Raw genomic sequence first — 121896 nt, forward strand, 5'->3', positions numbered from 1 at the left:
CCTGGGGGCTGGCTCTACATGGGAGGGGGAATTTCTTGTGTGGAAGTGGCTTCTTCAGAGGAACGGAGTGGGGGGGCTGGACTCAAAGGAGAGGATGGGAGCAAGGCCACAGTATCCCCTCTCTCCACGCCATCATCCACAAGCGCACCCCTCCTCCAGGAAGTCCTCCTAAACTGCTCACTCTATTCCCCTCTGTTTCTTCCTGCTCCTGTGGTCAATTCGGAGATTGGGGAGTGAGGCTGGGGGAACAAAGGGCAAGATCCAGGACTGCACTAAACTTTTTTCTAATTGCAAAATATTTCACATATACAAAAAGATATGGAAAAAAATATATAAAGTTCATATCCCACCACCCAGCTTAAGAAACAAAAGTCACCAATTCACTCAAAGAGCTCTCTCTGTATACCTCTGTTATCTTATCCTTTTCTCCCCACCTGCCGTGGGAGGTAACCCTCCTCAGTCCAGTGTGAACTACATTCTCTTGTAGACTACACCATCTATTTTCTCTCTTCCCTCTGGAGCAATAGAACTCTGTGCAATGTGCCAACCAACAGAACTCTGTGCAATGATGGAAATGGTCTGTACCTGCACCGTCCAATATGCTAGACACGAGTGGCTCCTGAGCACTTGAAACATGGCTGCTGCGAGTGAGGAACTAAATCTTTACCTATTTCTAATTGTAATTAATTTAAATGTAAATAGCCAAATGTGGCTGGTGGCTACTGTACTGGACACTGAAGCTCCAGGACATACGTGCCTGTCCCACGAGGGTGGGGACTTTGTTGTACTCACTGCTGTGAGTTTAGAATGGTGTCTGGCAAAGAGCAGGTACTCAATAAATATCTAAGTCAATGACTGAATCTTTACAGCAAGCCAGTTATTAAGTATTATTCCCATTTCCCAGTTGGGATCACCGAGGCCCAGAGAAGTGATGTGACTTGAGAAGGTCACCAAGGTAGTAAGTGACAAGTCCAGGATTTGGGCCCAGTTCTTCCTGACCTCAAGCCTTATACCCTTATCCACTCCCAGGGGCTTCGCTAAGCCTCTCCCCTTGCAGTCACTTGAGGAACAAGAGGCAGCCCCTCTGGGCCCTTCTTTGGGCGCCTCCCTCACCTGAAGCTGCACCATCAGCTCCACTGTCCTCCAGGAGTCCTGGTTTGACCCCGCCCTTCTTTTACCCAGGCATCCCTGTGTGAACACCTGGTCTTCCCAGCACCTACTGACGGAGCTCCCGAAGCCACAGACGAGCGGAGCGGAGCTGAAGTCACAGAAAGAAGAAACCAGTGGTGTGGAGAGAGGATGAAGGGGCCTGTGCTGCTGTGTGTAGGCCTGGGGGGGCAGCTGAGACAAGCACTCAGTTCAGCCCAGGAAGAGGCAAGGACCTTTTCTAGGCTTTTATTTATGAAACGCTTATTGAACTGATACAGAGTTAGTGCCTGTCATCAGCTGGTGGGGGGGGTTAGTGTACATCCCCCCACCCCCCAGTCCCCTCCCCACCATGGGCACTGAAGCCGGAGCGGCTGCATCCTTCCCTCCACCTTGGCAGTAATGAACCGGGAAAGGCCCTGGGGCAGGGAGGGCGTTCAAGGGCAGGAAGACGAAGGGAGAGATGGGAAGGCCTAGGGCAGAATCTGGTCCTCCTGGAGTAGGAGGCTGGCCCCAGGCATCCTGGCAGGTGTTTTGCTTCTCCCTTGTAGCAGTGGTTTGAACTGGGCAGCGAGGAGGATGAACTTCTCTGGACCCTCTCCTGCCTCCCCAGCCCGGGCTTGAGAGTGTCCCCTTTGGCTACTTCTCAAGAAAGGGTCCTCTGTGACTTCTCTAGTTCCCTCCGGGGATGCCTGCCTCCCCCAGGTCTCAAAGGCACTGCCCTCGGTGCTCAGGGTGAGGGGGCAGGGAGCCAGATGAGGTAGAGCCCAGCGGCTGGTGACCTCTCCCGGGCTGGAGCCACAGCTATGTCCACACTTCTAAGGGTATCACACCCTCCTTGCTCCCCAGGGGGGGCAGCAAAGACTCATCCTCCAGGAACTTGAGGGGGAAGTGGACCAGGTGGCCCTGGACCTGGGTGAGTTCAGACCGGGCCAAGGGAGGGCTGACCGTGGCCAGCGGCTCCACGGCCACATACTCCCGGAGTGCCCGCAGGGAGCGAATGGCGTTGGACGGCAGGCAGCGGAAGATCTGTGGGCGAGAGGCATGGAAGCCAATAAGGCTTGGGGAGACTGCCCAAGAGTCCAAGCCCAACTAGGCTAGACGCCCTCATGCCCACCATATCCCTCTACACTGACCCTGAGCCACTGAATCCCATGATGTCCCCAGACCCTCATCCTCTTATGAGGATGGCTGTGCGGGGGCTCCTCTCTATCCCACCCTAGACAGGATAATCCATGAACTTCCCCCTGCCAGCACCCCTGCCCACCCCCCTTGCCCACCTGCTCATAGATATTGGCATTGCTCTCAGCTGTATCTTGCCACGACTGGAAGAAGTCATCACAGACAGGGTCTCGGAGATCCAGGTCCGGCCGGGCATCTGCCCCGAGAATCACGCTGCGGGAGAAAGGGGTCCCAGCAGGGCCAGATTAAGATCCTTTGAAAGCCTGAATACCAGAAAATTATAATGTGCCTACCCAGGTATTTCAAAATAGAAGCAATGTTAAACAGTACAATAAGCGTAAACGAGTCCAACAGAGCTTTAATTTGTCTCTACTTTGGCGACTACTTTAATGCTTTAAAAGATACACCAAATTACTTTTGAAATATTTGGTTCTCATTTTTTCGGTATCCCTGCTTTGCCGGTACCTTAAACTGGATGAGTCTGCCTCTTGGGAAATCCAGTACTACCTCTAAGCAATCCTCACACTTGCTCAAAAGGCAGACCCTCCCCCTTTCCACCTCTCCCACTACGCTGTAGCACCCCACCTCGGCTCTACCTGAAGCAGTGTTTCCGCAAACTCAAGGCAAACCTGCCCGCCTCATATTCCACACCATTCATGAGGGATGCCTCCATCTCCGTGTCCTCGATCAGCACAGCCAGCTCACTGTCCCGCTTCCCCAGTAAACTCCGGTCATTGATGTTTGCGGAGCCTGGTGGGTGGTGCGGGACACACTGCGTCCTCCTGAGCCCAGGAGACCCCCATCACCTCTACCCAAGAACCAGCCTGGGGGCAACACGCCTTCTTTGGCCTCCATCCCCAGTTGGGCCTCAGCTGCAATCTCCACCACCCACCTCCATCCCGTTGCCCCTGGCTGGGCCCTGCTCCACTTCTCCCCACCCTCCTCCCGTTGCCGGGGGCCGAGATCCAGCACTGACCAATGATGACCGTCCGGTCATCTGCAATGAGCATCTTGCTGTGGATGTAGATGAGTTCTGAGACCGGGTGCCTACCCAGCTCTCCGTGTGTGCGAAGCCCACAGATGGAAATATAGTCCCGCCACGCGGTCCCCACTGTGAGTAAGAGATGGGGGGAAGGGGAGTGAGGAGAGGTACTCTCCATGTGCAGACAGAGCCCTGTCCCATCTACCTCCTCACTTCAGAAGCCCTGGTCTATATACTTCTCTCTGCAGTGTAAGGCCACCTGCGGGCTCAGGCAGTAGCCCCAGAAGCATGCAGGAGTGATAGCCTCCTTCCCTCCATCCCTGGGGCTCCAGTCCCTCAGTTGTCCCCTCCCCGGGGGTCCAGGGCTTGAACCCCCAGCTCCCAGCACTCACTGGCTGCTTTGAGGCGATGTAGAATTGAATATTCCCCACGACACAGCGTCCTGAGGGAAGAGAATGGGTGAGGGAAGTGGAGACTGGGGAGGAGATGGGGGATGTCAGGAGAGAGGTGGACCTCAAAAGTCTAGCAAGAAGGGATCAGGACGGAGTCAGGATGGAGGCATAGGTAGGATGGGGCCATGGAGAGGTAGAGTCTGGCTGAGGGGGGCGGGGGTCACCTGTAAGTGAAGTGCAGAATGGCCTGGATGGAGTTACCACCACCTGTGGAGATGTCGCCCTCGAACCCCGGGAGCAGGGGCAAAAGCATGTAGACTCGGAAGCACTGCCCCTGTCTGGGGAGGGGTGGAGTCAGAGGTGTGACCTCTCCCCCAAGCCCCACCCATCCAGTTGGGCTTAAACCACGCCCACAATCTTCACACTCTGGCTGGTCTATCTTACTTGTGGGCCTTCAGGATTCTGTCCACAATCTCATCGCCCACCTTGTTCAGCACCGTCCGCCCATCTGAGCAGCTAATGAAGAATTGATTCTGGGGCAGGGACCAATGAGAGACATCAGCAGTCTGGCCCCAGCCCCTGCCCTCAGCTCCCCGCTGCTGTCCCCAGCCCCAGGCTCCAGGCCCTGGCCCCAGGCTTCTGCATTTCTCCAGGCCCAGTTATGCCAGCCCTCAACGATTGATGCCACTGACATCCTAAGTCTCTCCCCTGGGATGTCCCCTCTGTTCTCTGCCCCACCCTCATCCCGGTCAGACCTCAATGTAGAGGAAGTGCTGGCTCTCCCTGATGGTGTGCAGGTAGGCATTGAGGATGGAGTTCTCCAAGGTCCCCGCTGACCAGCGGTCCACTGACCGTAAGACCTGGGGGGAACGGCGAATATGATGTGGCTCCTGAGCCCGGGAGAGGAGGGGTCTGGCGGGGGCTCTCAGGTCAGGGAGAGTGGGCCGGGGCATTGGGCTGAAGGGAGGGAGGCGAGGGCAGGCTGAAGTCGGAGCCTCACCTGCACGGTGGCACACTGCACTCCCGGGAGCATGAAAGGGAGCTGGTTTGCGGTGCTGGTGGACTTGGGCAGCAGGTAGGGGTACCTGGGTATCTTGTACTTGGCCTTGGTGGTCTGAGGAAGAGGGATGGCAGAGTCAGAGGGAGGTGACGAGCTGCCCCAGGCTCCCTCCCGCCCTCCAGCCTCCCGGGAGGGATCGAGCACCTTGGTGAAATTCCAGCGCTGGATGAAATGCCGGGCAAGGTCCCTGGCGGGTGAGCCATGGACCACCACCCCGACGTCCCGCCATGGCATCCGGGGTGTGGTCTCCCTGTCAATGAAATCTGGGGGTCCCAGGAGAGTCAGGGGAGAGGTCAGAGATGGTCTCTTGGGGACACTTGGGGCAGAGAGGAGGAGGGTGCATTACCCTTGACCCAGTTCATCCCATCCGCATTCCCAGCCCTGCCTTCTACCCCTGCTCCCCGCTCTCACCGCCTTTGGAGGAAGGGGACCCCTACCCTCAAAAGGCCGATCCAGCTGGACCCAGTCCTTAGTGATAAGATTGCTGTAGTCCTTGCCCAGCCAGAAGAGTTGGTTGTGAGAGAGGTCTGGTGTAGCTGGAGGGTCTGAGCATGAGGTGGGAGGCTGTAGGGGGAACACACCCAAGCCAGGGGCAAGGAGAGGTCATGGGGCTGTACAGAGCCAGGCCAAAGAGAAGAAAGGAGCACTGGGAGACTGGGAGACAGAGAGACACACAGAGTAAGAATGAAGCAGAGAGAGTTTGATTCCCTGGTCCTTCCCTTCAGATGCATTTGAAATCCCTAGAGGAATGGGGGGAGGGGTGGGTAACGGACATGGGGAGGGGACTGGGTCATAGTATATTCAAAGCAGGTTCTTGGGGTCCCAGAAAGGCCAAGGAACCCTGAGTGCGGGCTTGGAATGACTGGAGGGGAAGGCTGGAGCCGGGAAGGGGTGTGGATTTAGGTTAGCTGAGTTTGGGGGAGCTCAGGAAGGCCTTGGGGGGTTACCTGGGGGGCAGCTGACTCAGAGGAGTCCCGAAGGTCAGTCAGTCTGTAGTGCAGGTCATCCCAGCGGCCATAGGCGAGGTCCAGCCCCCCCAAGAAGGCCACTGCTTGGTCCACCACCAGGAGCTTCTCGTGATGGGCCCACAGAGTCACCTGGTCTGGGTGGCGCATCACCTGGAGCAGGTATGGGGGAGTTCAGGAGAGTGAGCTTAGGTGGGAGAAGAAAGAGGAGGCATTGGGGGAGAGTATGGAAAGACAGAAGGATGAGATGTTCAAGAAAAGGGAGGGTTGAGGGGATGGGAAAGTGTGGTGAGGAGGGCTGCAGGGAAGGGGTCTCTGAGGCCTGAGAGTCACCTTTATGTTGGGATGCAGTAGCATTAGAACCTTCTTGCTATAGCCACTGTTGATGGCCAAGGCCAGCTCCACTTCCTTAAACAGCAGTACGGACACCCGGACACCCTCCTCCTGGTGGTCAGTGAGGGAATCAGATCCTAATGCCTCTCTTGGAAGGACCCCGTCCCACCCTCCCAAACCCTTCCCCATGCTCAGGGTTCCTGTATATTCCTCCTCCCTGCGTGGAGATCCTCAAAGCTCTGCCACTTACACCCTGCTTTGATGCTTACAGCAAACCCAGATTGAATATCATCTATCTGCTCACCCATCCACACATCTACCCACCTAGCCAGCATTATCTATCCACCCATTTTCCCCAAAATTTACTCATCCCCTTATCTACCATCTATCATTCATCCATCTACCTACCCACTCTCCTACTGATCCACCTTCTCAACCTCACATCCTTCTATCTATCTCCCTTTCCATCATCTACCCATCCATTCGCCCACCCACTCTCCATCACCCACATATCTTTCCTCCCACCCATCAACATCTATGGAGGCTCCCAACATAGCAGACACTATGCCTTGTATTGGAACTAGTGATATTAATCAGCCCAGGGAGAGAGACCGACGTGTCCACCCTGCAGTAACACAACAGAGTGTAATGGATACTGGGAGGAAAGTCTATACCAGGTAGAGGAAGGGCAAGCACAGGGAGGTGTCAGTTCTCCTTAGGGAAGGGGAGGCAACGATGTTTGCCAGACACTGAGCCAGGATGGGCATATTTCCTCCTCCTCAAGTTTCAGATTCCCTGCCTTCCCCCATGCTACAGTCCCTTCCAACCAATCTCCACCCACAGGCCACCCCGCCACCATGCTTCCCCTCCGGCCCAACCACTCTCCTCACCGCCTTCTTCTTGAGCATAATGTCCAGTCTCCAGTCATCTGAATGGGCCGGACGCTTCAGGTAAATCTCAGGACTCAACCTGGGATTCAGGGCAGCAGGTAAGGGCAAGCTAAGCTCCCGACAACAGTCACTCCTCCCCTTCCACTCCTTTTCTGACCCATAAGCTGATGTGTTGCAGGCCCTATCCTACCGCTTCCTGCTCAGGCTTTTTCCCCACTTACCACCAGTCTGTGATGAAAATCTCCTCTTGAGCTCGCAGGATGGCATCAGCTGCAGCAGCAAAGTAACCTGCCCCATTCACAAACCTGGGGGGAGGCCAAGCCAAGGAGGTCAGGGGAGTCAGAAGCCAGAAAGCTCTGGAGAGTGAAGACCGGAGGATAGTCATGGGTCAGAGGTGACAGCAGGGTCAAAGACCAAGAGAGATCAGAGAGGTCAGACAGTAGCAGATATATCAAAGTGGGATAAATTTGCCAGTACGAGCTAAGTAAAATTACAAACTACAAAAGACACAACAAACCAAAGAAAATGACTAAAGATTGGGAAGATTAATACATCACATATAAAGAGTTCCAACATATCAATAACAAAAAGACATACAGGGGGCTTCCCTGGTGGCACAGTGGTTGAGGGTCGGCCTGCCGATGCAGGGGACACGGGTTTGTGCCCTGGTCTGGGAGGAGCCCACATGCCGCGGAGTGGCTGGGCCCGTGGGCCATGGCCACTGAGCCTGTGCGTCCGGAGCCTGTGCTCCACAGCAGGAGAGGCCACAACAGTGAGAGGCCCGCGTACCACAAAAAAAAAAAAAAAAGACACATAGGCCAACTGAACAAAGAAAAGTGCTTTCACTGCGGAGGGCACGGGTTTGGCCCCTGGTTGGGGAACAGGGTCCCACAAGCCGCACGGCACGGCCAAAAAAAAAAAGAAAAAAGAGAACTGATAGTTCACAGGGGGAAAATGGCCAATCATAGATGAAAAGATGTTCAATTCATCACTAAACAAGGAAATTGATATTAAAATGAATAACACTTTTTAAATTCACTAGATTGGCAAAAAATAAAATTGCAGGTTACATTCAATATTAGCATATGGGGAAGTGAGTATTCTCATAGTTTGTGAGAATATACATTGGTTTTATAGCTTTTTTAGAGGACAGTTTGGTATTACCTATCAGAATATTAAATCCACATACCCCTGATACCATTAAATGCACTTCGTAATTCTATATCTAGGAAGACATCCTATTAAGTGCTTAACCAAAGATTATGTTCATTGTAGTATCGTTTATAAGACTGAAAGTGGGAAATAATGTAAATGCCTAATCTCTGATACGTGTTAAGTGAAAAAAATAAAACAGAGAGTGCATGATCTCATTTACATTAAAACAAAAAGTAACATATATGCTAAGCACATGAAAATATGCAGGAAAAGATCTGGGAGGATAAATATCAAACCATCACCAGGATTACTTCTGGGGAGAAAAATGGGATTTGGGGGAGGGGGTGTAGAGAAGAACTAAGGGCCAGGGGGTAAAGGCTTGTGCAGTGAACTTTAATTTTTTTACTTAATGTGTTTCTGTATTGTTAGACTTTTAATAACTAACAGTCCTGTTTGATGGTGAAGAGCAGGGTCTTGACCCAGACTAGCTGGATTTGAATCCTGGTTCCACTGTTTACAAGGTGTGTGACATTGACAAGTTACTTAACTTCTCCTTGCCTCAGTTTTCTCACCTGTAAAGTGGATATAACAACTGTACCTGCTTCACGGGGCTGTTGTAAGTTCATAAACATAAAACACTCAGAATGGTTTCTGGCACACACTAAGTGCTACATAAGCATTAGCTATGATCAGTTCTTATGTTAAAAAATAAATCTCAGGCTTCCCTGGTGGCGCAGTGGCTGGGAATCCTCCTGCCTATTCAGGGCACACGGGTTCGAGCCCTGGTCCGGGAAGATCCCACATGCCGCAGAGCAACTCAGCCCGTGTGCCACAACTACGGAGCCTGTGCTCTAGAGCCCGCGAGCCACAACTACTGAGCCTGTGTGCCACAACTACTGAAGCCTGTGCGCCTAGAGTCCGTGCTCCGCAACAACAGAAGCCACCGCAATGAGAAGCCTGCGCACCGCAACGAAGAGTAGCCCCTGCTTGCTGCGACTAGAGAAAGTGCTAGCCAGCAACGAAGACCCAACACAGCCAAAAATAAATAAAATAAATAAATTTTTAAAATTAATTAATTAATTAATAAATCTCTATCCCACCCCTCTAGGTCGTCACAAAGCATTGAGCTGATCTCCCTGTAGGGAGGGTGGGAGGGAGGCTCAACAGGGAGGGGATATGGGGTTATACGTATACATATAGCTGATTCACTTTGTTGTACAGCAGAAACTAACACAACATTGTAAAGCAATTATACTCCAATTAAAAAAATCTCAACACCACCTCCAAGAAAAATTCTTTCCATGACTCCTCTCTGCCTATGATAAAGGTTAACCCCCTCAGCTTAGTGGGAGAGGCACTGATCAGACCCTGCGACCCCCAGACTCTTTACTGACCACTGCTCCTCACGCTGCTACAATGGTCCGTCTTTGTGGTTCCCAAACACGCTGGGCTATTTCTAGCTTCTCTGCACGGACTGCCCTTCTCCATTTTCTTTATCTTGCTAAGGTTAACCTCAGGGTTACCGCCTTCTAGAAGCGAGTCCTGACATCCTATGCTGGGGCAGATGCCCCTCCTCTGTGCTTGGTACCCTATACCTACCACCAGCGTGGCAAACTCCCATTGTTTCGGGACTGAATCACCTACTGAGTCTTATCCCTGCCACTGGACCTGGCACATAGTGGGTGCTCAGAAAATGTTTATTAAGTGGACGAATAAATCAGAGACATTTTAGATCACTGAGAACAGAGAGGGTCAGTGTGGTGAAAGGAGGTTAAAAAGGTCACAGGAGGTCGGAGAGGTCGGGGTCAGAGATTACCCAGTTTGGGGTTCAGAAAGATCAGAGGGGAATCAGAGGGATCAGCATGATTAAACAGGTCAGGGGGTCAGGGAAATATGAGAAGTCAAAGGGGGAGGTTATTGAGGTCAGAAGGGGTCAGAGGAGATAAAGAGGATCAAGGACTCAGAGAAACCAAGGAGGTCGGAAAGGCCACTGACGATTTCAGAAAGGATGTCAGTGTCTCACCACCGGGCCAGGGTCCCAGGCCGAGGTGGAGCGTAGCTTTCGTGCCGGTGCAGCTGTACAAAGTCTCTGCCCGGGCCATGGGCCAGCTCAGTGATCTCCTGGGCCCACCACCGTGCCTGCCGGTAGCTGCTGCACTTGAGAATCAAGGACCTGGACGGGAACAATGGGTGGACCACAATCCTCACCCTCCACACCTCTGGCCTGGCCCAGAAACCTCCCCTTTAGCTATCACCTCTTTCCTACCTCTTCCCTTAGTCCCTACTTGACTTCACAGGGACAGGGAGTGTATCTGCCTTATTCACAGTTGGGTCCTTGGCGCTTGGTATCGTGTCAGCCACTTAAGTTTTTTTTTTGGGGGGTTTTTTTGGCCATGCTGCACTGCATGTGGGATCTTAGTTCCATGACCAGGGATCAAACCTGCTCCCCTTGCAGTGGAAGCATGGCATCTTAACCACTGGACCACCAGGGAAGTCCCTTAAGTTTGTTGAATGAATAAATGGATGAATGCAGTGCCCTAACTTTTGCACCAAAAGTCCTTCCCCCAGGCTTATACTCAACTCTCTTTCTCTGTGCCCAGCCTCTAAGAGCAGCCCCAAGCATCTGACTAGAACAGTTCTCTGGTTCCAAATCATGGCTGGCTCCAGGGAGGTGGGAACGCCTTCCTTTCTTCCATGGTCTCTTCCACTTAACTCCCCTTAGGGCCCCAGGCTGGCTCTTCACTCACCAGGTGTCTGTCCACACCAGGGAGGCCTTACCTGTGGGAGGTGTCGATCCGGACGCCGTACCGTGCCTCTGTGCTCCTTTTCCCCACCTGTACCTCGAAGCCAGGGTCGAAGAGCTGAACAAATGTGATGGTGCCGGTCTCGAGGCACATGTACAGCAAGAAGGAGTCCTTCACCACCAGCCACCTGGAGTGGAAGGGCTCTGACCATTCCTCCATGCCCCTGGCATCTCCTTCCTCACCCCCACCCACTGCCCAGCGGCTCTGCTCAGGCCTCACCGCTTGGACCAGCGATAACAAACTTGGTCTCGGCCACAGCAGGTGAGGCCAGGAACACGGTGGCCACCTGAGCGTTTCCGGATGACCCCCTCCCTGTGGGGAAAACCAGGAAGAGATGTTGGATGAGGCTGGATGAGGGATCCAGACCTCCAGCCCGCTGTGCACTGCTCTTTCCCTATTCTCAGCCAGGGAGAGATCCAGATGTTGGCAGATGGCGGGTGAGGGGTGTCAGACACTCACAGTCCTTTGGATCCAAGGTCTGGGATAAAGGACAGCTGACTGACTTCCAGAAACTCTGTCTGCAGAGGAAGAAAAAGGCCCAGAGGAGAGACTCTTATTTTCAGCCCCTCAGACTCTACCGACCCTGGTCCTCTGCCCCCTGCTCCATCTCAAGAGACCTGGCACCAGCCTCTTGACCTTACCATGGCATGGTAGTTGCGGTAGAAAGACATGGTCAGGAGGCGGTTGAGGTAATCCTCCAGGTATTTCTGAAGTAGGGATGGGAAAAAGGGAGAGACAGATGGGACCAGAACCATTTGCACCCAAACACCTTACCAGAGGACCTGGTGTCCGGTCCCACCTGTTTGCTGGATGCATGTCTGGCGGAGCCCTCAGGACCTGCCCGGGGTAGAGAGGGCATCTGTCTGTTGTTTGCCTCTTGGGCTGGAGAAGAAGCAACGGCAAAGCTGTGGAAGTGATGGGGGAGGGTCAATAGGAGGATGGGAGGATGGGTGCCTAGGTTCCTGAAGCACTGGAGGTGGGGTCTTGGAGGAAGCGAGGGGCTGGCAGAAGGAATGCCCCTTACCCTGAGGATGGAGACAGAAAAAGGTGGGAGGCTGCCAAGGGTACTTTGGGCATCCAGCCCTGCTGAGATACTGGCCCAGAACCATGGACAGGGAGAGCTGAGCAGGGAAGGTTTCCCGGTAACCGGGGTCAGAGGAGCAGGCCCAGTGGCCAGAGTTGGGGGAGGAAAGCAGCTGGGGGAGGAAAGGCTGTGGTCTGGGGATGAGACAGACGGAAAGCAGCAATGGGGGCTGGGGCAGTGACATCCCATGCTGCCCCGCGGTGAGGGGGCACCTGCCCTTCACAGGAGGCAGTCTTGTCCCCCTCACCGAGCCAGAGGGAGCAGACTCATCAAGACTTTGTGTCTCAGGAGGTCCCGATGCAATTCCTGGAAATGACGGAACTTCTTCTTGGTTGTCCAAGTAAAGTCACCGTGAGTCAAGCGGACAGAATACAGAGTGCAGGTGCCCACCTGGGGGAGTGAGGAACTGACTGAATGGATGTTCCCTGGTTGGGTGGCAGCCCCCACTCTGGCCAGCCCTCCCCTTAGCCCCCTCCCTAGTGCCAGCCCAGCCACCTTGGATCCACTGGTGTATCTTTCAGTGCCCACCACCTGGGCTATGACGGGAACCCCAGGGGCAAACACCAAGGGGTGAATTTTCAGAGGCTGGAGGTCGTAGATGGCCAGAAAGGGGTGCATCCGGTCAGCTGACAGGAGAGAAAGTGGAAGAATGTGGACTCCAGGAGGTCTCAGCCCCTTCCTCCTCCTCTCCCTGAGGGCGTCCTCCCTGTGTACCTGAGTCCTCTCCCTCCTTCAGAGTGTCCACCTCATCGGGCTCCATCTGTAACTGTCTGGAGTCCAGGTCACCCCCAGAGGGGAAGAGGCTCTCGGAGGTCGCCGCCATCCTAGGAATATGGGGAGGCCTCAGGAAGGTGACCTGCTTTGCAGAACCCTGCCCGCCATCGCACCCCACGGTCTTCCATCTCCCACAGGTCCCCCGCTACCCCCCACCTGGCTCCCGCTGACTCCCCGTCTCTCTGATTATGGCTCATCGGTCTGCAACGTCCTGCCAACCCGCCTCTAATCTCCATCCCCTATCTCGATCCTTCCTGCATCCAGAATGCCTGAGTCCCGCCTCCCGTCCCGTAACCAGGGTGCCGAGGAACACCCGGCCAGGCCCGGATGGCCCCGAAGTGGGGCAGAGCAGAAGCCAGGGGAGGGGCCCCGGGGGTTGCCAGGGGTCCCGAGCCACCGGGGCCCCAGCCAGGCCAAGCCAGCTGGAAGAAGGGGTCCAGGCGGGAATGAGGAAGTTATGCGTTCCCCGCCCGGGAGGGAAACCCCGAAATCTGAGCATGAGGCTGAGTCAGGAGGACCCGCAGCCCAAGCTCATTCCCGTCCCCGCCCGATTTCCTGGGCCCGGCACCTCCGCGGCGTCCCCTCCCCGGCCCCCTCACCCGGGCAGCCGAGCCGGAGGCAGCGCAGCAGAGTCAGAGCCGGAGCCCACAACCCAGAGGGCCAGGGCGGGGCGGGCGCTCAGGGCCTGCCCTTGGGGGCGGGACGGCCCCCGGCCTCACCTCCTCCGGATTCTCGTCGGTCCTGTCCCGCCCCCGCCGCCCTCGGCCTGTCCTTGCAGTCCTGCGTGCGGCCTGGGCGCTGGGGCCGCCCTCGGCTCTGCGGGACGGCGCTACCCTCCCCGTGCATCGGTGCGGCGCCGTCTGCCGGGCTGTCAGTCTGTCCCGCGCCGTCGGTCCGTGCAGGCCCGCTCCTCCCTGTGGGCCCTCGGCCCTGCGCACCCTCCTCCGCTCGGGCGCCGGCCCCCCCGGGGCCTCTCCGGCCACCGATCCCGCCAGGGCCCCTGGCGGGACGCGCCTCCGCGGCAGGGACCTGGCTGTGTCCCCTTCCCGGGCCGGCTGAGAACCGCATTGGCATTTGTAGATGGAAGGAATGACGGAAGGCCCGAGGGCTGGTGGCCACAAATTCATTAACGTACGCAAGCTTGCATTCTTTCATTCATTCACTACTTTCTGCGTACTTGCTCCGCGCCAGACTCTGAGCATACAGTAGTGAACAAAACTATCACGGGACTTGCTCTTCTGAAACTAACAGTCTAAGGGGAAACAGGAAAAATTTCAGGTTCTAATAGACAAAATATTTCATTTTTTTTTAAAGTAGATTTCTTTATCTCTTCTAGATGGAAGAGTGGGCTGATGGATATTTCTTCACGGACATTTGGGTTGTTTCTAGTTTTTGCCTGCTGCGAATAAAGCTCCTATAAACATTCCTGGGTAAGTCTTTGTGTAGCAATATGTTTTCGTTTCTCTTGGGTAAATAGCTAGGAGTGGAGTTGCTCCATCGTTTTAACTTTTTAAGAAACTAGCCAAACTTGTTTGATCTCTAATTGCACACATTTATATAGAGGCAGGGTGAAGAAAGTGACAAATAAAGGCTATTTTAAAATGGTCATTAAAAAGCACTTTTTAAACAATAGATCTTCATTGGAGTATAATTGCTTCACAATACTGTTAGTTTCTGTTGCACAACAAAGTGAATCAGCCACATGCATACACATGTCCCCATATCCCCTCCCTCTGGAGCCTCCCTCCCATTTTCCCTATCCCACCCCTCTAGGTCATGGCAAAGCACTGAGCCGATCTCCCTGTGCTCTGCTGCTTCCCACCAGCCAACTATTTTACATTCGGTAGTGTATATATGTCGATTCTACTCTCATTTCGCCCCAGCTTCACCCTCCCACCCCAAGTCCTCAAGTCCGTTCTCTATGTCTACCTCTTTATTCCTGCCCTGCAACTAGGTTCATCAGTGCCATTTTTTTTTTTTTAAGATTCCATATATATGCATTAGCATATGGTATTTGTTTTTCTCTTTCTGACTTACTTCACTCTGTATGACAGACACTAGGTCCATCCACCTCACTACAAATAACTCAATTTCTTTCCTTTTTTGGCTGAGTAATATTCCATTGTATATATGTGCCACATCTTCTTTATCCATTCATCTGTCAGTGGACATTTAGGTTGGTTCCATGCCCTGGCTATTGTAAATAGTGCTGCAATGAACATTGTGGTACATGTCTCTTCTTGAATTACGTTTTTCTCAGGGTATATGCCCAGTAGTGGGATTGCTGGGTCATATAGTAGTTCTAGTTTTAGTTTTTTAAGGAACCTCCATACTGTTTTCCATAGTGGTTGTATCAATTTACATTCCCACCAACAGTGCAGGAAGGTTTCCTTTTCACCACACCCTTTGCAGCATTTATTGTTTCTAGATTTTTTGATAATGACCGTTCTGACCGGTGTGAGGTGATACCTCATTGTAGTTTTGATTTACATTTCTCTAATAATTAGTGATGTTGAGCATCTTTTCATGTGCCTCTTGGCCACCTGTATGTCTTCTTTGGTGAAATGTCTATTTAGGTCTTCCGCCCATTTTTTAACTGGATTATTTGTTTTTTTGATATTGAGTCACATGAGCTGTTTGTATATTTTGGAGTTTAATCCTTTGTCTGTTGTTTCATTTGCAAATATTTTCTCCCATTCTGAGGGTCGTCTTTTTGTCTTGTTTATGGTTTCCTTTGCCGTCCAAAAGCTTTGAAGTTGAATTAAGTCCCATTTGTTTATTTTTGTTTTTATTTCCCTTACTCTAGGAGGTGGGTCAAAAAAGATCTTGCTGTGGTTTATGTCAAAGAGGGTTTTTCCTATGTTTTCCTCTAAGAGTTTTATAGTGTCTGGTCTTACATTTAAGTCTTTAATCCATTTGCAGTTTATTTTTGTGTATGGTGTTAGGTAGTGTTCTAATTTCATTCTTTTACATGTAGCTGTCCAGTTTTCCCAGAACCACTTATTGAAGAGGCTGTCTTTTGTCCATTGTATGTTCTTGCCTCCTTTGTCATAAATTAGGTGCCCACATGTGTGTAGGTTTATCTCTGGGTACTCTATCCTGTATCATTGGTCTATATTTCTGTTTTTGTGCCAGTACCATACTGTCTTGATTACTGTAGCTTTGTGGTATAGTTTGAAGTCAGGGAGCCTGATTCCTCCAACTCTGAAAAAGCACTTTTTAAATAAGTGAAATATTTTAAGATAGGGGGTAAAAGGAACTGCCAAACTGTTTTCCAAAATGGTTGTTGTGTTTTATATTTCCAAAATCTATGTATGATAATTCCATTTGTTCTGCAGCATGGCCAACGTTTGATATTGTCTATCTTTTTAGTGTTAGCCATGCTAATAAGTGTAAAATAGTACATCATCATAGTTTTATTTGCATTTCTCTGATGACTAATGATGTTGACCATGTTTCATGTGCTTATTGACCATTTTTATATCTCTTTTTAAGTGTTCAATTCTTTCACTAATTTTTTAAAAAACCATGTTATTTGTCTTATTATTGATTTGTAAGAGTTCTTTATATATTTTGGATACAAATCCTTCATCAGATATATGTATTGCAAAGATTTTCACCCAGAACGTGCCTTGTTTTTTTAAAATAATGGTGCCTTTTGGGAATTCCCTGTTGGTCCAGTAGGACTTGGCTCTTTCACTGCTGGGGCCCAGCCACTCAGCGTGGCCAAAATAAATAAATAAATAAAATGACGGTCCCTTTTGAAAAGCAGAGGTTTTTTATTTTGATTAATTTGTGGCCTGTAGACTATTACTCAGCAATAAAAATGAATAAAGTGTAAAATGGTACAGCCACCTCGGAAACAGTTTCAAAATGTTAAGTGTAGAGTTACCATGTGGCCCAGCAATTCCACTCCTAAGTATATGCCAAAAAGAACTGAAAATGTATGCCCTCACAAAAACTTGTACACGAATGTCCACAGTAGTATTATTCAAATAGTGAAAAAGTAGACACAAACCAAAATGTCCATCAAGTAATGAATAGATAAACAAAATGTGGTGTATCCCTACCATGGAATATTATTCAGCCATAAAAAGGAATGATGTACTGATACATGCTACAACAGGGATGGACCTTGAAACATTATGCTAAGCGAAAGAAGCCAGACACAAAGGATCACATATTATATGATTCCATTGCTATGAAATGTCCAGAATAAGTAAATCCAAAGAGACCATAGCTGGGACCAGTAGCTGGACCAGTAGCTGGGGAGAAGGACAGGGGAGTGACTGCTAATGGGTACAGGGTTTCTCTTGAGGGTGATGAGAAGGTTATAACATTAGCTGTGATCGTTGCACACCTCTGTGAATATAGTAAAAAACCACTGAATTGTAGACTTTAAAGGGTGAATTTTATGGTGCATGAATTATTTCTCAATAAAGTTGTTATTACAAAAAATACAAACTGTTAATACATACAACACGGGTGAATTTCAAAACCATTATGCTGAAAGAAGCGTACACAAAAGAGTAGTACTATATGATTCCATTAATGTAAAGTTCTGGAACAGAAAAACCAATCTATAGTGATGGAAATCAGATCAGTAGTTGCCTGTGGCAGGGAGTGGGGAAAAAGAGGGAGAGTAAAGGCCACACAGGGAACTTGGTGATGGAGATGTCCTATATCTTGATTCGGGTGGTGATTACATGGGTGTATGCACTTGTCAAAACTCATAGAACTGTACACTAAGATGTGTGCATTAAATTGTATGTAAATTTTTACTTCCATAAAGTTAATTTAAAAAACAGATTTTCCAATATAAAATAAAAATTAAATTTAAAAAGAAATAAAATAAAATAACAGATTTCAGTCAGGCAGCATAGTCAGCAGTGCTTTCCAACCTTTCCCACATCATGATACCCTTAGGGAATGATAATATAGCTCTTGGAGGGCATTTAGAGTCCTTGGTTAGCATACTGTGGACTTGAGGCTTCCAGCCCGGGCTCTGGCTGCCTTAAACCTGGCTGAGGGCAATACCTGTCAGGAACATGCTTGGGAAGCTCAGTGTGGCAGTTAACAGAGTGGACTCTGGGGTCAGACTGAAGAGGGTGAGGGAAAGTACTGCTCTTCTGATAACTGCTTGTGTGACCTTGGGCAAGCTACCTAATCTCCCAGTGCCTCTGATTCCTCATCTCTGAGATCAGCATAATAATAACACTTACTTTAAAAGATCATTGACGTTAAAAAGAAAAAGGGACTTCCCTGGTGGTCCAGTGGTTCAGACTCCCAATGCAGGGGGCATGGATTCAGTCCCTGGTCCGGGAACTAATACCCCACATGCTGCACGGCGTAGCCACACACACACACACACACACACAAATCATTGACACGATCAAGTGAGATAACGTAAAATTCCCTAGAATCTACCTGGCACAGCATAATTAATCAATTACAACTATTTTCATAAAAGGGGTCGAGAGCTACTGGACTATTTGAGAACATAACATTTCCCTAACTAGTAAAGTTTCTTGTTCTAAAAAAATAAACTATTCTTTAAATTTTTTACATCTTGGGCATTCTAAATACAAATGAATCTCATTCTAAAATATAAATGAGGGACTTCCCTGGTGGTCCAGTGGCTAAGACTCTGCGCTCCCAATGCAGAGGGCCCGGGTTCAATCCCTGGTCAGAGAACTAGATCCCACAGGTCGCAACTAAAAGATCCCGCACGCGGAAACGAAGATCCCACATGGCGCAACTAAGACCCAGCACAGCCAAATAAATAAATATTAACAAAAAATACAATAAAATACAAATGAATCCCCAGCAGGGTCCAGCCTGGCACCCTTGTCGTCTGGCATTGCTACGATGAATTTTCACTGCGTCTGTCTGTGCCGGCACTTGTGTGTCTGTCTCTACCATGCCTCCCCTCCTAGTCTCCTCCTGCTTCTCCATGGGGATCAGAGACGACCCCAAAATTAAGGGGGTACAAAAGGATAGGCGTTTGAGTGGGGGATCCCCCACCCCTTCCCTCCTCCCTCTTCTCCCCCTTCCATCTCCTGGCGCCTGTAATCACCAGGCGGTCTGAGGCTAAGTGGTAGTTTTGCCCACAGTGGAGGGGCTTGGAAACCACACCCCTCCTAGGGCGCTCCTGGCCATTGTCTGCATCCCAGTCTCGTCCATTATTGAGATGGATCTGAAGGGGGCATGGTGTTTCCCATGGTGTGGGTGCCGGAGACAGCGGGGGACTGAAAGAGGAGCAGGTACGGGGGAGACAGAGGAAAAGGTGGGCTGCCAGGCAGACAGACAAACTGCACTGGGGAGAAAGGTAAATGCTCAAATCAGGGAAGGGAAAAGAATAATCTGCCCCCTGGGCGGGAGGTGGATTTATCACTTCGCCAAAGGATTGGCTAAACACTTTGCAGGGCCCAGTGCGAAATGAAGTGGGACCCCCTTATTTAAAAAGTTATTAAGAATTTCAAGACAGTGACAGCAGAGCATTACACCAAGCATGGGGGCCCTTCTGAGTGTGGCCCCGTGTCCAGTGCATAGGTCACGGGCCAGGGAAGCCAGCCCTGCTGCCAACGTCCCCTCTCCTCTCCCTGCTGATGCTAGCGACACTCACCCCCTAGGTTCCCTGGCCTCTTTCCTCCTCCTGACACACAACTCCTTTCTTCCCCCTCCAATCTCCCTTTTAGGCCTGGATCCAGCTGCCCCCCCAGATCCAGATCCCAGCCCAGCTGTAGCCTCCATCGTGGCTGAGGGAGGGTCCCTTGGGTCTGGCGCCTACTTCAGCAGGAAAGCCCGTCTCTCCTTCCGCCACCAGCTGCATGACATAGCATCGGCCAACGACTCCACCATTTGAAGGGGACAACCAAGGGCTGAACTTCCAGGAGGCCTTGGCAACCTTCCTTCCCCCGCCTTCTCAGTCATCCCAGTGTCCAGCTCCCTCAGATCCCTCATGACCTTCTTATTAAATACACTGAGAATTGCCAAGTGCTGTGTGTATGTGCATGTTTTGGAGAGGAGATGGGGACCACGACACCAGGGCTGTTATGGGGCTGAGGTGGGAAGTGCAGCGTGAGGTGGGAGTGAGGACGCAGGATTGGGGAACAGGAGGCAGCTGATCTCATGCGGCGCCCAGGTGTGCCTAGCAGGAAGTAGGTTTGCTGAAATCAAGCTTCAGAGTTGAGTGTGGTGAGAGCAGTTTGGAGCGGGTGCGGGGTAGGCAGGACAGCAGATGGGGCTAGGGAGCGTATTCGTTCAATGACTATCAAATGTCCACTCCCTGCCAGGCATTGAAAATATATCAGTGAATCAAGCACAAGGAATTCTCTCTTCTCACTGAATCTGCTTTCTGGTAGGGGAGGCAGACAATAAATAAATAAGCATGGTAATAGGAGACAGCGGTAAGTACTGCTACGAAGAAAATTAAACAGGTAATGTGAGAGCAGGGTGGAGGAGGGTGGTGTTTCTTAAAATTCAAGTGGCCAGGAAAGGCCTTTCTGTTGAGGGATGGAGCGTTCTCAGGATTTTGGAGTACAAGGGAAAGAGGAATCAAAGATGCCTTGAGACAGGGAGGACCGGGAGAACAGGTTTTGCAGAAAATCAAAAGTTCCGCATTGGTTCTTTTGAGATACACATTTGGGGTGAGAGATCCTTCTTCACTTAATTCAGGACCTCACCAACTCCTTAGGAAGCCTCCTCTGTACCCCCCGAAATCCTCCAGGGTAGGATTATATTCTAGAACCAGGTTTTCAAATGTGGCTTCCACAGTTCCCTTATCCATAGACTGGAGAAATGTAGATTAGGGCAAGACTGTCGGTCACTGTCAATGAGCACTTAGCTGGAGTGGGGACCGTCTTGCAGGGCCAGAGCCAGCTCTGTTTCTCATCCGTGGGGCTGAAAGGTAACTTCCCATCACCTCCCCATGGGAATGGTGGCTTCTGGAGCCAACCCACAGCACTCCCAGTGGCCGCCCTCTCCCACTCAAGGTCAAACTTAAACTCCATGTGCACCAAGGTCCAACTTCCTCCCGAAAGCCAAAGAAGTCACACTGCTGCTTCTGACAAGATGAGGTGACAGAGGTGACTGTGAAGAGAGGGGACTGTGAACCTGGGTCGGACATGTGGAGTCCTTCTGACTTTAGGGCCAGTAGCCTCCCAGGAGGCAGGAGGCAGGCTGAGGGGAGGTGACTCCAGTCTCTCTCAGAATTCTGAGTTCCCCCTTAGGCTTAAACAGGGAGGGGGGTGGGTCATTTGTTGGGAGCCCCTACACCAACCACACTAGTGTCACAGAGACCTGGATATGGTAACGAAAGTGTGGGGCATGATGGCCTGGAGAAGGGTCCTCTCCAGCTCCCTCAGGGCAGTGGTTTATACAAACAGAAATGGGCCAGAGAAGTTCAGGCTTGAGGTTAAGAAAAGAACCCCAAAGCACACAGGTTCTCACTGACAAACTATTTATTGAATTTTGTCATCAGTATGGGATGTCTCTTGTTGTATCTTAGAATCCTAGGATTCAGGGATGTGGTAAAGTGGCAATGGTGAATTTGGGAATCTGGTCTCCCAAAAGTACCTGCCGCTCTACCCCTGATTCCGCAATGGCTGCCAGGCGGATCACTCCTCCGCTGGAGCCATCCCGCTCCATGGCCAAAGCGAGAGCTGTGGAGAAAAGAGGAAAGTTGGGATTGGAGTCAGATGCTGGGATCGTGGCAAGGAAAGAGGAATGCTGACCTGGCTCGAGTATGGGGGTTTATGCTCACAGACCCAGAAGCCGCAGTTCTCACCATTGGCAGTGAATTGCAGACATTCTTCCTTGGTCATGCCCTCCCGGTAGGTAGCATCGACATAGCCATAGATATAGGAACTCCCGGAGCCCCCGATGGCAAAGGACTGTCTTACCATCATACCCCCCATGGGTACCGAATACACCTGCCAGACGGAGGGAGGAGAAGAGTGTCACCATTTGTACCCTCCCCACAACACACATATGTTCGCCTGTCCACTGCGGAACTGGTATGTGAAAAGTTAATAGTAAGTGATGTAGAGACTGGAAAGAGAACTAGAAAATGCCTGCGGTGGGGAGAGAATGAAAGGCATGGTTCCAATGTTCTCGGGGTGGTGGTATCTGACCTGCCCCCCTTCTTGGGGGTCCCAGCCCGCAATGATGATTCCTGCCATCAGGTCTTCTCGGTATCGGTAACACATCTCCTTAAAGAGGCTGGCTGCCGTGTGTACCAGCGGAGGCTCATTCAGCTCGATGCTAGAGGGTGAAGGGAGTCATAGGGAAGGCAGTGTCAGGACCTGGAAGTCAGACTATTCCGCTCCTCAGGTCCCAACTCCTTTCAGATACTTACTCCCCCAATGCCCACAAGTACCTGTGGAAACCAAGCTGATAAGTGACTGCGTCAGCTACTGCCTGGGTATCAGCTGCTGAGCCTGAGCGGCAGCAAAAAATACGGTCGTGAATAGGGGTCAGCTTGTCAGTCACTCGATTGGCGATGTACGACCTGCAGGATAGCAGAATAGTGAGGGAAGGACCCCACCTGTCTCCCACTTGCATCTTTTACCATCCACTCCCTCAACAGGAATTCCAGTATTTCCTGTTAGTTCTCATCTAAACTGAAGCAGGCTGGAGAACAAACTTTTGCAAGAAGTTCACCAAAAGGTGAAGAGAACTACGAAGCAGTAGAAGCTGGAACAAATCCTTATCTCCCGGGAAGGACGAAACCTCACTTCCCACAGTAGTCTATGGAGGGTAAGGATGGGCTGGCAGGCAAGGAAGGAAGGAAGGGAAAGACGGGAAGAAGACCTTTCACGTATCTGTCCTGAGCTCACCCAGTGGTTGTTCTGGAGTCGGCTCCTAGAACCACGCCCCCTTCAAATTGCACGGCCATGATAGTGGTCTGGAGAAAGAGGAGAAAGGGGTGAGTCTGGGCCTCTCCATATTCTCCAGCATACACAAACCTTAATGATCCGTCTATCCAGTCCCTACAGTACAAGAAAAGTCGTGCGCCACCAACACATCGTCAAATCTCATGGGGTTCTCAATAACCCGCAGAATACCAGAAATTCAATCTTCAAGTTCCCAAAGGCCCACCCTGACCTTAAGCTTTCGTCCTACAAGATTCCAGAATTCCACGCTTCAGCCTACCTTCCACCTCCTCCCACACCACTCCTGCGTCCTTAGGATACCCCTCCCCTGCCTGACAGCATCACACAGACCACCTCTCTTCCCCGCCCCTCCAGTTCTCCCAACCCACTCCAGCCTTATCTTTCCATCGCTTCAATCCTTGTGCATATCTCGTGAACCCCGAGTCCTTCCTTACCCCTGTTGAGACTTCTCGGTTTTCCCAGTCGGGGGTAATGGCCTCAGGCCCCCAGGCTGGTGCTGGCCGCGCTCCCCGAGCAGCTACTAAGGTGGCCGCCATCTTCCTCCTCCGGTACGGCCACAAAGCAACTGTCGTAAAGCGCTCCGTCACCCTCTTTAGTCGTGCTCTGAGGCCTTCTGGGGGCGAAGCTGCGCCACGGTTGACGGCAGAAAGGAAAAGAAATGTGTAGTGAACCTTCTTTGCGACCGTGAGAGCTTGATGGCAGCGTGGGTGGCAAACAAAGAAACAAGAAACAAACAAAAAAACCCAAACAACAAACAGATCCAAACCGTCTGGAAAAACTACGTTCCTATCGGTGTACGCGGGACTGATCGGAGTTGCGATTCAAAGAGGCTTCAGGATAGACTTGAGCGTCTCCGATTTAGAATGACCGCACTATGTTTTCATTTCTCTTAGGTATATACTTAGGCGTATATACTAGGAGTGAAATTGTTAGGTCATTTAGTAAATTTTTGTTTAACATTTTAAGGAACTGACAGCTTTTCCACAGCAGCTGCCTCGTTTTACATCCTCACCAGCCATGAATGAGGATTCCGATTTCTCCACTTCCTAATTCTTGTGGTGCATTTTTAATTTTACCCATCCTAGTGGGTGTGAAGTGGTATCTTGTGGGGTTGTTGTTGTTGTTGTTTTTGCTTTTCCCTGTGATGAGTGACATTGAACATATTTTCATGCGCTGATTGACCATTTGTATATCTTCTTTTGAAAAATACCTATTTAAGTCCTTTGCCTGTTTTAAAATTGGGTTATCTTTTTATTGTTGAGTTATGCGGGTTTTTTTTTTCCCTTCACGAGCAAAGCATCAAACTTTTTCTTTTCTTTTTTTTTCTTTTGCCGCATCGCGCGGCTTGTGGGATCCTAGTTCCCCCACCAGGGACTAAACCCCGGGCCCCTGCAGTGAAAGCCCAGAATCCTAACCACTCGGTCACTAGGGAACTCCCAACATCAAACTTTTTAAAAAATTGAAGTATAGTTGATTTACAATATTGTGTTAGTTTCAGGTGTATAGCAAAGTGATTAAGATATATATATATATTTCCATTATAGGCTATTATAAGATATATGAGTATAGCTCCCTGTGCTATACAGTAAATCATTGTTGTTTATCTATTTTATGTATAGTAGTTTGCATCTGTTAATCCCATAATCCTAATTGTTCTTTTTATATTCTACATACTACACCTTTATCAGACATACAATTTGCAAATATTTTCTCCCATTCCATGGACTGTCTTCTCACTTTCTTTTCTTTTTTTTTAAAGTTAATTAATTTATTTATTTTCGGCTGCATTGGGTTTTCATTGCTGCGTATGGGCTTTTTCTTAGTTGCAGCTTAGTTGCTCCGCGACATGTGGGATCTTCCATGTGGGATCTTCCCAGACCAGGGCTCAAACCTGTGTCCCCTGCATTGGCAGGCAGATTCTTAATCACTGCGCCACCAGGGAAGTCCCAGATTTTGTATTTATTCTTGAGTCAGGTTTGGTAGTGTGTGTCTTTTTAGGAATTTGTCCATTTCATTTAGGTTATCTACTTTATTGGCCTACAGTTGTTTACAGTATTTCCTTATAATACTTTATATTTCTGTAAGATCGTTAGTTATGTTTCCTCTTTTTTTTTTTTTTGCAGGATCTCAGTTCCTGACCAGGGATTGAACCCGGGCCACAGAAGTGAAAGCCTGGAATCCTAACCACTAGGCCATCAGGGAACACCCGCTCTTTCTTTCTTCTTTTTTTTTTTTTTAATTAATTAATTTATTGGCTGTGTTGGGTCTTTGTTGCTGTGCGTGGGCTTTCTCTAGTTGTGGCGAGCGGGGGCTACTCTTCGTTGTGGTGTGCAGGCTTCTCATTGCAGCAGCTTTTGTTTGTTGCGGAGCACAGGCTCTAGACACTCAGGCTGCAGTAGTCGTGGCATGCAGGCTCAGTAGTTGTGGCTTGCAGGCTCTACAGCGCAGGCTCAGTAGTTGTGGCACTCAGGCCTAGTTGATCTGCGGCATGTGGGATCTTCCTGGACCAGGGCTCGAACCTGTGTCCCCTGCATTGGCTGGCGGATTCTTAACCACTGCGCTACCAGAGAAGTCCCTCATTTTTTTTTTTTAATACTCTTTTGTATTTTCTTCTATAAACTCTTTTTTTTTTTTTGGCTGCATTGGGTCTTCATTGCTGCGTGCGTGCTTTCTCTAGTTGTGGCGAGCAGGGGCTACTCTTCGTTGTGGTGTGCGGGCTTCTCATTGCGATGGCTTCTCTTGTTGTGGAGCACAGGCTCTAGGCACACAGACTTCAGTAGTGATAGCACACAGGCTCAGTAGTTGTGGCTCACAGGCTCTAGAGTGCAGGCTCAGTAGTTGTGGTGCATGGGCTTAGTTGCTCCACAGCAGCCCCTCTTTCATTTTTGATTTTAGTAATTTGAGTCTTCTCTCTCTTTTTCTTGGTCAGTCTAGCTAAATGTTCGTCAATCTTAGTGGTCTTTTCAAAGAGCCAACTTTTGTTTTAGTTGATTCTATTGTTTTTCTGTTTTCTATTTCATTTATTTACACCCTAATCTTTATTATTTCCTTCCTTCTGCTTTCTTTAGATTTAGTTTGCTCTCCTTTTTCTTTTCTTTTCTTTTTTCTTTTCAGCTGTGACACGTGGCTTGCAGGATCTTAGTTCCTCAAGCAAGGACTGAACCCAGGCCCCATGCAGTGGGAGTGGGGAGTCCTAACCACTGGACTGCCAGGGAATTCCCTGCTTTTCTTTTTCTAGTTTATTAAGGTAGAAGGTTAAGCTGTTGATTTGAGATCTTTCTTCATTTTTAATATAGGCATTCATAGCTACACATTTCCTTCTGAGCACTGCTTATGCTGTATCCCAAGTTTTGGTATGTTTTGTTTTCATTTTCACTAACCTCAAAATATTTTCCCTGTGATTTCTTCTTTGACCCAGTGGTTGGTTAGGAAAATTCACATACTTGTGAATTTTCTAAATTCCCTTTTGCTATTGATTTCTAATTTCACTCCAGTTTAGTTGGAGAATATTTTGTGACTTCAACCTTTTTAAATTAATTGAGACTTTTTTGTGGCCTACCCTATGGTCCATCCTGGAGAATGTTGCATGTGCGCTTGAGAAGAATGTGTATTTTGCTGTTACTGTGTGGAGTAGTCCTCCTATGAACCTGCCATACTATTTCTACATACTGCAGCTGGAGCTGGTGTTTTTTTTTTTTTTTTTAAGTATTTATTTATTTGCCACGTAGGGTCTTAGTTGTGTCACGCAGGATCTTTCGTTGTGGTGCGTGGTCTTCTCTCTAATTGTGGTGTGCAGGCTCCAGAATGCACGGATTCCAGAGCACAGGGGCTCATTAGTTGTGGCGGGTAGGCTCTGTAGTTGCAGCACGTGGGTTTAGTTGCCCCGCGGCATGTGGGATCTTAGTTCGCTGACCAGGGATTGAACCAGAGTCCCCTGCATTGCAAGATGGATTCTTAACCACTGGACCACCAGAGAATCCCTGGAGCTGGTGTTTTGAATTGAAAATATGATCCAGACAATCCCCCACTTAAAATTAACTCTCAAGATAAAGTCCTGTCTCTGTAACATAGTTTATAAGGCCCTTCATGTACTCACTCCTGCCCACCTGTCTGGAATCACATCTCTTATTTACTTCTAAATTTTTTATTGTAATAAAATATAAATAACATAAAATTTAGCATTTTAACCATTTTTGGTGTACAATTCAGTAGCATGAAGTACATTTACTTTGTTGTGCAATCCCCTCTTTTCTTTTTGACACTCTTGTCTCCAGCCATCTGAACTATTTTTAGTGCTCATACATTCATTCAACAAAAGCTGTTGAATGTCTACTGGGTGCCAGGCACAGTTTGAGGCACTGGAAGTACATCAGGGAACAAAGTAGACAGAAATTCCTAGCCCCATGGAACTTACATGTATTAAGGGAGACAAAAAAGTAAGTGCAATATACAGCATGTTAAATAGTGAATCATATTAAGAAGAAAAAGCAAAGAAGGGAGATAGGAAGATGTGTGTGTGTGTGTGTGTGTGTGTGTGTGTTGAAATTTTAGAAAGAATAAGCAGGGAAGGTCTCACTGGAGAGACATTTAAATAAAGACCAGAAGGAAGGAGGGAAGTCATTTGTATATTTTGGGGAAAAGCATTCTGGACAGAGGGAAGATCAAGTGCAAAGTCATGAGGCAGGATCATGCCTGACATATTCAATGAATATTGACGAGGTCAGTTTGGCTAGTGCAATCAGATCACATAGGGCCTTTGAGAAGCTTTTCATCATTCTCAACTGAAAATATGATCCAGAAAATTTCCTGCAATAGGAAGCCATTGGAAAGTTTTGAGCAGGGAAGTGACATGATATGCTTTATATTTTAAAGATCACTTTGGCTGCTCTATTGAAAATACACTGTAGGGACGCAAAGTATGGAAGAGAGAAACAATTAGGAGGCTATTGCAATAATCCAGGTGATAGATGAAGTTGACTTGACAAGGTTGGTAGCAGTGGAGATAGTGAGAAATAGATTCTGACTGCTTGGAGGTGGGTACGATGAAAGAGAAACCAAAGAGTCAGGATGACTGCAAGGATTTTGGCTTAAGGACTTGGAAGAATGGAATTGTCGTTTGCTGAGCTAGCGAGGACTGTGGAGTATTTTGGGAGGAGAGAATATTGGAAGCTCAGTTTTGGACTTGTTAAGTTTGCTATCTCTAGTTGAAATCCAAGTGGAGATGTGGAATAAGGAAGTGATATATAGTATTCTGGAGTCCAGGGGAAAGTGGGTTGGAGTTATAATTTGGGAATTATCAGTGTGTAACTTTACTATTGTGGGAGTGGAGTCATTTAATAAACATACATTACTGAGCTGAGCACCTGCTTGGTGTGAGGCAAGACGCACAGGTTTTAGCCTTGGGTAGTTGACAGGAAAGGGTGTCATTTATTGAGATAGGAAACACAAGAAGAGGTGCAGTTCTGGGAGGAGGTGACTGGATTCGTGTTGGATGTGTTGCATTTGTGGTGTCTGTGGAGGTGTCCGGGAAAGAGTTTGCTTTATGGGGGCTGCAGCTCAGGGGACAGGTCTGGTCTGGAGACTTGGCACGTAGTTGGCAACTGAAGCTGTAGGAGTGGTTGACATAGGCCAGGGGTAGCATGAGTCTCTCGGCGGCCGGAAACAGGGATGACACATCTTCCCACATCTATTTTTTCCTGTTTCCCTTAAGCGCCTGCTGTCATCACACAAAACGCCCTAAATCGACGGCTACCAAAGAATACTTTTTTTTAAATAAATTTATTTATTTATTTATTTATTTATTTTAGGCTGCGTTGGGTCTTCGTTGCTGTGCACGGGCTTTTCTCTACTTGCGGCGAGCAGGGGCTACTCTTCCTTGCCGTGCAGGCTTCTCACTGCGGTGGCTTCTCTTGTTGCCGAGCAAGGGCTCTAGGCCTGTGGGCTCACTAGTTGTGGTTCGCTGCTCTAGAGCACAGGCTCAGTAGTTGTGGCTCACGGGCTTAGTTGCTCCGCTGCATGTGGGATCTTTCGGACCAGGGCTCAAACCCGGGTCCCCTGCATTGGCAGGCGAATTTCAACCACTGCCACCAGGGAAGTCCCAAAGAATACTTTTTATTCCCCACAGCTCCTCCCTTCTCCCGGAGATTGCGGATAGAGGCAGGGTCTAAAAAACCCACCCCTATCAAGGTGAGCCTCCGGGGTGGTGACGTCACCAAGGAAGCGGGGTATATGGAGACCACGCCCCCGGCACCGGGAGGCGGGGCCAAGGGCTCAACCTGGAGCTGCACCGACCCCTCCCCAGGGCGCTTCCTTCCTCCGGCCAGTAGGCGTCAGGCCAGCTCGAGCAGGCAGCCGTCGGCCAACAAGCCCTGAGTACGGTTGTAGACGTCCTCTAGGGTCCCCGCGGCCTGGACCAGCGCGTTCCGCGCCTCCGCCTCTTTGGAACCCGGACACGCCAGCTCGAGCAAGCGGCCGCGACTCGGGAAGGCGAGGAATGCGAGGTGAGCGGCCTGACGGACGAACCAGGGGTGGTGCGGAGCCAGGGCCGTGCCGTAGGCGTCGCTGCACTGAGCGCCAGCGTCCGGGCCTCCGAGCATCCCGGTAGCCACCCGGTGGAGGCAGAGCTGGGACCAGCGTAGCGCACGGTGCAGCAAGAGCATCGTCATTGAGCCCGGGCACCCGGCCGAGAGTCGTGGGGCGATCCCGGGCCGCTCCCACGCCACCATGGTCGCCAGCGACGTGTAGTGCGCGGCCTCTGGGCCGTGCACCAGAGCCTCGAGGGCTGTCACTTTGGCGGAGGCCTCGCTTGTGGCGAAGGCGAAGATGGAGCCGAGGGGAATTAGGAACCTGTGTGTGATGGTGGGAAGGGTAGGAAGGTTTGAGAGAGGGCGATGGAGCCACAAAGAGGCGGGGACTGGATGGGGTTGGGGGAGAGACCACTCACCGGACTAGCTCCCTCCATCCTGCCAGGTACTGCGACAACTCCACATCCCTTTCCGGGTTCAGACTGGCGCGGAACGGCCTCATCATGCGGCCCAGCATCCCCTGAGGGCCCAGACACTGAGGCTCTTCCCGTTCCGGGGCCTCCAAGGGTCCCGACTGTTGCCGGACCTGGGGGTGAGATAGGAGGGGAACGGAGTGGGAGCAGAAGCCCTAGCTTGCTGGGTTCGCCAAGCAGCCCAGTTGGGCTCTGAAGAAAGTATTCCTAAAATCTAGATGGTGTCCCTCTTGCTGTATTCTCAGCTTCTGACGGGAGAAGGGAGAGGAGGAGGAGGGCCTGCCCTTCATCGGATCCTCAGCCTGGTGCACTTCCCCCTGCTCAGGGTCCTACCTGGACCTCCCAGTCCCAGCCCTTCCGGGAGCATACCTGGAAAGGAGGCGGTTCCCTGGCAATGCAGGACTGGGCCCCAGATCTGCAGCCTGAGAGGGCACCTGAGGGAAGTGAAACAGAACAACGAGGGCTTGAGGAGAGACCTTAGGTCTCAAGGGCCTGGATTCCCCGGTTCCTCCCAGAGCAGGTGAGGGAAGGGGTACTCACGGAGGCTCCGAGCCCAGAGATAAACAAGCAGTAGTGTGAAGACAGCAAGAGGAATCGCACTGCGCAAGCAGCGCCGAGGGACCGGCTGAGGCAGTGCGACCCGCATGGCTGCTGCAGGGACCACCGCCCCCTCACCAGCCCCTCGCCAGGCCTTGTCCCTTCGCCTCCAGGAGGGGAGAGAAGCCGCAGTGCCTGAGGCGCAAAGGGTTAATAATTAACCTACTAAGTCCCTCTCCCCTGTGCCCTTTGCCCCAGAGGGCAGCATCTGAGGAGAGAGGGAATCAATGAAGAGGATTTGGGGGATTCGGTAGCAGTGACACGTCGCTACATTTCCCTTCCCTGTAAAGGCCAGGTTGTAGTAAGAGGAAGGCTGGTTATTGTGAGGAGAGGCTGAGGTCAGAACCAGTTCCCCCACTGAGCAATGGTGGACCCTAAGTTGACTCTGGGCCTGAGTTCCCTCCACTGTACATTGAGGATAATATGTTGTTTTGCAGGCTTCATGTGAGGATTAACTGATATCGTATGTGCAAACACTGTAAATGGAAAAGCTTACTACAGCTGCTCCATAAATCTTACCTTTTAAGTTCAAGCCTGGGGCACCTGGGATTCAGAGAACACCCTCTTCTAAATTCTCTATCCTGTCCCCAGGGGACCTTATCTTATTATTATTTTTTATTTTATAAATTTATTTATTTTTTGGCGGCGTTGGGTCTTCGTTGCTGCGCGCGGGCTTTCTCTCGTTGCGGTGAGCCGGTGCTACTCTTTGTTGCGGTGCGCGGGCTTCTCATTGTGGTGGCTTCTCTTGTTGTGGAGCACGGGCTCTAGGCGCGCGGGCTACAGTAGTTGTGGCACGAGGGCTCAGCAGTTGTGGCTCGCGGGCTCTAGAGCGCAGGCTCAGTAGTTGTGGCGCACGGGCTTAGTTGCTCCGCGGCATGTGGGATCTTCCCGGACCAGGGCTCGAACCCGTGTCCCCTGCATTGGCAGGCGGATTCTCAACCACTGTGCCACCAGGGAAGCCCAGGGGACCTTATCTTAATCTGGATGCCTGAGGTCTCAATTATATAGTTTAGGCTGTCACCTTTTACATTTTTGTAGTTTACTTTTTTTAATCTCCAAATTGATTCCTCAATCATTCATCAAACCAACCTTTATTAACTACCTCCACATGCCAGGCCCTGTACTAGGCCCCATGAAGACAAATGTGCCTTCACAGAGCTCAGGGTCCATTGGAGAATTTATCATCTGTCTCCCCCACTGGAATGTGAGCTCTGATGAAGACAGGGGCCTTTTCTTGGTGGCTGCTCTATTTAGCATTTAGAATATTGCCTGGGCCCAAACACATTATTTCTAAATAAGTAATATTGAATAGACAAAGGAATGTGTTGTATGAAGGGCAGGCAAATCAGGGGTGGTACTCCCCACAACAATTTTTTGTTTTTAATTAGGAGTCCCCCTGGTGGTCACAGGGGGAAAAACATGGAGGGAAAGGCTACAGGAAGCGATGAAAGAAATAGCGTCGTCTCCTGTTCTCAGTTCCCTGTCCATAAACTTTTTAAAACTGTTCCTGTCTCTGTGTATATTTTCTTTTGAGGGGAAGGAATGTCCCAGATTCTCAAGGAGTCGGGGCCCCAATCACTCACAAGATGCTTCCCAGCTCCCACAGTTCATGGATTCTTGCCCTGTCTCACTTCGATGCTCCCTCACATCCTGGAGTTCCCTGGGGTCCCTGTCCAGTGGGATTCTGGAACCACCACTTCCATCCCTAGCCGTGGGTTCCCCATTTCCTAGTGCTGGAATGTTCCCTGGCTTGCTGACTGTGACCTTAGGCAAGTCGCTTGCAATTTCGCAGCCCTAGTTCCCTCACTGGCAGAATAGGAATGGTAATTCTCACCTCCTAAAATTGTTGTGTGGATTAAATAAAACATGCCAGCAAAACGCTAACCACGATTCGTGGCCTATAGTCTGTAAACGTTCGGTAGGTTGGTGGTTATTTAAACCCTCCTCCTCTGGCGCTGGGAGCGTCAGTCTCCCTGAGCTGAGAAACAAGTTTGTAGGCTTCCGGAACGGATTAGTTTTGAGTGTCACTTAATCCAGGTGGCCCTTCCGCAGTCGGAGCCCTCTTAGGGCAAAGGTGGTATACACCTGCACAAAGGGCCTGGGCTCACAGAGGCTGCGGGATGGAGCGGGGCGCGGGAGCCAAGCTGCTTCTGCTGCTGTGGGCGACGTGCTTCGGGCGTGCAAGAGCAGATGCGTCCAGCGGCTACACATTGGTCATCGAGGTGACCAACGGGGGGCCCTGGGGCGACTGGGCCTGGCCAGAGATGTGTCCTGACAGATTCTTCGCCAGCGGGTTCTCACTCAAGGTAGGGGCTCAGGCCTAGGTCTCGGTGGGGACCCCAAGCAGAGGATGGCAGTCTTCTGACTCATCCTCCGCCGCCCAGGTGGAGCCCCCCCAAGGCATTACTGGCGACGACACGGCTCTGAACGGAATCCGGCTGCACTGCGCGCGCGGGAATGCGGAGCTCAACACGCACGTGGTGGAGTCCCAGTCTGGAAGGTGGGGGGCAGGGGCCGAGCATCCCCTAGGGTCGGTGTATGCCCCTTACTCTCCATTACACGCATCCCCTACCGATAGGCAGGTTCCTCCAGCGCTGTGGGGAGGTTTAGACCTGGGAAGCGGGTGGGAGACTCCCAGCTCCGCACCTCGGTGGAGGTCAGGTGACTGGAGCACCTGACTGGGAAGCCCCGAGGCCTGGGTCCGGCTGGAGGTGGGTGAGGGCGCCCGCGGAGACCGCGCGTCTCTGCTTTCCTCGCAGGTGGGGCGCGTGGAGTGAGCCGCTGTGGTGTCCCGGCGGCGGCTTCCTGGTGGCTTTCTCGCTTCGCGTGGAGGCACCCGTGACCCCCGGGGACAACACGGCTGCGAACAACGTGCGCTTCCGCTGCTCCGACAGCACGGAGCTGCAGGGGCCCGGTCTGTCCTGGGGAGACTTTGGAAACTGGAGTGAGCCTTGCCCTAAAGGAGTGTGCGGCTTGCAGACCAAGATCGAGCGGCCTGGAGGCCTCCGCGATGACACCGCTGTTAATGACGCGCGCTTTTTCTGCTGCCGCAGTTGACACCATCGCCGCCCTCTCCCAGCCCAAGCCTAGTCCCACCTCCGCTATTAAAGCTTCTCTGTCTTGGCTTTGGTCTCTCTTGTTTTAGGGGTGGGAAACTGCGTAGCCCCATCTTCCTCCTAACCTAGCATTGGGCCAGGCCCAGTTAGGATTTGGTTTCAGGAGTCCATGGCAAGCTACTGAAAGTTACCGACCCATAGTTCAGAAAAGACACACTTAAACACAATTTTGCGTACAAGTTAAGGAAGTCCCTGCCTTTCTGTGAGCCTCTGCAGACACATCGTCCCCATTAAGAGACCAGGTTGTTTCCTTTCTGAACCACCAGTGACCCCAGATCAAGAAATTTCTACCAAATTAGGAGGTGACAATGCTATATCGTGTTAAGGTTTCATTTTCTAGAACTTAGGAGGCTAAGATGTCTTTTCCATAGTTTTCCTTCCCTGCTGCGCCAAAACTCAAACAGTGGCTTTCTGTATACTGAGTCCCATTGAGGGTCTTCGTCCTTGCTGCCCTCTCTGCCTGGAATCCCCCAACTGTCCAGATGGTTAGCCCATCCACCAGATTTCAGCTCCAATTTCTCTTTCTTGGACTTTATCTTATTAAAAAAGTCCATCCATCAGTCAATATCTATCCCACTACCTCCGTGTTTTTTTTTTCTCCGTGTTTTTAAAAAGTGCTTATCACCAATTAAAATAATCTATTGCCTCTTTTAAAAATTGCCCATCTTCTACCCCTGGAATGTTAAATTCTTTAAGAGCACAGAACTTGCCTGTCTTGTTTACACAGTATTTCCAGTGCACTAATAGTTCAATAACTATTTATTAAGGAAATAACAAGCGGGGTGCAAGGGTCCCAAACACGAGAGCCCCAAGCCACGGTGTATATGGAGACCTTCGGACACTCCTTGTAAAGGGCACAATCTGAGACGCGGAAGAGAGCTCTAAATAGTTTATTCCAGGGCGGGGGCGGGCCAGGCGGGTGTCCAGGAGCGACGGACCAGGTCCGTGGAGCCTCAGTGAGGGGCGCCCTGCGGAAAAAAAGTGAGGACTTAGTCATGTAGCAAATAGATTTCCTCGACAGCTCCATCCCACACAGTCCCACCTCCTTCTTCCGACAATCGCCGCAGAAGACACCAATGGACGCGTTCACCAGCTGCACCCCACACAGCAAAATCTCCAGGCACGAGGCGGCCACCAGCAGCGAGAAGAGTGTCACGTTCCAATAGACCACACGTGGCGGCTGCGCGCACGAGCTCCACTGAGTGCGGTTGAGCAGATAGGAGCCTCTGCGGGCGGGGCAGGGTCACGTGAGAGAAGGAGGTCACGAGGAGCGCGCCCCCCTCGGGGCTCCCCGCCCCGCGCAGGCGCCGAGGGGGATATGCAAAGGACTCGTTCGGCCCACGTGGAGGAAGCTGTCTCGAAGCCGAATCCCACCTAGGTTTCTCGGTCCACGTGGGAAAGGCAGGTGGGCAGTAGCAGAGAATGGGGGCAGGGGCGCGAATACAGGCTGAGCCTTACGCGGTGTGTTGGAAGTGGTAGTCCCAGGAGCCGTGCATTAAGCATAGCGGTCCAATTCGGAGCCCGGCTCCTGATACCGAGAGGCAGTAGATGGCACCAAGCATCCCGAACGCCGAGCAGAAGACCGATCGCAGCATCTGGATACAGAGTGCGAGGAGAGGTGAGTTGGGCCGTCCCCGCCCCACTCGTGGGCAAAGCGCGCCTAGCTCCCCCCGCCCCCCGCTTTGTTACCGAGCTCTAGCCAGTCTCGTTAAAAATACATTTCCCGTCAAACTCCAGGGCTTGGAGTTCGGCTAATTCTAAGAGCCACTGGCCGCGGAGGTTCATGGGGATTGTAGTTCCCTCCGGTCAGGCCCACTGAAGCCTAAGATGTGCGGGTGCGAGGGAGCGGTAAGATGGAGCCTAGGACTCTGCAGAGGACCTCGTGAAGCTGGGAATTCTGTGGAGGCGTTTAGGTGTGATTCAAAGACGTATGCTGAGTGCCGTCTTAATTTGCATCTTACCCTGCAGCGATTCCCACAGCAGCCTGCACCACAACAGCCTTTGCCCCCTGCCCGGACGGCGGAAATTCCTGGACACAGTACCTGTGGGATCAGAGTCGATGTGGTAGCGAGTCATCCAGGTCCCCAACTTGGATCAGCACTTACCCCGTATTGTGACGAGGTAAGCTTCCTGTGATGCCTTCAGCCATTTGGACTATAGGGAGATCTTATCTCTACTTCTCCTGGAGCACTGTGGGGCTCTGCTTTAAATTTATCTATATTTATGTGCCTACTTATCTCTGTCCAGATTGTAGCCTCCAGGAGGATAGGGCGCAATATCATTATATCCCCCATAAATCTCAGCATACAGTAGGTGCCCAACTGAATGGGAGTCAGGAGTCCTGGGTTTAATGCCAACCTTGTGCTCACTTCACACTCCGTGAATTGATTCATCTCTCTGGGTCTCAGTTTTGTCCTCTGTAAAATGGGCTGTTCTCAGGATTTAATGAAATAACAGGTTGCCTTGATGTCAAGACTTGCTCAGAGTAAATGGTCAATAACTATAGAGTCCCTCAGCGGCAGGAAGGAATAGTGGTGTTGGAATGCCTGGTGAACTGGGGTTATGATGGAGGGTGGAGGAGCATGTAAGACTCTGATGGGAAGAGTAGGAGTCCCCAAGATACAGCCTTGATCCTCTTTGTCTTTCTTTCTCCCGTGGCCCTCCTCAGAGAGCCCATCCCCTTCCAGGGCATCAGCTGCTTCCTCTAACAATTGTTGTCTCCTAAATTGATGCCTCCAAATTCAAATCTAACTGCCTGAAGGGTATGTTCGTTTGAATGTCTTGGTTTTAGCTTAAGTTCATCCAGCCTCATACTAATCTCACAATTTGTTCCCCCCAATTCATCTCCCTTTGGCTTTCTTGTTTCCATCAGTGGAAATATCCTGCAGGTCACCCCAGCCTAAAAACTTGAATCCTTCACACCTAGCCAGACCTCAAGTCTTTGGGAGTTTTCCTTCAATGGCTCTTGAATCTGTCAGTCCTTTTTTCTTCCCCACGGTCAATCCCCAATCACCTCCCATGAGAAGGATGTGCTCAGCCTCCCTACTAGATTTTTGTATCTCTTGCCCTGTGCCAACTCACATTCCATACTACATTGCTACCGCCAGATTAAACTTAGCTTTCAACTGGTCTTTTCCCGATCCAATCCTTTAGGGTCTCCTCAAAGAGTAGCCTATCAAGACTGAACTCCAGGAAGGCGTTCGAGGCGTCTCACTTTTGGCTCCAGCCTTAACTTTGTTGCACCAGACCAGGTTCTTTGCCTGTCTTCCCATCTCTGGAATTCCACAGCTCTCTGGATCTGTGCCTCCCTGTCTTCCTTGTCTGGCACACACCAACAGGGTGGCATTTTGATCTTCTCCAAAGGAGGGGCTGAGAGTTTTAGTTCCATTATATCATCCACAGCAACCTTACAGAAACACCTGCAGAGTTGAATGAACTTTCCACCAGACACTCTTCCCTCTTCCATGTCTCATGGCAGGTCTAGGGCCAATGCTGGCCCCCTTGCTTAGCCTTTCTGTTTACATCACTTACTCAGAAGCTCCTGGATCCAAAGACACCTGGAATTTGGATTTACCAATTTCAAACGACCTCTCTGTTTGTGTTTTTTTTAATATAAATTTATTTATTTATATTTGGCTGTGTTGGGTCTTTGTTCCTGCGCACAGGGTTTCTCTAGTTGCCACGAGTGGGGGCTACTCTTTGTTGAGATGCGCGGGCTTCTTACTGCGGTGGCTTCTCTTGTTGTGGAGCACGGGCTCTAGGCACGTGGGCTTCAGTACTTGCAGCACACGGGCTCAGTAGTTGTGGCTCACGGGCTCTAGAGCACAGGCTCAGTAGTTGTAGCGCACAGGGCTTAGTTGTTCTGCAGCATGTGGGATCTTCCCAGACCAGGGATCGAACCCTGCATTGTGTCCCCTGCATTGGCAGGCGGATTCTTAACCACTGTGCCACCAGCGAAACCCTGTTTGTGATTTTTAAAAGAATATTTACTGATTTATTTGGCTGCACCAGATCTTAGTTGCAGCATGCGGGATCTTTAGTTGCGGCATGTGGGATCTTAGTTCCCCGACCAGGGATGGAACCCGGGCCCCCTGCATTGGGAGCACGGAGTCTTAGCCACTGGACCACCAGGGAAGTCCTTGATCTTTACTTTTCTAGCCAAAGTGTTTCCTTTTGTTGTCTGAACTCGTCTGTCTTGCTCTCTGCTATCTCGTCTCATTGAAAAGAGAAGGGTAATTGAAAAGGCAGGAGGAAGCACTGAGTTTATAGCTCGAGTCTGTTTAATTTTCTCCATCTCCATGGCCACTGGCCTCATCTAAGCCACTATCATCTCCCCTGGACAACTGTAGTGACCTCAGTCTGGTCTTTCTGCACACAGTGCTGACCTCCTACTGTTTACTCACCACCCAGCAGCCAGCCATATCCAGCGGGATATGGAGCAACTAGAACTCTCATCCTTTGCTGGTGGGAATACAATTGGCATAAGTACTTCAGACAACTCTTTGGTAATATCTGTTAGCACTGAACATTTGCATACCTTAAGAATCAGCAGTTTTACTCCTAGGTATCTATCCAACAGAAATGCAAACGTACATTCACCTAAAGACATTTACAGGAATGTTTATAGAGCATTATTTAGAATAAACCCGAGTTGGGAACTATCCAAATGTCCATCAACAGTAGAATGTTTAAATAAATTGTAGTAATACTTACACAATGGAAATAATTGTGTAAATATTAGAAATAGTAAACTACAGCACTGTGTAACAATATGGATGAAACTTACAAACATAATGTTGACCTCGATAAACCAGAACAAAAGTGTCCACTCTGTATGATTCCATTTATATAAAGTGCTAACCAGACAAAACTAACCTCTGGGATAGAAGTCAGGATAGTGAGGCCCTTGTCGGTGTGGGGTAGGGCTTGGTGGGAGGCATGTCTGGGGTTCTTGTAATGACCCACATCTTGATCTGAGTGCCCAGAACATGGGTGTGTTCCTTTTATAAAAATTCACTGAGCTATATATTAAGGATCTGGGCATTTGTCTGTATGACTTTCTAAAAAGGTAAAAAGTCCTTCAATAGTTTTCTGTGCACTTATAATAAAATTCAAATTCCTCACTGTGCCTTTCAAGGGTGTAGGTGCTCTGGCCTCTGCCCTCCTCTGATTGGCAGCCTCTCTAGCCCTGAGATGTGCAGGCCTATTCCTGCCTTACACTTTGTAGTCACCTGTCTGTCATGCTGATTCCTTCTTTTTGTCTTTTGGGTCTCAGTTCAGAAGTCACCTCATCAAGGCCTTCCTTGAAAATGCTACCTTGCCTCAGGAGCTCTTTACACAGCATCCTGCTTTGTTTTCTTGATGGTCCCTACTTTTATCTGAGATCATCTCACTCGTCTGTTTACTTTGTTCATTCGCTATTAATCCAGTGCCTGTTGATCCAGGCCTAGGCGCCTGGCACACAGCAGCCAATGAAACAGGCAGCCCTTCCTCCTGTGGGGCATACATTTTTGCTTCCTTGATACTGTGTGTCTCTCCAGCAGAAACACCTGCTTCAGGGAGTGCAGGGCCCTCGCCTGTGTCCCTGTGGTATAGCAGTAACTGTGAATACACTTGAGAACCTTCTCCAGGGTGGCTGAGAGCATGGAGGCCGGAGGGAAGCTGGGAATGAGCATATTGGGGGGGCATCCTTGGGGGTCTCCCCAGAAGCAGGCAAGTAAGATCGTGGGGAGGTGGTGGTGGTTTGGGCTGGAGGAGGGGTGTGATGTGACAGCGGCGGAGAGGGTGGGGTTGGGAGGAGTGTGACGTCTCAGAGAGGGTTGAGGTCAGAGGTATGGCATGGAGCCCAACAGCCATAAATCCATGGGTGGGGGAAGTAGGAGGAAAGACCTGGATGGGTAAGAGGGGATTGTTGGGTAAAGGAGAAGAGGTGTCCCCATTAGCTAACAGACTTGTGGCCAGTGAAAGAGACAAAGGTGAGGCATCCCCCTGAGAATTTCATCAGTCAGCCATCCTGAGAAGTGGGGAACCGTGCCGGGTAGATCTTTTATCTTCATGCCATAAAGATGTTAAATCGCTTGACCTTCCAAAAAGTTCCCCTAGGGACTTCCCTGGCGGTCCAGCGGTTAAGCCAGTGGGCACGGTTTCAGTCCCTTGTGGGGGAACCAAGAACTTGCATGCCACGCGGTGCACAAACAAACAAAACAGCAAAAAAGTTCCCTGAGTGGGGAGGGGGGTGGCGAATGGGGGTTAGAAAGTCCAGGAAGTCTGTGTCTCCCCTTCCCCAACTTCTCCTGACAGATCCTAGTCTCCAGGAAGCCACGGGGACCCCTTCTCCACCATACTGACCCGAGTTCTGAGTTTGTCCTTAGTGCCCAGCGCACAGTGGGCATCCAGAAACCTGGGTGGAGAGTGAAGGGACATGGAAATGGGGGAAGTGACACCGAGTTGATAGGTAGAAAGACTGATGTGCGACATCGCTCCCTGGCTCCAGATACTGTAACTGTAAACCACACCCGCACCAAGCCCATTATTGTCTTAACCTGATAACCTCCCATGGAACCAGCTGTTCCTTCTGCCTCAACCCCTGTAATGAGGTGTTTCCAGCATCTGCTCAGCAGTGGGGATGGCGAGGGGCTGGTAGGACATACTCCCTACCCAGGAGGGAAGAGTTTCGAGCAGTAAGGCTCCTTCCTTCTCATCCCCCTCAGACATTCAGCTCAGGACCCTGGGGCTGAGAACCTCCCCTACAGAGTGCTCAGTGTTTGGGGGCAGCCTGGGCAGGCTCCGGTTCCCCCCCAAGCTACCGCCATCCCTTCCCGGGCAGCCATCCTTTTCCCTCACTCCCTCTCCCTCCTGTTCAGGACCCCGGAGAGTGGCACCCAGCCCCCTGGCCCGTGTGCCCTGGCCAGCCCTCTCACCATCAGGCCCCCGCCGATGAAGCCAGCCATGAGCCAGACTTGCAAGCTGAGGTGGTCCTTGGTCCAGGTGATCTCACCGTTGGGCACTAGCAGGAGGGCGTTGGCCACAATGCAGATCAGGGAGAGGGGGATGAGGGAGAGCCCCACGAAGCGGGCGCACTTTCCCGTGCACATGCTGAGGCTGTTGGAAAGGACAGGCAGCAATTGAAAGTGAGCCCGGGGTTCCCGGTCCAGAGGGAAAAACAAGCCCGGAGCAAAGGTCGAGGAGGAGGTGTGGTGAAGCTGGCAGTAGCTGATGATAAGGGACAGAGGCAGGAGACACGGGGCCGCAGCAGAGACGCAGGCAAATGGGGAGGATGTGGTGGAGGAGGTGGGGGAGCTTGACACACAGAGGACGTTGCCTGGGCTCAGTGTGTTTCCTCTTTTTCTGCACACACCTCTCCACAGAACCTCGGTCTGCTCCTTACCTGCTTTGTGACTTAGCCAAGCCCCTTAACGTCTCTGTCTCAGTTGCCTCATCTCTACAAAGGGTATACAGCCAAGGTATGCCCTCGGCTCGCGGGCAGGTGGTGAGGATTAAATGGGTTAGGGAGTTCCCTGGCGGTCCAGTGAATAGGACTCAGCACCCCTCACTGCCTGCGGCCTGGGTTCGATCCCTGGTTGGGGAACTAAGATCCTGCAAGCCGCGTGGGGTGGCCAAAAAGAAAAGAGTCAAGGTGAGGGTGAGAAACATTTTGTAACCGAGGACACACTAAGCCAGTGTATGATGCCCTATTAGTCCCATAGGGAGAGTTCCTCCTGGAAAGAAACTAAAGATGGTGGTGGAGGTTCATTATCCTTTTGTTTCTTCTTGTTAATGTCCGTTTATTGAACCATCTTCCAGTTGAGACCACCACTGAGGTCTCATTGATTAAAGCATCCATCCCCCTGGCCTCCATGTTTGATTCAGCAGTGGCCACGTGGTCCAAGCCAGTCCCATGGGAACCAACTTCTGGTTCTTGTTGGCAATCTGAGGTCAAAGAATTCCTGTTTTTGTTGTGCTGCTGCAGTTGCTGGTGGCATATCGTCACCTGCCTGCTGGAGAGTGAAGAAAATCCAGAGGAAAGACCAGTCAGGAGATGGAGAGAGACTAAGTCCCCCCCCGCGCCCCCCTCCCCCCACTTTTGGGATCTTAGTTCCCTTACCAGGAATTGAAGCTGGGCCCTTGGCAGTGGAAGCGCAGAGTCCTAACCACTGGACTGCTAAGGAATTCACAAGACTAAGCCTTGATGACATCATTTGAACGTGTAGATCCAGCTATGCCTGAAGCCTTATCAGTCCTTGGAAACTTTTGATTATGTGAACCAGTCTGAGTTGTGTTTCTGTCAACTGCAGGGTAAAGAGTCTTTTTTTGTTGTTTTTTTTAAACCTCCCTCTGTTTTGAGCTGCACACAACAGCATTTTTTTTTCACATCTTTATTGGAGTATAAATGCTTTACAATGTTGTGTTCGTTTCTGCTGTACAACAAAGTGAATCAGCTCTATGTATACATATATCCCCATTATCCCCATATCCCCTCCCTCCCACCCTCCCTATCCCACCCCTCTAGGTCATCACAAAGCATGGAGCTGATCTCCTTATGCTTCCCACTAGCCATCCATTTTACATTTGGTAGTGTATATATGTCAATGCTACTCTCACTTCATCCCAGCTTCCCCTTCCCCCACCCTGTGCCCTCAAGTCCGTTCTCTACATCTGCATCTTTTTTCCTGCCCTGCCACTAGGTTCATCAGTACCGCTTTGTAAAATTCCATATATATGCATTAGCATACGGTATTTGTTTTTCTCTTTCTGACTTACTTCACTCTGTATGACAGACTCTAGGTCCATCCACCTCACTACAAATAACTCAATTTCGTTCCTTTTTATGGCTGAGTAATATTCCATTGTGTATATGTGCCACATCTTCTTTATCCATTCATCTGTCGATGGACATTTAGGTTGCTTCAAAGTCCTAGTTATTGTAAATAGTGCTGCAATGAATATTGTGGTACATGTAGCTTTTTGAATTATGGTTTCTCAGGGTATATGCCCAGTAGTGGGATTGCTGGGTCATATAGTAGTTCTATTTTTAGTTTTTTAAGGAACCTTGATACTGTTCTCCATAGTGGCTGTATCAATTTACATTCCCACCAACAGTGCAGGAGGGTTCCCTTTCCTCCACACCCTTTCCAGCATTTATTGTTTCTAGATTTTTTGATGATGGCCATTCTGACCAGTGTGAGGTGATACCTCATTGTGGTTTTGATTTGCATTTCTCTAATGATTAGTGATGTTGACCATCTTTTCATATATTTGTTGCCCATATGTATGTCTTCTTTGGAGAAATGTCAATTTAGGTCTTCTGCCCATTTTTGGATTGGGTTGTTTGTTTTTGTGGTATCGAGCTACGTGAGCTGCTTGTATATTTTGGAGATTAATCCTTTGTCAGTTGCTTCATTTGAAAATATTTTCTCCCATTCTGAGGGTTCTCTTTTCGTCTTGTTTATGGTTTCCTTTGCTGTGCAGAAGCTTTTAAGTTTCATTAGGTCCCATTTGTTTATTTTTGTTTATTTTTGTTTTTATTTCCCTTACTCTAGGAGGCGGGTCAAAAAGGATCTTGCTGTGATTTATGTCATAGAGTCTTCTGCCTATGTTTTCGTCTAAGAGTTTTATAGTGTCTGCCCTGACATTTAGGTCTTTAATCCATTTTGAGTTTATTTTTGTGTATGGTGTTAGGGTGTGTTCTAATTTCATCCTTTTACACGTATCTGTCCATTTTTCCCAGCACCACCTATTGAAGAGGCTGTCTTTTCTCCATTGTATATTCTTGCCTCCTTTGTCAAAGATAAGGTGACCAGATGTGTGTGGGTTTATCTCTGGGCTTTCTATCCTGATCCATTGATGTATATTTCTGTTTTTGTGCCAGTACCATTGGTTTCATTCAACCAATGTTGAGTGAAACCAATGTATGAGTGAAATAAATGCTGATATTTGTAGGCCCCTAAGACTTCGTGGGATTTTTTTGTTCCACAGCAATAGCTGACTGACACAGACCCCATTATCTAAGCCACAGCTGATTGATCCAAGAAGGAGTAGCCAACCCAAAAGCAGACATGAAACCACAGACCTGTGTGGTTGCTTGAGGTAAGAACTCTGCCCAACAGAGAGAGGTACCCTTACTGAATGATGACTGATCAATGAATTGGATCTTCATTCTTGGGAAAGTTGACTGAAGACAACCTGAGAGTCATCAGAGGGAAGGATGGCCCTAACCTGAGAGTCATCAGAGGGAACTGAGAGAAGTATGAAAGCAGGGAGTGAGCAAAAGCCACAAGGCAACTGAATCCGTAAATAAGCAGAAGCCATAGGAAGAGAATTGTGTAGAGAACAGGTATTCAGAAACAGTGCAGGAGAAAGAAGCACAAGCCCTGGGGAGTAGAGGTGGGGAACCTGGGTCCGAGGTGAGGCAGAGGACGTGTGGTTCTGCTGAGTGGCCAGAAGTGACGTTGAACCACTAGAGCGGCTGTGATGCTCATGTCGCGGGTCTTCCCACTTAAGCCTGGAGCCGGGATTCAGCCGTTGTCCTGATGGACAGGGAGTAGGGCCAAGAGAAGCCGCATATTCACTACAAGTTCATCAGTCATGAGTCTGAGAGATGGTTCTGCTTTTCAGGGTAAATAAAGAGAAAAAAAGAAAAGTTGTGTGTGGGGGGTGGTGTGTATTCATTTCTATTACATTTTGTACAACTCCGTATGCACGGAATAATAATGTTAAAAACATTATAGGGATTCTGAAAAACTTTATCAAAACAAGAGAAAGGGCACATCGTCCTGAAGACTGAAAGAAAGAAACAGAACTCTTGAGAAATATTTACTGTAGGATTTGGAAGGAATTTTCAGGAAGGGTTTCACTAGAAGGAGGAGTAGAGTTCTTTAAGGAACGAAAGACTGAGATGAAAAGGCACCAGTGCGTGTTTGGGGAAGAAGGAGAATTGCATGGAAACTCAAAAAATGCACAAAGAGAGCTAAAGTCCACGTGAGAAGCACTAAAGAACAGAACTGAAAGTGGGGCAAAGCGGGAGAGGGTAACAGAGGACAAACTTGAATAAGATGCACAGGAAAAGGACCAAAAGATTAGAAAAAAAGGACCAGCGATTAAAACAGCACAAGGGAAGATAAGGAAACCAGCTGCTCCCAAAGATAAGAACAGAGCTGGTGGGAGTGATGTCACAGGTGACAAATCTGTACTGGGAGAAGGCTTCCCCAGGGCGCGGCTCCACTTGAGTTAGTGGGCTGGAGGGCGTACTGTATCCCAGGTGAAGTATTAAAAATGAACTGAAAAAAAAAAATGAACTGAACCCAGATCCATCCTGACTAAATATGTGAGTTAAAGAATACAACTCAGCAAAGTTAAAAGGCTTCCTAGAAAGGAACAAAGGTCGGTCTTGAGACATCTCTGTAACACTAAATGCCCAGAGGACAAAGGAGCAATGTCTGTAGTCATGACACAAGCTATGAGTCAGTTATTGTATGTGTATGCAAGTTTCCTCTTGCGTGTGAAGGGCAAGAGAACCGCATTTCTGAGAGAACTGCATTTCTGAGAATGTTTGGGTTTGGAAATACCACTATGTCTCCTTCTTCTCCTTTTTTTTTTTTTTTTAAGATATTTTAACTCACCAAGAGATGAAGTGAAATAAAAACTCCCAAAATGGGGAAATCTTGGTATGACTGTACATAATTTTTGTTTTGTTTTGTTTTTTTGGTACGCGGGCCTCTCACTGTTGTGGCCTCTCCCGTTGCGGAGCACAGGCTCCGGACGCGCAGGCTTAGCGGCCATGGCTCACGGGCCCAGCTGCTCCGCAGCATGTGGTATCCTCCCGGACCGGGGCACGAACCCGTGTCCCCTGCATCGGCAGACAGACTCTCAACTACTGCGCCACCAGGGAAGCCCCTGTAAATAATTTTTATAAACCCAGTTATGACACTGAATATGTTTCAAAAAATCCTTTTAAAGAGAAAATATATAGTGTAAATTCTAAAAATTATATTAACAAAAGTAAAGATGTCAATCATTTATTGCTGGCCATGACTAGAGTCCATTTTAAGGAAACATATCAGGACACAGAAACTCAACTCTACTGAAACAAAAAGAGCATTTATTGGTTCAGGTAATTAAAATGTCTAAAGGCAGAACCAACTTCTGTGCGTGATCCATGAAAGAAATAATTGATAAGCTGAACTTCATTGATTTTAATTAAAGAATTTTTACTAATTGTAATTTTTATTTTTTGACCACACCGCATGGCATGTGGGATCCTAGTTCCTTGACCAGGGATCGAACCCATGCCCCCTGCAGTAGAAGCATGAACTCTTAACCACTGGACCGCCAGGGAAGTCCTGGACTTCATTGAAATTAAAAACTTCTGCTCTGTGAAAGACACTGTCAAGAGAATAAGAAGACACGTTGCAGATTGGGAGAAAATATTTGTAAAAGACATATCTGATAAAGGATTGTTATTCAAAACATACAAAGAACTCTTAAAACTGAACAAAAAGAAAAAAGAGCCACCTGATATAAAAATTGGGCAAAAGACTTGAATAGACACCTCATCAAAGAAGATATATAAACGGTAAATAAACACATGAAAAGATGCTCAACATCATATGTCATTTCCCTACAATAATGAGATACCACGACACACCTATTAGAATGGCCAAAATTCAAAACACTGACAACATCAAATGCTGATGAAGACGTGGAGCAACAGGAATTCTCATTCATTGCTAGCGGGGATGCAAAATGGTACAGGCACTTTGGAAGAAAGTTCGGCAGTGTCATAAAACTAAACTTACTTTTACCATAAGACCTAGGACTCATGCTTCCTGGTATTTACCCAAATTATTTGAAAAACTTATGTCCCCACAAAAACCTGCACATGGATGTTTATAGCAGCTTTATTCGTGATTGCCAAAACTTGGAAGCAACCAAGATGTCCTTCAGTAGGTGAATGGCTAAATCAACTGTGGTACATCCAGACAATAGAATATTGTTCAACATTAAAAGAAATAAGCTCTCAAGTCATGAAAACATAGAGGAAACTTAAATGCATATTTCTAAGTGAAAGGACCAATCTGAAAAGGCTACACACTATGTGATTCCAACTATATGACATTCTGGAAAAGGCAAAACTCTGGAGACAGTAAAAAGGTCAGTGGTTGCCAAGGGTTGGGGGATGGGGAGAGATGAGTAGGCAGAGCTCAGAGGGTTTTTAGGATTGTGAAATTATCCTGTATGATACTATAATGGTGGATCCATATCATTATACGTTTGTCAAAACCCATAGAATGTACAACACCAAGAGTGAACCCTATATAAACAACGTTGTTTTCTAAAAATTAATTAATTTATTTAAACTATGGACTTCGGGTGGTAATGATATGTCAATGTAGCTTCATTGATTGTTACCAGTGTACCAGTTTGATGGGGGATGTTGATAGTGGGGGAGACTCTGCACATGTGGGGGCAGTAGGTACGTGGAACGCTCTGTACTTTCTGTTCACTTTTGCTGTGACCCTAAGCTACTCTAAAAAAATATAGTCTATTTTTTTAAAAAGTGTCCAAGCTAAGAGAGTAGATCTTGTTTTAGAAATTTTATTGAAGTATAATTGATTTACAGTATTGTGTTGGGACTTCCCTGGTGATGCAGTGGTTAGGAGTCTGCCTGCCAATGCAGGGGACACGGGTTCGAGCCCTGGTCTGGGAAGATCCCGCATGCCACGGAGCACCTAAGCCTGTGCTCCACAACTACAGAGCCTGCGCTCTAGAGCCCGCGAGCCACAACTACTGAGCCCGCGTGCCACAACTACTGAAGCCCGCGCTCCTAGAGCCTGTGCTCTGCAACAAAGAGAAGCCACAGCAATGAGAAGCCCGCGCACCGCAACGAAGCGTAGCCCCTGCTCGACAATACTAGAGAAAGCCTGTGTGCGGCAGCGAAGACCCAACGCAACCAAAAATAAGTAAGTAAATTTAAAAAAATGTTACAATGTTGTGTTAATTTGTTCTGTACAGCAAAGTGACTCGGTGACACATACATATATATGTATATACATGTATGTGTACAAATCATTACATTGTACACTTAAAATATATACAATGTTACATGTCAATTATATTTCAATTTTGAAAAGTCTCCAAAAAGATTACATTGTGTTTTAAAATTGAGACAAAAAAACTAATGATAGGGACTTCCCTGGTGGTACAGTGGTTAAGACTCTGCGCTTCCACTGCAAGGGGCACGGTTCGATCCCTGGCTGGGGAACTAAGATTCTGCATGCCATGAGATGCAGACAAAAGATAAATAAATAAATAAATTTTAAAAATCCTAATGATATATTAAGAAAGTCATGGAAACAAAGGACTGGGGCAAAAATTGGACGTGAGTGAAGGTGTTGATTTACCACATGATTTACCGTGAGGTAAAACAGGAAAGCACCAGCAGTTTGGGAGAAAATCTCAGTGACAGTAGGGGATCAGTCTTGAGAAATGCTGCATCACCAGTGCCCTTAATGGCACAGAGGTCAGTCAGAAAATGAATCAGAAGAGTCGGACTCGGAAGAAACTTTGTGAATATTTTAACCAATTTATTTTACTTACAATTTTCTTTTCATGTATGCACCAGGATGATTTTTGTTTTGAAGGGCCTAAAATAACTTTTAATTCGCATACAATACATATTTTAAGGGCTTAGAAAGCATTGTGCTATAATTTACCAGGCAGCATTTTTTTCTTAGTGGTACATAAAATAATAGTGTGTATTACAATTGAAGATGTCTTAGAGTCAGTGGAATTCTCTGTGTAGGCCCAGTTCTGGACCCAGTGAATCCAGCACTACACACTTGACAGACAAGGTCCCTCCCTGTAGCTTATATTACACTTTGGGAAACAGGCAGTAAACTAGAAATTAGAGACTATACTAAGTTTTGTGAAGGAAATCAACAATGTGATGTGATGGGGAGTGACTTGGGCCAGTGGCTACTCTAGCTCTTGTGGTTAGGGAACCAGAACCACACTGAGACCTGGGCAAGAGGGGCCCCTACCTGGCTCTCTGCTTAACTTTATGCAGATCTCCAGGGGATCTTGTTAAAATGCAGATTTTGACTCAGCAGGGCTGGGAGGGGACCAGAGAGTCTGCATTTCTAACACGCGCCCGGGTGATGCCGAGGCTTCTGTTCCCGAGGACTGCACTTCGGTGGCAAGGCTGCAGGGCGCCCGGTGTATCACAAATACTGAAACACGAGGCCCCTTTCCCTCCCTTTCGGCCTTTGAGAAGGGTTTTGCAAGTGTGGTAAGCAACTGAGCAAATGGGAATTACGAGAGAGCAGTGGGCCAGTTGGAGTGGATGGGAGGCTGAGTCTGCTGTTGTGTGTCTTGGTGGGTCTCGGTCCACCATGTAGGCATCTGGGCCCAGAGCAGCTCTGCTCACTCTGCCCACCCGTTCTGGGCTAACCCTCAGGCTTGCAGGCAGCAGCCCTGGTCTGGGAAGAATTTGGTTCCTTTAGCCTCTGGATTATGAGGAGGTGAGCAGGCCAATGGGGTGAATATGGACCTGACCTTGAGCATAGCTTGATTTATACAGTAAACTATTTATTTTTTTGGTCTTATTTGTTTTTGTTTTTTGGGGGCCGCGCGGCACGTGGGGTCTTAGTTCTCCAGCCAGGGTTTGAACTCATGCCCCCTGCATTGGAAGCGCAGAGTCTTAACCACTGGACCGCCAGGGAAGTCCCACATACAATAAAATATTTAGACTTACAGTACGTGTGCCTTCATTTGTGCTGCTGTCCTGGGCCTTACAAATGTTAGCAGTGGGCCTGCAGGATATAATAATAATAATAACAACTGACATCATAATACTGTCTCACCTGTATGCCAGTCTAAGTATTTAACATGTATTAACTCCTGTAATTCTCATAACAAACCTATGAGGAAGTGGAATGGTTATCCTCATGCCCGTTTTTCAGATCAGGAAACTGGAAGAGCCTGCATTGGAATCCTGGCAGTTTGGCTCCAGGGTCTGTGCTCCTGACCATAATGCTCTGTTGCTTCCGCTCAGAGAGGGGAGCCTCTCGGAGGAGGCCTGAAGGACGGGAGGAGACAGCCGTGTGATGAGCTGGAGGCAGAGCACATTCTGGTTGAGGGAAGAGGCAAAGGCTCTGGGGGAGAAGAGTCGTATTAAGGAACCAGAAAGAGATCAGTGATTAGGATGGGGCAGAGGGGTCCGAGAGGAGGAGACAGGCAAGATGAGAGAGGTAGGCAGGAGCTAGATCATGTAGGGCCTTCTGGGGAGTCTAGAAGGCTTTGGAGGGTTTTAAGCAAGGAGTGACATGATTTTATTTAATTTTTAAAAGCTCATTTTGGTGATGCCTGGCAAATGGATTGTATCGGTGGAGCGGGGGAAGAGTGGAAGCAGTGGGACCAATGTGAGGAGGCTATCACAGTAACCCAGGTGAGAAATGACGTAGGTGTGGACCAGGGGGATGCATAGGGAGAGAACTGGATTCCGGATGAGTTGAATGTGGAGGTGATGAAAAAAAAGAAGGAAAGCAAAGATGGTTTCTAAATTTGGGGTTTGGGCAACTGAATGGGTAGTGGGTTTTTTCCCCTGAAGTGGGGAAGTCAAAACCATGGGAGTGAGAGGTATGGAGGGAGACCCAGGCATAAGAGTGATGCTGTTCAGAGGACCCTATGAATTTCGGCTGAGAATGTTTCATAATGTAACCTGGGTAGGGTGGAGGGTGAATGCTCTCTTAGCTTGGTGAAGCCAGTGTTATCAGCCAGGTGAGGACCAGATGGAGTCTTCAGAAGGGAAATATTCATCAGATGGGGTGGAGTGTTTGAACTCAGGGTGTAGACACCCTGCAGATACAACCCCTCAGCATTTCTCTTCTCTTCCCTCTCCCAGCTGAGACCCCTGGAGACTGAGTTCGCTGCACCCACGCACCCACAGTCGCCCTCCACTGTATGCTTGTGGTGAGTAGGCACTCAGATACCAGGAAAAAATGCATTTGGCTATAATGTTTACAAGGCCCAAGAAGGTTTGGGGAATAGATTCTTTCCATAGGAAGGAAGGTGTTTCCTGAGAAAAGGGCATCAACTCGGCAGGGACTGGGAGAGAATCGTGGAAAGAGGTAGAGCATTGGAAATGAGTTATCTGCCAGTGAGACACAATCTCGGGTGTGGGGCAAGGGAGGAGGTCACTAGAGCAGGAGTTCCATGCCTGGTGTCTCTCTCCTCGTTCCCTCCAGAGGAAGATATCTAAGTGTTGCAGTAAATATTGTTTACCTCCTTATAATGGGAAGCTAGCAAGGCAGAATCCTGAGCAGGGGAGGGTCACTTCCTGGTCAATGTCATCCAAGAGGCATCAGTCACTGCATCCTCATCAGGGACCACTGAGTGTTAAGGAAGAGATGCCCACAGAGGGCAGGGCAGCCGGGAATACATCGTGCTCCATCCCCCTCTATAGGTTTCTCTCTAGAGGGTCATTAGAGACACCTTGTGGAACCATGAGAGGGGGCTTGCCCATGATCCCCTTTTTCCTTGAGTTATTTTGGGTGATGTATTCATTTGCTAAGGCTGCCATAACAAAGTACCAGGGACTGGGTGACTTAAAGAGCAGACATTTATTTCTCACAGTTTCAGGAGGTCAGAAGTCTGAGATCAAGGCATTAGTAGGATTGGTTTCTTCTGCGGCCCCTTTGTTTGGCTTGTAGATGGCGGCCATCTCCCTGTGTCTTCACATGATCTTTCTTCTTTACATGTTGGTGTCCAGATTTCCTCTTTTTATAAGGACATCCGTCATATTGGATTAGGACCCACTGTAATGATCTCTTTTTGACTTTATTACCTCTTTAAAGACCCTGTCTCCAAATACAGTCACATTCTGAGGTACTGGGGATTAATACTTCAACATATGAATTTTGGGGAGATACAATTGAACCCTTAACAGGTGGGTAAGTCTCCCTTACAACCACAGAGCAAGATTAGAACAATAATAACAATCTCTATCTGTAACTCCCAGTTTATCAACATTATCTGAGGAGGGGAGGAAACAGATATGCTTAACTTCTTGATTTAACTGGGGAGACTCATAGCATGTTATTTTACTCCTTTTTTTTTTTTTTTGGCCATGCCACACGGCATACGGTATCTTAGTTCCCCAACCAGGGATCGAACCCCGTGCGCCTTTCAGTGGAAGCACGGAGTCCTAACCACTGGACCGCCAGGGAATTCCCATGTTATTTTATTCTTGACTTCAAGTCAAGAAATACAAGTTAAGAATACTTTTGGAAATGTTAAAGGAAAACATTAGAGAAATAAAAAACGAGATATATACCTCCAAACCTCCAGAGAAGATAAAAGCAAAGAAAATGTAATCCATATAACAGAATATAAAGCATCAAGGAGGCATAAGAAAGAGAAAACATAAAATAAGATCACTAATTATACCAAGTATATGGATCAAAACGATTCATGTAACTATTTTAAACTCCTCTATGAAAAAAATTAATGTTTCCAAATTCGGCTAGTCAGCAAAATTCTGTTAACAGTAGTTGCCTCAGGGGAGGGAAACAGGGCAATGGGAGACCAGAGGGAAAGGGAAATTACTTTTCACTTTTATGAAAAGGTACTATTGCACATTTTGAATTTTATTATTATGTTTTGCTTATTCCAAATAATAAATGCATAATAAAATTAAACCATATGGTATAGATGTTTTGTTAAGTGTTAATTTTATATTGATATAGGGTATATTTACAATGATTCTATAACAGCCATAAACCTTTAGGCACGAAATCATATTGTATCGAAATATATAAAGTCCAAATACTTAGAAATACCCTGGGAAACTCTATATATATCTATATAGCTATATAGACTAGAAAAGATAATAGTGGAGAGAAACTGTGACATAACACAGCAGTCTTTGGCAGATGAAGTAAGAAAAAATAAACAAAGGTACAAAGGTATTGAGAATCTAAATGATAATAGGTGATTGATTAATCAGCCACTCATTCAGCAAATATTTATTGAATGTGTCTGATGTGTACCATGCCCTTTGCGGGATACCAGGAATACAGCAATAGATAAAGTCTCCATCCTGGAGCTTGCCTTCAAATGATATTTCTTGAACCTTGTATCTCATAAACGGAGAACACACATTTTTCAATGTCAATGAAACATTTATAAATATTGATAAAATATGAAGTTTTGAAGGAAATACCAGATAACCCCAAACTTGAAATTGTATTGGCCACCTTCTCCAACCACAATGCAATAAACCAGAAATTTACAAATGTTTAAGTAAAAAAGTCCAACCGTTGAAAAACCCCCAAATAGGGCTTCCCTGGTGGCGCAGTGGTTGAGAGTCCGCCTGCCGATGCAGGGCACACGGGTTCGTGCCCCGGTCCGGGAAGATCCCACATGCCGCAGAGTGGCTGGGCCCGTGAGCCATGGCTGCTGAGCCTGCGCGTCCGGAGCCTGTTCTCCGCAACGGGAGAGGCCACAACAGTGAGAGGCCCACGTACCGCAAAAAAAAAAGAAAAAGAAAAAAAAGAAAACACCCCCAAACAGTCCTGGGACTTCCCCGGTGGTCCAGTGGTTGACTCCACGCTTCCGGGCTTCCCTGGTGGCGCAGTGGTTAAGAATCTGCCTGCCAGTGCAGGGGACACGGGTTCAATTCCTGGTCTGGGAGGATCCCACATGCCTCGGAGCAACTAAGCCCGTGCGCCCCAACTACTGAGCCTGCGCTCTAGAGCCCGTGAGCGACAACTACTGAGCCTGCGTGCAGCAGCTACTGAAGCCCGCGGGCCTAGAGCCCGTGGTCCGCAGCAAGAGAAGCCACCGCAATGAGCAGCCCGAACGCAGCAATGAAGACCCAACCCAGCCAAAAAAAAAAAAAGACTCCACGCTTCCACTGCAGGGCGCACAGGTTCAATCCTTGGTCAGGGAACTAAGATCCCGCATGCTGTGTGGCATGGCCCAAAACAAAACAAAACAAAACAACAAAAACCCCCACCAAAACAGTCCTAAATAATTCTTTGATCACTGAGAAAATCTGAATTGCAAACACAGATGATTATAAACAGATGAGAATGTATCATGGCAAAACTTGAAGAATGGGTGTAAATGACACCAGATTACCGAGTACTTATGATTAGCACTTATGATTGGTATCAGAGACATTTCATAAATTATCTTATATAATCCTCACAACAGATATGGCGTAATGCCTCTGTTGTAATTAGGCACTCATAAAAATTTGCCGAAGCAGGTATGTGGCTCAGAGAGATTAAGTAACTTGCTTAAAACCACACAGCTGACACCAGTCAAACTGGGACTTGTACTCATGCCTGGCAGACTCTTGTGCTTGTAATTGCTGTGCCACAGTCAACATGATTGATGGAATAAGCAGAGGGGAGGAGCCGGTGATTTAAGCTGGCTTTAACCGAAACCTGTTTTCTCAGGCTTTTTGCTTACCTGTTCTTTGTCTCTTTCTTGCCTCTCCTTTTCTTTCTTTCATATGACAAAGGTTTATTGAGTACTTACTGTGTACCAGATATTGTTCAATATGCTGGGATTCAGTTGGGGAGAGGCAGACAATAAACACGTCAGCAATACATATACAACTTTAGGGAGAAATACGTGTTGTGAAGAGAAAGGAAACAAGATAAGGAGGTAGACTGACAGGCTATTTTAGTTAGCGAGGTCAGGGAAGGTCTCTCTGAGGCAGTGACCTTCAGGAAGGGAGTGGGAGTGTTCCAGCGAAGGCAACAGTAAGGGCAAAGGCCCTGGGAAAACGGGCTTGGCCTGCAAAGAATGGGCACAGCAGGCACTTCCCTGGTGGTCCAGTGTTTAAGACTCTGCACTTCCACTGCAGGGGGCATGGGTTCGATCCCTGGTCGGGGAACTAAAATCCTCCGTGCTGCATGGCGTGGCCAAAAATAAATACTTAAAAAAAAGGGACTTCCCTGGTGGTCCAGTGGCTAAGACTCCATGTTCCCAATGCAGGGGGCCCAGGTTCAATCCCTGGTCAGGGAACTAGATCCCACATGCTGCAACTAAGAGTTTGTATGCCGCAACTAAAGATCCCGCATGCCGCAACTAAAACCGGGCGCAGCCAAATAAATAAATAAATATATACATTTTATAAACAAATATTAAAAACAAAATAAACACGAGGAAGCACGGGGAAGACAGGTGCGGAGGGCAAGGGAGAAAGGAGAGTAGAGGACAGACAGAGAGGCAGGAGGAGGAGGAACCAGCACAAGGATACCCTAGCAAAGGGGGAGGAAAAGCAGGAGAGTGTGCTGGTCCCGGAGGCCAACACAGTGCTTCGAAGAGTGAGTGCATTTAACAACTCTGTTAAAGTGCTGCTAAGAGAGTGAATACTGACCCTTGGGCTTGGCATTATCTCAGCAAGGGTACTCTTCATCGGAGTGGTTGGGATGTGAATGGAGAAGAAAGGATGACCAGACATTTGAGGAATGCATTTAACATGAATGACCAGAAAAACGGAAATTGCAGGGAATAGATATCATAAGAAGCACTGGTGGAAAGATGAGGAAGTTCTGAGGATAGGGCCGTGTAGTGTTGCCATTTGAGGCAAGAAGGGGAATTTCAGAGAGCAGAAGTGAGTATGGAGTAGAGAAATCATAGGATGGTTGGGTGTGCTAAGGGCCCACTTGTGATTTGTTGTTATACATTCAAAGTGAGATCTGTCAGCCCACTTGTTTATCCCCAGCCATGCTCAGTTGCTCAGGGAAAGTCTCACTGTTGGTGGAGTTTGGTTTGATCCTTCTTGCAGTTTTGCAAGGAAAATGGCGGGACAAGAGCCTTAAGAGTGTGTGCGAAGGAATCATTATAATCATGGACCTAAACTGGGTGAAGTGGGATGTGAAGATGTGAAGAGGGTGACGGACAGTGAAAATGTGGACTAAAGAATCTGAAAGGTTGAAGGATTGTTGAACTGAGGATATCAGAGAGGGGACTGGAAGGATGGATAGTAGTGGGGCGCTGGGAATCAGAAGGTTGGAAGAGGTGCAGTTACTGGTAATGACAGGGCTCTAGGGTTTGGCCATTGGAGGAGCGTGTGGCTGAGGAGGGGTGGAAGAGAAGAGGGCAAGGAGCTGAGAGGTTGGGCTGTTGGATGGATTATCTCAGTGGATGTCTTAGTTACACAAATGAAGACATGATCAAAGATGGAGAAGTAAACATAAGCCAAATGCTCAAGCCCTTGATGAAGCCGATAGATGTCACAAGATGATTGCCACAGGAAGGGTAATGGCTGGTCCAGTCTCCTGGCATGTGCTTCAAAGAGGCTGGGGTTTTGGAGGGAGGAGAAATTTTTTGGAAGCAAAAACATACGGTAAGAAAGACAACTGTCTCATCTCAGAATTTGTGGAATGTGGGAGAAAAAAATATTTCTTCAAAGGGTTGCAAGGGGGTAGTGGCTTTGGAGGAGCACCAAGTTTCTGAGAGCAAGAAGGCAAAGGGAAAACCAAGAGAAGAGGTGGATGATTTGGGGCATCTTGACCTTAAATCCCAGAGGGTCCAATGAGAGGATCTGGAGCAGGAAAGGGAGGAGGTAGGAGATTGAACCCAAGAGGGGATGAACAGAGTCATGTGGGGATAAGTCAAGGTGACGACGGGTATGTTGGCCAGTGTGGACTCCTGGCGTGTTGACAGCGAAAGCGTTATGACTTTGCTTCCTGGGCTCTAGGTGCTGTGCTGTTCTCTTCATGCCCCTCGGCTTTACAGCGGCTCTTTGGCTTCTGTCTGTGGTTCCTGTCTTCTAGGCCTCAGATCTGTGTCCACGAGGCTGGGCTGAGACTAGCACCCCACACAGACCCATGTTGTCTTCTTCATCCTACGCTTCTACCTCGGTCCCTGCAAACTGCCTGCCTCCTTCCTTGGCCGGAAACTCCATGCGAAGTGTCTCAGGCATATCAACTCCCTGCCCACCAGGGAGGCCCAGACAGTCTTGGGTCCTGCTTTGGTTCCCAGCTGGGACACTTTCTACTTCCTCTTTCCTTTATAATAGAGAAAAATTAGGAACTGCCTAAATGTCCCAGTAGGCCATGTCACATTCATAAAGTAAACTAATATACAGCCATCTGTATAGACAGATGAGACAAAGAGACTATCTAATGACATAAAAAGCTGTTCATAACATATTATACATTTATTTATTTATTATTTTTGGCTGCGTTGTGTCTTCGTTGCTGCTCGCAGCCTTTCTCTAGTTGCAGCGAGCGGGGGCTACTCTTTGTTGCGGTGCGCAGGCTTCTCATTGCGGTGGCTTCTCTTGTTGCAGAGCATGGGCTCTAGGCACGCGGGCTTCAGTAGTTGTGGCTCGTGGGCTCCAGAGCGCAGGCTCAGTAGTTGTGGCGCATGGGCTTAGTTGCTCCGCGGCATGTGGGATCTTCCTGGACCCGGGCTCGAACCCGTGCCCCCTGCACTGGCAGGCGGATTCTTAACCACTGCGCCACCAGGGAAGTCCCCAAAAGCTGTTCATAACATATTGTTTTATTTAAAGAGCAAGCTAGTTAGCATGATGTACACTATGATTAAAGTTTGTAAAAATATGTACATTTTGATAAAAGAGACTGTAAACACACCAAAATGCCGAAGGTGGTTATCTCTGGGTGTTGGGATTGAGGGCCATTTGAATTTTCTTTTTAGGGTCTTCTGTATTCTCTAAGTTGCCCAATTGTTGCCTCCAATTCACCTCCCTGTCACTCTCCGCCCTCTCAAGGCTGCCACCACCACTCTGTTGAATACTCTCTTGTCTTTGTTGTGAAGTACAGGGGACATTTCTTCCCCTTGATCTGACCTGGCCTAAGCAGTGTCTGGCACAGCTGAGCACCGTTTCTTTGTTTCTGAACCCTCCTGGTTTTCCAGTGCTCTCAGCACTTCTCCCTCCCCTAGTTGCCTCCTCTTCCTCTGACCATCCTTACCTCCACCAGGATTCCGTTTTGAAGGCCCCTTCTTCTTTCTAGGGTCCTCATCCACTCTCCTAGTTGTGTGAGTTCCATCTCACATGTCAATTGCCTACCAGAATCTCTACTGCGAGGTCCCATGAGCATTTCAAACTTAACAAGTCCCACCCTGAGTTCATTACCTTTCTCTCCCACCCCTTCCAACCGCTCTAACTCCATCCCTTCTCTTCCTGTGTCCCCACTGTGAGCACACGGCACTTCCTTCCATCTGGTTGTCCTGGCTGGGAACGTTCAGCTCCTTCTCTGCCCTCCCTTTGTTCCAATAGAATTGCTCACCATCTGTTATTTCTACCTCCTCATTAGCCCTAGGATTTAACCTGTTTCTCTCCAGCATCAAGGCACCATCAGCTCTTGCCTGTATTGCTACCAAAAACTCCTAGCTGATCCGTCTCAAGTCTTGCCCTCTCACAGTCCATTTTCCCTCCAGTATAGCAGGAATAGGTTTCTAAAAGTCCTTTAGGGAATTCCCTGGCTGTCCAGTGGTTAGGACTCGGTGCTTTCATTGCCGTGGGCCGGGGTTCAATCTCTGGTCAGGGAACTAAGATCCCTCAAGCTGCGCAGACGGAAAAAAAAAAAAATTCCTTTAGTAAATGCCGAGTGGCTATTACGTCCCAGGCACTGTGCTGGGGCATAGTTATAATCAGACAGACAAGGTCTCCCCTTTCATGGAATTCACTTTTTAGTATGTATTAGAGGAGGAGGGGTAATAAACATAAATAAATGAATGACATAGTAAAATAACTGTGATACGTGCTCAAAGAAAATAAAAGAGTAATGTGATAGAGAGTGATGGGGGTAAGGGATCCTTGTAAATTTCATGGAAGCAGGGACCATTCTCTAGTTTTTTTTTCCCCCACTGCATCTCTAACACAAAGCCGTGTGTGCATTCAATCAGTATTTAGTAAGTGAATTATTAAGGTGGGCAAATTTGTAAATTAAACGTTTTGATTACAAAAGTACTGTGTGTTCACGGAAGAAGAATGAGCAGGACAGCAAAACAAAATGAATAAACAAATCCTTAGTAATCCCGCTGCTCAGAGATAACAATATGCTTTCACGTAGGAGATGGCAGGAACTTAGGGAGAGGTTATTTTTCTGGCCAAGGGAGTGGGGAAAAGTTCTCTTTCCCCTCAATCCACCAGGGACCTAGGCTGCCCTTTTATGGCTGTAGGGGATTTACAAGGTATTATCAGGGGGTGTCTACCCTCATCTGGGGTCAAGGAAGGCCTCCCTTCCTAAGGAAGTGAGCTTTAGGCTGAGAAGGAATTAATTGTGCAAGAAAACAGGGAAGTTCCACACTGAGAGAGTGTGGTGTCTTCATTTAGAGCCCCTGGCTCCAGGGTAGGGAGGGGGCAGGAAGCAGGATGAGATCAGCCTGTGGAGGTTGGCGGCGGCCACATTAAAAGGGCCTTGTTTGTCATGTAGATCTAACTGCCAGATTATAGAACTAAAGAATATAGATGAACAGATTAAAAAAACACCCAGAGGAAATAATCAGCCAGATCCAGAATGAGGAACATTCTACAGCACAAGTGATTTAGTTTCTCATTGAATCAGTGGACTGAAAATAAAAAAGGGAAGGAGGTCTGTTATAGAAAAACAACAAAAAAACTTAAGAGAGATAATAACTGAAAGCCATGTGTAGCTCTTATTCATTTCTTGATTGTAACAAACCAACTGTAAAAGCCATTTCTGAGATAATTCAAGAAATATGAGGGCTTTCCTGGTGGCGCAGTGGTTGAGAGTCCGCCTACCGATGCAGGGGACAAGGGTTTGTGCCCTGGTCCGGGAAGATCCCACATGCCGTGGAGCGGCTGGGCCCGTGAGCCATGGCCGCTGAGCCTGCGTGTCCGGAGCCTGTGCTCCGCAACGGGAGAGGCCACAATAGTGAGAGGCCCGCGTACCACAAAAAAAAAAGAAAAGAAAAGAAACTTGAATATGAACTGGGTATTATGATAAGATATTAAAGAATAATTGTTAATTTTATTGGGTATGATAATGGCATGGTGGTTACATTTTTTAAAAGCCTTCATTAGTTATAGATGCATATAAGTGAGCTAACTGATGTCTGGGGTGTGCCTTAAAACACTCTGGGAAACAGCTGGGGGTGTGTGATATTGTGATGTAAGAAATACATATTTTGGTCTTCATCCCAGATTCTTGGCTCAAACGTGTGGAAAACCCTTGGAATTTCCTGAGTGATAGGAGGTGAGAGGAGTGTCTTTTGTTATACATAACAGGCCCCTTTGACTGTACCTGAGTTTATGTTAATGAGGTGACTTTTGGTGGGTCCTGGATAGCTTTAGGATTATTCCTCAGGAATAACCTCCTGTGTGTCTGGTTGGCGTACAGCCATCTATGATTGTTTAATAGTGAACTGTGGGTCCTGTATCAACCCAAACATGCTGTTCTATCCTGAGCACTTATAAACAAAGATACTGCCCCTAAATTAGTCACTCTCACAATCCATTTTAGTAAAGGTCCTTCAGGAAGCTGATGATACCAATCTACAAAATGAAGCAACTCCTTCACAACTATATTCCTGGTTTCAGTAGATCCTTGGTTTTTGCCTTCCCCCCATGCTGACTACCTTCTTGGTGAGCAGAGGCCTTAGAGGTACTTTCTGTTGTCCCAGCCTAATTATTTACTGGATAGCTTTGAGGCTGGTGGCCAAAACTCAGACTGACTCAAACCCAAGCTTAGTCTAGCACCAAAGTCCAAACCAGAACTCTTTTTAAATTTCATTTTAGCTATTGCAAATAATTACCAAGGGATTGTATATTTCACTTTTTTTCTTATTGGTTTGCATTTCCTTATGCATCTAGTGAAACAACTTCTTGGGAGTTGAATCCAATTTTAAATTCCATTTGTTACTTTTACCTTTAGTAACTGAGTGCAGCACAGCTGCTGCTCCATGCCATGGGTGACCACATGGCCACCCAGGAATCAAAGGTTCTGCATCTCCCATCTTTTTATCCTTTCTCCTCTCAAACCACATATTTCTGTGAGCTAGGGCCAGTCTAGCTAATCTCACTTCTGACACCAACTATTAGCTGTTTTTACTAATAGCACTTTTGACACCAAATAGGTGTTTTGTTTTTGTTTGTTCTCTCACACCAACCAATTCGCCAACTACCCTGACACCAGCTGGGTGTCCTACAATTCAATTAATTCTTTTTTATTTTTTAAATAGGGTATGTATGTATGTATTTATTTATTTTGGCTGTGTTGGGTCTTCGTTGCTGCACACAGGCTTTCTCTAGTTGTGGTGAGCAGGGGCTACTCTTCGTTGCAGTGCATGGGCTTCTCATTGCAGTGGCTTCTCTTTTTACGTACCACGGGCTCTAGGCATGTGGGCTTCAGTAGTTGCAGCACACGGGCTCAGTTGTTGCAGCACGTGGGCTCTAGAGCGCAGGCTCAGTAGTTGTGGTGCACAGGCTTAGTTGCTCGACGGCATGTGGGATCTTCCCAGACCAGGGATTGAACCTGTGTCCCCTGTGTTGGCAGGCAGATTCTTTACCACTGTGCCACCAGGGAAGTCCCAATTCAATCACTCCAGACACGGAATTTTTCCCTTTCTATACTTTGTGATAAGAGTCATTAAGCCTGGCCCAGAGTGAGCACAGACTGCCACAGGTTAAGGGCTCAGTCCTAAAAGACTGCCCCCACTTCAGATGCTAATTGCAAGCCCTGGGCCCTCTGACCGACTGACTATAAACTGAGGCTTCCTGCGATCTCCTTCTCAGGTTCAATAATTTGCTAAAATGGCTCACAGAACTCAGGAAAACAGTTTACTAATTATTACTGGTTTGTTGTAAAGGAACTGCAAAACGGAAAAGAGGTATAGGGCAAGGTGTGGTGAGGGAAGAGGGGGTAGCCTGGAGCTTCCATGTTCTCTCCAGGTGTGCCAGCCTCAGTACCTCAGTGTGTTCATTAACCCAGAAGCTCTCTGAAGCCCATCGTTTAGGGATTTTTATGCAGGTTGCTTGGTGATTAACTTAATCTCCAGCCTCGCTCCTCTCCCTTGGAGAGTAAGGGGTGGGGCTGAACGTTTCAGCCCTCTCTAATCATGCGGTTGGTTCCTCTAGTATCTAACTTCCATCCTGAAGTTAAATAAGGGCCCACCTAGAGTTACCTTATTAAACTCAGGTATGGTTGAAAGCGGCTTATTATGAATAACAAAAGATGCTCCTCTCACCTCTGTCACTCAGATTATAGAAGCTCTTGTGCCAGAAATGGGGCACGCAGACCAAATATATATATTTCTTATATTATCACATTATCACAGGGAGTAATAATAAAATTTGAAAAATGTTGATAATTGTTGAAGCTGGGTGATGGGCACATAGAGATTCATTATGCTGAATCTTCTGGGCTTTTGTGTATATTTGGAAACTTTGATAATAACATAGTTATAATAAAAGAGGATGACAGAAAGAGAAGCAACTTACAAGCCATACTAAAGAGTCTGAAATTTTAAACTTTTTTTTGAAATAATTTTAGATTTATAGGTGGGGTGCAAAGACAGTAGAGTGTTCCCAAATACTCCTCACACATCTTCCTTATTACTTCTTCTATAACCACAGCGTGTTTATCAAAACTAAGAAATTAGCATTGATACAATACCATTAGCTAAACTGAAAACTTTATTTGAATTTCTCCAGTTTTTCCATTAAATTTTTTTTTCTGTTCCAGGGTCCAAACCAGGATACTGAATCGTATTTAGTTGTCATGTCTCCTTAAGTCTCTTCCAATCTGTCACCGTTTCTTGGTCTTTCTTTGCTTTTCGTGACTTTGATGCTTTTGAAGAATAGCAGTCAGGGGTTTTGTAGACTGTCCCACAGATTGGTTTTGTCTGGTGTGTTCTCATGATTAGTCTAAAGTTATGGATTTGGGGGAATAATACTACAGAGGGGATGTGGCCTTATTGCATCATGTCAGGGAGCATGACGTCAACATGACTTCTCATTTCTTGTAAAACTAGTCACTTGGTGCAGGTGGTGTCTGCCAGGTTTCTCCACTATTTTTCCCTTTCTATACGTTGTGATAAGAGTCATCAAGCCCGGCCCACACTCACGGGGATTTTAAAAGTAGAGGAAAGTTCATTGAGGGGATTTAAGCAGGGAGTAATGTTTCGAATGTCTGTTTTGGAAGGAACACGAGATATGGTGGCATTTGCAGTGGGACTGGACATAAACTGCTGGATGTTGAGTGAGCAGCAGCCTGACTCAGCTGGAGCTGGTTCTTTATGGGCCGTGAAGGATGAGAGAACGTGGAGTCAGGGATGGCCATGAAGTTTCTAACTTGGACAGTTGGGTGGCTGGGGTCTTTCACTGACTCTAAACCAAGGTTGTGAGTGCCCCTAGGAGGTTGCATGCCTCCCCTGCCCCCGCCCCCGTCCCCTCTCCCCCCAGAGAGAAGCCACTTTCTGTTTCTTGGTCTTGCTTGACTCGGATCCGGTCCCTGCCTGTTACTGGGGCCGGAAAATGCCTTGTCTACACACACATTAGAAGAAGTTTGGGATTACCCAGGAGGGCAGAATCCCAGAGGGGACAGCTTTCGAGGAACTGAAGAAAGATGGAAGAAAATGTCATCCGTAAATCCTTTAATCCTCTTTCCATTTAAGGACCCAGTTATGAGCGTTTGACTCAGTGGTTTCAAACAAGTAAGTTTAATTACCTTTCGTGTTCCGCCAACTGGCCTCCCCCCTCGGCCTCGCCGGTTTCGTGTTCCTTTCTGAGGCGTGTTAGGGGAGGGGGTGGACTTCTACCTCTCCGCCCTCACCTCCGCCGGCGGGCCCTCCGCCCAGGTTTCTTTTCTCCTCGGCGCCTACGGGCGGGGGCGGGAGGAGCGGTAGGAGTTGGGGCGGGAGGCGCGGGCCCTGGCGCCGGGCGGGCCCAGCTCCCTTGCGGAGGCTTGTAGACCAGGTGGAAGATGAAGGCGTTGCAGTACCTGAGGGGGGCGTGGCGCCGTCAGGGGCGGTGCCAAGAGGCCGGGATTTCCCCAAGGGGCGGAGTTTGTGGGCTCCGAGTTTCAGGGGGTGGGGCTAAACTTAGGGCTCTGCCAGCCCGAGCGTAACCTGGCTTTTTTTTGCTGAGGGGTTGGGGCCGGGGGGGCGGGGCTGGGAAACGAGGAGTTGGAGAGATTTTTGTGAGCTGGATCTAAAGAGGGGTGTGTGGGCGTTGTCGAGACCCTCCAGCGGGGGTGGTGAGAGTGCGCGCGGCGAAAGCAGGGTGTAGGGCTGGGCCAGGAGGGTCCCAGGACCGCAGAGACGAGGGTAGCGGTGGACCTTTCAGGATGCGTGGCCAGAGAGCAAGAAGGCCTTACCAGGGCATACAGTTGTCCGCCGCTCTGAGGCGAAAGGGGGAGCGGAAAGGGTTGGGCTGTGGAGGGCTGGTGCCCCCTCCCGTGGCCACCGCCATGGTCTGGTCGTCCATCACACAGCCGTACTCGCTGCTCTCGGTGAAGAAGGCCGGCACTCGGAGGGACTGGGGTGGGGGCGGGGCCTCAGACACTCTCAGAAAGGCTCCCAACCCCACGTACCTCCCGAGGACCCAGGCGGACCGGGATGGGGAGAGGCACGAGGCAGGCACAGAGGGGGGCAGGAGGACCCGCTGGCGCACCCCAGGTCTGTAGAGCAGATGATGGGGAAGAAGAGACTTTCAGAAAAGGAGGAGGGACCGGGCAGGAGGTGAGAGAAGGTCCCTTTTGTCCCATCCCGCACCTGTAACCGGGGCAGCGAGCTCAGCCAAGTGTCCTTTAGACCAAAGCCAGAGTTAAATCCTGCGGAGGAAAGGAGAGCAAGGAGAAGCTGGCTCCCAGGGCCTCCTCCCACCTCCCCCATGCTCCTACCCCAAGCGCTTACCGATAACCAAGTCAGGCTTGGGCCCCTGGAGCAGGTGGTAGGGCCGTGCAGACACCTTGATCTGAAGGTCCCTGCGGCCCCCCTTCTCCTTAGTCCCAGAGCTTAGCCGTGCTGATACCCCGGAACCAGGACGGACAGATACTTCGAGGTCATCCTGGGGAGTTTGGAGTGGGGTGGAGAAGCCGGTGGAAGTTTTGGTACTGGGAGATGCATCAGGTAAGACAGGGGAGAGGAGGCAGGGATCGGAAGGGCAGAGCCCAGCTGGGAGGACAGCAGGAGGGTTACGGCTAAAGAGCAGGGCACCCCCCTCAGCCCTCACCCTCTGCAAGGTAAAATTCTGCTGGTCACTCTCAGGGGGCAGGCTGTCACCCACAAACTGCAGCTCCAGGGCCACGTGGGGGAGCAAGACCAAGAGCTCCTGAAGGGCAAAGAGGACAGATCTGGGTCCCACCCTGCATCCACCTCCACACCCAAATGCTCAACCCTCAGGCCTGGAGGGACTTACCCAAAACACCATGATGAGGTCAAACTCCTTCCCAGCCTCCATCACGTGGATTTTCAGTGACTGTTTGTTCTGGATGTTGAGCTCAGGGACTGGGTGATAAGCTAGTCATTTAAGAATACGGTCTCCTCCTCCCCTCCCTCCTGTCCCCTACCCCCGCCCCCCGGCCCTCCTGCTCCACGCACTCCTCCCCCTGCCTCCGCCCTCCTTACAGGACTGGGGCACCAGATGGGTGATGACGTAGTACATAGTCAGCGGGTAGGTGAGAAGCACAGCCATGGGGGAGTCCAAGCTGAGGCCCCGCCATGTGTAGTAATCCTGCCACGAGCCTGGGGAGAGTGGGTTACTGGGGACCTTGCCCCAGGCCTGGACCCTCACCTCTCCTGTCCAATAGCCCCTTTTCTCAGCCACCGAGTCTGCTGGCCCTCCAGTCCCCGTCCCTACCCCTAGCTCCCTCAGGGCCCCTCCAGCTCACCAAAGAGGCCCCTGGGTGGATCTGGGGGCACAGGAGGCATCAGAGCAGGCCCATCCCCCTGAAGAAGCTGGTAGGGATCTCCTGAGAGGATGAAAGAAGAGGAGCCTGGTGTCAGGGAGGTCCCCACCTGGCCTCTTCCTTCTTCCAAAGGAGCTGTGTTCCCTGAGAGGGCCTGGAGCTGCAGCAGGAGGAATGGGGAGCTGCCTAGGGATGGGGCTTCTGGATGGGCTGGGCAGGGGTGACTTTTCTGAGGGTTGAGGAGAGGCATGAAATGCCCTGGTGGTGGTGGTGAGGTTTGGTGTGTATGTGGAGGGGTTATCTAGGACCCGGACAACTTTTTGCTCTCCCGTCCTTCCCTCTAGTCTGAGGGACTTATGCCTGGAGAGAGGCCCCACGCACCATTGAGAAGAACGCTGAGGGATGGTGTGCTGCCCCTTGGGTGCCCGAGGGTGCCAGGGCCTGGAATCAGCATGCTGAGCTGGGTCCAGTAGCCACGAGTGAGGCCTCGTGAGGCCAGGAAGGCCTCCTTGTTAAAGGTTTCACTGGTCACCTCTGGAGAAGGATGAGGGGAGGGGTTGAGGGCCTGGTGGCCAGGATTCCAGACTTTGGCTCTCCTCAGTCTCTCCCCAGGACCCTGAGTCTGAGTCTGGTTCTAGTCAGGCAGAGAACTATTAACATTTCTGAGTGTCTACAGCATAGCCCACAGAACCCATATAACAGTTCCATGCGTTTTAACATTTGTTAGTCTGCCCATTTCACAGTTGAGGAAATAGCTCTAAGAAGTAAAGCGATTTGTTTCAGGTCACCAGTTAGTGGTGAAGCTGAGAAGCAAGTATTTGAATCCCTACTCCCGAATCCCATAAGTTCTCTCAGGGACCAGGGCGCTCAGTTCTCAGCTCCAGAGGTGCTGTGTCCAGCCCCAGGGGTCTAGCCCCCAGCCCCAAATACCCAGCACCCAGCTGTTATTCCAGGGATCTAGATTCCAGCCCCAGGCACTTAGCCTTCAAGCCCAGGACCCTGTTCCCAGGCACCTGGGGCCCCAGTTCCAAAGACCGGCTCCCACTTTCCCCCACCCATCCTGACCTTCTTAGGGTACCTGCGGTGTAGGTAAAAGGCAGAGTTGCCAGTTCTCCGGCCCGCTCCATGAAGGCTGCAAGCCTTGGGCACCAAAATCGATGGCTCACATCATCTGGGCATCGCTTCCAGTCAGCCTGGAGACAAGCCTCTCCGCAGTACAAGACAGCGCCACACTGGGGGCTGGGGTCACGGGGAGGGGTGGGCACTCAGTGTTAGTGTCTGTAGGTCCCCTGTCTGCTGTCCATCTGTCCTGCGACTGCCCGTACGCACTCAGTCTGTTTGTACTCTCTGTGCCTATAACAGCTTTTTTGTGTGTGTGTCATCTTCTTGTTTCCCTGTCCCTCATTCTGTCTGTCTGCAGGGCCCCCCACCCCAGCCTGCTTCCTCTCTGTTTGCCTGACTGTTGGGGTCTTCCTTCCGCTCCCTCCATCTCTGCAGGCTGCTCACCAGGGGGTTAGCTTCACTTCAAAGCTATGCCTGTGACAAACATGGCAGTTTCGAGCCCGAAGGGAGGCAAAGGTAAAGCCGGGCCGGGGACCCCATGTCCGCATCGGGGTCTTGGTTAGCTTCACTTTCAGCCTTGGGACCAGATTCTCCAGCTCCCTGAATGGGGGTGGAGACGGCATCAGGCTGGGGGGCTCAGGAGCCCAGGGCCCCAGGCTTCCCCACCCTCTACCAGGTTTCTGTACCGATGCAGCTGGGCGTCTCCCACAGTAAGCTTTCGGGGCTTTCGGGGGTCTCCAGAGCCCATGGGACAGGCCATGCTGTGGCAGAGGAGAGCATAGGCCCGAGGAGCCAGGTTCTGTGTCCCTGAGCCCCTGCCTGCACTCCCCTGCCCTCCATCCGTCAGCAGGTCAATGCCCAAGATGGTGCCGTGTTCATCCGTCACCAGTAGGAGGCAGGAAAGGTGCAGGGGGGCCGCCTCTGGGGAAAAAGGGAAGAGTCGGGGGCAAAGACTGTCAGGGTCAGGGATACCAAATCAAATGCCCACGGGGACTAGGAGACTGAGCGAAGGGGACTAGGGAGAGAGGGCACGCCTCATCGGAAGGGGACTGCGGCTACACAGAACCAGCATTTGCTGCGGGGTGGAAATGTGGGCCTGCTGTGGGAACTTTACATTTTTCTTGAGAAGGGGTAACTCCAGACTTCTGGAAGTTTTTTCTTTTAATGTTTAAATGTTGGCTCAAATTTAAAAAAACAAAGAACATTGTGGATCAATGAAGACACCTTTTTAGGCCAGATTGGCCTGAGGGCCACCCATTTGTGACTCCTAACTGGATTCTGAGGGGCAGAGGAGGGCTTTGAAGGGGAGTATGCCTGGGCGGGGGCAGGGCAGGGCCAGCCCTGGGTTCTTACCACTTCTCTGTCCCTTTCTTCTCTCAGGCCCTGGTTTGTCCTCCGCTCTGTCCTCTTGGCAGCTGACCTCGCCACCTCCTGCCTCCTGCTGGGCCCCGTCTGCCTCCCCTGGGGGGTTTGCTTCCCGTGGGGACTCCCTGCTGGTAGGGGCTGGCTTCCCATCCGCCTCTGTTTCTACTTTCTCGGTGCCTGCGCCCTCCTCCTCTCCCCCTTCCTCCAGGCTGACAAAGCTGACATAGGGGCTTAGGTCCCGCAGGTGGAGTGGGGGCTCGTCTCCCAGGAGCCGGGCAGCCCCCAGGCCTGGTGCAGGGCCTGGCTCTGCCCCTTGCCCCAGGCTGATGCCCACACTACGGTTGGGCAAGACGTGGAGCACCCAAAGGGCGCGGTCCTGGGGCAGCCTTCTGATCTGAGCCTCCAGCTGCCACCAGCAACCCTCCGGGCTGGTTCTCACGGCCCCGCGCTCCGCCACGAACTTGCGGAACCAGCCAAAGAGGAGGGCAACGAAATCAAGGAACTCATCCCGGTATCCAGACACAAACTCCATGTCTTCAGGGAAACAAGGCCTGGGCCCAGACTGAGCAGAGGGAGGGATGTATGGTGAGAGAGAGGTACTCGGGAGAGTTTGGGGCTGGGTCATAAAATGGGGGAGATTGTGGGTTTGAGGGTCACTTAGGGTGGAATCTATGGATGAGTGTTAGGAGTGAGGAAGGAGTTTTCAGGGCGGAGGATGGGAATTCAGGGTGAGAATGGGGTCCAGACTTGAAAGTGGGTGATAGGGTTAAGGATGAGTAGTCGGGAGGGAGATGGTATTTGGGGCTCAAAATTTGAGGCTCAAACCCTCAAAGGTAGGGTTTAAGTTGAGGAGAGAAGTGGGAGAGGGCTAATCCTATGGGCAAGGGTTTGGTGAGGAGGGAAGAGTTTTGGATCCGTCTGTGGGGTGTGGGAGGAGGGGGACAGGAGCTAGGGCATCTTGGGCTTGGATAGGTTTGGCGGTGAGCCCCGGTACACCTAGCCCCTCCCGTCCGGTCCGCTACTCCGGTACCTGCAGCCGCCACCACTTTTCGAAGGTAAATACCTCGGGGTGGGGCGTGACGTCAGGCTGCCCGAGCCCTCCGCCGGCTCCTCGGGTTGCCACGCCCCCTGTGTCTTGCGCGGCGCAGAGGCGCTCAGGGCAGTCAGTGTGCTGCTGGGCGCGCGGACTCGTCTGCCGCGGTCACTCCAGCCATGTGACTGGATCTGTGACTGGATCCCAGTGCGCCGGACCCGAGCCCGAAAAGTGAAAGCCTCTCGAAGGAGGAGGTCCAGCCGACTGACCTGCGGAGGGCGGGCGGGGCTGACATCCCCGGGCCGAACCGGATCAGCCTAGTGGGCAGTGCCCGCCCGCCACGCCTGGCCCTGCAGCCTGGACTTTCTTCCGCTTTCTTTCGCCTTCTTCAAACATTCCTGGCTGCCTCCTCGACGGGGCACTGGGCTGGGTGCGGGAGCGCGGGCAGAGGCGCTCCGCCTCCCGGAGTTTCCCCGCCGCCCCAGGCTGACGATCACGCGGCTACAACGGTACTGACCGCACTTACTGGTTCGAGACGGTGAGGGCGCCCACAGGGAGGCGCCGCCACCTCGCGCCTCGCCTCGGCCCGGCCTTGGTGCCGACGGCCGCCGTCTCCCGCAGAATCTCAGGCGTAGCGGGAGAAGGAAGCGAAAGCCATTGAGAAACCGGCTGGAGCACGTCTGGGAGTCAGACAGGGCGAGGCGGGCCCGAGATGATGCTGAGCTGGGAACTCCGGATCCTCTTGCTCCTACTCTTTCTATTGTGCCACACTCCTCCAGGTTCGTCAGGGGCCCGGCTGGTTCCCAGATCCCCGAATTCGGGGAAGGGGATGGGGGGCACGGGGGCCGCGGGGTTGAGTTGAATAAGTGGGGAGCCAGGGTCCCCAAGGCAGCCGGGGCAGGGGGAGGGCCTGGGGTTGGGGACGGGCTGGGGAACACCAGGGCCCAGGTGTGATTATGGACGTGTTTGGGGAGTGTGATGTGTGAGTTGAGCCCTGGGGGTGCGAGGGGCTCAGATCCCCGGGTCTAGGGGAGAGGCTGCAGTGGGGCTGTGGGTTGGAGGCTAAGTTTACCGCTGCGTGAGCCCCTGAACCTGGGAAACTGTGCTGACCACCTCGGTCCCGCTCAGGCGATGGCAATGAAGGTAGCGTCGCTGGCAGTTGTCCCTGTGATAGAAGAATTTCTTCCCACTCCCCTCCTAACGATCAATACGTGGGACATCTCCGAAAATACCTGAAAGTCTATCAACGTTGCTCTTCCTACGTCAGGTAATCTCACCCACCCCTGGGAGCGCAGAGCCTCCGGGTGCCTCCAGGACCCTCTCTGGTCAAACTTGAACTCCTTCTGGGAGGACCCCTAGTCCCTTCTATAGTCCCCATAACATTAGGTTATGTGTGCCCTAATTCTCCACACCTTAGTTTCCCTGTTCCGCCTGGAATTTCCCAGTCCCAGCAGAAACTGCTGAATCTTGGCAGTGACCTCACTTCTTTGGAACGAGGAAAGAGCTGGGAAAGTGGGGGGAGAGAAGGGGGGCGGAGATTGGAGACACAGCTGAGACCACATCCTTCCTTACAGGTTCCAGCTACCCCTGGGAAGTGTGTGTGGAGGCAGCAGTGACCGGTGGGTCCAGGAACTGATGCGCTGCTTTGATCGTGAAGGTGAGCGCGTTCCCCCTCCTCCCCAGGCTCTGTCTCCAGGGCTCGGCCACCTCCACCTCACACTTTTCTTTGCCTCAGCCCTTTCCCCTTTGACACCTCACATTCCTATTCTGTGTACTTTCACTTAAGTCCCTGTTTACCAGAAATCACTCACCGTCACTTCCAGGATTTTTGCCAATTCATCCTATCACCTGTGCATTTACTTAATGTTTTCCTTGAAATCAAGGCACTATTTTTATTTTCCAGTAATTTATTATGGAAATTTAAAGACATATATAAAAGTTGAAAGATTTGTACAGTGAACATCCCACCACCTAGATTCTATAATATTTGATTTTTATATTTTATGTGTGTACATAATAAAGCATATATATTTTATATTTTACAATATCGAGTCTACAGCATTTTAACTATATTTGCCTTATTGCACGCCCATCTGTCTATCCATCCCTCTACTCCTCATCAACCTGCCTAATATTTTTTGGTGCACTTCCAAGTAAGTTGCAGGGTTGACTATACTTTATCCCCAGACATTTCATCATGTATATTATTAAGGAGGGTTTTATATTTTATTGTACCTTTTTTTTTCTTTTGAGGTAAAATTTACAAACAATGAAACGAATAAATCTTAAATGTACACAGCCACTTCTGAAAAACTTAATGGCAACACTAGTCCTAAGCAGGAACATCTGTGAAGTCACAAATTTGATATGCTGGTTGTATTTCTCTCCTAAAATAAATACACAACCATTAAGACACAAAGTGTTCTTCCAGGTCCCAGCTAAAGTTGTCTTCTGTAGCATTGGTGGTACCCATACTGCCCTTTGGCTACGTAGACCTACCTTATTCATTTACTCTTCCTGGCTACTCTGGCCTTTAGTACTAAAATTATCCTTGCTTCACAGCTGAAAGAAATGAATCCCAGAGAGGTTAAGAGACAAGGGGCAAGGTCACAGCTACTTTGTAGCAGAGCCTGGGTTCCAACCCAGGTCTCCTGACTTCCCAGTTCAGAATGCATGCTCGCCCCAGTGGTTCCATGTTGTGGTTTGCTCACTTCCATCTCCCCATGTTTCCCCTCTGCCCCTGCCTTTCTTTCCTGGCATTTAGCTGTTCCCTTGATGTTCTCCTTGACCCACTACCCTTCCCTCTATCTAGTTCTTCAGCTTATCCCCTCATAGTCCTGATTCCTCACTTCTTGCTTCTTCAGAATGTGGACGTGCTCACGCCAGGAGTGTGGCCCGCCAAGGACATGTACCTCCCCGCAGCACCCAGGTTCCTGAGCCCACAGAAAAGACACCTTCAGCCACGGGCACCCCCTCACAGAAGTACCTGCCATCCACCCTGCAGCCTACCCAGCAGCCCATCCCTCCAGAAGGAGCAACTTTGTTGGACCAAAAGCTCATCCACACCCATGAGACTACCACTTACACTTTGGGCCACCATCTGGGGGCAAGGCCTGGGGCCAGGGGGAACCAGAGGCAGCTGGGAGAGAATGTGGGTCTTGCAGCTGGGACATCAGCCATGGTGCCAGTGCTGTCCCTCTTGGGCATCGTTTTCCTCCTCACTGGAGCCCTGCTCTACATGCTGTGCAAGAAGAGGAGGAAGCAGTCACTGCAGTGTCCTCCAGGTAAACTGGGCCTCTGAACCCCTCCTCCAGGGATCCAGAGGCTCCTTGGTAGGGATCCTGCCCACAGTAGCTCTCAGGCTGGCAAATGTGGAGGCTGCCTGCACCAAGGACAACAGGCAATGAGGGAAGAGTCAGCCAGACTACAGAATGGGGAGGCCCAGGGACCAGTGCATGGCCTTCAAAGCCAGACAGTGCTTGAGCAACATCAAGATGGCAGCTAGAGCAGACGAGTGGGAGATGAAGCGATGGAGGAAGGTGGGAGCTATTCGTTCAGTTCACACATCTTTATTGAGCACCTACTGTGTACCTGATCTATAGTCAACGTTTTAGAATCTGATTCCCCAGTTCAAGCTATCACCCCTTGCCCCCCACTCCCCCCGCCCAACTTCCCTTGATCTCAGAGCTCATCTCTCAATTTCTTTATCTTTTCCAGATTTGCACCTTCATTATGTGCCTGTGGCAGCAGACGCCAATGCTTAAAGAATGGAAGCTTGTGAGGGCAGATTACGATTTATTCAGTATCAAATGCAGTTAATATACTAGAGCAATCCCTGGCACGTGGTAGGCACTCTCCACATATTTGTCGATGTTTAATACACAACTGACCAGTCACTGCCCTCTCTTAGATGTTCCCTCCGGTTTTTTTTCTATGCTGTAATTTAAAATCACCTCTTATACTAGATATCTTGTACAAATTCTGTATGTGGATTTTTTAACTACTAAAACTTATTTTTATAATTATTGACTCTTCTTTCTGCAGACATTGGTCTCATGCCCTTGCCCCCTTACCATGATTCCTGGCTTCAGCTTCTCTGCTGATGGCCACCTGACACCTTCCCCCTCAGCGCATCCCCCAATCCCTGCCAACCTCCTTGTCCCAAGTCCCTTGTGTCTTGTCCTTGTCCTTGTCTCTTCACACCACAGCAGTGTTCCTCCCCAACTTCAGCCCTCTTCTACTTTCCCACCCTCCCTCCGCACCAGCTGCCATACAGCCTGGTTTTACTTCCTCAACCCCTTACATCACCCATATATGCCCCAATGAGAGTCTGAGCTCCTTGTTTTTAGTGTTACTGTTTTTATTATCAAAACCCTTAGTTCTCATTTTATCTTTTCCAGTGAACAAAAATGTGTCCTCATTGGTCCAAGTCTACCTGGGGCAGGGACCTGAGGAAGTGGATTGGGTGTCTTGAGTCTCTGTCTCCTGTCCTGAGTTTGTCAGCGCTCGGTGAAGTGCATGGCAAGAGGAGCCAGGGCACAGCCAGGCATGGGCTTGGTCTTTAAGGTTCTCCATTCCCACCTTTTGTGCCTTCGTCCTCATGGCTTCTGACCAGCAGCACATGTACGGGGCAGCCCATGCTCTCCAGGTTCTGTCCTGGGGTGCAGGTGGAGCTCTCCTTCCAAGCTTTTCACCCGCTTGGCCTAGTTTTCCAGCATCTGCTCACAGGTTCGAGCCACCTCACTGAGCTTGAGACGAGCATAGTCCACTCGCTTCAGGGCCATCTGACAGTCCTTCCTCGAAGAGTAGCTGGAGCCCTCATGGGGCTGCCCTGTGGCCACCTACAGGACATTTAGATTGATCAAAGAAGCACCCTTCCCCTTTCCCATCTCCCCAACCAGGCATCAGGTCTCTTGTCTCATTTCTTCCCTGAGTCTGAATTTGCTATGCCACTTGGTTAGCTGGATTACCTAGGGCATATCACTGAATTTCTGTTAACCTCATCTGTAAAATGGGGATGACAGTAACTAACTACTTTCTGGAGTTGTTATAGGATTAGATAATGCAGAGTGGCACACTGTAAAAGTTTAGTAAATGGTAGTTGCTGTTATAATGACCTCAGAACCCTTCCAATCCTGTTCCTTTTCTCAGGAGGTAGCCATCTGGGGCTCCATACCCTTGAGGTCTGGTCAAGTTTCTAAGAGCATATCCTGTGGCTTTCGTATTGTTTACACACCCTCTCCCAGGACTTCACCATCCAGTGGTTCATGTGATGCAACTCAGTGACAAAGGAAACCTACCCTGGAAGGGAGGGGTCCTGCCAGGGTCAACTGGCCTGCTGGGTAGGGCTGGTCTTGCTTAGCTCCCGAGACCAAAGCTCTGCCCGGGACTCCTGAAGGCTAAGGCTAAGGCAGTGAGCTGGGCGTGTTGCACGGTCCAAGACACACACACACACACACACACACACGCGTAGGACGTTCCAACACACACACACACACACACACACACACACCTGAGTGAGATAGCGGATCTGAGCCGACAGCTCCGCCTCCACGTGCTGCACCGACGCGGTGAAAGCGGCTGCCTGTCGGTCTAGGAGCCGCTCATTGGTTTTTTCCTTGGAAAGTTCCAAGATCACTGTACCTGCCGGGGTGGAGAGTGGGCGGGGCTCTCCGGAGACTGCCAGTATAGCCGCGCCCCAGAGCCAGCCCCACCCACCCCTGCACCCACTTAGGATCCCTCCCAACCCCACTCCCAGTCACCGGTCGGCGCATGTGCGCACGGTCGGTCTAGCTCACGCTCTCGCTGCCGCTCCTCCTCTGGTCGTCGTATCCCGAACCTGCATTCTGAAGAATGGCTCCAATTTCCCGTTCGATGTCTTCCAGGGCGCGTAATCGCTCGTTCGCCAAGCTGTAGGTAGCCATCGTTACTCCGGGATTCTCTCCTTTTGCGAAATGCTGCGGAAAAGTGCCCGGAAATGGCTGTCGGTTTGCGCTCGCGCAGAGCGCGCCCCTTAGCTAACACTACAGTTCCCGGGATGCTCAGCACCGTCTCGCCTTCTCGGTTCACCTGGTGAACTACAACTCCCAGGGTCTCCTGCGCATGCCCAGGTCTGCGCCACCACCGCGTGACCACCTGTGGTAAGAGGCAATATCGAAATATTCACGCCCTTCAAACCTGTCCACCTTTACGACACTGTCTTGTGGTCTGTGTTTAATTTCTTCTACAAGAATTTAGTGAGCGTCTGCTGGGTGCTAGGTGATGATGGTGGGAGCGATGGGGTATTACAGACTGGACAGCCATGGACCCTGTGTTTGCCTATCCCACTCCGCCACCTATCGGAGCCTGGGGAAAGCCGGACTTGGTGAGTGTGACCTTATTCGCCCTAGCGATTCCCCCTGAATGGGAGCCCTGAAACACGGACTGTCAGTATATTCTGAGAAGCTGGATCCTATCAGCCTTTTCTCTCTCTGATCGCCTGTTAATGTGGTTGGCTCTGGGGATACAAAGGTGAGGTGGGCTCTCACGTGATAGTGGGATAAATGTTTCGTTAGGGCTACGCCCAGGGTGTGTCTCTGGGAACACAGAGAAAGGATTCTGGGAGGAAATCCTGCTTGAACTGAATCTGAAGGCTTAACCAGGTGGATGAGAGCTTGGAGTGGAAAAGGGGAAGGCACAGGCAAGCGCATGGTGGTGTGAGGGGGCTTACACATTGCAAGTCCAGCAAGGGGTTCAGTTTGACTGGAGTGAACGCAGTGTGGTGGTGGATAGGTGTGACTGGGGAGACTGGAGTGGGGAACCAGATCAGGAAATGGCTTGCAAGCTAAGGAATTTGGACTTTATTTTGAAAGCATTTGGGAGCCTTTGAAGGATTTTCAAGAAGTGTATTCTGACCAGCTGTACCTTTTAGGAAAGATCAATATTGACAGTTTATGGAAGATTGAGAATGAAGCCAGTTTGCACAGAGTTAGCAAACGAGTGGAGACTTTCAGTTAAACTTGAGAGATCTAGCGTTTAACTTCACTCCTTTACTAAATCCTAGGAAGATAGCAATAAGGGGATTTTAGAAAGGAGTCAAGGAGAGAGAGGAGTTAATAGCAAAACTTTAGATAGAAACTGCAAGACAGAAGGGTGTGTGGTAACTGATTTAGCAGTGAAGTAATTAAGCCAGCAGTGAAGAAACCTTAGAAGCAACTCTTTTAAAATTTAATTTAATTTTTTATTGAAATATAGTTGATTGGCTTAGAAGCAAGTTGATTTACCCTTAAATCAGTGGCATCACAGTACAGCTGGGCTGTAGGTAGTACTAAAATTAGGAGGATTATTTGAAGTAGTTTGACCCCCCTATCTCCTCCTTTATATCCTCATATCTCCTGGCAGCTACTCACCCCCAACTCATCAGATTGCTGGAGGTTTCTTGGTTGGAGATGGAAACCAGAGAGTCTTTGGCATGGAGGGCACCTGGGCATGACTGTATTTAAAACAGATTGAGTGAAAGTTTATTTACTGAATGGTGGTTTCTAGAACTCTTGGCAACCAGGCTTTTACCTTCCAGGTCAGAGACTGGAAGACTCTCATCTGGGGAATTTGACTATTCAGAGGAAAGATCTAAGAGTATTAACATCAGGGGTTCTCCAGCAAAGCAGTTAGCTGGATCACCCCATAGTGAAACCCACAGTTGATAAGTCCCAACTGTGTCCACAGATCTTCTAGTCAACTTCTTAGCATGTCACCCTTAAAATGAGCAGACAAAAGATTTCTAGATGTTTGCAGAAACTTTCTAACATGGAAGGCAGAGACCAAAATAAACAGAAAAAAAACCCCAAACAAACCAAAAAAACCCCACCTTCGATGACATAGAGTAAAACTTAAGGAAAAAAAAATATTGATGCGCTTAGGTCAGAGATACTATAATAAAGGATTGAATCCAAGAAAACACACTTGAAAAATAAAACCATGAGGGAAAGAATGAAAAATTGAGCAAAAGGGTTGAAAGAGAAATTGAAGCACTCTCCCAGCAAGTAAAGCAAAAGAAAGAAGATGGCATATAGGAAAGATGATGTGAGAAAATTAGAGAATCAGTCCAGGGGGCTTAAATTCTTTGAGAACAAAGGGAAGAAAGGACTTGTGTTTCTAGATGAAAAGGACCCATTAAGTGCCCAGCGTCAAGGCACCTCGTGAAATATCAGAACACTAGTCTCACAGAAAAGGGTCTTGCAGAAGCTTCCAGAGAGAAAATAGACAAGCAATCAGAATGGCCTTGATCCTCTGAATACTAACACTCCACACCAGTGGAGCAGCGCCTTCAACGTTTTTGGGGAAAGTGATTTCCAATGTGGAGTTCTGTACTCCAGCTGTAGTAGGGTGAAGGCTAAAAATGCAGTGGCTCAACCAGATAGAACTTAACTTTTTCTCAGAAAACAGGTTGGTGTGGGTGGTTCAGTGTGCTCCGCAAATCAGACCGAGACCAAGGCTAGCAAGCAGTGCAGCTCTGCCATCCTTTAGGCTCTTATGCTCAAAAGTGTGGTCTTCAGGCCACAGCATTGGCATTACCTAGATGCTTTTCAGAAATGCAGGATCTCAGGCCCCACCACAGACCCACTGCGTCAGTATCTGTGTTTGAAGATCCCAGGGGATCTGTATACACAGTATACTTTGAGAAACACTGCTTTTCCCTTCCAGGTGGTCTGTATGCACAGTAAACTTTGAGAAACGCTGCTTTGCTCTGGGACATTGCTGTGTGCAATGTCAAAACTGGGTTGCTGCCCTCCGTGGGTTGCAGCTGGCAGGAAGGCAGAAGAGTAAATATGGAGGAGGCACACCTGTCTCGGAGGTCTGGCTAGGGAGTGGCACATATAATTTCTACTCACATTCCTTTGAAGAAAACCCAGTCATGTGGTCTTACCAGCTCCGGGGTTCTGGGAAATCCAGTCCTTACCTAGGTGGCTAGCTATTATTCTAGCACCGTGGCAGAATAGGTTTTAGGGGATATCTAGACTCTCACAACAGCCCAACTACCAATAACGAAGATAGAATAAGGACATTTTGATATGTACAAGGTCTCAAGTTTCTCTTCCAAGTACCCTTCTCAGGAGGTGACTAGAATTAGACCCTAGTCAGGAGGCTCCTGGAGAGAGATTTTTCAAGGAGATGGAAGAGATAACATCTGTTTTGTTTTGAATGAATTGAGAGGATACCCAGATTTTTGGAGGAGAGTATAGAGCAGAATTAGTGATAAATCAGAGAATAAGCAAATTTTAAAAATGATAGCTATTCAGGGAAAACAGTTGTGCAAGAAGAGAAAGGTAATCATAATAGACCACGTGACGCAGCTGTGTATAATATCTGCAGTAAATCCTGGATGTTGATGTGACCCGGATTGATAGAATTCCCTTGGGAGAGCTTCCCATGTCGGGGCAGGGGGGCGAAAGGGCGCTCAGGCTTCACCTTACATGGCAGGAAGCCCATAGACAATGCTTAAAACAAAAATCAAGAAGTAGCAAAACAAGAATGTTGTTTAGAGATGGAGGTAAATGCCAAAAGAAACATCGAACGGAGGTGAAAGTAATTGCCTCTGAGGGGAAGGAAATTGCAGGGGGAAGGAGTTTACTTTTTCTTGTAATAGCCCTTGTATCTGACTCCTTCAACTATGTGGATATACAACTTTGAAAATAAAAATTAAATAAACATGAAAAGCGAGAGAGGAGATAGACTGGACTGTGAAAGAGCCCTGAGTGTGGAGGAGTGTGTTTTCTTTGGTTTCCTGCCTTTATCCCTCCCTTTTTCCCTCCTTCCCTCCCTGCCTTCCTTCCTCTCTCCCTTTCTTCCTTTAACGGAAGAGACTTGCACGGGTCTATTTACCATGGAGGAAGAACAAGTAGAGAGAGGCAGAGTTTGAAGAGATGGGGGCGGTTTGATGAATCAAGGTCTCAGAGGAGGTGGGAGGGGGAGCGATCTGAGCACAGGTGGAGGGATTAGCTTCGACCTGGAGGCGGCACCTTAGCCTTGGTTGTGTAGGAGAAACGGTGTCGATGTCGGTGCTTGCTTGTCCGTAGGAGGTGGGAATTAAAAATCATTCATCCCTCAGAGACTAATCTCTGTGAAGAGCGGGAGAAGTCACTCTGAATGTGAGGAAGGTTTAGAAAATTAGTGAGTTGGATGGGAGCAGGAATAGGAGGTGACCAGGGACGTGGAGGGGGACAGGGGGTTATCAGGTGTTGAGGGCCCAGCTGAGGTTAAAGGCCATAGGTTTGTAGTGGCCCAAATCCGTACCCAGCGCCTAGCACGGTGTTGGCACCTAGGATGCGTTAAAAATATTTGTTGGATGAATGAGTAAATATGTGGTTGTGTGATTTTTCTCTGGCAGTGCCTCAGCAGCCCCTTGTTGGAGGGGACAAGGGCGGGGTGGTGGTTAGAGCCAAGAGTGGGGTTTGAGAGCAGGTTTTGTGAAAGGAGGAACAGTTGACGGTGCTGATGAGATAGTGGTTGATGTGATGATCCTGAAGTTTAGTCTGGAAAGAAAAGCAAGTGTTAAATTGCGAGAAAACAGAAGGGCCAAGAGCTTGGTGACAAAAAACCAAGAAGTCATTTAAAAAAAAGTGATTATAATTGACTACATATTAAATATAAAAATTATGAATTATTAAAAATACCAGAAGCAAAATACTTTGAAGCTAGAAGTGATGGTTGCACAACATTTTGCGTGAACTGAGTGCCACCGAATTTTACACTTTAAAATGCTTAACTTGGGACTTTCCTGGCGGCACAGTGCTTAAGAATCCGCCTGCCAGTGCAGGGGACACTGGTCCGGGAAGATCCCACGTGCTGCTGAGCCACTAAGCACGTGAGCCACAACTATGGAGCCTGTGCTCTAGAGCCCATAAACCACAACTACTGAGCCCACGTGCTGCAAGCACTGAGCCCTTGTGCCACAACTACTGAAGCCCGTGCACCTAGAGCCTGTGCTCTGCAACAAGAGAAGCCGCCACGAGAAGCCTGCGCACCGCAACGAAGAGTAGCCCCTGCTCGCCGCCACTAGAGAAAGCCCACGCATAACAACGAAGACCCAACGCGGCAAAAATAAATAAATAAAATAAATAAAATGGTTAACTTTATGTTATATGAATTTTACCTCAGTAAAAAGAAAAGAAAAAAAAAGCTAGGAACAAATTCAGAAGACAAAGCGGGACAAATATGAGCAAAATAAATGACAAAGGGTTAATTGCTTTACTATATAAAGAGTTCTTAGGGTACTTCTAGAAAAACAACATCAACCCAGTAAATCGGGTTCATCCTCACTCATGATCAAAGAGGTGCAAATTAAAACTAGGGTGATACCATGTCATCTGCTTGATTGGCAGTAATGAAAAAGGCGCTCACCCTTTTTTTTCTCATTTTTAAAAAAAGTTTTTATTGAAGTATAGTCGATTTATAATGTTGTGTTAGTTTTAGGTGTACAGCAAAGTGATTCAGTTATATGTATACTTTTATATATATATATATACTTTTTACATATATACTTTTTTTTTTTTGGCCACACTCTGTGGGATCTTAGTTCCCCAACCAGGGATCGAACCCGTGCCCCTTGCAGTGGAAGCATGGAGTCTTAACCGCTGGACCACCAGGGAAGTCCCTGTATACTTTTATATTTATATGGTGGGTTGGCCAAAAAGGTCATCCGGGTTTTTCCGTAAGTTACATAAGATGTTCTGTAACATCTTGTGGAAAAACCCGAACGACCTCTGTAACATCTTACAGAAAAACCCAAACGACCTTTCTGGCCAGCCGGATACTTATATATATATATACTTTTTCAGATTCTTTTCCATTATAGGTTATTACAAGATGTTGAGTGTAGTTCCCTGTGCTACACAGTAGGTCCTGTTGGTTATCTATTTTATATACAGTAGTGATGCTTACCCTCTTTGACCCACCAATTCTACTTTTTTTTTTGACCACGTGGTGGTTTGTGGGATCTTAGTTCCCTGAGCAGGGATTGAACCCGGGGCCTTGGCAGTGAAAACAGGGAGTCCTAACCACTGGACTGCCAGGGAATTCCTCCACCAATTCTACTTTTAAGAGTTTGTCCTACAAACGCACTTTGCATGTGCAAAAAAGACATATCCTCAAGGATAATTATTGTAATACTGTTTGAATTAGCAAGAGTGGACATCCTTCATGTCCATCGATAGAAAATTGGTAAAAGTAAATGACATCTAGGCAATGGAAAGTTAGGCAACTCTTTTTAAAAAATATATTTATTTTATTTATTTATTTTTGGCTGCATTGAGTCTTCGTTGCTGCGTGCAGGCTTCCTCTAGTTGCGGCGAGCGGGGGCTACTCTTCATTGCGGTGTGCGGGCTTCTCATTGTGGTGGCTTCTCTTGTCGTGGAGCACAGGCTCTAGGCACGCGCAGGCTTCAGTAGTTGTGGCACGCGGGTCAGTAGTTGTGGTTCGCGAGCTCTAGAGCGCAGGCTCAGTAGTTGTGGTGCACGGGCTTAGCTGCTCCGCGGCATGTGGGATCTAACCGGACCAGGGCTCGAACCCGTGACCCCTGCATTGGCAGGTGGATTCTTAACCACTGTGCTACCAGGGAAGCCCCTAGGCAACTCTTTAAAAGAATGAGGTAGATCTATGTGGATTGCTAAAGGAATGTTCTCCTAGCTGCATTATTAAGGGAAAAAAGCAAGGTGGAGAAGGGTGTGCACCGTGTGCTACTATCTGTATTTAAAATAAAGGGGAAATGTGTTCATATGTATATGACTGTGTCTGAAGAATGTCTTTGGGAGAGTAATCAAGGAACTGCTAATAATGATCGCCTCTGGGAATGAGAAATGGGAGGCTGGGGATCAGGGGCATGAGGGAGCCTTCTGTTCACTCTTTACTGTTGAGATTTTTTTTTTTAAGCCATGTGCTTGTTTTACTTAAAAACATTAAAAACGTGAAAAGCTAAAAGCAAAAAGGCATTGTTTCTCAAAGCGTGTGCTAATTCAAAATCCCGATTCATGGATTCTTCCTGGGATCGACTGAATCAGAATTGGGGAAGGTAGAAGCCTGGGACTGTGTGTTTATCGCGTACCCCAGAGGATTCTGATTCACCTGAAAAAGTTTGAGATCCACGGGCCAAGAGCTCAGAGGTCAAGGAGCAGGTTCGTGGTTGTCAGAGGGATGATGACGGTCCCTTCACATGAAGAAGACCAGGGCGTGCAGGGTAGGCTGCTGCTGTGGAGAGGTAAGCAAGGTCATTGGCATTTTGGCAGCACTTAAAGCCTGTGGGTAAATCATGATTTAATTAGATGTCATGAGCCGTAACATAGACGAAAGGCCTGTATGAGTGGCTCCATTTGCCTCACCAGCCTCATCTGGAACTACTTTGCCACTGGCTGTCTCTGTCCCCGTCCCTCTGGCCTCTTTCAGTCTCTGAAATGTGCTCTGTTCCCTTCTGCCTTCACACGTGGTGTTACTTTTTTTTTTTTTTTTTTTGCGGTACGCGGGCCTCTCACTGTTGTGGCCTCTCCCGTTGCGGAGCACAGGCTCTGGACGCGCAGGCTCAGCGGCCATGGCTCACGGGCCCAGCCGCTCCGCGGCATGTGGGATCTTCCCGGACCGGGGCACGAACTCGTGTCCCCTGCATCGGCAGGCAGACTCTCAACCACTGCGCCACCAGGGAAGCCCCGTGGTGTTACTTTTGCCTGGGATACTGGAACTCCTCCTCATCTTCCAGTACTCTGCTCAAAGGTCACTACCTCCAGTGAAATCTTCTTCCATCCCTAGCCTAGATCAGAACTCCCTAGCTCCTGCATTTCTCCTTTGGAGCACAGATACTGCAATGATTTAATGTTTGCTTCGGTCACTGCCAACCCTATACTATGCCTGGCACATAATAGGGGTTTAAATCAAGATTGTTCATGGAATGAATGAATGAGCCTTAAGAGAAAAAGGAGAAACGTTGGGCTGCAGGAATGGGAGTGGGTGGTGGGGTGAGGGATGTCAGTGGAGTACTGCTAACTCCCTCCAGCCTAGCCTGGGGCTTCGGCCAAGCCTCTGGGAGTCCCTGATGGATGTCAGAGGAGCAGCAGTAGGATGTAGCTTCTTGGACTTGTCCACAGCAGCATGACTCCCTTTGGCTGCCCAAAGCCTCGGTGTCTGTGTTACAGCGTAAGGACCAGGCTCCACAGAGATGTGTGTCGTGTGGCTTCTGCCTGCAGCCGTGGTGCCGCTGAGCCCCAGGAGTGGACAGCTTGAGCAACCATAAAGAGCAGTGGAAATGCACACACTTGGTCACGACAGGTCACCATGCAGTCGTGTGTGTCAGCTGCAACAGGGAATGGCCTGCCCTGCGCACCTCCCAAGAACATCTAGTCTGCAGGGAAGTGAGTTATTATTCCCTCTGTAAATGAGTGAGTTTACTTTGTGGCTTTACCAAACTGTACCTTTGAGTTGGGACTGACCAAATCAAGTTTCCATGTTTACCTTGGAGCTCAGGTACAGCTCAACCATTCAGTAAACGTTTACTGACAGCCTATGGGCCGGCCAGGTGCCACGCAGGTGCAGAGAAGAGACTGCGTCCTCACTCACAGCTGACAGTCATGGGTACGCACACTATGTGCTCCTTAAACGCTGCATAGAAAACACACACGCTCGTGCCTATTAAAAGGTTTATTTTCTTCTTTATGCTCAGAAGCAAAGAACTGGCCTTGCCCCCCAAAGGGTCTCATCCTGAAGGAATGGGAGGCAGAGATAGTGACAGGAGGGGGTGTTGGTGTGAGGTTGAATGTGGGAGCTCTTCCCCCCGCCCTTTCCCTACTGTCCTCTTCAGTGTCCCCCTCCAAAACATTTAGGTACAAACCCAGCTTGCCACCCACTGGGGGGCTGGGGAAGCACAGCCGTAGTCAAAAAATTAATGCCCACGATCCACAAGAGATGGGTCCAGTGTGTATCTGGTGGGGGATAGGGGAGGGAGGGAGGGGAGGGGTTGGTTGAGGAAGCCGCTGGGTGGAGGGGAAAGGACGAGAGGCTGGGATCCCCCCCGGTGACAGTGGGGGTCTTGGTCCTGCCCCTACGTCTCCCAGCACCATCCACGCCCTTCTTCTAGCCCCGTTTCCTAGCAGAACTGGTCGTCGTAGTCCTCGTCCTTCATCCCCTTCAGCCGAAGCCGGGCAAAGTCCTCAAACACGATGTCGTCATCTGTGGCATAGCTTGGTGGTGGAGAGGAGGGGTGAGGCGAGGGCTCCAGCCCTCCTTCTCCACCTCCCACACCCCTCCCGGAGACAGAGGTGCTGGGGCAGCCGCGGGGCTGGAGGTATTTGCAAGAAGGGACAGAGAAGGGGAGGTAATTGGCAGCTCACATGGCTAAGTCCTCTCTATTGGATGCTTCAACCATCCCTCCCCCAAGAGAAAAACAATGAGGGGCAGAGGGTAGGTTTGAACGTTACAGGAATCTATCCAAAGAGAGTCAAAGCTAGGAAGGTAGGGGGTGAGTCTCTTACTTGGTATCAAATTCAATGAGGTTGGTGTCCACAGGGGCATCTGTTTCAGGAGCAGCTGAGGGGAGGAGGAGAGTGGGGGGGTGGGGGGTTGCTGAAAGGACCGGCTTTTTCCTCCACTGGCCTTGCTTTAGGCCTTCCCTTGCGGGGCTTGGGCGGGTGGCAAGCTCACCTGACTGGGGTCTGGGGAGGGTGATGTGGTCATGGGGTTTGGGGTGCATAAGAACAAAAGGCAGTTCCACGGAGACATCCCTGGGGAGAGAGAGAGGCACGGTGATGAGATGACACTGCAGCGCCAGAGGAAAGCCCTGCGCCACCGCCCCACCCCAGCACTCACCCGCCTCGAGACACCACCAGCTTCACCTTGACCCTGTAGGACACCAGGATTCCCAGCACCTCCTTGTTGGCACCCTCCTTAACGCTGCAAGTGGGAGGAGGAGTTGGACCAGAGCCCATTGCCCTGCGCCCTAGGCTGGTCTCGTGTAAGGTACCCGGCTGCGTCCTTCCTCTCATCTTCTCAGTTCTCTCCAGTAAAAGCCCAAGTCCTTGTGACCCGGCAGCCCTGCACTGTCTTGCTCTCCATGAGCCCTCTGACCTCACTTCCTGCTCCCACGCTGGCCTCAAGGCCTGCTGTGTGTGGTCGTGTACAGAGGCGCCAGTGTGGGTGAAATCCAGCCCACCCTTGGCGGAGCTGTTCCGAGAGGCACGGGGCCCGCAGAGGCCAGCAGTGGCTCTGCGGCCCCTCCTGCCGCCTCAGACACACGGGGCCGTCTGCCTCCGCATCTTTGTGCCTGTAGTACCCTCTGCCCGGAGCGCTCTTCCCCTGCGCATCCACAGTACCTACTTCCGTTATATCTTTCCTCAGAATTCACCTCTGGATTACGCGCCCCCCCCCCCCCCGCCCCCGCCGCGGCTTTATATCTCCTTTCTCTGCCTTGCTTTTTCTCCTCAACACCTATGACTGAACATGCCTTATATTTTGCCATTTATCTGATCTGTCTGGCCTCCGTCTCCGAGAATGTAAGAGATGTTTTGGGTCTGTTCTGTTCACCGATAGAGCCTGGCACACACCTGGCGTGGAACGAGTGTCTGTCTCCTGTGCTGCAGGACTCCCCTCCCCCAGCCCCCCCTCACATGGTGCTGGATGCCAGGTTGGTGTCCTCGTGCTTGAGCTTCCCGTCCAGGGCGAGACCGCGCTTCTCCCGGTTGTTGCTGAGCAGGGGGGTTATGGTGTACACCTTACAGAACGTGGAACTGGGCGACACCTGGTCACTGGAGGATGGGGACAAGGGAGCGAGACTCTGGGGGCGCAGATGGGGTCAGGGGGCAGCTCCCACCCCCAGCAGCTTCTCCCCGGTCACTAGCCCCTGCCCTCTTTGGGCACAGGTCACAGGGAGGAGGTTTTGGCTCGACCTGCTCAATAAAATGAGCAGCTCAGAGCCACTCAGCTGGAGGGAATGCCCTTGTAAGTGGAGACAGTTCGGGAAGAATTGCCCCCCAACCTCGCGTTCCCTGGGCCTGCTCTTGCCCCCTGAGGCTGGGACCCAGGGCTGTTGTGCTACTCACTCTTGTTCGATCTGAGCCACAGGACACTTGTACTGGGCGGTGCTGAAGAGGCAGATGTCGGCGTACTGTCTCACTGTGGGGTGGGGTAGGGCCAAGCAGCTCCGCATGGAGTGCCGGCAGCGCCCCCGCCAACTCCAGACCCAGGCAAGGGCCCCGGCCCCTCTGATGACCCGCACCCTCCCCCTGGCAGTAAACCCCACCCCCATCTCATCCTGGGACAGACAGCCTGAGTCCTTTGAGCCCCTCGGGTCTCCCCACTGGGCTATGTCCTGGGGCTGAGCTGATGCCTGAGGCCACATTTGCAGCAACTCCCTCCCCTAAGACACTTTTCCAACCCCCATGTCCTACCAGAGACTTTGATCTTCTTGACAGTCTTGGTGGAGTTGTTGGTGACGTGGACATTGACATTGAGGGGCTCCCCATGGTAGTACAGCTTTTGAGTAGGGGGGTCAGGTTAATCGGATCTTTTTTCACTGGTCCCATTATTAGTGTGCCCCCTGACATACACATACACATACACACACACACACACACACACACACACACACACACACACACACACACGTTGCTAGGCCTCCTCCCTCTAAACCCAAGCCCACCCCCAGCTAAGGTGGCCTCCTTTAAAAACACCATCCTGACATGTGGCTTCACCCCTCCCCCCTGGGTCTGCAGCAGCTGGGTCCCCACCCCACCTCCTTGTCCAGGGAAGCCTCAAGGTGGAGGGACCGGTCAGACATGAGGAAGTGGCGTGTGGTTTCAGCCGAAGGCTGGGGGCCGGGTTTCTCTGGGGCAAACTGCACCTTTCGGATCACCAGACGCACGGAGTTCCTGGGGGCAGAGATGAGGGGTGAGAGGGTCAGTCCTCAGATGCCCAGACACTGGCTCCCGCCTCCCACAGGGGCCTGGGGCTCCTGGGACCCAGAGGGAATGGTCAGACCTGAGGAGAGGTTGCTTCTCTCACCTTTTGTGGCTTTTCTCTTCTAGTGATTTGGCACAGAAGGCTCGAATCTCAAAGTCTACCCCACAGGCCTTGGGAGGGGGAGAAAAGGTCACATCTCATACAAGGCCTCTGCCACTGCCGCCACTCACTTCGTTCCCACTTCCCTGTCTTGGCCATGGACTCTTGCCCCATCATGGTCTGAGGAGCATAGGGCCTGGGTCTTCCGCCTCTGCCTCCCCGAGGCCTGGCCCGGCAGAGGCTCGGTCCTCGCTGCACAAGATGAGCCCCTCTACTCAGGGCCGTGCAGGTCAAGAGCAGGAGGTGTCGCAACTGAACGGTGACCATTCCATACACCCACTGCCATCGGGGACATTTCCCTATCCTTAGTCCCACCCTGACGCCTCCTCCCACCCCCCGGTGTGTCCCCTGGCTCTTGCTGGACCCTGTTCCTCCCGTACCTTCCCTGTGTCCTCTGGGCCTGGCTGCAGGGTGACGGAGCAGGGCAGGTTCTGGGGTATCTGTGGCAGAAGAAAAGAGTTCAGTTCTTCCAGAAAGCCCCGGAATCTTCCTCCCAATCTCAACTTAAGAGGTTGGAGGACTCCTGGAGAAGAGAAAGGAAAAACGAAGGGGCCCCGGGGGGAGGCAAAGAGGCAAGGGCTTCCTGAGTGCAGGGTGACCCTGAAGCAGGGGTTCTAGGGTCCCTCCTCACTGTTTCTCCCAGACCTGCCCTTAACAGGTGCCTCACCCCCCCCACCCCACCCCCAACACAGTCCCAGACGCCTTGCTCTGCAGAGGGTGGGGGTGTCCTCACTGTGAAAAAAAAGGGGTGGGCATGCTTGCCCAGCTTCCTCAGCAGCCGGTCCTGCAGGCGGGTGGGGGGCCGGGGCGGGTTGGGCGTTGGGGGGAAGGCCTGGTAGTTGGCGATGAACAGGTCCTTGCGGAAGGACAGGCCCAGCACATCCAGGTCTTCGCGGCCATAGCGGAAGGCACAGGTGAGGGTCACAAACACTGGCAAAGGTGGGCAAGGTAGGGTGGTCAGGAGCCCCCCTCCCACAGTCCCCTCACCTCCTAGCAGCAGCTGCTCCTTCCTCAGCAGCATAAAACCTGCCTGAATCCTACTCCTGGCTTCCGCCTCAGCCCTCCGTGTCCCCAGGGCCCCTCTCAATGCCAGCCCATTTCATTTCCCCACCTCCCTCTTTCCCTCCCTCCCCTGGGGCCCCTGGACTCAGGGCCAGTACCTTTGCGGTCCTTCAAATAGTCAGGGTCCACTAGCACCACGCCATCTGGGAAGGGGACACATGAGCTCAGTTCCTGTCAGGGCCTCTCCACCATTCCTGGGCCCAGGAACTTCCTCCCCTCTTGGGGCACATGATGCCACTTTCTGGGCACACTTACCTACAGGATCCACTTTGTCCAGGTGATCTACAAAGTCCCGCTTGCCCAGGTACACGGTGAGCTGAGGATGCAGAGGGGTCACAGGGAAGATGGGTAGGCGGGTGGCAGGGCTTCAGAGCCCTCAGAAGTGGCTGCCCTGACCCTGGGCTTCCCAGCCTGGGGTATCTGAAGGAGTTTCTCCTGGTTTCCTCCCAGTGGGGTTGGAAGAGGAGAGTGGTGGGCTTTGCCGGACTAGCCAATCTTGAGGCTTTTTAACTGCTCCCTAATATCTTTTCGCACCTCTGAACGCACACTGTGTGTGCGTGGGTCCAGGAGGACCTGGCGCTAGGCAGGCAGTTAGAGAGCCTCACTGCATGTCCTCAAGGACTTCTGGGATAAACAGGCATAGCTTGGGGGGATGTTATCTGTTCCCAGCCCCAGGCACCCGTGGGTTGGCTCCTAAGAGGGCTCCAGGCGTGAGCTTCTGGCCCCTCCCCCTTGGCCTCACTTAGGGACCCAAACTGAACTGAGCCTGTCCCCACCCAGCCCTGTTGCTGGCTCAGGCCTTTGCGGCAAGGGGCTTCAGGAGGGAAGGAAGTTGGCTCTTAGCTGTCACAGGAAGTGGGGAGCTTGGGGTTGGGGACTGTCTAGGGCAGGCTGGGCCTTGTGAGGGCCCAGGGAGGGTTGGGAGAAGCACTGTGGGAGACTCACCTTGCAGTTGGGACTCGACTTCTTGAAGACCCTGACAAAACAGAAAGGGAAACCCCACTGCCTCCCTCAGACTCAGCAGGGACCCCGGTGCCAAGACCTTGTCCCTCCCAGCCTGAGAAGCAGAGGTCACCCGAGATTCCTGCCTGGAGGCTTTGGGGCCTTACCTAGCCCTACCTGTTCCCACTTCTTCCCAGAAGGAAAGGTAACCAGAGGTCCTTAATACTCCCAGCATGGCAGCCCCTCAAAGCTGGTTGCCATGTCAATGCCCCCCCACCCCCCGTAGTTCCCCTCCTCCCATGGCAGTGGCCACTGGTAGCCAGAGGAACCACTCAGGCTCTTCCCAGAGGACCTCCCCCAGGGGAACCTGAATGGACAGGTTGCAGTAGTGTCTGTGTAAGGCCTAACTCTCTTTCCATCTCTGGTCTCCACCTCCCACAAGAGCTGGAGTACTTGAAAGAGCGATGGCTCTAAAATGGTTTCTATTATGGGCAGTACCTAAGTGTGACCCTACTCTCCATTAACCTCCAACTGTCCCCATCTCTGATCTCAGCAGCTTAAAAGCTTATTTGTCTTTCAAGGCCCAGCTCAGATATCACCTCCTTTAGAAAGCAGATCCAGCCCAGACTCTGGTCACTCCCTTTTTTGGGATTCCTGTCACATGTTGTTTATGCTTTACCTATGGTGTGATAGCGTGCAAGGGCAGTTAGCTGTGTATCATCTATCTCACCAGATGGACTGTGAACAGCAGAGGCCTTATTAATTTGGGTGTCCCCAGCACAGCACCAGCCGTGAGACAAACATGAGGATGCTGGCTAACATCTATTGGATGAATGGTCTATGCTCAGCACTGTTGCAAGTATTTCATGTGTGTTATCTCATTTAACACTCTTAGCAACCCAATGATGGGAGATCCTAATGTTCCTATTTTACAGGTGAGGAGACTGAGGCACAGAAGAGGTCAAACATTTTACCTAAGGTCACAGAGAGTAAATGGTGGAATGTGGGTGCAAACAGGTATTCTGGCTCTTCATCACTAAACTATTGTACTATCCTGCCTCTGTTATTGGCATTAGGTTTGTTGGAGTGAAGGAGATTCACTTTCCAGTTGCTGAAACAATCCAAGCCTGGACTCCACCCATTGCTGGGAGGGTAGGGAGGTGTCTGGCAACCCCTGTGTCCTGGCCACTGTGGGCCTATTCTTTGCTGCACCATGTTACTCCTCCCAATCCACTCTGCCTCCGTAGTGATATCTGTGAAGGGTCCCCAGGTAGCAGAAATTGAAATCCTGCCAAGTGGCCCATCCCTCCTCTAACTCCACCACCCCAGTTTTTGCTATAACAACTTCACATGCCCCTTCTTCCCAGAAGGCCAAGCTATCCAAAGACTATAAGGCATAGGGTATGGAGGCCCCCAGGTATCCCCATCTACTAAAGAAGAGCAAACATTGGTAAGGTGGCAGCTAGGATAAGCACCCTATCTCCTGTCCCCACTTGGGGGCTGACTGCTGTGGCATCCTCCAGCTCTCCCTCCCCTTTGCTTCTGGTTTTCCTCTTTGTCCTAGTGTTTCTTCCTATTAGGAGTACTGGCAGAGGGTTGGGACAGCCACAATCCGTTGGACAACTGGAGTGTGGCTCTGGGGTAATTGCCCTGAAGTAGCTGCAGGGCACCTGCCCTTTAGATTCTAACCCAGCCAGCCTCCTGCGGGCTAGGGAGGAGCAGTGTGTATACTGAGGTTGGCATGACCAGAGAGGTACCCAGTGAGGGGGCAGGGGGCAGCAGAAGCAGATGCCCCTTCACACTTCCTGCTATTCTCCCCATTTCCTGTGGCCCAGAATTTGATGGGGGTGGGAGGAATTGTGCCAAGTCAGCAGTCCCCCTTTGGTCCATCCGTCCCCCTCCCTGAACCACATAACGGAAATCTGGGGCCTCCCTCAAGTCAGCAACTTCCCCTTTCTCTGTGTTTAACCCCTAATCCAGGACACCAATCCTCCCTCCGATCATCTCTCCGATATCAGTTGACTTGGTGCTCAGAAACCTATGCTTTCCTACTCTACGGGTGGGGAGTGGTAGGGCTGGTAAAAATTTTTTTGCAGAACAAGTGACAGACCAGAACCAGGCCCCCATTCCTGATCCTCTCCGGAGAGAAGCAAATAGCCCCATTCTTTTTCCTCTTTTGCTCCTGCTCTCCAGGGATTCAGGCGTTCACCCACTGCCCCCTTGGGGGTGTTGGGTCACAACAGGAAGTGGATTTTGCTAGAGACCAAAAAAGAGAACTCGGGGTGTCAGTGGAAGGAAGGAGCCTCGATTGCACAGAAAACATCCGGGGAGTGGATGGCGTGCCCAGGGCAGACACAGCTTCCCCTCACCCCCGGGAAGAGGGGTAAGGCCCAGAATCGGGGAGGGTCGCCAAGCACTCTGCTCCACCAAGATGAAGCTGTGGCTCCTAGCAACCCGGGGGAAGGCAGAAGTTTGGAAGCGGAGCCACCCGGCCCTGGGACAGGTTGGGGCAGCCCGACTGCCTGTGGGTTACTGGACAGGAGGCGTTCCAGTGGCTCGGAACGAGTCTAGGGGGGGGGGATCCCCTCCTGGCATCCAGCCTGCCCATACCCGTCCCCTCGGGGCCGGCCACCTGCTCCGCCCTCCTCCGCCCCTGCATCGCAGCCTGTACTGGAGTCGTCCGGCCCCCACATCTCTGCGAGAACCCAGATGCAGGTTTCCTGATCCCCTTCAGCCCTCGCTTTCTGCATGGGCTGTGGCATGCGTTCCCCTCATCATCCCCGAGGACCTAGGCGTGCGGCCCCGGATGGCTGTCCCCTAGGGACCCAGGAGTCCGACCCCCGGATTCTCTCCCCCGGGTTCCTGTCTGGGGACCGTCCCGGCACCCGCCCCGAGCCGCCGCCCACGTCCCGCTGCGTGGCCCCACCTCTCTTACCTGGTCCCGGGTTTCTCCCCCATGGTGCGCGCGCCCGCCGCCCGCCCGGTTCGCGGCTAGCTCGCAGCCTCCTAGCCCGCTGCCAGGTCCCTGCTCCTCCCCGCGCCACTGCGCACGCGCGCCCCCGCTCTTTCTCCACTCCCCCCTCCCCTCCCTTCCCCACCCGCCTCGGATCCTGGGGAACCGGGGCCAGATGCGTCAGCCCGGATCGCGCGCGCCACGGCGCTGCCCGCCCTCTCTTCACAGACACGCGCGGTGATTGGCTCCACCCGCTCCCCTCAGCACTCCAGCCCCACCCTTCCCGAAGCATCCCTCGCTGGCGCGCGCTGTCCCTACACCCTGCTCTTCCCGCCCATCTCTCCGCCCCTCCGCACCCGCTTAGGAACTGATTTGGCCTCCTCAAACGAAGGCGCCCGCCTTCCAAGAGATTAGAGCCCTCTGATTGGTTCCCTGCATCCAGGACCCTGCAGAGGTCCCCTCCCCTTTGTTTGCTTTCTCAGTGGCGGTGGAGGCGAAGGCGGTGGTGGGGGCGGTGCAGGAGCTCAAGTACAGTCTAGGAAGGAGGATGAGGAGAGGCACACGTGGGTGAACGGTTCCAGTTGCGTGATGCTCGCCTATTGCGCGCCTCTCACCCGCTCACCCCAGAGCTTGTAGCCGTCTTTGGCCCGCCCTCCCGCTTCTTTATTGTGGTGTGTCAGCTCCCCCTGGTGTCTGTCTTTGATCTTTGCAGGGTTACTTTTCCTCATTTCTCTTAACCACCCTTCTCCATCCGTTCATCCATGCCTATTTTGTGCTAACATCCATTCATGCACGCCTGCGTCCATCCATGCCTATTTTGTGCTAATCACTATGCTAGGAGATGGGGACCCAGACATAAATTTACATGGCCCCTGCCTTCCTCGTATGGTTGAGGAGACATATAAAGAGGTATTATGATTCTAGGAATGCTATAATAGAGGTATGACTCAGAAGACAAAGTGACTCCCAGCGCTTGACTGGGGGAGGGATGGAGGCAGTGCAGGCTGTCCAGAGGAGGGGACATTTGAGGACAATCTTTCTGAAGGGTGGGCAGAAGTTGAGAAAGGGTTTTCCAAAGAGAGAGAAAGGCAAGGGGCACATCCTGTTCTGAGGTGTCTGTGGGGTTAGAGGGCAGGAGAGATAAGGCTGAGGAGGATGGCTGGAACAGGAGTGTGAAGGATATTGTATAGCAGGTAAAGGAGTGAGACAGGGGCCTCTCGTGGAGGAGGACACATGGATCCAGTAGTGGTTTTTTTTAAGCTAAGGGGTGGCTTAAAATCTTCCTAAAGGATGAGATTTCTCCTTTAGGAAGATAATTCTGGGCAGTGTGGAGGGTGGAGGGAGTGGGGCACGGCTGTTGTAGATGAAAACTAGTCAAGGAGAGATGATGAACAATAGAGTGGAAGGGAGAAAGGGGCCCAGGCTGAAGAGTCATTTTTAGGGCAAAATTGAGTGGACTGGGGGAGGATGATGGATGATGGACATTCCTAGACTTAAGGAGCTAACGTATTCTCTTTCTTCCATCTCTTTCCCCATACTCCCCTGTCTCCCTCAAATGAACTAACTTCACCCTTCTCCCTCCACTTTTCTGTGCAACAAAAAGTAATGTGCACAACAAGTTTCTGAAATCATCTTTAAGGTTCAAATACAGGCTTACTAACCAGCTGCTACTTCCCCACCCCCAGTTCTCCCACCACCTTCTAAGCTCACTCTTCACACCTTTCGAGCTTTAGCTCATGCATTTCTTTTAAACTCATGAATCACTTTTGTCAAAGGGTCATGACCAGAAGGTAATGAGATCTATATTGCTACATATCTAAAGTGATTTTGGAGATGAAAGGTAGTGGTCTGCACGGCATTAAAGCTACTGTATTAAAAAAAATACTAATATAAAGACAACTTTAGAATATAAAGAAGGCTGGAAAGAATGAAAGAGATACACCATATAATCATAGTGGGAAAAACCATCATTACAAAGACATCATTTCTCATATTGCCTATAAATTTAATGCTGTATCAAAATAATAATGAGACTTTATTGGGGGGGGAACCGGATTCTAAACATTATCAAAAGAATCAACTTTCACATATAGTCAGGAAAATTCTGAAAAATTGGAGTGAAGCAGGCATTTGTCTTACCAGATAATTTGTTATGTTATGATAATTAAAATAGTGTTATTGGTGCAATCATACTAAACGTGGCGATGAAACAGAATAGAGTGTCCAGATACGCACCCACATGGAGAAATAATGGCAGATTCACTAGATAGGGTTGGGACAATTGGCTATCCATTTGGGAAAAAAAGTTGTATCTCTCACACCTTAAACAAAATGAATTCTAAATGGTTTAAAATCTAAATGCACAGAATAAAACTATAAAAGTATTAGGAGAAAATACATGAGAATATTTTTATAACCTTGGAGGTTAGGGAAAGCCTCACAAGATATCAGACCCCAGGGCTTGAAATAATAACAGCTTACACTTTATGTACAGTATCTACCATGTGCCAAACATTGTTCCAAGCATTTTACAAATATCAACTCATTTAATCCTCACAAGCCTATGAGTGAATGTTCTACAATATCCCCACTTCATAGATAAAGAAGGGGAGGCACAGTTAAGTAACTTGCAGACTCACACAACTTGCAAGAAGCAAAACTGGTGTTTAAACCCTGCAGTCTAGCTCCAGAGTCTGTGCCCTTAACCACAGCACCTTACTTGAAAAAGGCTAAGAAATTTAAAAATAACAAAATAAAAAGGCAAATTGGAAAAAATCCCTTGCAACCTTGCAACACAGATAACAGTCAAGAATACATTCCCGCATCTACAAAGAGTCCCTACAAATTAATAAGATAACCCAATAGAAAAAGGGGTAAAAGTTATGGGAAAATAATTAATAAAGAAGGAACACAAATGTCTACTAAACATATGAAGTTACTCCATTTCGCTAATGAAACAAAAGAAATTGAAAGAAGGAGATATTCTTCTTCATTATTCAGTTGACAAAATTAAAAAATAAACCTAGTTTTGGGATGATGTATAAACTAGAGAAGGAACACAAATGTCTACTAAACATATGAAGTTACTCCATTTCGCTAATGAAAACAAATTGAAAGAAGGAGATATTCTTCTTCATTATTCAGTTGACAAAATTAAGAAATAAACCTAGTTTTGGGATGATGTATAAACTAGAGAACACTGTTCTACATGGTTGGCAGGGGTGTTAATCGATGCAAACTTTCTAGAGGGCATTTTGCTTAGTTCTTGTCAAAATTAAAAAAGGCATTTTCTTACATCCAAAACTCATTCATTTATTCACTCAACAAATATTTATTGAACAGTTTTTATGTTCCAGGTACTACTGTTCCAGGGGATGAGGATAAAATAGTGAAGATGACAAGACCCTTCTCATGGGGTCTGTATTTTAGACAGAAGAAACAGTCAGTGAGGACTTCCCTGGAGGTGCAGTGGTTAAGAATCCGCCTGCCAATGCAGGGGACATGGGTTCGAGCCCTGGTCCGGGAAGATCCCACATGCCATGGAGCAACTAGGCCCGTGCGCCACAACTACTGAGCCTGCGCTCTAGAGCCCGCGAGCAAAAACTACTGAAGCCTGTGTGCCTAGAGCCCATGCTCTGCAACAAGAGAAGCCACCGCAGTGAGAAGCACACGCACCGCAACGAAGAGTAGGCCCCGCTCACCGCAATTAGAGAAAGCCCACGCGCAGCAATGCAGACTCAACGCAGCCAAAAAAACACAACAGTCAGTGAATAAGTAAGAAAATAAATCTTGGATAGTGCGATGAGCTGTAAAAAAAATTAAATAGGGTAATGTGATTGAGGGTGATGGGGGTGAGAGTGGGAACTTCTTAAAAAGGAGCCCTTTCTGAGGATGGCCAGATGGCGTCAGTCATACAAGGAACGTTTCTCCAGGCAGAAGCAGCAGCATGTGCCAAGGCACTGAGGTGGGAATGGGCTTGCCAGAGGACAGAAAGTAGGCTAGTGTGGCTCAAGGATGGGGAAAGAGAGGGAGAGTGACTTATGTGGTATGTGTTGAGGTCACAGGTGGGTATGGGTCAGATCGTGGGGATTCTAGTAGGCCAAGGTGAAAAGATGGGATTTCATTCACATGATATTTGGAAGCCACTGAAGGGCTTTAAGCAGGGAGTGACAAGAACTGACTTCCATCTGAAAAGACCACTCTGGTTGCTGCGTGGAGAAGGGAGTACAAAGGGCCAAAAGGGGAGCAGGGAGAGCAGTGAAGAGGCCACTGCAGGAGGCTAGCATAAGAGGCCAGGTGAGAGAGAATGGTTACTTGGCCCAGAGTGTCACTGGAGATGGAGAAATAGAGAAAAATGAACCCTACTGGGTAGTATATTTTGGAGGCAGAATGCCAGGGCTTGAAGAAGGATTAGATAAAGTGCAATAAAAGAGGAAAAAAGATCACCCTTGCATTTGAATCTGGGATTTGAATTTTATTAGAAGTATCAGGATGTTCATTAAAGTGATTGTATTAAAAAAAATGTTATTAGTGAAAAAACTGGAGCAGCTGGAAGTACTCAGCAAAAGAATTGTGAACTCGTGGTGCGCCCATTTCATTGTACCGCGCCGCTTAAAAAACGGCATAAAGTTGCCCACAATATATATCGAGTGACAAAAGCCAAGTACAGGTCTTCCCTGGCGGCGCAGTGGTTGGGCGTCCGCCTGCCGATGTGGGGGACGCGGGTTCTTACCCCGGTCCGGGAGGATCCCACGTGCCGCGGAGCGGCTGGGCCCGTGGGCCGTGGCCTCTGAGCCTGGGTGTCCGGAGCCTGTGGTCCGCGGCGGGAGAGGCCACAGCAGTGAGAGGCCCGCGTACTGAAAAAAAAAAAAGCAAAGTACAGACCCCGCTCTTGTAAAATATACTCTGTATTTATGTGTTTGTGCATAGACTAATATTAGGAAAGTATACACATTACTGGGGGAAGGACTTGGGGGGGAGGGAGTTTCTCTTTTTACTTTATGCCCTCTTTATTGTTTGAATTTGTATTTGCAAGGCACGTGTATTGTATCATTTCTGTCGTTGTAAATGTAGTTAACAATATCTATGATTTCAGACGAGGCCAGGCCAGTGATACCTAGATCGAAAGTGTCCTACGTTAAAGGCTAGCTTTTGGACTCCGGCGCCTGTAGTCCTAACCACGTGTTCTTTAACCGCCACTGGTCCGGCCTCCCGCCCTCGACCCAGCCCACCGACCAGGCCTTGACACCCCGGGAACTAAACACCCACAGCTGGGTCGCCCCGGCCCTTCCACGCCGCGCATGCTCCCTCCCAGCCGGCGACCGGACTGCAAAGCGCAGGACCAAGGCCCCCTCCTCACGCCCCTCCCCTCGAGGCGTCCGTCGCGGGGTATTTGCGTCATCGCGCCACGCCACCTCTAGAGCCCAGGGGAAGATGGCGGCAGCCGTTCTTAGCGGGCCGTCTGCGGGCTCCGCGGCTGGGGTTCCCGGCGGGACCGGGGGTCTCTCGGCGGTGAACTCGGGCCCGCGTCTCCGCCTACTTCTGCTGGAGAGCGTGTCGGGGTTGCTACAGCCGCGAGCTGGGTCCACCGTTTCTCCTGTGCACCCCCCAACCCGCTCGGTCCCACATTTGCCGGGGCTCATGTGCCTATTGCGGCTACATGGGACGGTGGGCGGGGCCCAGGTGAGTCTGTAGCCCGCAGGCCCGCGGCCCTGTTGGAAGGTTGGCGCAGCTTTTGTGCACCGGGGTCTTGATGCACTGCAGCTGCAGTGGAGAGGTGGAGGGAAGGAAAGCTGGGGGCAGAAAGCGGATCCAGGTATCACTCTGGACGAGATTCACGCATTTCTCCTTTATCAGCCGTGAATCGAAGAAACTCGGAAGAGAAAGGGCCTCGTTTTCTCTACTGCTAGGCTATCGGTAGACACGCATGAATGGGTTCGATCCCAGGCCCCGTCATTCACTAGATGTATGATCTTTAGCTTCTTTTTCATCTGGAAGTATCTGTTTTGGGGATTGTTTCGACTGAGTGAATGGATGTATTCAACAAATATTTACTGAACTCTTACTGAGGGCTAAATGCTGGGCGCTCCAGTTATAGATGCGATGGCGATGAACAAAATGTTACAAAACACTACGAGAATTGTATAGTAGGGACCTCTAACCTAATCTGGAAAATTGCAGAAATTTTCTTGAGGTACTGGAGTTTAAGTTGAGATCCCCAAAGATAATCATAGGAGTTGGGTAGGGGAAGAAAATAGGAGGGGCGGTTCAGTCAGCGAAAAGCTCATGTGGGAAGGTCCTCTGGTAGGAACTGAAAAGAAGGGCATTGTGCTTGAGGTTCAGAGATGGAGGGGAAGAGAGTGGGCGCTATGAGGTGAGTAGGCAGTGAACAGATTATGCAGCGCTTTGTAGACTGGTTTAGAAGAGTCCTTTGGATTATACACAGAATAGAATCTAACTTCCATTCAGTCCTACAAGCTAGAAACCCAGATGTCATTCTGAACACTTTCTTTTTGCTCACACACCTCCGTATACAGTCTGTTAAGTCCTTTTGATTTTATTCTCTAAGTAGCTTTCAGATCTGTCCACTTCTTTCCATGTCTTTCCCATTGCCCCCATCCTGGCTTTAACCCCCATCATCTTACCCAGATTCTAAGAAGACATAACTGTCTAACCTACAGTAGGTTCACCTTTAATATTATCTCCCGTGCTCCATCTTCTCCCGCTAACCCTCCCCCAAATTCTATTCATCCTTCAAGACTCGTGTACATGAGTTCTTCCTTGTCCAACATTTGTTACCGGGATCTTCCCAGCTCTATGCTTCCTTCCAGGAAGAGGGTTATCACAACCTGCTGGGTGGTTCAGTAATCTTAGCCCCAAATTTATTAGAGATGACCTCATTTATTTATTAGTCCTCATTGAGGGTGACAAAACTGTGCCTCTGATATCTCAGCCCAGTTCCCCTCCTGTGATTCATGTGGTTCCTAAGTATTTCTGAAATATTATCTATTCTGTTTATAAATGTGTGATTTCCGTCATCATCTCTTTCAAGTCTTCCCCTCCTCCCTCAAGGTGAGCTACGTGAACTTAATGTCTTGCTTAATTTCTCTTAAATGTCTAAAAGCATTTTTTTAAAATTGAAGTATAATTGATTTACAGTGTTGTGTTAATTTCTGCTGTACAGCAAAGCGACTCAGTTATACACATATATACATTCTTTTTTATATTCTTTTCCATTATAGTTTATTCCAGGATATTCAATACAGTTCCCTGTGCTATACAGTAGGACCTTGTTTATCCATTCTATATGTTTTGATATAGTTTATATCTACTAACCCCAAACTCCCAGTTCATCCCTTGCCCACCCTCCCTTCCCTTAGAAGAATTTTGAGTAAAGAATCTAAGGGTGATGTGGGAAACACCTTTAAATTGCCTGTACTATATTTTTTGGGTATATCTTGCCTTGAATTTTTTTCTACTTGTCTGTGTTGTATTGAGTTCTCAGAACATGGACCTGTGTGGTGGGTTTCCTTCACTTCCTCGTAGATTTTCATTCAACAAAGATTTTTTGAGTATCTCTTATGTGTTACCTACTATTCCTCATCTCTAGGTAGATAAGTAAGACATCATCCTTTTCCTCGGAGAATTTCTAGCTTAGCTGAGATGAGAAATGAAGGTAAGTAAATAGGCCTGGAGCGTGAGAGAAAAAGAGATCCATTGATTGGCCCATCCATCTACGCTTAATCACCAACTTTGTTTTCCCACAGGTACTGCAAACTCAGTACCAAAATGGAACTACCTGAGCACAGTTCACAGTTTCTGGCTTGCATTATGGCAGCTGGTCTCCTTGCTGTCAGTCTTGCTCTTTTTAATTCATTTCCCACATAACAGCTGATCCTGTTTGTAAAATCCTTAACCTGTTTGCTGCCTTTTAAAATCCTTAAGCACCTGAACTTTCCTGCCTCAGGGCCTTTGCACTTGTGCTTGGAATCTCTCCCTGTGCCGCCTCTCCATACCCGCCCCCCCCACTCCCCCCCAACAATCCCCCAAATCTTTTCAACTCAATGTTTGTTTGTCACTGCCTTTGGGAAACCTTTCCAAACCACCTATGATTAGCTGTTCTTTATTACACCGTATGGAAATTATTTATTTATTGTACATATACACTCAACCTCCTTCCCCCATACCCACACAACTGGGCTTTGATTTGTTTTCGTGTGTAGTTAAAAAAAAACAAAAAAACTTCTGGAAAATCTCAGATGACACAAAAGTAGAGAAAATAGTATTTTGAACCACCCCCACCCCGGCTCGTGCTGTCTCTTATCACCCAGATTTAACAGTGAACATTTTTGCCAGTCTTGTTTCATTCCCACTTTCCCAACTTTGCCTCCAACCTCCCCTGCCCCCGGAGCACTTTATTTTTATTTATTTATTTATGGCTGCATCGGGTCATAGTTGCGGCGCAGGGGATCTTTCGTTGTGGTACGCAGGCTTCTCTCTAGTTGTGGCATGTGGGCTCAGTAGTTGCGGCACGTGGGCTCTCTGTTTGTGGCACGCGGGTTCCAGAGCGCATGGGCTCTGTAGTTGTGGCATGTGGGCTTAGTTGCCCCGTGGCGTGTGGGATCTTAGTTCCCCTACCAGGGATCGAATCTGCGTCCCCTGCATTGGAAGGTGGATTCTTAACCACTCGACCCAGGGAAGTCCCTCCCACCCCAGAGCATTTTAAAACAAATCCTGTATCTCATTTCCCTTATAACTGCACATACTTTGAAGGACAGAGTGTCTTGTTCTGCCTTGTGTCCCTAGGGCTTTGTACTGTCCCATTCTCTAACCAGTACCCAGTGATCTTCTTAAAAATATCAGTAAGATTAGAGCAGTGTCCTGCTTAAAACTGTACACTAACTTATTGCACCAGGCCTTACATAGTGCGGCCTATGCTGGCCTCTTGACCTCCCCTCACACGACTCCTGGCCTGTCTTCATTGTGCTCCAGCCACCCAGGCTGATCTCATTTCTGCAGCAGCTGAGGCCACTGCTCATCAGTTCCTTCACTCTTTGTTGGGAAACTCCTGGGGAGATGAGCTGCTTGTTTAGATCCCAGCTTCCATGCCACCATTTCAGAGGAGCCTTTCCTGAGCATGCTGTTTTAAAATACAGTGGTCCTTCCCATTTCAGTCATTTTCTGTCAGATTATTCTGTTTTGGTTCTTTCCTAGCGTTTATCACTATTTGAAATAAATTAACTTATTTATTATCTGTCATGTTCTCTCTTCTCTTCTTACCTTGTTTAAATTCCATTATAATCACTTCCTCACCCTTCTGCCTTCATTGTACTTGCCCGGCAGCACCCCGTCTGTGTTAAATCCAAGTCCTTTTATTTGGTGCCTGTACCTGTTACAGCTCAGTATGGCTGGAGATACATGTATCCTGGCTGGCTGGTCTCACTTTAAATTCATGGCTATCATCTTCTCAAGTGGACTCTTAGTGTTGCCTAGCAATCCTGTTACATTTCCACTTTCCTAGACAACCTCTGATTACTTCTCTCCATCCTCACTCTTAACTGATGAAGTCACTTCCCATTTCAGTGAGAAAATAGAAACTGGGGGATGGGAATTCCCATAGGCTGCCGTCACCACATCTGCCAGCTTACCTGTGTCTGTGCTCGTATGCTCTGCCTTCCCTCCCATTACTAGGGGTGAGCTGGTCCATGCCCCTACTAAGGCCAGCCCTCTGCTTGTACATGACATCTGTCCCCTCTGCATGTACACAAGTCCATTGCTTCTCCACTTGTTCATCATCAGCTTTTCCCGCTTAGGTCATTTTCATCAGCATATAGCTCAAAACCACTTTAAAAAAAGTCCCCCTTCCAGCTCCTGCCCCATTTCTGTGCTTCTCTTTATGGCAAAACTCCTCAAAAGAGTTGTTTGCACTTGTACTTTCTCCCATTCTTCTTTTTAAAAAAATAATATTACTTTGAAATGATTTACGATTTATAGAAAATTTGAAAGAATATACCCTTCACCCAGATGCCCTGAATGTCAGCATTTTAAATGCATATTTGTTTGATCATTCTCTGTGCATATTTTTTCTGGGTCCATGAAGGAGGAAGTTGCAGACATGATGCCCTTTTGCCTGTAAATTCTTCAGCGTGCATTTCCTTAAAAACGACATTCTCTTACATAACTGCATTCCATCATCAAACTCAAAATCAATATCAGTACCATAAGTGATTTAATCTATAGATCTTATTCCAATTTTGTCAGTTGTGCTAAAAGTGTCCTTGATGGCAAAAGAAAAATTTCTTACGATCTTGACATTTTTGAAGAGTGCAGGATAGTTATTTTATAGGATGTCCCTTAGCTTGGTTTGTCTGCTGTTTTCTGATGATTAGGTTCAGGTTGTGCAGTTTTGGCAGGAACACTGCAGAAATGATGTGTGACATTCTTGTCGCGTTGTATCAGGGGGCACATAATGTCTCTTTGTCCCATTACTGGTGATGTTAACTTTGATCATGGGTTAAAGTGATGTCTGCCAGGTTTCTTCATTATAAAGTTTTGGTTTTTTCCTGTGGGGAGATTATGTAATTTTGTGTCTTGTTACCCTTTCACCTGTTTTTTTTAGTGTCCATTAAAGATTCTTCCCTGAACGAATCATTACCCTGATGGTTGTCCCTTAGAACTCATCCCATTTAGGCTTTTAGCCTAACTACTTCACCAAAATACTGCTTTACCAGGTGACTTGGTAAGTCTTGAGGATCAGCAATGACCACTGAAGATATCAAGTTCAAAGGTCAAATTTTGGTCCTCCTATTACTTGACTTGTCTGTAGTATTTGTTACAGCTGATGACTCCTTTCTTGCAAAATTTTCTTCACTTGGCTTCTGGGATACCACTCTCTCTTGATTCCTCTCTTACCATAGTGGTCACTCCTTCGCAGCCTTCTTTACTGGCTCCTCCTCTCTAACCTCTCAGTGTTTGAGTGCCCAAGAACCCAGTCCTTGTACTGCTTTCTTCCTCTATTTACACTCACTCCCACAGTGAGCTGATCCAGTCTGATGACTGACAACTTCCCAAATCCATACTCTAACCGGGATTTCTCCTAACTCCGGACTTAGCTACCCAGTGCCTATTTGGCATTAAATAGACATCCCAGACTTAACACCTGAAACTGAACCCCAAACCTGCTCCTCCTGCGGTATTCTGCTGCCTTGTAAGTGACAACTCCATCTTTCTAGTTGCTCAGGCAAAAAACTTTGGAATTAGCTTTGCCTCTTTTCTTTATCTCCCACCCATATCCAGTGTGTTATCAAATCCTGTGGGCTCTAACTTCAGAGTATAACCACAGCTTGAGGCTTGAATCCCCACTCTTACCACGCTCTTTACACTGCCTCATCTCTCTCCTGGATCCTTAAAATAGCCTCCTACTTGCGTCTGCTTCTGCCTTCTGGACAAGGCAACTCAGGTGTTGTGGATGTGTTTTAAAAAATAAATTATGTCAAGTAATATCCCTTCTCTGCCTAATTCTTCTCTACCCCATGGCTTTTATCTTATTCAGAGTGAAAGTCAACGGTTGCCTATATGACTCCAAAAGGTCCCACCCTGCTCCCGGGGCCTCGTCTCTCCCGCTCAGTCTCCTCTAGTGACAGGTCACCTCCTTGCTGCTCCTCAGATACGCCTAGTGTGCTGTCATCTCACAACCTTTGCTCTTGTTCTCTGCTTTGCCTGGAACGACAAAAAGTTACCAGCATGCCTTTTTTTTTTTTTAAACCGTTTTATTGAGATGTAATTCACATACAATTCACCCATTTAAAGTGTACAATTCCATGGTTTTTAGTATTTGCAGAGTTGTGCAACCATCACCATGATCAATTTTAGAGCATTTTCATCACTCCCAAAGGAAACCCTATACCCATTGGTAGTCACTCCCCATTTCCCCCCAACCTCTCTCTGCTCTTCAGCCTGAGGCAACCGCTAAGCTACTTTTTGTCTCCATAGGTTTGCCTGCTCTGACGATTTCATAGAAGTGAATCATACAATACGTGGCTTTTGGGGTCTGTCTTCCTTCCCTTAGCATAATGTTTTTAAGGTTCATCCATGTCTCAGAACTTCATTCCTTTTTATGGCCAAGTAATATTCCATTGTATAGATATGCTACGTTTTGTTTATCCATTCATGGTTGATGGACATCTGGGTTGTTTCCAGTTTCTGGCTGTTATGAGTAATGCTGCTATGAATGTTCGTATACGATTTCTTATGAGAACGTGTGTTTTCATTTTTCTTGGGCATATACTTAGGAGTGGTGTTGCTAGGTCATATGGTTAACTCTAACCTTTTGAGGAACTGCTGGGCTGTTTTCCCAAGTGGCTGCACCATTTTATATTCACAGTGCGTGTGAGCGTATCAGTACGCCTTGCTCTCACTTTGCTCAACTAGCTTCTTAGAGGGCCCTGTGTCCACTCCACATAGAGTGCTGTCTCCCTTCCCTACTCCAGCCTCTCCTTTCCTTCCTCAGTTTATTTTTCCCCTTAGCACCTAGCACCCTCCAACATGCTATTTCTTATTTGATCATTTGTTTATTTTCTGTCTTCTCTAACTAGAATATAAGCTCCCTAGCACCTCAATGTCTCACATAAAGTAGGTAAATAAATGTTTATTAAGTGAATCAACATTTCCCTTCATGAGGACAGGGACCTTATTTATTTTATTCAGCTCTGTATTCCTTCATCTGATTCAGGCATAAGATGTGTTTGTTGAAAGAATGAATGATGAGTACAGTTAGGGGGATACAGGGGCCACCAGAGGACTCTGGCCATTTAAGCATGGAGAGTTTACTCGTGGGAGGGCTGAGGAGGAGACCTCTTTCAGGGCTGCCAGAATGTGCAGGAAGGAAGCTCTGGTTGACTTGGTTTATGTTGGCATTAGCAGCTCGAAGGGAGCCAGGAACAGGAGGAGGGGGATTTGGGGTGAAGGAAGAAGGGGTCAGATGAGTTTAGTGTCCAGTCAGCAAGCATTTAGGGATGTCCCTCTGCGCTAGGTGCTGTCTAGGGAAACGGAAGGAGCCTGTCTTTGAAGTCTGGTAGCTGGGATGAGTCGGGCTGTCTAGCCTTCTGGGTAACACTAGTTCGTTGGGTGGGAGGTTGGGGAGGGGACAGGTGGGATGTAACTTGAGGAAAGCCCACGGGACAGGACAGGCTGCTGTGTGTGTCACCTACTGAAAATAGGGAAAAGGTTGTCAGCCTCTAGAGGAATGGCCTTTTGGTCTCAAAGGAGGTGTTACTTCAGAAAAGGCTTCGGAAACAGTGGGGCAGGGAAGCGCTTGGAGAAATCCTGTGTCTTTAGCATCCTATTCCCAACTCATTTCCTTGTCTTCTTTCCTCCAGAACCTTTCAGCTGTTGGCGCGTTGGTGGGTCTCAGTAATGCACGTCTTGGTTCTATCAAAACTCGGTAAGTCTTTAACCCTGTTTTTTCTCCAGGGGGATGTTTCTTTAGGAAGAGGGCTGTATATCTGTCCATCCACTGTCACCACCCCACGGATTCCTGAGATTTCTCCATTCCCCAAGAAGGTGGAGAGTTTGATTCTTTTCATGAGTTCACTTGGCTTTGAACCCCACCTATTCCAGCTTCCAGGTTTCTGTGCCCCACCTTCTGTTCCCTTCTTTCCTTGTTGCCCACACCTCACTCCAAGTCCTCCAAGTATTTCAGGAGTTAGAAGCTGCCGTGGATCTGGAGGTGATGTGTTTCCTCTAGCCAGTGAGCGTTAAAGGGCGATGAATTGCTTTCTCTGCAGTCTAGCCACCACCCACTTGTCACTCACCTTTCTTACAAGGTTTGAGGGCCTGTGTCTGCTGTCCCTGCTAGTGGGGGAGAGCCCCACAGAGATGTTCCAGCAGCACTGTGTGTCCTGGCTTCGGAGCATTCAGCAGGTCTTGCAGGTAAGGATTCAGCCGCCGCCCTGCCTCCCTCCCTCCCTCAGCCATGCTGTATTCTCCATTCTGGATGTGGTACATATATGTGGCTTAGACATTTAGTTCTGAGGACAGAATAATTAGAAGCAGTTTTTTTCTAGCAGGGAGGATGAGCTTCAAATAGAAACATCCTTTTAAACGTTTTGATTTTTTTTTTTTTTTTTTGCGGTACGCGGGCCTCTCACTGTTATGGCCTCTCCTGTTGCGGAGCACAGGCTCCGGACGCGCAGGCTCAGCGGCCATGGCTCACGGGCCTAGCCGCTCCACAGCATGTGGGATCTTCCTGAACTGGGGCACGAACCTGTGTTCCTTGCATCGGCAGGTGGACTCTCAACCACTGTGCCACCAGGGAAGCCCACGTTTTGATATTTTTATCTACTGGGTTATTTTAATTCATCTGACCTTTCATACTCTGTAACCGCTGTTTCACATCCTTATTAGCTTTTCTAATGAGTGACATCTCTAAAGCTGCTTTTCCTAGATGTTTGATTTTTTTAAATAGTTTACTAATTTTTTTTTTTTTTTGGCTGCATTGAGTCTTCGTTGCTGTGTTTGGGCTTTTCTCTAGTTGAGGCGAGTGGGGGCTACTCTTAGTTGCGGTGCACGTGCCTCTCACTGTGGTGGCTTCTCTTGTTGCGGAGCATGGGCCCCAGGGGCATGGGCATCAGTAGTTGCAGCACGTGGGCTCAGTAGTTGTGGCTCTCAGGCTCAGTAGTTGTGCACGGGCCTAGTCGCTCCATGACATGTGGGATCTTTCCAGGCCAGGGTTTGAACCCGTGTCCCCTGCATTGGCAGGCGGATTCTTAACCACTCTGCGTCACCAGGGAAGTCCCCCCAAATTTTTTTTTAATTTTTTTTTTGGCCACGCTGTGTGGCTTGTGGGATCTTAGTTCCCCAACCGGGGATTGAACTCGTGCCTTCAGCAGTGAAAGCGCAGGATACTAACCACTGGACTGCCAGGGAATTCCCCAGGTGTTTTTTTTCCCTACTCCTCTCTTCCTCTTAACATTTAAATTTTTTTCTGCTTTTACATCCTTTGATGACATCCCCACTTAGTTCTTCCACAAGCATGTTCTGGGCACACATGGCAGGTTGTGTGCTAAGCTCTGGTGGAGAGATGTACTTGGACCCTGCTTTCAGGTGTTTAGAGTCTCTTGCAGGGGTTGGGAAACTTTCTAGGTGTCTATAGATAGTAAAATGTCTTAGGTTTTACGAACCCCATATGGTTTCTGTTTTTTATTGGCTGTGCCTCACACACATGGGATCTTAGTTCCCCAACCAGGGATCAAACTCGTGCCCCCTGCAGTGGAAGTGTGGAGTCCTAACCACTGGACCACAAGGGAATTCCCATGGTTTCAATTGCGTAGTGTTTCTTTGTTGGTTTGTTTTCCAACCCTTTAAAAATTTAAAAACCATTCTTAGCTTGTGGGCTGTGCAAAAACAGGCACCAACAGACCATGGTTTGCTGATCTGTGTTCTAGTGGAAGAGAATAATATTTATTTTTTAAGTGCTTTTTATTTTATTTTAAAATTCTATTCATGTACTTTATTTATTTATTTATTTGGTTGCGCCTGGTCTTAGTTGCAGCTTGCCAGCTCCTTAGTTGTGGCACGTGGGCTCCTTAGTCACGGCATGTGAACTCTTTGTTGCGGCGTGCCCGTGGGATCTAGTTCCCCGACCAGGGATTGGACCCGGGCCCCCTGCATTGGGAGTGCAGAGTCTTAACCAAGGAAGTCCTGAAAGAGAATAATTATACAATGAGTGTGAAAAGATAAACTTCAGTAGGTGCTCTGGAGGTAAAGAATGTAGTTCTCTGAGAGCATGTAACGAGAGAACCTGACCCAGACTGGGGTGGTGATCAGGGTCAGTGGTTCAGGGAGGGCTGTTCTGATGAGTAGGAGTGAACTGGGCTGAGAGTTTTCTAAGTGTTCTAAGCCTGCAAAAGTCCTGAGAGAAAAGGAGTTTGACTCATTTGTAAAGAATTATAAGCAGGCTGGTGTGGCTGAGGTTAATGAGATGCGACCGGGGAGGTATGTGCATGGGGACCAGGCTGTGTGTGGCGTTGTAGGCATATTAGGGAGTTTGGTTTTTATTCTCAGAACAGTGGGAATTCATGGAAGGTTTTGAGTAGGGGGAAGGAGGTGGTGGTAGTGGTGACGTGATCAAACTTTCATTTGGAAATACCACTCTGGCTGCTGTGGTGAGACAGGATTAGAAAGGAGCCAGAATGGCAGCAGAAGGACCACAAGGAAGGTACTAAGGGTAACCTAGGAGAGCATTCACGGTAGCCTGGACTAGGGCGGCAGCTGGAGACATGATGAGAAGTAGGTGAGAGATTTGGAGGCAAAGAGGGATTTCAAGAGAGATTTAGAGGCAAAATAGACAACAGGTCCTAATGATGGAATAGTGTCAGGGAAAGGATGTGTCCAGGATGACTCCCAGGTATCAGAACATTGGAAGACAGCCAGGTTCCAAGGGGAGTGGTGAAAATAACATGAGTATGGTCTTGGGCATTCAGTAGAGGCCCCCAGGAAGCATACCCTTGACCTAGTGTGCGTGGAAGTGACCAGATATCTCAGAGGGTAACCCTGAGGGTTCAGTGGTGGGGGCTTCAGTAAATATGTTTTACAAAGAGGAAGAGTCCTCAGCATTTAGATGGCAGCTGCAGCTGAGGATGAGGCTCAGATGATCAAGTTGAATACTTATACAGACTGGATCTTGAGGCGCTCCACAGTCAGTGGTCAGGTAGAGGAGGATGAGCTTACAAAGCAGACGAGACAGGGCTTCCCTGGTGGCGCAGTGGTTGAGAGTCCGCCTGCCGATGCAGGGGACATGGGTTCGTGCCCCGGTCCGGGAAGATCCCACATGCCACGGAGCGGCTGGGCCCGTGAGCCAGGCCGCTGAGCCTGCGCGTCCAGAGCCTGTGCTCCGCAACGGGAGAGGCCACAACAGTGAGAGGCCCGTGAACCGCAAAAAAAAAAAAAAGCAGACAAGACAGAGCAGCAGAAAGGAGATAACCAGGATGGTGGGTTGAATGGAATCCAAATACTTCAGGGAAGATGGAGGAGTCATTTCTCTTTATGCCCTTCTGAGCTGGAATAAGACAAGGACTGAAAATTTTTTATCAGATTTAGCAACTCAAGGGTAATGAGACTGTGAAAGTGTTTTTTGGTGGAGCAGTGGACACGGAAGCCAGGTTGCCCTGGGATGAGCAGTGAGTGGGAGAAGGAGTGGAAGTGGAGAAGGTAGGCAGTCCTGTCAAGACGTCTGGCTCTGCTGGTAAGAGGGAGAAACTGGGCAACAGCTGAGATTGGGCAAGTGGAGTCTGGGCTCAGGAGAAGGACTTTTAGGATGAGGGAGACTGGAGCATGCACAAATGTCAGTAGGAAGAATCCTTTTGAAAGGGATTGGAGAGAGGGGGCCAGTTTACAGGGTTAGGTTCTGCGAAGAAGGGAGGGGGGACTATCTAAAGCACCGAGGAGGGATTGTCCTCGGATGGGAGGAGCATCTCCTCTAGTGGGACAGGAGGAAGGAGAGCGGGGATGAGGATGGAGGTGGAGTTTTCAGTTTGGTGGTGGGAAGCTGAGGGAGTGCCCATCTTTGGGCTTCAGCTTTCTCTGAAGTTGCAGGTTAGGTTATACGGAGGTGACGGTGGTGGGAGAGGGGCTGAGTAGCAGAAGGAGTTAACGAGCGAGAGGTGCAGGAGGATTGCTGGACAGTGTTGAGGCCTGCTTGTGGTTGGTAGGCCCACTGAGTCGGACTTCCTAACAAGCATTCTTGTTTGTTTCATTGACACGTGGCGTCTGGTCTAGCAGGGGGTAATGTGCTGAAGGCTTTTCCCTTAGATACATGTTAATTTTCTAGAGAAGTCCTTCTTTATAAATTTAAGCCGTTTTTCCTCCGTGAATTCCACGGTAGGTCTGAGACAGCCAGAAGCAAGCTTGGCGAGATGGGGCGGTTTTGTTTTGGCTGAGACTTTTCTTGTGGTCTGAGAAGTGCTCCTCTCCATTCCTAGCAGGGAAATGTAGTATGGGAGCAGAAAGAAACTCTTGAGATGCTCTAGTCAGGCAGATCTTTAAAGTATGGCTTTGTTACCTTTTTTCCCCCCAAATTCCTCGGACCCCCAGACGCGCATAGTACTAAAGTGTGAACACACGTCCTGTCTGTAGATGAATGTGTTACTTCGGATGCTCCATATCTCTAATACGCTCTGTCCCTAGTGGATTTTTTTTTTTAATCTATTTATCTTTGGCTGCATTGGATCTTTGTTGCTGTGCACTGGCTTTCTCTAGTTGCGGCGAGCAGGGGCTGCTCTTCGTCGCAGTGCGCGGGCTTCTCACTGTGGTGGCTTCTCTTGCTGTGGAGCATGGGCTCTAGGCGCATGGGCTTCAGTAGTTGTGGTGCGCGGGCTCTAGAGCGCAGGCCTAGTAGTTGTGGCGCACAGGCTTAGTTGCTCCGTGGCATGTGGGATCTTCCCGGACCAGGGCTTGAACCCACGTCCCCTGCATTGGCAGGCGGATTCTTAACCACTGCGCCACCAGGGAAGCCCCTGTCCCTAGTAGATTTGATGGTAATGTTGACGTTAACTGGTGTTTGTCAAAAGCCCCATGTTTTCATACCTCTCATTCCTCCTTTCGGTGACCGTGAAGGTGAGGTTGGGAGCATGGGGTGTTGTTGCTCTTTAGTCCCAGGACCCGCCCCCCACAATGGAGCTGGCCGTGGCTGTGCTGGGGGACCTGCTCCGCTACGCGGCCCAGCTCCCCACACTCTTCCGGGACATCTCCATGAACCACCTTCCTGGCCTTCTCACCTCCCTGCTGGGCCTCAGACCGGAGGTGAGACGCCTGCCCGGGTCCCCCTCCCCTGGGCCCATTGCATTGCTTGCCCTCACTGATACCCATTGGGTTAAAGAATGTGATGGGAAGTGATTGGGGAATAGGACTGAAGAAGTGAGAAGGGGTCCGGGCCAAGAAAAAGTATAAGGAGAAGGGACCCTGAGGGGCGCGTGGTGGGGTGGAGATAGGGTCTGGGGCGTTGGGCCCTCGGCCTCTTCCTTACTTTCTGTTTCCCCACAGAGTGAGCTCTCAGCACTGGAAGGAATGAAGGCTTGTATGACCTATTTTCCTCGGGCGTGTGGGTCTCTCAAAGTAAGTGTTCATGGGAACTCCTCTTCCCACAAACATACACCTTGATAGCCGTCTTACCTCAGATTCCGGTGCTGAGATTTCTAAGCTCCTGTCTCCACAGCTCTAATTGTGCCACCTCATAGCTTTAAATGCATTCTCATTTAATCCTCACAGATAAAGAATCGAAATTAAGTAACTTGCCTAAGAACTGACGCCAAAGCTCAGGCTCTTACCCCTGGACTCTTTCCTCTCTCTGCCCTGCTTTCTCCGTACCTCTAGAATGCCCTGCCCATTTTTCTACCATCTTGTTTTACTTTGTTCCTAAAGCTCTTATGATTTCCTCTGGGAAGCCTTCCTGACTTATTACTTCCCTATATCAGCTTCCCCAGCGCTTCTCTCTCCTTATTTTCCTGACTAATCTCTCACCCTGTCCCCCGAACTGTCATGGCTGTACAAAGGTGGCTGCACAGCAGAGCCTTATTAGGGCAAACAGGCAGGGTGGACGTGGATCAGGTGAGGGAGGAAGGAGGTCAGTGGAAGAATTCGTTTTATTTTCAAGGAGATAAAATAACAAATATGAATGGTTATCAAATTCTGCCAAAGCAGTAACAGTTAAAGGGCCTTTGGAATTGGTACATTGATTGTTTGCAGAATAATTCAATGCCAAGAAGTACCTAAGAACAAACAGGTGTTCTCCTGTCGATTAGATGTTCTCTCTTGTTTTGATACACTCATCATTGCTTGACAAACCGTTGGGCACCCCCTTTCTCAGATGGAAGCACAAACCTATGGAGAACTGGAATTAGCCGCAAATTAATATATTTTTTTGTATAACTCATGTGGTTAATCACAGTAATTGGTAATACTATACTCAGTATTACCAATTAAGGGGGAGTTTGCCATACAAGTTATCTTGAAAGTAAGCTCACATGGTTCTATGACCAAGTTAAGAAAGTCAAAGGGAAAGGGAACTGGTACTTAGTAGAACTGCTACTCACTATGTGCCAGGCACTCCGCTGTGTGTCTTCTCAGTTTACAGTAATTCTGTAGAGCTGGTGTCACCGAATTAAACAGGAGGAAACGGGTCCAGAAGGGTTTGACTAACACAAGCCTGTGTATCTGGTAGTTGTAGAACCAGGGTGAGAGTGAGAACTATTTGTCCTTCATGCCCATGTTTTTTTCCACCAAACCAAACTCCCCAGGCACTTTTAAGAACGTGGACAGGATTGACAGACAGGCTTCCACACTGATGCCGGCTCTGATCAGTTGTTAGTGGCTTGGGAAGGATCGTGAGCCTGGCGCGGAGCTCTGGGGGCACGTGCGCTGTGGTCTGGGAGTGGTACTTTGGTAACTGGTTACTTGCAGTATTTGAAAAGCCCTGGAGCAGGTGATATTTCTCAGTGAACTTGGGTCCCGTCCTTGCTGATGCTTTGCTTTCATATGACTGCCACTAATGGCAGGTAGTAGAATCTTTGGGTTAGCAGGGCAGGACTTTGTCAAGAAGGCATTTGGAGTAACTTGGGGATTTTATTAAAGTGTTTTTTTTAACTAAAGTTTACTAAGTTTAGTTTACTAAACTAAACTTTCTTCTAGAATGCTCTGTAAATTAACTTCTTAAATTGCACAGGCTAGATCTTTGTCTCTGACCCCTCATTGGTCAAAGTACGTGAGGTTTTACTGCATACGCCTGCTTTGATTCAGCTTGGTTTGGGGTTATCTATACCTACCTGCATCCTCCCAGGAAAGTGCAGGGAGAATTGAGTGTTATCTATGGGGTCAAGATTTGAGTAGTCAGACTAGCCTGCCCGTGGGTCCTCTGCTAGTGCCCCTTAATTTTCGTTGTGAGTGGTGGTCAGGAGAATTCATCTTTAACTCACAGCCTTTTGTCAGACGTGTAGTTTTTGAAGTTATGGCCTGCATTTTAAGTACCTTCTCCGAACCAAACAACAAAACTTTCATATGTTGTTACGGGGTGCATATGCCTTTATTTCTCTAAGAATACAGTGTCATCTGGAGAACTTCCCTCTGTTGAGGAGTCTGGCTTTGTCTGTTGCCTACATGGCAGATAAGACTCTGTCTTGTGTGGAGGCCCCGGGGGCAGTTTGTACTTGAAACGTCTTGCAGACCAGTACTTAGGAACTGATAATTGGAGTGTCTACCTGTTCTCTATTCCATCCCCCAGAAGCTCCCAGGGCAATTGCAGTCTCCAAGCTCAGGATGACCCCTCCCAAATGAGGTATCTCAGGCATTCTGAGTCCATGCAGTCAGTCCTGTAGAGGCTTTACCTTTCCTCCTCGACAGATTATTTGTTCCCTGGAATGAGTGGGAAGACTCACCCCACTCTTAAGAGACACCCAGGACATACTGTGTGTGCACGGGTGCTTGCCTTTCCAGTGAAATGTTCCAAGTGAGCCGTTACTTTGGTTGGCTTTGCAGGTCACTTGGGGTAGACCTGTGGTCAGAGCCATGTCCCTGTACTTTGCTTGACTGCAGTCACGTAAGCAGACTTTTGGTGGCCTCAGTCCAGCTTTTTGACTCAGAGTCTCAGGGAAAGCGTGAGCAGTAAGTTGGCCAAAAGGGCCGAGTGCCACTGTAGATAAGGCTTTGGCGACTCTCTGTCATCCTTGGAGAAGCCAGTGTCAGGAGACCTGTGGGCGGTTGCTGCTTTTGGTTTGAAGTGTGCAGAACCCTACCACACCGGACCTGAAAATGCTTTCCAAGTCCCAAGGGAAACGGTTCTAGGCCTTCTCATACCCTGGGATCAGCTGTAACAGTGCTTGTCTCATGGTGAGAATCCTGCAGTGGGATGTGGGAAACCAGATGTGGCTCCTGTCACAGGGCGATGGCAGGGAGCCCTTGGAGGGCTGCTTTCTGAACCATACACTGCTAGACCTCCGTGCCTGCTTCCTCCCATAAGTCCCCTGCTGCGTACCTGGTGCCACTGTTGATTTGTCTCCCTGGTCTTCTGGAAGTTTACCTTTGTGCATGTGATGCCGCCATCCCCTGATGAAGTCCATACACGCTAGCCTGGGATTTAAGGCCCGGCCTGCTTCTCCGTGGGCCTCTTGTGAGCCTGGAGCTCTCCTCATGGTGTCCCTCCCTCTGTCTCCTTATCCGGGTCCTCCCTTTTCTCCCAAACCCAGCTCAGTCCTGCCTCTCAGCATCAGTCCCTCCTGACCCTCCCCCCTCTTTGTTTTCCACGCATTTGTCTTCCCGACTGTTACACCCACTGAAGGTGGAAATCCTGTTATACTTCAGTGTTCTCACCCTTTTTGTGCCATAGACCTCTTCGAATGTTTTTAAATCCATAAAATACATGGAGTTGCAAGGGACACTGATTCTGTTGAAATGTATACTTTAAAAAATTGTGATAGAGTAGGATGTGCTGCTTTACTAACGTGTCAAATAACAGGATCTAGCAGCAGGTCTGGTAACTACCTAAGTTTCAAATTAGTGATGCACGTGAATGATAATTCAAGATAACTGTTTACAACTATATGTAACGTGAAATGAAAATAAGTGATTTCTGATGGTGACAGTCAGAGGTACTGCTGATACTACTGTGGCTTTTTGTCTACATATACAGTAAAAAAAAAAATTATACTTCATTTACAGGTTAGTGAAAATGATTTAAAAAATTTCCCTTCCATGTTCACAGGCCCCTTTGATTCTACCTCCAGCTAAATGGGGCCCCAGTTAAACAGTCCTGTGCCGGCGCCTTCACATAGCAGGCGGAGTACTGTTGTTGGCTAACTGACAGGTCGCTGCTCTGAGATGTGCTACCTCAGTCCTGCTGGGCAGCCTTTCCTTCTCTCTCCACCTTGTCCTGCCCTCGCACCTCTGGTTAGTGCCGCAGCTCCCAGCTTGGACCCTTGCTTCTTGTCTGAGCTGGCAGGGAGTTGGGGCGTGGAGGTAGCTGCTTTTCAGTGCTGTGTCTTTGGCTTGAGGGAGATGACTGTCATTTTGCAAAGATTGGCAGGAGGGGGCCCAGTCGTCTGTGGGACACAGGCCTCAAACAGGGAGGCTAAGGACAAGAGGCGACATTCAGGGTGTCTTTCTACCATGAGAGCATGTCTGCACCCAGGCATGATGCCCCTTAGAGTGTGGTGCTTCCTTGTCTGCAGGAAAGAAAAAGGCCTTAGATCCTGGGCCTCGATTCTGCTGCTGGGAATGGGCGGGGTCTATGTCTCTGGCCCTTGGAGCTGACTCACCAGCCTCTCCCTTTCTTTCCCTCTAATCCAGGGCAAGCTGGCCTCATTTTTCCTGTCTCGGGTGGATGCCTTGAGCCCTCAGCTCCAGCAGGTAAAGGGAAAGGAGGGAGATGGAGAGCCTGGGGTCTGAGCTGGAGCTTCTTTTCTCTCTCTATTTTTCTGTTACTGCTTTTCGACCACGGTCTCACTCCCCTCCCTGTGAACATACGCAGTAAACACAAGTCGTGACTTCTGCCTCCGTGTCTCCATCTGTGTCTTTCTGCCCCGTAGTCCCTTCCGTTTTCCCTCAGAGCTCTCTTTGATCTCCGTCTTCCTGGGCATTGGTGGGGTTGGGATTCCGTGGCTGGGCTGGATTCCCATCTGACCAGGGTTCCAACCTGTCTTCTGCAGTTGGCCTGTGAGTGTTACTCCCGGCTGCCCTCTCTAGGGGCTGGCTTCTCCCAGGGCCTGAAGCACACGGACAGCTGGGAGCAGGAGCTGCACAGCCTGCTGACCTCTCTGCACAGCCTGCTTGGGGCCCTGTATGCGGGGGCGGACACGGGTAGGGACTGTGGCTGCTGTGGTCGGTGGCAACGGTGGTGAGGGGAGCAGGGGGCTGGTCTGGAGAGGCGGGGCCTTTGAGTTCTAGGCAAAAGGGAGTAGAATATGGGTGGGTCCTCCACCAGAATGGAGGAGGAGGGGATGGAAGACAGACCTGGCGTGTGAAGGTGGTTGTGTTTCTGTCCAGCTCCTATGCAGTACGAAGGCCCTGGGGTGGAGACGCTGCTCTCCCCCTCAGAAGATGGCGATGCCCATGTCCTTCTCCGGCTTTGGCAGAGGTTTTCCGGGCTGGCCCGCTGCCTGGGGCTCATGCTCAGGTGTGTGAGTGTCGGAGGGAGCGAGGGCCTGGAGCAGGAGGGACCAAGATGGGACCATCATGAGGAGGGAGGTTGAGGGTGGGTGTGGAGTCGCCCTGGGCCCCCGCGCTGAGGATCTCCCTGCTCTGATTCTCGTTAGCTCCGAGTTCGGGGCTCCCGTGTCCGTCCCCGTGCAGGAAATCCTGGATCTTATCTGCCGGACCCTCAGCGTCAGTGCCAAGAACATCGTAAGTGGAGTTTGTGCCCTGTTCACAGCGCTTGCCCAGGATGCAGGGCAGCCGGGCAAGCAGTGTGGGCTGTGGCTCCCGAAGTGATGTCGCCTGAGGTTGCCCCGGCCAGCTCCTTACCTCTCCAGATGCCGTTATTCCCGTGCTCCCGGCACACGCACATCAGTGCCGATTCGCTCCCGTGTTGCGGGAGCACTTGTAGCAGATGCTTCCTCAGGGGAGGTTGAGCTGGGGGCCAGCTGCGTCACTGCCGCGAGGTTCGGCCGTCCCTCCCTCATCCTCCTTGCAGGGTCTGCTGAGGAGGATGGCAGTTAGATCTTGTTGGGGGAGTTGGGGTCGGGTGTGGGTTCCTTACCTGCGTGCACATGTGTATTCAGTCACATGCATGTATCCTGCCTCCATTTCTCTTTCTTTGCCTCACTTTCTTCCCCCACTCCTTACTCTGCTAATTTTTTCTGCAGAGTTTGCTTGGGGACGGTCCCCTGCGGTTGCTGCTGCTGCCCTCCCTCCACCTGGAAGCCTTGGACCTGCTCTCTGCACTCATCCTCGCGTGAGTGGGGTCGGGAGGATGCGGTGCAGGGGCTGGGCTGTGCTAGGAGCAGGGGTCACTGTTCTGTCTTCGCCCCCAGGTGTAGAGGCCGGCTCTTGCGCTTTGGGGCCCTGATCAGCCGCCTGCTTCCCCAGGTTCTCAACGCCTGGAGCATTGGGAGGGACAGCCTCTCTCCAGGCCAGGAGAGGCCTTACAGGTGACCATCTAGGAATAGAATAAAGAGGAGAGGGTGGGTGAGGGGGTGCCGGTGGACCGGGGGTGCCGGTGGCTGGGACATTGACTCCCTTTCACAAGCTGCCCTCTGCTCCTCCCACAGCACTATGCGGACCAAGGTGTACACTGTCCTGGAGCTGTGGGTGCAGGTGTGTGGGGCCTCAGCAGGAGTGCTTCAGGGGGGAGCCTCGGGTGAGGCCCTGCTCACCCACCTGCTCAGTGACATCTCCCCGCCGGCTGATGCCCTCAAAGTGAGTGAGGCCTCTGCCCCTGTCCCGGGACCCCATCCTGCACCCCTTGTCCTCACCAGCCTCACCACCAGACACTGCCTTCTGACTGTCCTGCCTTCCTGTTGGCTGGTGTGTGTGATTTATGTTCCCCTCCCCCGCCAGCTGCGCAGTCCCCGGGGGAGCCCTGATGGGGGTTTGCAGACCGGGAAGCCCAGCGCCCCCAAGAAGCTAAAGCTGGACATGGGGGAGGCTCTGGCCCCGCCCAGCCACCGGAAAGGGGACAGCAATGCCAACAGTGACGTGTGTGCAGCTGCGCTGAGAGGTGGGTGAGGCCTGTGCCCTGCACCTCGGCGCACTGGGATGGCCTGGGGTGATAGCCCCAAACCAGTCGTTGAGGTGGAGGGTGTAGAAAAAATGCAGACCCAGCTAAGAGTGTGTGGCGAAGCTATGCCACCCCCAGGGCTGCAGGTGGAATCTTGGGTCCTGTTGTTAGGTGGAGTGCTGGTGTTGACACCGCCCCTCCAGGGTCTCAGCTATCTTTGTTCGTGCATCCCCTGTACGTGCCAAGTGCTGTTCTAGTACAAGAGGGCGGGGCCAGGAAGAGGACGAAATCCCTGGGCTGTGGAGCTCACACTCCCCAGGCGGGCTGCTCAGTGGGGCTTCCTGCTTCTGAGTTGCTAATCTGGACGCAGAAGTGACTTTCTTCTGGGTCCCGTGTATTTCACTGCCCTCCAGCCCCCCACCCGCCGTGTGAAGGGAAGTGCCAGCTCTCCCCAAATACGTAAACGCACATTTATAATGTTGTAACTCCATCATCTGTCTCGTTTACATAATGTTGTCAACAGCTTAGGTAGTAGGGATACATTTAGGATCCCCATTTTATAGTTGAGAAAACAAACTTAAAGGAGTTACGTGACTTGCCTGAGGTGGGCCGTGGCAGAGTGGGGTGCTCAGCTGGGGCCATGTGCTTCAGAAGCCCTGGCTCGTCATCGTGTTAGCCGCCCGCCTCTGACATACTGGTCTCCTTCCCCAGGCCTCAGCCGGACCGTCCTCATGTGCGGGCCTCTCATCAAGGAGGAGACTCACAGGGTGAGTGGAGCCTGGTCCCCACGGAGGTGGGGAGGAGCTACTGCTCTGTACCTGTCGGGGGCTCATTCACACCAGGGAGTAGGCCCCGGAGAAGGGTTGGCTCGTCGTGGTGTCGTCTCAAGGTGTGCTCTCTGTCCTTTTCAGAGACTGCATGATCTGGTCCTCCCACTGGTCATGGGCGTCCAGCAGGGCGAGGTCCTAGGCAGCTCCCCGTATACCAGCTCGCGCTGCCGCCGGGAACTCTACCGCCTGCTGCTGGCTCTGCTGCTGGCGCCTTCTCCTCGCTGCCCGCCTCCTCTCGCCTGTGCCTTGCAGGCCTTCTCCCTGGGCCAGAGAGAAGACAGCCTCGAGGTAACTGCGGAGTGTGGCCAAATCCACCTCGTGGGTTCCTGGATGCTCGTTTCTGATGCTGGTCGCCATTCCCGCCCTGGTTTCGTGAAGGCCCATATCCCTGATGCTCGCGCTCACCCTTTTTTTCCCTCCTCAGGTCTCTGCTTTCTGCTCAGAAGCACTGGTGACCTGTGCAGCTCTGACCCATCCCCGGGTTCCTCCCCTGCAGACCATGGGCCCTGCCTGCCCCACCCCTGCCCCAGTTCCCCCTCCTGAGGCTCCATCTCCGTTCAGGGCTCCAGCTTTTCATCCCCCAGGCCCCATGCCCTCTGTGGGTCCCATGCCCTCGGTGGGCCCCATGCCCTCAGCAGGCCCCATGCCTTCCCCAGGCCCTGTGCCCCCAGCGGGCCCCATGCCCTCAGCGGGCCCCATGCCCCCGGCACGTCCTGGACCTCCAGCCACAGCCAACCACTTAGGCCTCTCCGTCCCAGGCCTGGTGTCTGTATCCCCCCGGCTCCTTCCTGGCCCTGAGAACCACCGGGCAGGCTCAAATGAGGATGCTGTCCTTGCCCCTAGTGGCACTCCTCCACCTACTATACCCCCAGATGAGACTTTCGGGGGAAGGGTGCCCAGACCAGCCTTTGTCCACTATGATAAGGAGGAGGCGTCCGATGTGGAGATTTCCTTGGAAAGCGACTCTGATGACAGTGTGGTGATCGTGCCTGAGGGGCTGCCACCCCTGCCACCCCCACCCCCCTCGGGTACCACACCCCCGCCTGCAGCCCCGGTCGGGCCCCCAACAGCCTCCCCTCCTGTGCCAGCCAAGGAGGAGCCAGAAGAGCTGCCTGCGGCCCCGGGGCCTCTCCCTCCGCCGCCTCCCCCTCCTGTTCCTGGCCCTGTGGCACTCCCACCACCCCAGCTGGTCCCTGAAGGGACTCCCAGTGGCGGAGGACCCCCAGCCCTAGAAGAAGATTTGACAGTTATTAACATCAACAGCAGTGAGGAGGAGGAGGACGAGGACGAGGAAGACGAGGACGAGGAGGATTTTGAGGAGGAGGAGGAGGAGGAGGAAGAGGAGGAGTATTTTGAGGAGGAGGAAGAAGAGGAAGAAGAGTTTGAGGAGGAGTTTGAGGAAGAGGAAGGTGAGTTAGAGGAGGAAGAAGAGGACGAGGACGAGGAGGAAGAGGTGGAAGAGGTGGAGTTCGGCCCGGCGGGCGGGGAGGTGGAAGAAGGAGGGCCTGCACCCCCAAGCCTGCCTCCAGCTCTGCCCCCCGCCGCGTCCCCCAAGGTGCAGCCGCAGCCAGAACCGGAACCCGGGCTGCTGCTGGAAGTGGAGGAGCCGGGGGCTGAGGAGGGGCCTGGGGCCGAGGCGGCCCCCACACTGGCCCCTGAGGTGGTCCCCTCCCAGGGGGAGGTGGAGAGGGAAGGGGGGAGCCCCCCTGCAGTGCCACCTCCTCAGGAGCTTGTTGAAGAGGAGCCCTCTGTGCCCCCAACCCTGCTGGAAGAGGGGGCTGAGGGTGGGGGTGACAAGGTACCAACCCCACCAGAGGCATCTGCAGCAGAAGAGATGGACACAGAGGCAGAAGCTCTCCAGGAAAAGGTGAGCGGGCCGGGCGGGGAGAAGTGCTGGCTGCTTGCACAGCCGGACCCACTCTTCAGTGTGTGTGTGTGTGTGTGTGTGTGTGTGTGTGTGTGTGTGACTGTTTTGGATTTGATGTCTTTGTCCCTCAAAGGAGCAGGATGACACAGCTGCCATGCTGGCTGACTTCATTGACTGCCCCCCTGATGATGAGAAGCCACCACCTGCCACAGAGCCTGATTCCTAGCCCTCTCCCACACCTCTCACTCTTCGTTTCCAATAAAGTTATGTCCTTGGATAGCGACTGCTGCTTCTGCCTTTTGCCACCACAGTGTCCCCAGCTGGGCTTGTCCTGTACCCATAGTGTTTCCCAAACATGTCCATGGCTGTCCTGTTAGCTCCACCGTCCAGAAGAGGAGCCATTGACTTACAGGGGTAACAGCCTGTCCTGTTGCTCAGCAAGTCAGTGTCAAAAGTGTTGAATTTTTGCCTGGTGCTCTTGCTGATGCTAAGTGTGTGCTGGGTTGCCTGGAGAAGGAGAAGAAGGAAGTAGCCCTGCTTCTGTGAGTAATCCAGGTGTGGGAGTATGTGGGAAATTTATGGGATTAAGTGTCCTAGTGAGTGAACCTGTGTATACACACAGCCCCTTGGTCTCAAAGAGCAGGCCAAGTGACTGTGATGGAACTTTAGAAAATTACGATAAAGTACAGAGGCGTTTAATCATTGACTTCTCTGAACTGGGAACTTGGGTGTCTTAAATTATAGGGGCATCCATCGTGGATATGGGGGATGAGCTCTATTCTGGGACTGGTCCTTCCAGTGACAACATCCCCGCCCAACACCTCCCTGGCAGGAATTTGACAAGCTCACCTCTAGCCTTCCTACTCACTCTTGAGATTTGGACATTTCCCAGCCAGTGTCTGATCCCTTTAAGCATTTATAGACTATATATATTCTAGGACTTGTTGGGATGCACATGTGAGCATCACCCAGAGTTGTGTATGTGAGAGGGTATTGAGGTTTATGGGCTTGAGGTAGATGCCTCATGGTTTTTTCAGTCTGTGAACATGAGTAAAGTGCCTTGGAAATGCAGAATGGGTGGTGACTTCCCAACTGCCTGTATCCTGAAGGGCCTCTTTGAGAAGTGACATTTGTGCCAATTTTTGGAAGATTAGTAGGCGTTTAAAAAAATTTTCCACCCCCTTGGAAGGAGGAGACAAGATGGCGGAGTAGGAACTTGAGTTCACCCCCTCACGGGAAAACACCAAAATCACCACTAACAGCTGAATAATCATCAACAAAAAAGACTGGAACCTACCAAAAAAGATAATCTACATCCAAAGACAAAGAAGAAGCCACAACAAGGCGGTGGGAGGGGTGCTTTCGTGATACCAAATCCCATACCCACCAGGTGGGCAACCTACAAGCTGGAAAATAATTATATTGAAGAGGTTCTCACAGGAGTGAGCGTTCTGAGCTCCATGTCAAGCTCCCCAGCCTGGGGGTCTGGCCTCGGGAGGAGGAGCCACTAGAGCATTTGGCTTTGAAGGCCTTGAGTGCAGGAGCTACACAGGACTGGGAGAAACAGAGACTCCGTTCTTGGAGGGCACACACACGGTTTCGCATGCACTGGTACCCAGGGCAAGGCAGTGACCTCCTTAGGAGCCTGGGCCAGACCTACCTGCAGGTCTTGGAGGGTCTCCTGGGGAGGTGGGGGTTGGCTGTGGCTCACTGTGCGGGCAAGGACACTGGTGGCAGAGGCCCCAGGGAATATTCATTGATGTGAGCTCTCCCAGAGGTTGCCAT

At 49.9% G+C, this 121896-nt stretch overlaps 10 protein-coding genes and 1 long non-coding RNA gene across 36 annotated transcripts; 4 read left to right on the top strand and 7 right to left on the bottom strand.

The window, feature by feature from the left end:
- Nucleotides 1-1380: 1380 nt before the first annotated feature.
- Nucleotides 1381-13593, bottom strand: PLD2 (phospholipase D2). Of its 4 annotated transcripts, none has more exons than XM_027130179.1 (25): nt 13487-13593; nt 12708-12817; nt 12489-12619; nt 12241-12383; nt 11709-11814; nt 11551-11616; nt 11369-11427; nt 11129-11221; nt 10884-11036; nt 10129-10278; nt 7172-7255; nt 6951-7029; nt 6061-6171; nt 5710-5880; nt 5200-5326; nt 4907-5025; nt 4703-4816; nt 4458-4562; nt 4147-4235; nt 3927-4040; nt 3703-3752; nt 3305-3439; nt 2925-3078; nt 2427-2541; nt 1381-2175 (listed from the first exon to the last, which is right to left on the bottom strand). In XM_027130179.1, exons 2-25 carry the CDS (start codon nt 12814-12816, stop codon nt 1951-1953), a joined length of 2802 nt encoding a protein of 933 aa, XP_026985980.1. In that variant the 5' UTR covers nt 12817; nt 13487-13593; the 3' UTR covers nt 1381-1950. The 4 variants fall into 4 exon arrangements, 3 of the variants coding, with proteins under 3 accessions (XP_026985980.1, XP_026985979.1, XP_026985981.1); XM_027130178.1 differs by lacking the exon at nt 13487-13593 and adding an exon at nt 13367-13470; XM_027130180.1 differs by lacking the exons at nt 6061-6171; nt 13487-13593 and adding an exon at nt 13367-13470 and having other exon boundaries at nt 1382-2175.
- Nucleotides 13594-13781: 188 nt separating this feature from the next.
- On the top strand, nt 13782-19765 carry LOC113632728 (uncharacterized). The gene is made up of 3 exons (XR_003437933.1): nt 13782-13898; nt 14104-14197; nt 19466-19765. It is a non-coding gene; the product is annotated as an uncharacterized LOC113632728 (long non-coding RNA).
- Nucleotides 19766-21211: 1446 nt separating this feature from the next.
- PSMB6 (proteasome 20S subunit beta 6) lies at nt 21212-23268 on the bottom strand. Of its 2 annotated transcripts, none has more exons than XM_027130242.1 (6): nt 23098-23268; nt 22607-22674; nt 22147-22278; nt 21902-22031; nt 21556-21700; nt 21212-21430 (listed from the first exon to the last, which is right to left on the bottom strand). In XM_027130242.1, exons 1-6 carry the CDS (start codon nt 23197-23199, stop codon nt 21288-21290), a joined length of 720 nt encoding a protein of 239 aa, XP_026986043.1. In that variant the 5' UTR covers nt 23200-23268; the 3' UTR covers nt 21212-21287. The 2 variants fall into 2 exon arrangements, with proteins under 2 accessions (XP_026986043.1, XP_026986044.1); XM_027130243.1 differs by having other exon boundaries at nt 21386-21450; nt 23098-23247.
- Nucleotides 23269-28758: 5490 nt separating this feature from the next.
- GLTPD2 (glycolipid transfer protein domain containing 2) lies at nt 28759-30306 on the bottom strand. Its single transcript, XM_027130596.1, has 4 exons — nt 30201-30306; nt 30030-30094; nt 29607-29773; nt 28759-29509 (listed from the first exon to the last, which is right to left on the bottom strand). The coding sequence occupies exons 1-4, from the start codon at nt 30304-30306 to the stop codon at nt 28993-28995; spliced, it is 855 nt and encodes a 284-aa protein (XP_026986397.1). The 3' UTR covers nt 28759-28992.
- Nucleotides 30307-31122: 816 nt separating this feature from the next.
- On the top strand, nt 31123-33444 carry VMO1 (vitelline membrane outer layer 1 homolog). 2 transcript variants are annotated; one of them, XM_027130246.1, is made up of 3 exons: nt 31123-32563; nt 32642-32757; nt 33017-33444. In XM_027130246.1, the coding sequence occupies exons 1-3, from the start codon at nt 32378-32380 to the stop codon at nt 33312-33314; spliced, it is 600 nt and encodes a 199-aa protein (XP_026986047.1). In that variant the 5' UTR covers nt 31123-32377; the 3' UTR covers nt 33315-33444. The 2 variants fall into 2 exon arrangements, with proteins under 2 accessions (XP_026986047.1, XP_026986048.1); XM_027130247.1 differs by lacking the exon at nt 32642-32757 and having other exon boundaries at nt 33017-33142.
- Nucleotides 33445-34114: 670 nt separating this feature from the next.
- On the bottom strand, nt 34115-40644 carry TM4SF5 (transmembrane 4 L six family member 5). 2 transcript variants are annotated; one of them, XM_027130249.1, is made up of 5 exons: nt 40294-40644; nt 35335-35415; nt 34832-34968; nt 34416-34599; nt 34115-34341 (listed from the first exon to the last, which is right to left on the bottom strand). In XM_027130249.1, exons 1-5 carry the CDS (start codon nt 40465-40467, stop codon nt 34327-34329), a joined length of 591 nt encoding a protein of 196 aa, XP_026986050.1. In that variant the 5' UTR covers nt 40468-40644; the 3' UTR covers nt 34115-34326. The 2 variants fall into 2 exon arrangements, with proteins under 2 accessions (XP_026986050.1, XP_026986051.1); XM_027130250.1 differs by lacking the exon at nt 35335-35415 and having other exon boundaries at nt 40294-40642.
- A 20230-nt stretch (nt 40645-60874) lies between these two features.
- Nucleotides 60875-68313, bottom strand: ZMYND15 (zinc finger MYND-type containing 15). 10 transcript variants are annotated; one of them, XR_003437930.1, is made up of 13 exons: nt 67645-68313; nt 66978-67212; nt 66736-66891; nt 66308-66468; nt 65611-65763; nt 65212-65292; nt 64949-65065; nt 64740-64828; nt 64235-64652; nt 64094-64152; nt 63697-63857; nt 63049-63321; nt 60875-62246 (listed from the first exon to the last, which is right to left on the bottom strand). XR_003437930.1 is itself a non-coding variant. In XM_027130188.1 (13 exons), exons 1-13 carry the CDS (start codon nt 68279-68281, stop codon nt 63150-63152), a joined length of 2274 nt encoding a protein of 757 aa, XP_026985989.1. In that variant the 5' UTR covers nt 68282-68313; the 3' UTR covers nt 63025-63149. The 10 variants fall into 10 exon arrangements, 9 of the variants coding, with proteins under 9 accessions (XP_026985989.1, XP_026985991.1, XP_026985987.1 ...); XM_027130188.1 differs by lacking the exon at nt 60875-62246 and having other exon boundaries at nt 63025-63321; nt 64235-64388; nt 64554-64652; XM_027130190.1 differs by lacking the exon at nt 60875-62246 and having other exon boundaries at nt 63025-63321; nt 64094-64197; nt 64235-64388; nt 64554-64652.
- Nucleotides 68314-68602: 289 nt separating this feature from the next.
- CXCL16 (C-X-C motif chemokine ligand 16) lies at nt 68603-72711 on the top strand. 2 transcript variants are annotated; one of them, XM_027130241.1, is made up of 6 exons: nt 68603-68711; nt 69311-69468; nt 69818-69956; nt 70264-70346; nt 71554-71973; nt 72407-72711. In XM_027130241.1, exons 2-6 carry the CDS (start codon nt 69402-69404, stop codon nt 72451-72453), a joined length of 756 nt encoding a protein of 251 aa, XP_026986042.1. In that variant the 5' UTR covers nt 68603-68711; nt 69311-69401; the 3' UTR covers nt 72454-72711. The 2 variants fall into 2 exon arrangements, with proteins under 2 accessions (XP_026986042.1, XP_026986041.1); XM_027130240.1 differs by lacking the exon at nt 68603-68711 and having other exon boundaries at nt 68749-69468.
- Nucleotides 72712-73031: 320 nt separating this feature from the next.
- MED11 (mediator complex subunit 11) lies at nt 73032-74678 on the bottom strand. Its single transcript, XM_027130256.1, has 3 exons — nt 74529-74678; nt 74202-74332; nt 73032-73530 (listed from the first exon to the last, which is right to left on the bottom strand). Exons 1-3 carry the CDS (start codon nt 74611-74613, stop codon nt 73393-73395), a joined length of 354 nt encoding a protein of 117 aa, XP_026986057.1. The 5' UTR covers nt 74614-74678; the 3' UTR covers nt 73032-73392.
- Nucleotides 74679-74721: 43 nt separating this feature from the next.
- Nucleotides 74722-120394, top strand: PELP1 (proline, glutamate and leucine rich protein 1). 8 transcript variants are annotated; one of them, XM_027130169.1, is made up of 17 exons: nt 74722-74829; nt 105092-105156; nt 105539-105644; nt 110328-110513; nt 110754-110825; nt 115047-115106; nt 115406-115556; nt 115743-115872; nt 116012-116099; nt 116561-116649; nt 116729-116845; nt 116966-117113; nt 117255-117414; nt 118126-118181; nt 118326-118532; nt 118669-120111; nt 120245-120394. In XM_027130169.1, the coding sequence occupies exons 4-17, from the start codon at nt 110385-110387 to the stop codon at nt 120335-120337; spliced, it is 2943 nt and encodes a 980-aa protein (XP_026985970.1). In that variant the 5' UTR covers nt 74722-74829; nt 105092-105156; nt 105539-105644; nt 110328-110384; the 3' UTR covers nt 120338-120394. The 8 variants fall into 8 exon arrangements, with proteins under 8 accessions (XP_026985970.1, XP_026985968.1, XP_026985966.1 ...); XM_027130167.1 differs by having other exon boundaries at nt 110364-110513; XM_027130165.1 differs by lacking the exon at nt 74722-74829 and adding an exon at nt 74842-75053 and having other exon boundaries at nt 110364-110513.
- On the bottom strand, nt 83333-91948 carry ARRB2 (arrestin beta 2). Of its 3 annotated transcripts, none has more exons than XM_027130229.1 (15): nt 91698-91948; nt 88766-88796; nt 88076-88136; nt 87919-87963; nt 87492-87688; nt 87139-87198; nt 86702-86769; nt 86433-86568; nt 86089-86173; nt 85741-85813; nt 85309-85446; nt 84512-84595; nt 84347-84426; nt 84178-84232; nt 83333-83886 (listed from the first exon to the last, which is right to left on the bottom strand). In XM_027130229.1, the coding sequence occupies exons 1-15, from the start codon at nt 91718-91720 to the stop codon at nt 83793-83795; spliced, it is 1230 nt and encodes a 409-aa protein (XP_026986030.1). In that variant the 5' UTR covers nt 91721-91948; the 3' UTR covers nt 83333-83792. The 3 variants fall into 3 exon arrangements, with proteins under 3 accessions (XP_026986030.1, XP_026986029.1, XP_026986034.1); XM_027130228.1 differs by having other exon boundaries at nt 84178-84268; XM_027130233.1 differs by having other exon boundaries at nt 84178-84268; nt 87492-87646; nt 91698-91801.
- Nucleotides 120395-121896: the final 1502 nt, after the last annotated feature.

The sequence above is a fragment of the Aethalodelphis obliquidens genome, unplaced genomic scaffold, assembly GCF_003676395.1.
Source record: "Aethalodelphis obliquidens isolate GAN/ISIS:26980383/991018 unplaced genomic scaffold, ASM367639v1 scaffold38, whole genome shotgun sequence".
NCBI classification, from domain to species: domain Eukaryota; kingdom Metazoa; phylum Chordata; class Mammalia; order Artiodactyla; family Delphinidae; genus Aethalodelphis; species Aethalodelphis obliquidens.

Coding starts and splice junctions, on each gene's coding strand:
- GLTPD2 (XM_027130596.1), bottom strand. CDS start 30,306: ATGCGGGTCGCACTGCCTCAGCCGGTCCCTCGGCGCTGCTTGCGCAGT. Junction 29,774..30,029: donor GGGAACCGCCTCCTTTCCAG/GTATGCTCCCGG, acceptor TCTCACCCCCAG/GTCCGGCAACAGTCGGGACC. Junction 29,510..29,606: donor GGATGGAGGGAGCTAGTCCG/GTGAGTGGTCTC, acceptor CATCACACACAG/GTTCCTAATTCCCCTCGGCT.
- MED11 (XM_027130256.1), bottom strand. CDS start 74,613: ATGGCTACCTACAGCTTGGCGAACGAGCGATTACGCGCCCTGGAAGAC. Junction 74,333..74,528: donor AGCCATTCTTCAGAATGCAG/GTTCGGGATACG, acceptor CCACCCCGGCAG/GTACAGTGATCTTGGAACTT. Junction 73,531..74,201: donor AGATCCGCTATCTCACTCAG/GTGTGTGTGTGT, acceptor AATGTCCTGTAG/GTGGCCACAGGGCAGCCCCA.
- ZMYND15 (XM_027130181.1), bottom strand. CDS start 68,281: ATGACCCAGCCCCAAACTCTCCCGAGTACCTCTCTCTCACCATACATC. Junction 66,469..66,735: donor GAAGTGAAGCTAACCCCCTG/GTGAGCAGCCTG, acceptor CCGTGACCCCAG/CCCCCAGTGTGGCGCTGTCT. Junction 63,858..64,093: donor GCTCGCTGCCCCGGTTACAG/GTGCGGGATGGG, acceptor CCCCCACCCCAG/TCCCTCCGAGTGCCGGCCTT.
- PLD2 (XM_027130179.1), bottom strand. CDS start 12,816: ATGGCGGCGACCTCCGAGAGCCTCTTCCCCTCTGGGGGTGACCTGGAC. Junction 5,026..5,199: donor GCTGGATCGGCCTTTTGAGG/GTAGGGGTCCCC, acceptor TGGGACCCCCAG/ATTTCATTGACAGGGAGACC. Junction 3,753..3,926: donor ATTCTGCACTTCACTTACAG/GTGACCCCCGCC, acceptor CTCTTCCCTCAG/GACGCTGTGTCGTGGGGAAT.
- PELP1 (XM_027130163.1), top strand. CDS start 97,149: ATGGCGGCAGCCGTTCTTAGCGGGCCGTCTGCGGGCTCCGCGGCTGGG. Junction 116,650..116,728: donor CTCTCTGCACTCATCCTCGC/GTGAGTGGGGTC, acceptor CTTCGCCCCCAG/GTGTAGAGGCCGGCTCTTGC. Junction 120,112..120,244: donor CAGAAGCTCTCCAGGAAAAG/GTGAGCGGGCCG, acceptor TGTCCCTCAAAG/GAGCAGGATGACACAGCTGC.
- CXCL16 (XM_027130241.1), top strand. CDS start 69,402: ATGATGCTGAGCTGGGAACTCCGGATCCTCTTGCTCCTACTCTTTCTA. Junction 69,957..70,263: donor CGTTGCTCTTCCTACGTCAG/GTAATCTCACCC, acceptor CCTTCCTTACAG/GTTCCAGCTACCCCTGGGAA. Junction 70,347..71,553: donor GCGCTGCTTTGATCGTGAAG/GTGAGCGCGTTC, acceptor TTGCTTCTTCAG/AATGTGGACGTGCTCACGCC.
- VMO1 (XM_027130246.1), top strand. CDS start 32,378: ATGGAGCGGGGCGCGGGAGCCAAGCTGCTTCTGCTGCTGTGGGCGACG. Junction 32,564..32,641: donor CCAGCGGGTTCTCACTCAAG/GTAGGGGCTCAG, acceptor TCCGCCGCCCAG/GTGGAGCCCCCCCAAGGCAT. Junction 32,758..33,016: donor GTGGAGTCCCAGTCTGGAAG/GTGGGGGGCAGG, acceptor CTTTCCTCGCAG/GTGGGGCGCGTGGAGTGAGC.
- PSMB6 (XM_027130242.1), bottom strand. CDS start 23,199: ATGGCGGCCACCTTAGTAGCTGCTCGGGGAGCGCGGCCAGCACCAGCC. Junction 22,675..23,097: donor ACCGAGAAGTCTCAACAGGG/GTAAGGAAGGAC, acceptor CTCTTTCTCCAG/ACCACTATCATGGCCGTGCA. Junction 22,032..22,146: donor TATCAGCTTGGTTTCCACAG/GTACTTGTGGGC, acceptor TTCACCCTCTAG/CATCGAGCTGAATGAGCCTC.
- TM4SF5 (XM_027130249.1), bottom strand. CDS start 40,467: ATGTGCACGGGAAAGTGCGCCCGCTTCGTGGGGCTCTCCCTCATCCCC. Junction 34,969..35,334: donor GCTGTGGGAATCGCTGCAGG/GTAAGATGCAAA, acceptor CTCTGTATCCAG/ATGCTGCGATCGGTCTTCTG. Junction 34,600..34,831: donor TACCACTTCCAACACACCGC/GTAAGGCTCAGC, acceptor CCCCGCCCGCAG/AGGCTCCTATCTGCTCAACC.
- ARRB2 (XM_027130228.1), bottom strand. CDS start 91,720: ATGGGGGAGAAACCCGGGACCAG. Junction 87,199..87,491: donor CCCACCCCTTTTTTTTCACA/GTGAGGACACCC, acceptor CTTCTGCCACAG/ATACCCCAGAACCTGCCCTG. Junction 83,887..84,177: donor CTCATTGAATTTGATACCAA/GTAAGAGACTCA, acceptor TCCACCACCAAG/CTATGCCACAGATGACGACA.